Raw genomic sequence first — 142,867 nt, 5'->3', positions numbered from 1 at the left:
GGTAGAGAAAACAGTCTTTGGCCCTTCAGAAACTTAGAGTCTAATGAGGGAGGCAGACAAGAGAAATTTCAGCTAGGGTAAAGAAGAGAATGGAAAGATGGTAATGTGACTAAGTGTTTAAATAGAATATGTAAATCATTCTGTTCAAGTGTGCCGTCAGTGGCTGTGAGTCCCAAGGTAGTGAGAAATAGCTGAGGTGGTAGTTGTGACCTGAGGAGTGGAAAAATTAATCAGGTAAAACCCCCGGGAGGAGGCGAGCTTTCAGGAGGGATTTGAAGGGGGAGAGATCCAGGTAAAACGGTGTGGATGAAGGATTACATGTCGAGAACAAGGCACAGTAAATTGACTTCCTAGGAACAAAGAGGGTGAGCTGGGTTTTAGTGGGAGAGTGAGTAGATAAGTAGAGAGGGAGTTGATGGGGTGCCTTAAACCCAAAGGTCATGAGTCCCTGCTTGATGCAGAGAGGAATGGGTAACCCCTGGAGGTTCTGGAGGAATGGGGAAATGTGCTCAGAATGATGTTTTAGAAAACTTTTTTTCTAAATGGTATTTAAGTACATACTCTGCGCCAAACTGAGAAAACTGACTTGCCTCAACTCTCCCTAATCACGTCAGAAACGAGCATAATGTTTTGGAAGGGACCAGTGAGGCTGCAGGGAACACTGGTAAGCGCCTCATTTGAATGAAAGGATGTGGAAGAAGCGTTTTCTAAGCCCACCTACCTCCCCCTAGCTGTAATAATATTCCCCAAGTGGAAGGGCCTGGTGACACTGCATTTCTCCACCTCCAGTTTCCTCTAGGCAAATATTTTTTTAAAGTTTTTGAGCATGGTTAAAACTCACCTCCCTAGCCAGGGAACTCATTTTAAAAATCAGCCAACAGCCAGGATCTTCATTACGAGGGCCAAGGCTTGGCTCGACTGCCTGGTCCACAAGTTCAGAGCACTTGCCAAGATCGAGTTCCTTTGGGAACTCTTAAGGAATTCAGCCTGGTGGCTTGCATCGCTGTCTGAAAATCAAGTGCTCTGCTGCTTGCCTGCTGTGTAACTTTGTGTAAATCACTTCTCTGTGCTGTGGTTTCCTCATCAGTAAAATGGGGATTCAATACTTGTTCTCCCTCCCCCATAGATTATGAGTCCCAGGTGGGGCTGAAATGGTCTCTGATCTGCTTATATTGTATCATCCCCACCACTTAGGGCAGTGCATGGCACATAGTAATAGCTGAACAAATACCCTGATTACTATCATTATTATTAATCCACTTTCCTCCAGACGCATCCTGAGTTTGTCTTCCTCCTCTCTCCTGGCCTGGATTCCAAGCCCATTGCTCCCTGGCCAATTATGTCTTTTCCCACTCCTTGCCCATGAAAGTTCTATCCTCATACCACAAACAGGTTGGACGGCTGTTGGAGGTAAGGGTAGGGTAGGAGAGGGAGGGGTTGTTGCTTTTGCAGCCAATGGCAGCTTTTGCTCAGTTTTTCTGGACTTTTTTGATGGTATTTGTTAAATGCTTTCTATGTACCAGGTCCCATAGTGAGCGTTGGGGTAGATATGAGCTAATCAGGTTCAACAGAGTCAATGTCCCACATCGGGCTAACAGTCGTAATCCCCATTTTCCAGATGAGGTAGCTGAGGCACAGAGAAGCTGTGACTTGCCAAAATTCACGCAACAGACAAGTGGCAGTGTGGGGATTAGAACCCAGGTCCTCTGACTCCCAGGCCCGGGCTGTATCCACTAGGCCTTGTGATACATTGTTCCTGAGGAGTATCTCCCTAAAAAGAGACTTGAGAAAAACATAGCCTACCAGATACAGCATGGACCTGGGTTCTAGTCCCTGTTTCACCACTAGCCTTCTCTGTGACCTTGGGCAAGTCACTTAACTTCTCTGTGCCTGAGTTACCTCAGCTGTTAAATAGGGATTAAGACCGGAGCCCCATGTGGGACAACCTGATAAACTTGCCGAATTGTACATTCCAAGTGCTTAGTACAGTGCTCTGCACATAGTAAGTGTTCAATAAATACTATTGAATGAATGAATGCATAAGCTTGTGTCTACCCCAACACTTAGTAAGATGCCTGGCACATAGTAAATGCTTAACATACCATTAAAATAAGAGAGATATGCTAAAACCTGCTCTTTCCTTCTGGTTCTGGCTAAGTAGGGGCTGTACCACCCACTTCGCAACCCATCCAGGGCATGTGTGTTCTCTCTCTCTCCCTCCCTCCTTCCCTCCCTTCCTTCCTTCCTTCCACTGCCCCTCTCCCCCTCCTTCCATGCCTTCATCTACCCCCTCCCTCCTAGTGGGAGGAGGATTTGGCAGCTCATCCAGGCTGCTAGGCCTGTGTGGGACTGCTGGGTGTGTCTGGGCTCCGAGCTCTCCCCTCCCAAGGCCGGAATGTACAGCCCTGGCAGGAATGCACTTTTGCAACTTGAAAATTACCTTCCAGATCTCCCTCTTCTTCCCCTTCCTACCCCCGGCAAAGACACCCTACTGCCCCACCCCAACCCTCTTCATGAGCAAAATGCAAGCCTCCTCCCCTAGTTGTTTTTCCTCAGCAAACCCTCCATTATGGCACTTGTTCCTTCCACCCTAGGGTGGTGACCTTGCCCGGGACGCTGGGGAAATCTCATCAGCAACTCCGAACAGACCCTTTCTTCATCCCTCTTCCAGCTTGTTTTCTCTCCCAGACTCGGTGAGTCAGGCCACACACACAAGGCCCTCATTCATCAGTTCTCTTTCTGCTTTGAATTCAGGTCGCAGCCTCTCCCTCCATGGGTTGGAAGGGTGTGAGGGGGTGTGGTGTGTGTGTGTGTGTGTGCATTTGTGCACTCATATTTCGGCCTGAATGTCTATATGTCAATCAGCCCAAATCCTTCCCGCAGTCCTGCATGCCAGGCTAGGGTTATTGGGGCCCGTGGCCCTGGCTGGGAACCCTGAGGGACCAAATTCTTTCCATTTGCCCCTCCCTGATAGAGAGCAAGGACCAGCCCCTCGGATCCGGCCGCCTTCTTCCAAGTGCGCATGCCTGCCGGCGCCTCCGTTAAAAGCTAGAGGGCAGTGCCCCCTGGTGTCGAGATTGGAAATAACGTGCGAGCACCATTAGTATTAGTATATTATATATTATTATTATATGATTATTCAATAGTATTAATTGAGCGCTTCCTATGTGCACAGCACTGTACTGAGCACTTGGAATGAACAATTCGGCAGCAGATAGAGACAATCCCTGCCCAATAAAGGGCTCACAGTCTAAAACGGGGGAGGCAGTCAGCAAAACAGAACAAAATAAAACCAAACATCATCAAGATAAATAGAATCATGGAGATATGCACCTCTAACAAAATAAATAGGGTAATAATATATACAATTATTATTATTATTATGGCATTTGTTAAGCACTTACTGTGTGCCAAAGCACTGTTCTAAGCACTGGGGTAAATACAAGGTAATCAGATCGTCCCAGATTGTTAAGGGCTTATTGTGTGCCAGGCACCGTACTAAGCGTTGGGGTATATATGAGCTAATCATGTTTCAATACCCATTTTGCAGATGAAGCCCAGAGAAGTGACTTGCCCAAGGTCACACAGCAGACAAGTGGTGAAACCGGGTTTAGAACCCAAGACCTCTGACTCCTAAGCCCGTGTTCTTACCACTAGGCCATGCTGCTCCTATAGCAGCATCTAACTGACACCAGAGAAAGGGGAAATGTCCTTTCTCAAACCAAATCCCAGATTCCATTCCTCATCATTATCATCAGGAGCCCCACCTAAGACCCTCTCCGTGTGCGGGGTAATGCTGGGTTGTGGTCGTAGAGGTCGTGGGTTCTAATGCTGGCTCTGCCACTTGTTTGCTGTGTGACCTTGGGCAAGTCATTTAACTTCTCTGGGCCTCAGTTCCCTCATCTGTAAAATGGGGATTAATAATAATGGCATTTGTTAAGTGCTTACTATGTGTCAAGCACTCTTCTAAGCACTGGGGTAGATACAAAGTAATCAGATTGCCCCATGTGGGGTTCACTGCCTTAATCCCCATTTTATAGCTGAGGTAACTGAGGCACATAGAAGTGAAGTGACTTGCCCCAGGTCACACAGCAGACAAGTGGCAGATCCGGGATTAGAATCCATGACCTTCTGACGCCCAGGCTTCCTCCACTACACCACGCTGCTTCTTGAGTCAACCTGATTACCTTGAATCTACCCCAGGCCTTAGAACAGTGATTGGCACATAGTAAATGCTTAACACATACCATTATTGTTATTATTATTATTAATAAAGTGAAATATTTTTCATCCATACCCTGTGGAAGTTAATCTAAGGCAGGCAACACACAAATACAGACAGTCCTCGGCTTAAGATGTTTTGAGTTAAAATAAATGGCACAATATTTCTAAATCCACATTCTGCTGCAGATTTACAACACATCTGTTTCACCTATTCAGTAATAAGAGTAAGGGTATTTGTTGAGTGCTTACTATGTGCCTATCACTATGCGAAGCACAGGGATAGATTCAGGATAATCAGACTGGATACAGGCCCTGGTTCACACAAGACTTGCAGTTAAAGGAGGGAGGTCAAGTGTTTCATCCCCATTTTCCAGATAATTAAACGGAGGCACAGAAAAAGTGATGTGTCCAAGATCACCCAGCAGACAAATGGCAGAGCTGGGATTAGAATGCAGGTCTCCTGACTCCCGGGTGCATGCTCTTTCCACTAAGACACTGCCTCTCAATACAAGTCTCTTATGGCATTAGTTCCTAAGGTATAGATGGTGGTGGGAAACAATGGGAAATTAGTAAGCGCTTAACAAACATCACATTTATTAAAAAAAGCCCTGTCTCAGTGCTGGTGAGCTGACCCTCACCTGAGTAGTCCCTGTAGACTGTAAGATCCTTGTACTTTTCCAAGTGCTTTGTACAGTGCTCTGCACACAGTATGCACTCAACATCTACCACTGATTGATTGGGCTCCCGGATAGCAGCCCTGCTGAAGCTGCCTTGCTGAATGATGTTGAGAGTGTCTCATGGGAGAGGCTGATGAAACTACTTGAGAAGCCAGAAAGGACTTCAGATGTACCATATAGAAGGATGGATCTACTACAACTTTGTAAATCTTCAAGTCGGAGTGAAGCTTGAGGCCCTATTATCACCCACTCTGCAATCTTCCCAACGATATGTTGGCCTTCTCGATTTGGTTTTCTTCTATGTTGGATCATGTACCCCCTAGGCGGCAAAATCCAACGGCAGCCTTTAGTTTTGTTTTTTGGTTTTTTTATGGTATCTAAGCTCTTATTATGTGCCAGGCACTCTACAAAGCACTGGGGTGGATGCAAGATAATCAGGTCAGACACAGCCCCTGTCCCGCATAGAGCTCACTGTCTTAATCCCCATTTTACAAATGAGGTAATAATAAATGTGGTATTTGCTAAATGCTTACTATGTGCCAGCCACTGTTCTAAGCACTGGGGTGGATACAAATAAATTGGGTGGAGCACAGACCCTGTCCCACTTGGGGCCCACGTCTCAATTCCCATTTTTCAGATGAGGTAACTGAGCCACAGAGAAGTTAAGTTACTTGTCCAAGGTTACACAGCAGAGAGGTGGCAGAGCCAGGTTTAGAACCCAGGTCCTCTACTCCCAGCCCTGTGCTCTTTCAACTAGGCCATACTCCTTCTCTAGAAGTTAAGTTCTTTGTTGCCAATGAACAACTTTGGTTGTGGGTAACATACCCGATGAAGGTTAATAATTAACTTTGAGTTTTTTCAGGCTTATTGTCAACTCATAGCACTAGTGATGTCACTGATTCAATGCTTACTCTAAGCACTGGGCTAAGGACAAGATAATCAGATTGAACACAGTGCCTGCCCCACATGGAGCTCCTGGTCTAAGGGTGAGGGAGAACAAGTCTCTTATCCCCATTTTGCAGATGCAGAAATGGAGATAGAGAATTTGAATGACTTACCCAAAGCCACAGAGCAGGCAAATGGCAGAGTCAGGACTAAAACCCAGGTCCCCTGATTCCAGGGCTCTGCACACAGTAAGCGCTCAATAAGTACGATTAAATGAATGAATTCCCAGTCCTATGGTCTTCCCACTAGACCATTCTACCACCCTAATTTAGTTAGCACTTAGCTCATTCTGCAAACTGACTCATCATGGCCTGCATGTCTTCTTTTGTAGGAGTTCTAGGGACCCCGGTCATCAGCATTCTTTAATCACCTTCTTTTGAAACTTCAGTGATGCTCTATCCCGAGGGATTGGAAATTTCCTAGTGGATCAGAAGTGTATTCCAACACCGGTTTCCCAGTTGTCTATCATTTTCTCAAGAATGGCAGCCTAGAATAAGGTGGGTTTTTTTGGTATTTTTTAAGCCCTTACTTTGTGCCAGGCACTGTTCTAAGCACTGAGATAGATAATCAGGTTGGACACAGTCTGTCCTACATGGGACTCACAATTTTAATTCCTATTTTACAGATGAGAACTCAAGCATAGAGAAGTTAAATGATTTGCTCAAGGTCACACAGCAGAAAAGTGACAGAGCCAGGATTAGAATAAATTGAACTGGACTGGGTCTACCATCCATCCAGAAGTAGACTGGCCCACTGGGCTACTGGGAAAATCCAGACAGGCTAGTGCTCATACAGGCTAATCCAAGTCAGAGTCCCAGCTGCATGGGACAAGCCACAGATAGAGCTATTGTTGTTATTGTTTTGTTTTTGGTATTTGATAAGCGCTTACTATGTGCAAGGCATTGTAGTAAATGCTGGGATAGATACAAGCTAAACAAGTTGGTCACCGTCGCTGTCCTAAGGAGAGCTCACAGGCTTCATCCCCATTTTAATAATAATAATAATAATGTTGGTATTTGTTAAGCGCTTACTATGTGCAGAGCACTGTTCTAAGTGCTGGGGTAGACACAGGGGAATCAGGTTGTCCCACGTGGGGCTCACAGTCTTAATCCCCATTTTACAGATGAGGGAACTGAGGCACAGAGAAGTTAAGTGACTTGCCCACAGTCACACAGCTGACAAATGGCAGAGCTGGGATTCGAACTCATGAGCCCTTACTCCAAAGCCCGTGCTCTTTCCACTGCGCCATGCTGCTTCTGCTACCTCATTTTACAGATGAGGTAATTGAGGCACAGAGAAGTCAAGTGACTTGGCTAAGGTCACCCAGCAGACAAGTGGCAGAGTAAGAAGTAGAACCCAGATCCGTCTGACTTCCAGGCCCTTGCTCTATCCACTAGGCCATGCTGCCTCTCACTGCTGTCACTAGCAGTGCCTCGGAGGCGCTTGGCTTCTGTGAGGAGGCAGCTTAAAGTAGTAAAACTTGTGCTCCTCACACTCTCATCACCTCTCCTTCTTCCCTCTCTCCTACCCCCACATCTTCTCCCATCACACACACCCACTCAAGCCTCACACTAGGAAACTCAAGTGTTTTGCCAACCCCTCACCCACATCCTGCCTCTATCCTAGAACAGCCTCCCTCTTCAAAGCCCTTTTGAAGGCACATCTTCTCCAAGAGGCCTTCCCTGACTAGGCCCTCATTTCCTCTTCTTCTACTCCCTTCTGTGAAAGCCTTCCTTCACTCAATCATATTTATTGAGAGCTTTTTGTGTGCAAAGCACTGTTCTAAGCTCTTGGGATAGTACAATATAACAATTAACAGACACATTCCCTGCCCACAAAGAGCCTTGCACTTGGATTTGCATCCTTTATTCACCCTCCCTCAGCCCCACAGCACTTATGTACATATCTGTAATTTATTTATTCATATTAATGTCTGTATCCCCCCTAGACTATTAAGTTCATTGTGGGTCTTTTGATGCTCACCTCACCTCTGCCCCCACAGCACTTAAATCAGTCATATTTACTGAACACTTACTCTGTGAAAAATGCTGTACTAAATCCTTCAGAGAGTATAATACTACAGAGTTGGTAGACACATTCCCTGCCCATAACAAGCTTACAGTTTAGAAGAGGAGACAGACATTATATAAATAATTTACAGATATGTACATAAGTGCTGAGGGGCTCCGGGAGGGGTGAATAAAGGGAGCAAATCCAAGTTTGAAGGCAATGCAGAAGGGAGTGCAAGAAAAGGAAATGAGGGTCTACTCAGGGAAGGCTTCTTGAAAGTATTGTTCCTTCAATAAGACTTTGAAGGTGGTGAGAGTGATTGTTGTATACGAAGAAAGAGGGCATTCCAGGCCAGAGGCAGGATGTGGACGAGAGGTCGGCGTTAAGATAGACGAGGTCAAGGTACTTATAGCTTACAGTCTAGTTGCAGCCTTTTATTCTGCAGCTTCTCCGATCTGCAAATTATTTTAATGTCTGTCCCCCAACGAGACTGTAAGCTCCTTAAGTATAAGGATCATGTCTACCGACACGATTGTATTCTCCCAAGCCCCTAGTTCTATGTTCTGCACACAGAAAGTTTTCAATAAATACCACTGATTGAGTGAACACTAGCCTCCTTTATGGCACTAAGCCTCAGGGACAAGGGTAGTGGTGGTGGGAAACAAGGGACCTTCAGGGAAACAGAGAAACAATTTTAAAAGTGGAAACTGGGGGTGAGCAAGAGGGGAGTAGATTAAAAGAGAGTGGGGGTGGCGTGAGAAAGATTTACCCATAGCCAGGTGAAATCAGTGCTAAGTGGAGAGGCAGGGGATGGATCAATCGACCAGTGGTATTTCTTGAGCGCTTATTGTGTGAGAGCACTGTCCTAAGCACTTGAAAGAATACTATAAAATGGAGTTGGTAGTCATGTTCCCTGCCCACAATGAGCTTCCAATCTAGATGGATACTATAGACCATAAGATCCTGGTGAGCTGGGATCCTGTCGACCAACTCTATAGTACTGTGGTCTCTTCACACAGTAAGTGCCCTGATCGATTGATTGAGTGATTGATTGGATTGCCCCGTCTTTCTCATTCATTCATTCATATTTATTGAGCGCTTACTTACTCACATGGAGTTGTAATATAATTATTTAATAACCCATTAGAAGGATTGTGTCTAAGGTCTCACATGAAAGAGACCATCAATCAATCAATCAATCACTGCCACAAGATGAGTGTGGGAGTGTGTGTGTGTGTGTTGTGTGTGTGTGTGTGTGTATATGGGTGTGTGTGTTGTGTGTGTGTGTGTATGGGTGTGTGTGTTGTGTGTGTGTGTGTATGGGTGTGTGTGTGTGTGTGCTTTTCCACAAGTGAGTGAATAGAAATATTATGACCGGGTAAATGACAGTGTGTGTGTATAACTTTGCATCTTTCGTATCTGCAGCCTTATGTGTTTCCCCAAGTGTATGAATATAAATCATATTGCTTGTGTGAATGCTTGATTAGAGAAGCAGCGTGGCTCAGTGGAAAGAGCCCGGGCTTGGGAGTCAGAGGTTATGGGTTTGAATCCTAGCCCTGCCACTTGTCAGCTGTGTGACTGTGGGCAAGTCACTTCACTTCTCTGTGCCTCAGTTACCTCATCTGTAAAATGGGGATTAACTGTGAGCCTCACGAGGGACAACCTGATTAGCCTGTATCTACCCCAGCACTTAGAGCAGTGCTCTGCACATGGTAAGTGCTTAACAAATACCAACATTATTATTACAGAAGCAGCGTGGCTCAGTGGAAAGAGCCCGGGCTTGGGAGTCAGAGGTCATGGGTTCCAATCCCGGCTCTGCCACTTGTCAGCTGTGTGACTGTGGGCAAGTCACTTAACTTCTCTGTGCCTCAGTTGCCTCATTTGTAAAGTGGGGATTAAGACTGTGAGTCTCATGTGGGACAACCTGATTACCCTGTATCTATCCCAGCGATTAGAACAATGCTCTGCACATAGTAAGCGCTTAACAAATACCAACATTATTATTATTATTAATGAAATGTGTCAAACCTGATTATCTTGTATCTACCCCCAGCCCTTAGTACCTAGTGTCTGTATTCACCCCAGTGCTTAGTACAGTGCCTGACACGTAGTAAGAGCTTAACAAATACCATAGCTATTAGTCTTATTACTTAGTACTATGTTGGCATTTGTTAAGCGCTATGTGCAGAGCACTGTTCTAAGCGCTGGGGTAGATACAGGGCAATCAGGTTATCCCACGTGAAGCTCACAGTCTTGATCCCCATTTTCCAGATGAGGTAACTGAGGCACAGAGAAGTGAAGTGACTTGCTCACCGTCACGCAGTTGACAAGTGGCGGAGCCGGAATTCCAAACCATGACTTCTGACTCCTAAGCCCGGGCTTTTCCACCGAGCCACGCAGTACAGCGCTTGGTGCATAGGAAATACCTAACACGTACCACAGTTTTATATTCTTATTAGAATGTGTGGGTCTGTAGAGGGGTGTGTGTATGTATATGTGTATAAATATATATTTCTATAGCTGTATGTGAAAGGATCATTGGCTGGACCCGCCCCCCGCCCTTGGCCCCAGTGAACGGTTTCCCCCAAGCCGGTCGGGAGCGCCTGTGTCCCGGCTGGGCCAGCAGAGGGCAGTGTCTGCCTGCCGTTCCCTCCTGCCCTCCCAGCCCTCCCCCTGCGGGCAGCCCACCAGGGTTGCCCAGCCTGGCCTAGTCCAGCCCGGGCTAAGCTGCTCCAGGAAGACCTGTGACCTCTGACTAGGGAGCCCCACTGGCCATCCCGGCCCTACCACCCCAACAGCCTGCTCTTCTGCCCGGAAGACGTCACTCCCCCAGGGGCTGAGCCGGGACGAGAACCCAGGTGTCCTGGCACTGGGATAAGCCACGGTCCTAAAAGAGCCGGGGCTGAGGACAAGAGGTTGGGTGGGGGGGTGGGGAGGGGAAGGAATGAGGATAACGAATAGGGGTAGTAATAATAATAAATTGTATTTAAGTACTTACTAGGTGCCAGGGGCTGTTCTAAGCCCTGGAATAGATACAGGGTGATCAGGTTGGACACAGTCCCTGCCTCGCATGGGGCTCACAGTCTCAATCCCCATTTTACAGATGAGGTCACTGAGACACAGAGAAGTTAAGGGACCTGCCCGAGGTCACCCAGTAGACAAGTGGCAGAGCCAGCATGAGAACCCACGACCTATTACTCCCAAGCACGTGCTCTTGCCACTAGACCATGGGGTGAAGATAAGGGAAGGGGGCAGGGGGTGAGGGGAAGGGATGAGGATAAGAGGTGAGACAGGGGTGAGAATAAGGGGTGGGGGCAGGAGAATAAGGGGTGGGGTGAAGATGGGAAGCAGCATGGCATGTGAGGATATAGCACAGCACAGGGAGTCAAAAGGTCATGGGTTTTAATCCCAGCTATGCAACTTGTCTGCTGTGTGACCTTGGGCAAGTCATTTTACTTCTCTGGGCCTCAGTTACCTCATCTGTAAAATGGGGATTGAGACTGTGAGCTTCACATGGGACAGGGACTGTGTCCAACCCGATTTGCTTTTATCTACCCCAGCACTTAGTACACTGCCTGGCACATAGTAAGTGTGAAGCAATGTCGCTCAGTGGGAAAAGCACGGGTTTCGGAGTCAGAGGTCATAGGTTCTAATCCCGGCTCCTCTGCTTGTCAGCTGTGTGACTTTGGGCAAGTCACTTCACTTCTCTGGGCCTCAGTTACCTCATCTGTAAAATGGGGATGAAGACTGTGAGCCTGATCACCTTGTAACCCCCCAGGGCTTAGAACAGTGCTTTGCACATAGTAAGCGCTTAACAAATACCAACATTATTATTATTAAGTGCTTAACAAATACCTTAAAAGGTGTGGGGGTGAAGATAAGGGAAGAGGGGGAGGGAGTGAAGGGAAGGGGGCAGGGGTGAGGGTAAGGCATGCAGTGAAAGTGAGGCTAATGAATGGGGGGGGTGGAGTTGGGAGTGGGGCTGAGGATAAAATATGGTAGCAGGGATAGGCTAAGGGATGGAGGTGAGTGAGGGTAAGGGAGGGGGTGAGGGTGAAGATAGGGGTGGGGTGGGGGGTGAGGATAAAGTCAAATCCCTACTTAAAGCTCACCTCCTCCAAGAGGCCTTCCCAGACTGAGCTCCCCCCTTTTTCCCTCTGCTCCCTCTACCCCCCTTCACCTCTCCGCAGCTAAACCCTCTTCTGCCCCCTTTCCCTCTCTTCCTCCCCCTCTCCCATCCCACCCCGTCAGCACTGTACTCGTCCGCTCAACTGCATATATCTTCATCACCCTATTTATTTTGTTTAATGAGATGTACATCACCCTGATTCTATTTAGTTGCCATTGTTTTTATGAGACGTTCTTCCCCTTGACTCTATTTATTGCCATTGTTCTTGTCTGCCTGTCTCCCCCAGTTAGACCGTAAGCCCGTCAAACGGCAGGAACTGTCTCTATCTGTTGCCGATTTCTACATTCCAAGCGCTTAGTACAGTGCTCTGTACATAGTAAACGCTCAATAAGTACTATTGAATGAATGAATGAATAAGGGATGGGGAGGGGCTGAGTATAAAATGTGGGAGCAGCTTGAGGATTAGGGATGGGGTGGGGAGTGAGAATAAGAGATAGGGGAGAGGGAAAGACAAAGGATGGGGGTGGGGATAAGGACAAGGGATGAAGGGGGTGGGCATGAGGAAAGGGGATGGGGAGGGAGAATGATAAAGGATGAGGGAGAAGGGAAAACAAGGGGTGGGGTGGAGGTGAGAATAAGGGATGGGGCAAGCTAAGGATAAGGGATGAAGGGGGGTGGTGAGGACAAGGGATGAGGTGGGAAGGGCTGGGCTGGGGGGAGGGCTGCTGGCCTGTGGTCCTGCTGACTAGCTTACTGGCCACATCTGGTGGGCAGGTGTTGGCCTCCACGCTGGGTGGAAAGCTGGGCCCACCAGGGGACGGGAGGGAGAGAAGGGAGGAAGGTGGGGGTGGGGTGCATTTCACTGCCTGGACCCACGGGGGGGGGTGCGGTGGAGGGGGAGGGGCACTTTACATCTGATCCCCCCCACACAGAGACACGCAGAGACTCGGGAAAACTTGACGGAGGCAGAAAAAGAGAAACAGATAGTTCCAGGAACAGAGAGACGCAGAAAAGATAGGCAAAAGGGACTACCCCCTCCCCATCTAATTTATTGCATTTCCCTCCTGGAAAGTCAATCCCCCTACCCTGCCGGCCGCCTGTGTGGCCGGCTCCTCCTTCGACTTCAACTCCAGCCGCAGGCCAGCTGAGTGCTTAGCTCGCCCCGCACCCCCCTGCTCCTCAGTCCCATCGCCCCTGACCCCGGCCCGGGCCCAGGCCCAGGCCTAGGCTCCGGGCTGCCCCTGGGCCGGGTGAAGGGAGGGCGTCGTCGAGGACGAGACCCATCGCTCCCGGGCTGTCCCTCCCCTTGGCACAGCCTGGCCAGCGGTGACAGGCAGAGATAAATGGCTACAGCTGGAGTCTGTCTTCATTGATGCAATAAGTTCAGTAATTGCCTCCAAAATAAGGTAATGATTTGGCTAGAAAGAGACTTTGATCTTATCGGCCGGTGGAGGCTGCCCTGATGTCTTTAATAAGACACTGGTGAAGGATGGGAGGAGGAGGGGGAGACGGGCCACCCCGTACCACTCCCCCACCCCCGACACACCCGCCCCTCAGGCTGGCTTCCCTCGTCAGGGCTGGTGTGGGAGGGCGGGGTGGATGGGCTGAAGGGGGGGCATGGAGATGAAGAGAAGGGCCTCGGGAGAGTGGGGGCAGAGGGTGGGTTCCCGGCCACCTGAGCTGACCGGATTCTGGCCTCCCTAGGGGCCTAAGGATGGGAGTGGCGCACAAACCCTCCTCTGAGAGAGAGGGTTGGGGCCGCATCCACCGCCAGCTCTGCCTCTTGGGGGTCTCCGCTGGACCTGGCCTGGCCCAGCCCGGAGGGGGTTTGGATGACTAGCTAGTCTCTAGTCTGCTGGGAGGCCTGAGCCAGGCTCCAGGGCTGGAGGGAAGGAGATCCCACCAGTCAGGGGCTCTCCCGGACTGGGGCTGCTGCTGCTGTTGGCTCCAGATTCCCCCTACAGCACCAAGGCCACCTCCCCACAGGCGCTCTTAAGCAGCCACAACACACGTGCGTGCGCGCACACACACACACACACACACACACACACACGAAGCCCTCCCTCCCCCGCCCCCAACACACACACACACACAAGGCCTTCTAAACTGTAAGCTTGTTGTGGGCGGGGAATGTGTCAGTTTATTGTATGGTACTCTCCCAAGCACTTAGTACAGTGCTCAGCACACAGTAAGCGCTAAATAAATACGATTGAAGGCCCACACCTAGGCCCATTACCACCCTGCTCTTCCTACTCCAACAGTATCCTCTGCTTCCCCATCCCTGCCCCCTCACTTCCCTCGCCCCCACACCTCAGACATTCCAGAATCTCTCCAGGTTCCCCTTGGGGACACCTAGCCCCAGACAGGAGAGGTCAACACCCCCAGCATCACCTGACCCAGGGACCCCCAAAGGGAATGAATCCATGAGAGTTGGAGAGAAGCAGTGTGGCCTAGTGGAAAGAGCACAGATCTGGGAGTCAGAGACCCTGCGTTCTAATCCTGGCTCTGCCACTTGTCTGCTGTGTGACCTCGGGGAAGTCACTCAACTTCTCGTGCCTCAGTTACTCCATCTGTAAAATGGGGATTAAGACCGTGGGCAGTCGCCCTGTTGCACCAGCATGCTCGCTGCTGAATCAGCACTCTCTCCCTGCTTTGTCAGCAACCTCCCCTGCCCTGCCATCACCGCAGCCTCTTCCCAACCAATCTGGTGCTGGGGCAGCAGTGGCTCGATGAGGGCATTATCCCCTTATCCTTTCTATCCTTCTCTCTCCGCCCCCAGTCAGAATGGATCCCTTTAAGAGCTAGAGCCCTGGGGCTGCAGGTGCCAAATTTCCATTTTGAGTTGGAAGGGAAAGGGGTTTGGGGCTTTCAGAGAAGGAACCAAGGGACAGGGCTTGTGGAGATAGGCAGGCATCAAAGAGCTAATGACCAAAAGATCCTTCTTGGGGTCCTCTTAGTCCCCCTGAGACACACTCAGGTGTAGCTGGAGAACTGGAATAGACTAGTTTTGGAGTCCAGCCCCCAAACTTGGGTGGACAGAGCAATGGCTTTGCCCCCAACAGCTGAAAACTCTTTAGGGCCAAGCCCTGTCCTCCACAGCCTCAGAAGGAGCTGTCATCCCCCTGCCCCCACCCCACAGTGCCCCAGAGAAGACACACGCCCCCATTATCAGACTGTAAACTCTGTTGTACTGTACCCTCACAAGCCTTAGTGCAGTGCTCTGCACTCAATAAGCCCTCAATAAATACCATTGATTAGTTGATTGACACTGAGTTGCTAATGAAACAGACTAAGAGCTTGATGTGGGCTCCTCTAAATGGAGAGACTAAAAGGATCCCTGGGATGCCTTTAGTGGATTCATTCATTCATCCACGTAGTAGCATGGTCTAGTGGAAAGAGCAGGGGCCTGGGTGTAAGAAAGACGTGGGTTCTAATTCTGACTCCACCACTTGTCTGCTGTTTGACCTTGGGCAAATCACTTCTCTGTGCCTCAGTTACCTCATTTGTAAAATGGGCATTAAGATTGTGAGCTCCATGTGGGACAGGGATGGTGTCCAACCTGATTTGCTTGTATCCACCCTAGCACTTAATACAGTGCCTGACACATAATAAATGCTTAATAAATATCATAATTATTATTATTATCTACTCCAGAGCTTAGAACAGTGTTTGGCACATAACAAAAACTACTGTTACTGTTATTATTAAGCACCTACTGAGTGTAAGGGCACTATGTTAAATTTAGGGAAAGAGTAAATTAGATAAATTAAACAGGATCTCTGGTCCTCAGGGTGTTCAAACCCTAAAAGGGAAGCAGTGGTAGTGACTACAGCTTGAAATGATAAAGACAAAAAAGGAACCCAAGGAGAGCAATAAATACCAAAAAAATGCTGTAGAACCCAGCAGAATTTCAGGATCCTCCTCACTCAGGCAGGAAGGAAGGTACAGACAAAACAGCCACAACCACAGCCTATCTGATCTTCCCAGCGCTTAGAACAATGCTTGGCACATAAGTGCTTAACAAATACCATAATTATTATTATTATTCTAAAATTAGAGATGGTGCTGCTGCCCTTTTGGCCTCTTCCTGTCCTTCTGGCTTTTTTGTGGGGTTTTAATGGCATTTGTGGTATTTGTTAAAGGTTTACTATATGCCAAGCATTGTACTAAGTGCTGGGGTAGATACAAGATAATCAGGTCCCCATGAGGCTCACAGCCTGAGTAGGAGGAAGAACAGGTATTGAATCCCCATTTTACAAATGAGGGAATTGGTGAGCAGAGAAGTTAAGTGACATGGCCAAGATCACACAAGTGTCAGACAAGTGGCAGAGCTGGGATTAGAACCAAGGTCCTTTTGACTCCCAGGCTCATTCTCTATCCTCTAGGCTAAGCCCTTCTCCCTCCTGTCATGGGGGTAGGGGTGGATGGTGTGTCCTCCAGACGGTGAGCTTTGTGTTCCAGTGGCACTGGAGAAGCCCAAACTACAGGCTGCTACCCCTTCAATCTCTCCCAGCCCTGCTCTTCAGAATCCTTTCATCTGACTCAGCTCCTCCCCCTTCTCCACAGGATCTTCTCCCTCCTCTAAGGCCGGCGGAGTCTCTCTCCAGCGGCCAACACTTACGCCATTTCTCTGATCTCTACCTGACCTGAGAAATTCCTCCCTGCCAGGGCAAGGCTTGATCTCCCCACCAAGCCTCCAAGTCTCCTAGGTCCCTCCCCAGATTCCTCCTCCTGCGCTCCACCCCTACTTGCCGGGGAGGGAAGGAGGGAGGAAAGGGGAAACTGCATTTGGCACTCTTTCCTTGGAGACCCTCTTGGGTTTGCAGAGAAATCAAAAGAAAGTGAGAACGTGCCTGCGCAGGAGAGCTGTGGAATGCCTTGAATCTCATCCAAAACCCCCCAACCCCAGCAGCCCTGACCAGCCTCCTCTCCCTGCTCTCCCCTCCTCCCCTCCCTTCCCACCCCCATTCCCTCCACTCACTTCCCTGGACTGCCACCCCACCCCTGACCTGACTACAACCCGTGGATCACTCTCGCACCATTGACTGAAGGCTGAGTGAAGGGAAACTGGCTCTCTATTGAAACAGGAGAGGCTGACAGAAGGAAGGATTGAAGTTAGACAGCAAGGGGAAAACCTCCTGATTGTCAGGACTGTGAGGAGTGTATGAGGAAAAAGAGCCAAGGAGGCCAGGGTGTCCCTTTAATTGGGTATTTAAGATCGAGGAGCATTCCCATCTGTCTGGGCTCCGGAGGCAGGGGAAGGATGTGTCTCTTGAGAGCCTTGCCAGCACCTGCACGCAGCTCCAGGATTTTCTATCTAGTAAATGATGAAGGAGTTTCTAGGGGCCCGTTTGGTTGGGGATGACTGAAGGTTCGGATCTGAGCAGACACAGAACTGGCTGGGGTGGTCCCTGTTCTCCCCTGGTGACTGAAACCATCCAGACTCAAGAGGAGCTTGGTCAATTTCTCTCATGGTTTGCATCCTGGGCTGGGGGAGAGAAAGCCTGTGGAGGGGAAAAGAATGAGCCTCATTCCTGGCCAGGGGAGGGAGGCTGGAGCTGATTGGGTTGCAGGGGAAACAGAATCCACACCCCCCACTAGTTCACCAAAGCAAACCCAATAATGAAAGCAATAGTAATAATAATACCACTAAAGTGCTTATTATATGCCAAAGGCTGTAGCAAGCACTGGGGTAGATACCAGATAATCAGATCAGACACAGTCCCTGTCTCACATGGAGCTCACTGTCCCAAAAGGAGGAAGAATGAGTATCAAATCCCCATTTTGCAGACGATGAAAGTGAAGCTGGGCAGCAGAGGCATGGGAGAGAGTCGAGGGCAGAGATTCAAGTTTACTGTGGAGAAGGAGACAATGGTAAATCATTTCCGTATTTTTACTGAGAAAGCTCTATGGGTATACTACCGGAATGACTGCAGGTGGAGATGGGGCATTCTGGGATTGATGCGTCCATGGCATCAATATGGGTTGGAGATGACTCGATGACATAAGGCAAGGAACTGAGGCCCAGAGAAGTTAAGTGACTTGCCCTAGGTCACCCAACAGGTAAGCATCAGAGCTGCGACTAAAATTCAGATCCTCTGATTCCCAAACCATGCTACTTCCCAATCTGTGAAGTGACTGCCTTACAAGTCTCTGACTCCATATAAAGGGCCGAGCCCCATTCCCATCTTGTCCCCATCCCCCGAGCCCACCTCCACTCCACTTCCAGCCCAAGATAGTGATTGGGCTTGGGGTTCGGGAAGGGAGCCTCCCCACACCCTTCCCAGCTTGGAGCAGAAGCTGGAGATATTTACGCATGCAAAAAGATGCTAGGTCTGAGGCTCGGATCCCAGGGGGAGGTTGCAAGAAGGAGCTGTTCAGAACTTTGAGCCCGTTGTTGGGTAGGGATTGTCTCTATCTGTTGCTGAATTGTACTTCTGAAGCACTTAATACAGTGCTCTGCACACAGTAAGCGCTCAATAAATACGATTGAATGAATGAATGAATGAATGAATGAATGAACTTCTCCTTGAGAAGCCAGATTCTCAGGACTACCCTGACTCCTCCTCCTCCCCCCGAGCCCATAAGAAGCCCCCATTTCTGGTGCAGTAGGAGAGCCAGGCCAGCAAGCTGCCTGAATGACTCTGGGCTGGACTCCTTTGAGGAGCCTTGCGTGAGGAGCTGTCTTGAGGCCACGATTTAAAGTTTATTTTCAGAGTTGAAGCTCCAAAGTGGCAGATCCCAGAAAACCTCTTATCTGGCTCTTTATTTGTGTTCTTGCTAAGTGGTTGAGTGCAAACCTCCTCAGCCAGACTGACTCCGCCGGCCACAGGGCCCCTGCCCAAGATGAAGGATGATGGACCAGGGGGCAAGCGCTCACGCCCCACCGCCCCCACTGCCCTCCATCACCTCCAGCCGAGAACCAAGAAGCAAACCACGGGAATGAGGCAGCTCCACATGGCAGCATGCCTGGATGGGGTCTTTCCAGACTTGGGGATCTATAGACCTCTGCCTCCACCCCCATGGAAATCAGTACCTCAAGCCAGCAGGGCCAGGTCAGGGGCCCTGGTCAAGGACCCCAGAAATGGGGCACCTGAGAGTCCCAGAAAGACTGAAAGCAGCACCAGTAGTGTTCCCTGCAGTGCAGACAGGGGCTCTGGAATAAAGTAGACAGTGTAAACAGAAGCACCAGAATTGGGGTGACTTAGCAGGGCTAGAGGGGAAAACTGGAAGACTGAGACAATGAGTGAGTGAGGAAAGGAGCAAATAGGCAATGAAGACAGAGTAGGGGCTTGGCGGAGGGGCTTCTCAGTAATCTGTCCAATTTTCCTCTGCTCCCCCAAGTCCCTCTGACTCCCATGCCAGCTGCAACCCCCAAGTTCCCCTAGGGTCCTGATTAGATGGGTGCAAAGAGTTGGAGTTGGAGGGGCAATTCCCTCTCAAATGTAATTCAGCACACAGCTCCCCTTTCCTCTAAATCAATCAAGCAATTATATTTAATGGTCCCGCTCCCAGCCGGCCTCTCTGATGCTCTTCTCCATCCATCTAGAAGCGGAAGGTGGAAGTGGTTTCCCCAGCCACCTCTGTTCCCAGCGAGACAGCCCCCACCTCCGTCTTCCCCCAGGTAGGCGTGGGCCCCCGGGCCTGGAGTCAGGCCCCCGGGCTGGCAACTCCCGCCTCTGGTGGCCGGCCTCCCTTGGACTCGGCTTCCTCCATCCTTCCCTCTGTTCCTCTCTCCATCTGTCCATCCATCCATCCATTCCCCCGATTAGACTGTAAGCCCATCAAAGGGCAGTGACTTGCCCAAGGTCACACAGCAGACAACCGAAAGAGCCAGGATTAGAACCCATGACACTCTGACTCCCAGGCCCATGCTCAATCCACTACACTATGCTGCTTTTCTAACTCTCATGGTTGCCCTCCTTGACCTCCACAACATTCTCTTTAGAAACTACTTTGGAGTTAGGCTATGACCACATAGCTAACTATCTAAAAAATCTCTTTAGGGTCCACAGTCAACTAGAAAATTTGATGGGAATAAATTGCTTTTAAGACAAGAGAGTAACTGTTAAATCATTTTTAAAAAGAAGGAATGATGAAAGGGGAAATAGATAGAATTCATGGGCAGCCATTCAAGGTTCTTGAGGAGTTGGGGAGACATGGACACTTTAAGGCTCCCCACCAGCTCCCTTCATTTTTTTATTCCAATGGTACTTGTTAGGTCCTTACTATCAAACACTGTTCTAAATGCTGGGGTAGGTATACGTTAATTAGATCGGACACAGTTCCTGTTCTGGAGAGGGTTCACAGTCTAAGTAGGAGGGGGACCAGGTGTTGAATCCCCATTTTGCAGTTAAGACAACTGAAGCACAGAGAAGTTGAGTGACTTGCCTAAGGTCATACTGCAAGCATTTGGCAGAGCTGTGATTAAAACCCAGGTGCTATGACTTCCCAGGCCCGTGCTCTTTCTCCTAGGCCATGCTGCTTATTGACTCTCCTCACCCCTAATTCCCCTACTTACACTCTGTTCCTCCCAAGCCTATCTCCTGACTATATTCCCCTCCCCTCTTGCTTGACTTCCGGGTCTTGCTCACTTGCAATCGGTCGCACTTACTGGGTGCAGAGCACCGTACTAAGCACTTGGGAGAATACAGTGGAATTAGTAGATATGGCCCCTTCCCTAAACGGTCTCACAACTTAGTGGGAAACACATAAAAATCAAATACAGATGAGGAAGTAATAGAGTATATTAGGTATACAGATAACAATAAAAGGGTTGTGGTAAAATAAGTACTTAGGTGGGCACAGAGGGGCTGAAGTGGCCATTGGGAGATACAGGGTGGAGAGATTAGAGATTTTCCAGGGAAGGGCTCTTGGAGGAGATGTAATAAAAAGGACTTTGAAGATGGGAAGAAAAGGAGTCTGTTGGATATAAAGGGGATCGGAGATCCAGTGAGGGGTGAGGGGTGGGGGGGAGGGGGATGTATGGAGCATCAGCATGAGGTATGTGACAGGAGAAGTAATAATGAGGCACCATAAATTAACTTGAGAGGAATGAAGAGTGAGAGCTGGAGTGTAGGAGGAGAAGAGAGTAGATAAGTAGGAGGGAGGAAGCTACTTGATGTGTAGAGGAACAGGCAACTATTTAAGATTTTTAGGAATGGGGAGACAAGTGCAGACTGGTATTTTGGGGAAATTCAGTCGACAGAGTGAAACAGACTGGAGAGGGGAGAGACTGGAGGCAGGAAACTCTGCAGGGAGTATACTGCTGTAGTCGAATCTGGATAAGAGGACGGTGGTGTTGTCTACTGTGAAGGGAAATTTAAGAGGAGTTTGGTTATACGGGGAGGTTGTCCCCAGAACAGGAAGCTGCCTTCTCATCCAAATTCACCAGACCTCACCTCTCCCCACCTTCAAAAGCTCCTTAAAATTCCATCACCTCTAACAAGCCTTCCTTAAGTAATTATCAGTATCCCGATTCTATCAACCCCTCAGCCCTTCTTGCGCTTCGGAATGTATTCACATTCATTCATTTGATCGCATTTATTGAATGTTTACTCTGTGCAGAGAACTGTACGAAGCGCTGAGGAGAGCACAACAATAAACAGACGGCCTTTAAGTCCCTACCTTTTGTGTCCACCGTCAGGCACTCGATCTCCTGCTTCCCCCATGAAAGGTTAAAACCCTTGTGGGTTTTGTGCTTCAGCTGCAACACCCAATAATAATGATGGTATTTGTTAAACACTTACTATGTGCCAAGCACCGTTCTAAGCGCCGAGGGCGGGAGGATACAAGGTAATCAGGTTTTCCCACATTGGGCTCACAACCTTCAACCCCATTTTCAGATGAGGTAACTGAGGCCCAGAGAAGTTAAGTGACTTGCCCAAAGTCACTCAGCTGACAAGCGTCAGAGCTCACAATAGAACCTCACAATAGAGCACGGGCTTTGGAGTCAGGGCTCATGAGTTCGAATCCCAGCTCTGCCACTTGTCGGCTGTGTGACTGTGGGCAAGTCACTTAACTTCTCTGTGCCTCAGTTCCCTCATCTGTAAAATGGGGATTAAGACTGTGAGCCCCACGTGGGACAACCTGATTCCCCTATGTCTACCCCAGCGCTTAGAACAGTGCTCGGCACATAGTAAGCACTTAACAAATACCAACATTATTATTATTATTATTATTATTATTAACCCTGCCCTCTGACTTCCAAACCCGTGCTCTTTCCACTGAGCCACGCTGCTTTTGTCCCACGTGGGGCTCACAGTCATAATCCCCACACATTGGGCTCACAACCTTCAACCCCATTTTCAGATGAGGTAACTGAGGCCCAGAGAAGTTAAGTGACTTGCCCAAAGTCACTCAGCTGACAAGCGTCAGAGCTCACAATAGAACCCTGCCCTCTGACTTCCAAACCCGTGCTCTTTCCACTGAGCCACGCTGCTTTTGTCCCACGTGGGGCTCACAGTCATAATCCCCATTTTCCAGTTGAGGCAACTGAAGCTCAGAGAAGTAAAGTGGCTTACCCAAAGTCACACAGCTGCCAAGTGGCAGAACCGGGATTAGAACCCACGACCTCTTTCCCCTAAACCACGCTGCTTCCCCAGCACTTAGTCCGGGGCACTGCCTTCAGTAGGCCCTCAATAAATACCCTGACCAGTAGGAAGAACCTACCCCAGCCGCCTCTGATCCGGAAAGGACCGTCCAGCTGTTTTTAATTCACTGACATTCAGGCAGCTCCGCCCGAGGGGAGGGAGCAGGAAGAGGCGGAAAGTGGGCGAGGGCTGGGGGGAGTCGAAGCAAGAGACGGTGGGGAGACCCGGGCTTGGTGGAAAGCCCGTTCCCCCGTCCCCTGGGTTGCTGCGGCCCGTGGCCAGGTCGCCCCCCGGGCCTTGCGCCCTCGGAGGACGGAGGCTCAGCCTCGGTAGGGTTTGGGTGGCCGGGGAAATTGAGGGAGGGGCGCCCTGACAAGGAGCCCTGCGCGGCTCCGAGGCTCTCCCCAAGCCCCGGGAGGGACCGGGGTCCAAATGGGCCGAAGAGCCGGGCCCTCTGGGTACCAGGGGAGGAGGGGGGTCCCGGTTCTCGGGGCTGAGCTCCATCCTTTGGGGATCTGGCCAAGGGGCTCCTTGCGCTCAGAGCCCGCAAGGCAGCGAGCTGGCTCACCGAAGCGTGAGAAGCAGCCTGGCTTTAGTGGCAAGAGCCCGGGTTTGGCAGTCGGAGGTCGTGGGTTCTAATCCCGCGTCCGCCACCTGGCAGCTGGGTGACTGGGTAAGTCGCTTCACTTCTCTGGGCCTCAGTTCCCTCATCTGTCAAAGGGGGATGAAGACCGTGAGCCCCCCGTGGGACAACCAGCTTACCTAGTGGAGAAGCAGCGTGACTTAATGGAAAGAGCACGGGCTTGGGAGTCGGAGGTCGTGGGTTCTAATCCCGACTCCGCCACTTACCTGCTGTGTGACCTTGGGCAAGCCCGTTAACTTCTCTTGGCCTCAGTGACCTCGTCTGTAAAAGGGGGATTTAAACCCGTGAGTCCCACGTGGGGCAACCTGATGACCTTGTATCTAGTCTAGCGCTTAGAACAGTGCTTGGCCTATAGTAAGCGTTTTACAGACACCATCGTCATCAAAGGAGAGACGGTGATTGTCCGTTTAATGGAGGAAGAAACTGAGGCGCGGAGCGGGCAGGGCAAAAAGCGAGTCCGGGAGGGAGCCCGAGGCCGCTTGCCTTGGAGGGCTCCCGTGGAGAGGAGGCTCCCGGCCCCGACCCCGGCCCCGACCCCGGCCCCTGCCCCGGCCCCTCCCCACCCCGGGCTCCTGGGTCCACGGGAAGGACGCTAGGACCCAGTGGCGCGGCGGCGGAGGAGCTTTTGCGCTCTGGGCGCGGGCTGGGCGCTGCGCCCTCCAGGACCGTCCCATCCCGTCCCATCCCATCCCGTCCCATCCCATCCCGTCCCATCCCATCCCATCCCGTCCCGTCCCATCCCGGCCCGCTGGAGCAGGTGCGGGGGACGGGAGCCTCCTGCCTCGCCTCAGGTCCCGGGCGTCACGCCCCGAGCCCTGGCGCCCCCGAGCCCCGACGCCTGGCACCCCCTAGCCCCGGCTCGGACCCCGGGCATCACCCCCCGACGCCTGGCACCCCCCTAGCCCCGGCTCGGACCCCGGGCATCACCCCCCGACGCCTGGCACCCCCCTAGCCCCGGCTCCGACCCCGGACATCACCCCCCGACGCCTGGCACCCCCCAGCCCCGGCTCCGACCCCGGGCATCACCCCCCGACGCCTGGCACCTCCCGAACTCCGGGTCCGACCCCGGGCGTCACCCCTGACGCCTGGCACCCCCCGAGCCCCGGCTCCGACCCCGGGCATCAGTCCTCGACGCCCGGCCCCCGGGGGCGCTTCGGACAGCGCGCCCTCCGACAGCGCTCTCCGTGTCCGGGACTCCGCGGACCGGGCCACCGCGCCCTCCGACGGCATCCCCGGCCTGAAGGTCCGCCGGCCCGCCCCAGCGCGCCCCGCCCCGCCCCCGGCCCCCGGGCCCCGGCCCCGACGACCCGATCCTCCCCTCCTGGCCCAGAGGCGCCCATGGACCCCCGCAGGGGTGCGGCTGGGCCCGCCTAGGCGCCCCCGGCCCGTGCGGCTCCTCCCCCGGCCCTGTCCCCAGCCCCGGCCTCCTCGGCGCTTTGCCCCGGGCCGCGCGGCGGGCCCGTCCCCGGACCGTCCCCGGAGCTATGCGGAGTCCGGGCAGCGCGGACCCAGCCGCCCAGCTCCCCGCCGACCCCGCCTGCCTCGGCCCCCGACCCCGCCTCGGCCGCCTGTCCTGCCTCCTCCTGCTGCTGCTGCTGCTGCTCACGGGGCCGCCCCAAGTCGACTCGTCCTGGTGGTGAGTGGACTGACCCCGTCCGGGGAGACAGACAGGGGCACTGCCTTGGCCCCGGGCTCCTGGCCGGCTGGCTCCCGGGCTCCCGGCCGGCTGTCCCCAGTGGACCTGTCCGGCTGTCCCCCGGGCTCCTGGCCGGCTGGCTCCCGGGCTCCCGGCCGGCTGTCCCCAGTGGACCTGTCCGGCTGTCCCCCGGGCTCCTGGCCGGCTGGCTCCCGGGCTCCTGGCCGGCTGGCTCCCGGGCTCCCGGCCGGCTGTCCCCAGTGGACCTGTCCGGCTGTCCCCCGGGCTCCTGGCCGGCTGGCTCCCGGGCTCCCGGCCGGCTGTCCCCAGTGGACCTGTCCGGCTGTCCCCCGGGCTCCTGGCCGGCTGGCTCCCGGGCTCCCGGCCGGCTGTCCCCAGTGGACCTGTCCGGCTGTCCCCCGGGCTCCTGGCCGGCTGGCTCCCGGGCTCCCGGCCGGCTGTCCCCAGTGGACCTGTCCGGCTGTCCCCCGGGCTCCTGGCCGGCTGTCCCCCGGGCTCCTGGCCGGCTGGCTCCCGGGCTCCTGGCCGGCTGGCCCCGGGCGCCTGGCCGGCCGTCTCTCGTGCTCCTGGCCGGCTGTCTTCGGGCGCCCGTCCGGCTGCCCCTCGTGCCCCTGGCCGGCCGTCCCCCCGTGTTCCTGGCCGACTGTCCCCCTGGTCCTGGCTGGTTGTCCCCCGGGCTCCTGACTGGCTGGCCCCCGTGAGCCTGGCCGGCCGTCCCCCGGGCTCCTGGCTGGCTGGCCCTCATGCTTCTGGCCAGCCGTCCCTCGTGCTCCTGGCCGTCCATCCCCCGGGCTCCTGGCCGGCTGACCCCGGGCTCCTGGCCGGTTGTCCCCCGAACCCCTGGCCGGCTTTCCCCCGTGCTCCTGGCCGGCTGTCGCCCGTGCCCCTGGCCGGCTGTCCCCCGTGCTCCTGGCCGGTGTCTCCCGTGCGCCTGGCCGGTGTCCCCCGGGGCCCTGGCCGGCTATTTCCCGTGTGCCTGAACGACTGTCCCCAGGGCCCCTAGCTGTCTGTCTCCCTTGCGCCCGGCCGGTGTCCCCCGTGTGCCTAGCCGGTGTCCCCCGGGCCCCAGCCGATGACCCCCGCGGGTCTAGCTGGTGTCCCCCGTGTGCCTAGCCGGTATCCGCCATGTGCCTGACCGATGTCCCCCGTGCGCTTAGCCGGTGTCCCCCGTACGGCTGAGCGGTGTCCCCCGGGTGCCTGGCCGGCTGTCCCCGGGGCCCTGGCCAGGGTCCCCCCTCCTATGAGAGGGCAGGGATTGGTGAGCGGGAGCTGTGCCCGGGGCGAGGTGGGGGCCGGGACAGCAGCTCCTCCTCGTTCTCCTCTTCTTCCTCGCCGGGGGGGTCCGAGCTAAACCGGGGTCTGGGAGTCCGGGGGGATAACGCCGCCTCCGCAGCCTTTCCCCCGTGCGGCTGGGGGGGCTCTGGGGACACTGACCAACTCAGAACCCACCGCCCCACGTTTTTCCAGGGCTCCGGACCGTCCGAGCCTCCCTCCGCCCTGGGGCGGGGCTGCCCTCGGGCTGGAGAAGAAAGAGGAGGAGGAGGAAGGGCAGCGCAGCTTTTCCCCATCCCCCCGAAACCCGGCCTACGAGGGTCCAAGCGCCCCGGAATAGCCCAGAAGCCTCTATGGCCAGGCCTCCACTTGCACTGAGGAGAATGGGATGATGACCCCAACGCCCACTTGGTTTTCAATGATCCGGATGGTTGCCTCAATTCCCCCTTTCTATTTGGTTTTGGAGACTGGAGTGGGAGGCAGGGAAAGAGAAGCGAGGAAGAGATTTTAGGGTATCTGCCCCCGCAAGACCTTAAACGCCATTCTTCTCAGAAAGAGAAACCTTCTCCCCTTGGACCCCAATTTGGGGGGGGACGGACCCCACTTTAGGCTGCCCCCCGCCGTGCTCAGGGCGAGGACTCCACAGACTTCTCCCTTTAGGGGGACCCTCACACTCCTTTCTCTTTGTGAGCTGGGCAGGGATCGGCCTTTAGACTCCCTAATCTTCCCCTCCCGCAGTTCTCAGCAAAGGTTTATTCCACACCCGCATCCCCAGCATCGCACCTCCTCAAACATCTCTCTGGGACTTGGGTTGGAGAGCTGGAGCCGACCCTGGCGCTCTCCCCCTCTCCCCCTCTCCCCCTCTCCTCTGGTTGTTGACTTTGACTCCTGGCCGGAGAAGCCGGGGATGGGGGTGGGGGGAGCTCCCTCGACAAAGCCCAAGATCATTTTGAGATTGCTCTCTCCCCTCGGCCAAACACCCCCCCCCCCAAAAAAAAGCAACTACTTCCTCTGTTTTCCTCTTTCCAAAATCCTTTCCGTTCCTTTTTATCTGCGTGGGCTCAAAGAGGGAGGAGTTGGGTTGGAGGAGATGTAGGGAGAGGCACAGGTTGGTATCTTTTATCTGGCTGGAAACATTTCTGAAGGAAGGAAAAGGAGAGGGAGAGGAATAATAGTTATAATCAACATTGTGGAATTTAAGCCCTTACTTTGTGCAAAACACTGTACTAACTGCTGGGTCGATACTCTATAGTCAGATTGGACATAGTCCCTGCCCTTTAGTCTAAGGAGAATGGAGAATTAAGATGAGGGATCTGAGGTGCAGAGAAGTGAACTGATTTGGCCAAGGTCACATAGCAGATGAGGGAAAACCTTTTTCAAAAAAAATCAGAGTTAACTGCTCAGCACTGCTGCTGTTTAACCTCTGTGCCTGGGCGGGGGGCTGGATCCACTAAGGGATCTTCCTTTTCCTTAGTTCTTCCCCCAGAGGAGGAGAAAGTACTGAAGCTCAGTACTGGAGAGCCTCCCCCCAGCCCTCCGCCCAAGTTCTGGCCCTGCAAGTCATTAGACCAACACCTCACGTCACAAGGCCTGCCCAGCCCAGCCAGCCACACAGCCAGAGTGAGTGATTAATCATCAAGGGTGATAGAGGTGGTCCAGGAGCACCCCCAACATTAAACCCCCCAGATCGGGGGACATCAGCCTGCCTTGAGAAAAGGGCTGAATTTGCTGCTGGTGCCACTTCTCGCAGATGTCACAAGGGCCTGGGGGTTAACTTAGCCCCCAGTCAGAGGTTTCCACTCTTCCTGGGATGTGGGGAAGCAGGCAAAGGCCTGGAAATCCACTGTGACTCCAGCCGCCCTCACCCTGCTCCCTCCCCACACGTGTTTTGTATTAAGAGACTGGGAGAATCACGTGTGGAGATGTGATTTGGTGGGGGGGAGGGAGGGAAAGACAGGCATGCTCGAGCTCAAAGAGGCACTCTCGTGGAGAAGCAAAGGAAGCGACTGGTGCTCCCGCACAATGGAGAGTGAGGTCTGCTCCTGCAGGGAAGAGCTGGTGCAGAGTGGCCATGTCCCTGGTCTCCCTGGCAACAGCTTCCTGAGTCCTCCCCTCAATTATCCATCCCCTCAGTCTTGCCAGGGATGGCTCTGATGCCCCTGGAAACTAGGCAGTTGGAGGACCCACTGGGTTTTGGGTAGTGTGAGGTGCATGTCTCGGAGAGGTGGCAGTGAAGGGTAAAATGATCTTTGGGGCCTTCTCCCTTCAATCCCGAACTAGGCTCCAGAAAGGTAGGGGCTTGGGGACCTGGACAGAAACGGATGAAGAAGGTAGGATGCTGGGGGAGTCAATGGGGCCTGGGATCAGGCCTACTAACTCTAAGGTACTCTCCCAAGCATTTAGTATGTTGCTCTGCACAAGATAGGCACTCATTAGATACTCCTGATCTGATAGGCAGCTTAGATGAAAATGCTGGATATGGTGGGACTTCAGGGGCTGCTTATGCCCAAATTCTTCCTTTCTGGAGAGTGAAGTGGCAGGGAGTGTGAAAGACCCTGGAAAGTGCCACCAACCCTAGGCAAAGATCTCAAATCCCCAACTGCAGAGACCCTCTCAGAGGCACCCCATGGCAGGACGATGGCACTCGGGCATCCACGCTTCTCCCGCCTACCACACCCCATCCTGGTTGTGCTCGCTAGCTGCTGGATGGGGCTACCTGGGCCCAGTTCTGCCTCCCCTGGCTCAATGCTGATGACTCACAGCCCTCCATCACCCCAGGATCTGACCTGAACTCTTCTCTCCACTCTTACATTGGGATCCTTGTGGACTTAGTGGACCCTTTCTGCTGGGCCTCCCTGACTGTGATTTTTGGGGCAGAGGCTTTCCCAGGTAAAGTTCAGGCCTCATCTCGCCCCCTCCATGGTTTGGGCTGGGGACCATCATGAGACCAGGGAAGTCATTGGAAGTGTGGGAGGGAGCAGAGGGAGAGGCTGGGGACCCTTAGGGACAGTACTGGGGCGGGGCCCAGCCAAGGTATCCAGAGACCAGGGCGGGGAGATGCCTGGGACAAGTAATTAAGTAGGGAGAGGGAACTGGGGATTACCCAAGCAAGGGAGGGCTGCGAGGGACCATTCCAGGCCAGAGGTCGGCTGGAATGAGCAAAGACATGCTCAGCATGGGACACATAAGGCTAGCAGCAGGGGAGGATTGAATCACTGTCTCTACATCTAGGATGGGATTTTACCAAGAGCCCCTTGGCCAGCTGTTCTCCCTCTCCACTGAGGACAAAGCGAGAAAAATGGATAAAAAACACAGCAGGAGGGATTTCAGTTAGGCACCAGAAAGAACTTCCTGAAATACCTTCTTTCCCATGCATCCGTCCTGGTAGAGGTCCATGGCAGGACAATGTCTCGTTAATTGCCCTCACTAATTTCCTGAGGGCCCCAGCCTGGGAGCTTCTGGGGAATCCCTTTTCTGAATCGGTATTCCTGGCCGGAGCCAGACAGTCAAGGGGGCAGGGGGCCTGCCGACTCGCAGTCCGAGGGGAACATTCTCGGAGTTGTGAACTCCAAGTTTTATTCTCTAAACAAATCGTGGCAATTATTTAATCCAGGGTCGGGCTGTGCGTCAAAGGCCGCTCCCGATTGCTTCACTGGCTGAGGCGGGAGCGGGTTCGGGTCTGTGAGTGTTTGTCTGGTTTGTTCCTGGAAGCAGTTTTCCTGACGGACAGACGGAGCCTGTGGCTTTGACTCGGTGGTATTTTTGTTCATGCTACAGCCCAGTCCCCAGAGTCTGCCACCCTACCACCCAGCCCCCACTCTGCCTCCAGGAAAGAAGCGTGGAATTTTGTTCTGGTTTCTTCTTTGAATGGGCCAGTTCCAGCCTGATCTCAGCTCAGGGGAGAGCTGAGTGGTAATAATTATAATCATGGTACTCGTGAAGCACTTTGTATGTGCCAGGCAATGTTCGAAGAGCTGGGGTAGATACAAGATAATTGGGTTGGACACAGTCCCTGTCCCACATGGGACTTGCAGTCTTAATTCCCATTTTACAGATGAGGGAACTGAGGTACAGAGAAGATAAGTGACCTGCCCTAGGTCGAACAACAGAAAAGTGGCAGAGCCGGACTTAGAATGCAGGTCCTTCTGACTCCGAGACCCGTGCTCTATCCACTAGGCCATGGCATCGAGGGGGACACACCAAGCGCGGCACCTGACATCATGGGTGCTCCTCACCTCTGTGGTCCAGGGCCCCTTCAGGGAGTGTCTCTGCCATCCAGGGCCCACTCTGCTGCCCGAGAGCCCCCAGGATGGGTTCCTCTAGCCTCTTCTTGGGGGCAGGTGGGTCTCCCTTCCCTTGTCCCCCTTCTGCACCCACCCTACTCCCCCACCTCCGGCCCTGCACAGTCCTCTTAAGGGCCGCAGGACCCCAGGCCACAGCTTCCCTCCTGGCCAAACCGCAGGCTGGTTTCTGGAACTTGATCCATCTCCATCCCAGGAACTTGTACCTCCACAGGCTCCCAGCTGAGTGGCACTAATCATGTTCTGCACAGATGGGCCAGCCCTGGAGCCTGCCCCAGGCCACAGTGCTCACTGCAGGAAAAGGCCCTGCCCAGGTCAGAGTCCTGATAGGGGAACCTGCTTCGGCCCACCTCAATCAGTCAATCAATCAATGGAATTTATTGAGCACTTACTGTGTGTAAAGCCCTGGACAAGTAGCAGTATGACATAATGGATAGAGCATGGCCCTGGAAGTCAGAAGGTCATGGGTTCTAAATCTGGCTCTGCCACCTGTCTTTTGGGTGACCTTGGGCAAGTCACTTCATTTCTCTGGGCCTCAGTTACCTCATCTGTAAAATGGAGAGTGAGACCGGGAGCCCCACGTGGGACAGGGACTGTGCCCAGCCCACTTTGCTTGTATTCACCCCAGCACTTACTACAACTTCTGGCATACAGTAAGCACTTAACGATTATAGCACTTATAACAATTATAGCACTTAAGTACTATAATTACTATTAAAAGTACAATACAACAGAGTAGGTAGGCAGAATCCCAACCCTCCAAGAGTTTACAATCTAGTTGGGGAGATACCATATGGAAGAGAGGCATCAGATTTTCTTTTGGTGGGGCAGTGGCATTGGGGGTCACTGGTGTCCATGGCCTTGGGCAGGCGGGACTCTACCTGGTTGCTGCTGCAAGGAAGAGACAAGAAGCGTGGCCTAGTGGAAAGAGCTTGGGCCTGGGAGTCAGAGGATCTGGGTTTTAATTTCGGCTCCACCACATGTCTGCTGTGTGACTTTGGGGAAGTCATTTCACTTTTCTGTGCTTTAGTTTCCTTATGTACAAAACAGGGATTCAATACTTTCCTCATCTGCAAAATAAGGATTCAATACCTGTTCTCCATTCTACTTAGACTGTAAGGCCCAAGTGGGACCTGATTACCTTGTATCTACCCCAGGGCTTAGTACAGTGTTTGGTACTTAGCTCTTAACAAAAAAAAAAAATAAAAGAAAGAAAGGAGGGTGTCAGGAAAGGGGCTTAAAGTGGTCGGTTTGTTCCCTTCCACCCGCACCGCCTGCTGTCTGGTAAAGCTTCCGGACCAAGACGAGAGCCGAGGGGATAGAAGGAGAGAGGGGCGTGTTGGGGTAGGCATTGTGACTGGTTTTGAGGGCTGGGGGAGGTTCCCTACCATCTCCGAGGACAGGCCTGGTCTTCATTTCCGTTCCTGGCCTTTCTCCAGAAAGTGCCCACAGAGACAGGGGCTGCCTGAAAGCGTGCAAGGCTGGGAGTGTTTGGGTGGAGAGAGAAGAGGGCCTGGGAGAGCCTGGGCGCGCCCACCCATCCTGGCTTGGGATAATACTTGATGTAAGGCTGTGGTGCAGCAGCCAAACGGATGAGGACAGACGTAGCGCCGGGTGGGGGCTGGGAGGAGGCCGGACGGGTTGAGGGGGAGGGCAGAGGGGCGCAGCAGGCAGATACCCTGCAACAATAATAACAATAATTGTGGTATTTAACTGCTTACTATGTGCCAGAAACTGTGCTAAGCACAGGGGTAGATACAAGGTAATGGGGTTGGATATAGTCCTTACCCCGCATGGGACTCCCAGTCTTCATTCCCATTTTACAGATAAGGTAACTGAGGCACAGAAAAGTGAAGCGACTAGTCCAAGGTCACACAGCAGACAAATGGTGGAGCTGGAATTAGAACCAGGTCCTTCTGACTCCCAGGCCTGTTCTCTATCCACTAGACCAAGTTGCTTCCCAGTAGGCTCCCTTGTTTCCCCTTGAACCCAGCCCCCTGACCTGAGCTGAGCCCCATCTACCTCTCCAACTCCTGGGTCCCCCAAATATTTGGGTAGTTCACTCATTCAGTTGTATTAATTGAGCACTTACTGTGTGCAGAGCGCTGTACTAAGCGCTTGGGAGAATGCAATGCAACAATAAACAAATATGTTCCCTGCCCACAATGAGTTTACAGTCTAGAGGACTGTAGGGGGGAGGACAGGCAGGAAAAGGGGCGTGGTTCTCTGGCCTAGCTCGTTTTAGCACCTAGTGATTTTTACTTAATTAAAAAAATCTGATAGCCTGCGAGTATGTGAGTTGTGTCATTAGGATGGGGAGGGAACATGTGCACAGCCTTTGTGTGTATAGTGTGTATATACATCCTGTGTGAGTCCTCTCCTTGAGGGATGAAGAAAGACCCCTCGGTCCAGTTCCCTGTAGGATGGAGCCCAGCTTTCTATCATGGGGTATTCCCTGGATCCAGCCCAGCACACGGCCTAGGGTTTCCCCAACCGGCTGGTGCGGAACAGAGGGAAGCCCCAAGAACAAGTTATTTATTTCCTGTGAACATGCTGAACCCTGGGTTGTCACCAGTTCCCAGCTCTGGGTGGCCAGAGTTGTTGGGTAGGGATTGTCCCTATTTGTTGCCTAATTGTACTTTCCAAGCGCCTAGTACAGGGCTGTACACACAGTAAGCGCTCAATAAATACGATTGAATGAACGTATGAATAAAAGACAGGCCCAGGGAAGCAACCCGAATGCGGCTCTCTCTGCTGCCCGTCTCCCACGCCATCTCCTCCACTGTTGGGGACCGGAGGCATTTCGAGGTGAGGGGCCAGGAGCCCTAGAGCCTGGCCGAGGCCTCGAATAGCCCATGGGTTCCCCCCGCTGTAGCTCTGTGGGGGAGGGAGCCTCTCACCCAGTCCCCTCTGCCTTCCCCACAACCAGGATGCCCCTGGGAGCCGCTGGGCCTAGCCCTGGGATCCCCTTTCCTCTCCCCTCACCCACAGGTACATCGGGGCGCTGGGTGCCCGGGTGATCTGCGACAACATCCCCGGGCTGGTGAGCAAGCAACGGCAGCTGTGCCAGCGCCACCCTGACATCATGCGTTCCGTGGGCGAGGGTGCCCGCGAGTGGATCCGCGAGTGCCAGCACCAGTTCCGCCACCACCGATGGAACTGCACCACACTGGACCGGGACCACACCGTCTTCGGGAGAGTCATGCTTCGAAGTAGGGATGCCTTTTGCCGCCAGCCCCCGCTGCCCTCTGCCCCATGGGCCTCCCGAGTCCCTTCCCCTGACCCTCTCTTCTTTCCCGCACACCCGCCAGGATGTAGCCGTCTCTCTCCTCCTCTCCCCCATCCCTCCCCTGGTCCCTGCCTTTCTTTCCTCCCCCCTCCCCCCACCCTCTCTCCCATATCCCCCGACCTCCCCCGACCCACTCTCCTGCCCCTCCCCTTCCCTCCCCGGCACTCCCAACTGGATTCTGGGATGAGAGGTGGTAACCGGGGTGACCCTCCCATTTCAAAGCTGCAAAAACTGAGCCCTCCTCTCCCCCAACAACTACAAACCTCTGAGCCCGACGCTAGCTCAGAGCAGAGCTGAGAATGGATCCTCCCTCACGCTCCCCGGGCTCACTCTGTCTCCCACTGGCTGCAACCCTCCGTCACAGCCCTTGGGGTGGAGAGGGAAGAAGAAGAAGAGGAAGTTCCCCTCCCCTCCAACCCCTCTGCAACCCTCTCACCTCTTTCCCTCGCCCCCTTCCCCCGCCCGCGTAACCTCAGCTGGGTTTGGAAGCCCCTGAAGGGCGGGAGGAGGGGCTTGGCGTGATGGTAATGGGCAAGCAGGGAAAACAGAAAGGGGATATATAAATATTTGGAGAGCCCGTTGGCCCGGATTCAGCAGCTCCCTCCCGGGAACACGCACCCTGGCCGGCTTCGGAATCGCTAGCCCCGGGACGATGGGGTCTGGGGGCAGCTGGGGCCTGCTCCCCTCCTGGGGCTAGGACAGACTCGTCCCAGGCAAGGGGTCTCTTCCTTGGGTGGAGGCCCCCCCCCCCCCCCCCAGCCGGGGCTTCCACCCCAGTCTAGCCGGGTCTGCTCGGGTCGGGAGCGGCATCCTGCGGGAACTGTCCAGCAGGAGCCAGGTCTGAAGAGGCTCTCCCGGCTGGCAGCGGGAGAGGGGGGAAAAAAAGGCCAGGCCGGAGGTGGTTCGGGCCCTGCCTCCGGGCACGAGGCGGAGGGGATGGAACCGGTCCGGTCCCGTCCACCCCAGCCGCCCCCGGGTCCTGCAGAGAGGACGGGCCAGACCTTTGCGTCGGAGGGGAGGGGGCCGGGGCTTCCAGGTGTGTGGGGCCCCGGCCCCTGACACGCCCTCCCTCCCCACCCCCACCCCCTGGTCTCCAGGCAGCCGGGAGGCGGCTTTCGTGTACGCCATCTCCTCGGCAGGCGTGGTCCACGCCATCACGCGCGCCTGCAGTCAGGGGGAGCTGAGCGTGTGCGGTTGTGACCCCTACAAGCGGGGGCGGCACCGGGACCAGCGTGGGGACTTCGACTGGGGCGGCTGCAGCGACAACATCAACTATGGGGTCCGCTTCGCCAAGGCCTTCGTGGACGCCAAGGAAAAGCGAGTGAAGGATGCCCGGGCGCTCATGAACCTGCATAACAACCGCTGCGGCCGCACGGTCAGCCACTCGCGGGGGGGGAAACGGGCGGACAGAGGGAGGGAAGGTGTACGAGCTGGCGAGGGAGGGTGGAGGACGTGTCATAGCGGGGCGCCGGACAGGCCGTGAGATGCACACACGCGTCTGTGCAAGGATGCCAGGGGCGGCGCGCGCGCACGCCTACACATGTGTGCCCGGGGGGGAGGGTGCCTATGTATGTCTGTGTGTGTATGAGTGGGGGAAAGGTACCTATGCATGTGTACACCCAGGGGGACAATGCACAGGCACGTCTATAAGCGTTTACCACAGAAGAAGGCATATATATGTGTGCGCGCATTTGCCTGGGGGAAAGACATACGTACCTGCCTGTGTGTTAGGGTTGGGGGGGAAGGCACACATGCATGTCTGCATGTATGCCTCAGGAGAAGGCACGTACGTGTACGACTGCATGTCTGCCCTGGGGAAAGGCACACATGCACGTCTGTGGTGGGGGGAACACACGTGCTTATGTCTGTGTATGTGTGTTGGGGGCAAAGGCGTACACCTTCGTACCTGGTACATGTATGCCTCCAGGGAAGGCACATGCATTTACCTAAGCATGCCTGCCCAGGAGAAGGGTGCACTCATATGTCTATCTGTGTAGGCCCAGGGAGGTGCGAATGCATGTTTGCGTCTGTATGCCCGGTGGGAGGGAGGGCCCATATGTACGTCTGTGTGTGTATACCTGGAGGGTGGGCTCAAGTGACAGGAGATTGTAGCTGCGGGAGCACCGAGGACCCTGTCTGGCCCCAAGAATCACTGAATCCAAGGGAGGGGAAAGGGGGAAAAGGAGGAAACAGCCCCAGAAGGAGAATAACGGTGACCCGGGTGAGAGAGTCGGTCCCCGTGACCATGGCTGTCTGATGGTCCGGTGACCGTGACTGTCTGCTGGCCAGATTCCCCAGGTGGGCCATTCCGACTCCGGCTTGCCTTTACCGACCCAGCCACGCTGCTCTCTCTCCTATCCCGTGGGTGCCCCTTGCCTCCTCCTCCCCCTCCACATTCTCCCGACCCCAGGCCGTGCGGAGGTTCCTGAAGCTGGAATGTAAGTGCCACGGGGTCAGCGGCTCCTGCACCCTTCGCACCTGCTGGCTGGCGCTGTCCGACTTCCGCAAGACCGGAGACTACCTGCGGCGCCGCTACAACGGGGCCGTGCAGGTGACGGCCACGCAGGACGGTGCCAACTTCACCGCCGCCCACAAGGACTACCGCGGCGCCACCCGCGCTGACCTTGTCTACTTCGACAACTCCCCCGACTACTGCGTCATGGACAAGGCGGCAGGTGACCAGGCTGGAGGGGCTGCCCAGAGGGGGACTCGCCCCATCCCTTCCCTGGCTCCCCGCACCCCTCTTCCTCATCACTTCCCTAAGGACCCTCTGCTCCCCGGGGTCACCCGGGTTCACACGGCACTGCCTTTGCCTGGCACAGTCCAAGGATAGTGTCAGTGGGAGCGAGTTCAAACTGCAGTTGGAGGGATTGAGGTTAAGCCTAAGGATGATCAGCAGTGGGAGACCCTGGAGCCCTTGACGTAGCAGATTGAAAAAAGTCAGTCGATTGTATTTATTGAGCACTTGGCGTGGGCGGAGCACTTTACTAAGCGCTTGGGAGAGTACAATGTTAACGGACACATTCTCAGCCCACAACGAATTTACAGTCTAGAGGGGAGACAGACGTTAATATAAATAAATGGAATTATGGATACGTACATAAACGCGGTGGGGGTGGGAGGGGGAATGAATAGAGGGAGTAAGTCACGGGTACACCCAAGGGAATGGAAGAAAAGGAAAAGAGGGTTTAGTCAGGAAAGGCCTCTTGGAGGAAACAGCTAACTAACTGGAATAATTGGGAGTGGGGTTTAAGGCAAAACGGGGGGATGGGCAAAATGACCCTCCGCCTTGGGCAAAAATTTAGGACCTGACGTGGTCCAGTCCAGGCCCGAGAGTGAGAAATCTGAATTGGGAACAGTCCTAGAGTCCTAGCGGTCCTCACTTCCAGGGGGACCCCAGACCCGCCACGCTGGGCTCTACCTCAACCCGAGGAGACTCCAGGCTCCAGGCTCCCTGCTGTGGCCCATTTTCGGCAGGGTGCCTTCCAAGACTTGCATCTTTGCCAACCCACATCCACTTCTTCTCCGTGTCCAGGGGACAAAGCTTGGGGGTGGAGGTAGGAAATACAACCTCGCACTCTGTGTTTATCGGCCTCTTGGTACCGTTCTTCCTAAAGCCAGGGTAGGGCTTGGGAGTGGAATGGGGCCTTCCCAGCGGGCCAGGCCCCTCTCCTCCCTGTAAATCAGAGAGGGTGGTGGTGAAGCTGCCAGGAAGCCTGAGCGGGTCACAGCAGAGGGGCAGGGTCTGGGGAAAGGCTCTGCTTCTCTTGGCGGCCTTTGCTCTTAACTTTTTCTGGGAAGGGAGAAAGAAGGTGGGGCGTGTCTGGACACCGCACTAGAGGCCCAGAGAAGGGAGGCAGTAATTTCACACCTTGAACTCCCACACCGTACCAGGGGAGAGAAAGGGAGGCCCTGCTAGTCCATATCAGGGATGTGTAAGGCTCATTCTTTAATGAATGGAAGCAACATTTCCCCCCTCAGCAGTTCTGGCCAGGGGCCAGATAGGAGTCACTGTGGACAGAAATGCAATCTCTTCCACCCTTCGAATCGTCCCCTCGTCCCTCCTCCCCTCCTGACTGTTGGCCCCCAGAAGGCCAACCAAATGAGGTAAGTGGGTTGTGGGCTAAAGTAATTCGCCACCCTTTTACGAGTGGGAGTGGAAGTCTGATTGGACAGAGACAAGGGTTGAATTTCTTCGCTGAAGCGAAACGCGGTGAGGCTCTGGGTGGAGTGGGTGTTGACGGAAAGGCTCGATTTTTGAGGCTGGTGAAGTGGAGGGTGTTAGCCATAAAATAAATATATTCATTTATATTAATGTCTGTCTCCCCCATACCCTGTACTCTCCTTGTGGTCAGGCAATGTGTCTAACAATTCTGTTGTACTGTACTCTCCTAAGTGTTCAGTCCAGTGTTCTGCATGGAGGAAGCACTCAATAAATAACATTGATGGTGATGAGGCGGGGGCTGCTAGCTCCAAACTCAGCCAGGCGGGGACTACTTTGACTCGGGGGAGACTGCAGAGAGCATGAGCACTATTGGCAAAGTGGGGAAGAATGAGAGGAGCAAGGGGTGGGAGGCTCTGAATCCAAGATTCGATCCATCAAGCCATGGTATCCATTGAGCACTTACTCTTTGCAGATCACTGTACTAAGCACCTGGGGGTAAGAAGACACGATACCTGTTCTCGAGGAGCCTTACAGTCTAGTGAGACTCCAGAGGTCATTCTGTGCATGTTGCTGCCTCTGAACACGACAGATCCTGACCCATCTCTGGCAGCTGAAAAGGCTTAAAAACTGTGGTATTTGTTTGCGGAACACTACGATATTCCTCCATAGTAAGCCCTAACTGTGGGCCAAGCACTGGGGTAGATACGTGATAGGCATGTCTGACTCAGTTCCTGTCCCACACGGAGCTCACAGTCTAAGTAAGAGTGAAAACAGGTATTGAATTCCCATTTTATAGATGAGGAAACTGAGGTACAGAAAAGTTAAGGACTTGTCCATGAGAAAAAGCTACCCCACCCTTCTTTCAAAGCGTGCACAGAGGGATACTTGCTGGGAGGGCTGAGAGTATGGCCTTGACGTACCTGACTTTTGGTGCCTTCTCTTCCCTTCCCTCCCCCCGCCCCCCAGGTTCCCTAGGCACGGCAGGACGCTTATGCAGTAAGTCATCGCGGGGCACCGACGGCTGTGAGGTGATGTGCTGTGGGCGCGGCTATGACACCACCCGGGTCACCCGGGTCACCCAGTGTGAGTGCAAGTTCCACTGGTGCTGTGCTGTGCGCTGCAAGGAATGCCGGGATACCGTAGATGTGCACACCTGCAAGGCCCCTAAGAGGGCAGAGTGGCTGGACCAGACCTGAGCTCTGATGGGTGGGGAGAGGGATGAAAGGGGAGAAGACATGACCCCAGCCCCTCCACCCCAAACTCGATGACGCGAGGCACTCACCTGCATCATATACACTCACTCAAACCCCCTGCCCCGACCACCCTCTCCGAAGACCACCACTCACCTCTCAGCCCTGGCCTGAGACAGCAGAGCTTCTATTTAAGGACTTGGACTCGGCTCCATCGTCCCAGGCAGATCTGATGCCTTGTCTCCCCACCCAGGAGGAGTTGAAGAATCGTACAAATCCAAGAAACCTCCCTGCCTTCACCCAGAGGGTGACGGGGGAGGCGTGAAGGGGGCCTGGTTGGCTTCAGAGAGAGAAGAAAATGCACTAAGTGGATCTCCCCAGCCCGGAGTCCTGATGTCACTTTTCCTCTTCGCTTCCTTGTTTCCTTGGCCATGTTCAGGGACATGGAAGAAAGGGCTTTTGGGGGCACGGCGAAGGGGAAGGCAGCTCCCAGCCGAGGGAGCAGTTGGGCGGGGGGATGGGTTTGCTGCACAAGAGGACGTTGGGTCACCTTCCCCTCCCCAATGCCGCCCAATGGGGTTGTGAGTTTACGACCCCGCGGCCGGGCCAGAGCGGCCATTTGAGGCCAGCTGGACCCGTGCAATAGCCTGGAGTCTGGACTCAGGTGGGTGTGTGGGGAGGGGTCAGACCTGACAGAAGAGGCTCTGCCCACGTGCTTCTTTGTTGTGTATACTGCTGCATTTTGTGGATATAGATGTGTGTGTATATATCTATCTTTATAAACCAGCATCAGACAGCCTGTTCACTGCTCTAATTGTGTTTGGTAGGGGTTATTCACAAAGGCTGGAGGGGATGGGGCGAGGGACAGGAGGATGATTCTAAAATCTGCTCTGGCGCTGGGCCTTCCCGTCCCCAGGAGGGCCCCTAAGCCTGAGCTACGGGAGAGTGGTGTAAGCCGTGTATAGTGCAGGGTGCCTTGGACGGGGCAGGGGTTCAGGGGAGGGGACAGAGAGAAGACAGCCCCCTTCTAAGGAGGAGAAGGTAGGAAGGAGAGGGTGGGTAGGGAAGGGCAGAAGAAGGGAAAAGTAAGTAACAGCTCCTTCCCTGAGAGCTGGAACATAGCCAGACCAGAGAGAGACTTCTATGTCCCAGCTGACTGGAGGCAGTCAGGGTTGAGACGGCTAATGAGTCGGTGGTTAGCGAGTCCCTCGGTAGTGAGCCCTGGCTGCCTCCTCACTGAGGAAGAGTCCAGGGTGGGAAGTCTTCAGCCCTGCCCTAGACCACTTGCCCTAAGCAAGGTCAGGATCCATCCCATTGGCCGAGGTCCCCAGGGGAATACAGCTTCACCAACCCTCCCCGCCAGCCTCTACCCATCTTCCTCCTTAATCTCCATACCAGGTTCCTCCTCCGTCTTAATCTTCCCCTTGGCCGAGCTTCCTGGCCCTTCCAGGGACAAGTGGAAGCGGGAAGGCAGGGGAGGGAGGGGAAGCAGAGGAAAGAAGGGACTCATTGGATTGGCGAGTAGAGGAGGGAAGGACAGAGCCCAGCGCCGCCTGCCCTTTCCCGGGGACATTGGCCGGGAGCTCTGGGGAGCAAGGCAGGGGATAGGTAGAGTTGTGGTTGCTGTTGTTGGGGGGGGGTGTGGGGATGGGTGGGGGCGTGGGGGTGTCCATGCGGGCAGGGAGGATGAGGGGTCGTGGACGGTGGGGGTGGGGAGGAGACCGGAGGCAGGGAGAGGAGACAGTCGGGGCCTTGGGCTCGCCTGCTCAGCATCTCATCCGCCAGGAAGCCGGGCCCCATCTATCTTCATTACGGTCTCACCTGCCATCAATTTCAGACTCTGCACGGGAAATCTCGGAAGCCAACAGGGCTCCCTCCCTCCTCCCCCCTCCTCCCCCCACCGTCCAGTCTCCCGGCCGCGCCCCGAACGGGGAGAGATGGTGGGGGCCGGGAGGGGGAACCAAGACCCCGCAAAAGAGAAGGGACGACCCCGCCCCCCCCCCCCAACCCCGTCCCCTCCTCCTACCCTTCGGCAGCAGGTCCCGGGCCTCTCCCCCGGGGCCGGGGCCGGAGCCAGGCGCTAAAGCGCAGTCAGAGCAGGTCCGGGCCTCGGGGATAGATTTATTGGGATGGTCGGACTAATATTTGTGTAACCTGTCGAGACCTGTGTGGGCGGGTTTGGGGTTCTTTAAGCTCCAGCCTTCAAGTGCATTAATACAAACCATGAGCGAGGGGCGCGGGGCCGGGCGGGCTGCGGCGCGGGGATTAGTGCGGGGAGGGGGGGAGGCGGGATGAGTCAGCCCCCGAGAATGTGTGTGAGTGACGGGCGCCCGCGGCGGGATTAGTGGGGCCGGGGGGCCGGGGGCCGCTCCCGCTCACCGCCTGCTCACCCCCAACCCCGGAAAATGCGGGGAGGAATCATAAGAATAATAACGATGGTATTTGCGAAGCGCTTACTATGTGTTGAGCACTGTTCTACGCGCTGGACATAATTGGGTTGGACACAGTCCCTGTCCCACCTAGTCTTCGCCCCCATTTTGCAGATGAGGGAACTGAGGCCCAGAGAAGTGAACTGACTTGCCCAAGGTCACACAGCAGACAAGTGGGGGAGTCGGGACTGGAACCCTCGATCTTCTGACTGCCAGGTTTGTGCTCTATCCACTAGGCCATGCTGCTTCTCAACACCACCGGCGTCCAGGCTGTCCCGGTGACCTTGGAGTGCCCGGCTCATTTCCTGCAGCTCTTTGGGAAGGGGGTGGGTCCGCCCTGACCGGACCCGTCCTCGCCGGCCGGACAGCGCCGCTGGCCCCAGCTCGCTGGTCCGTTGGCCTCGGCCGCGCCCCTGCCCCAGTCACACTCCCCCTCCCCAAATGCGTGGCTTAGTGGCAAGAGCCCGGGCTCGGGAGTAGGAGGACGTGGGTTCTTAAATCCCGCCTCCGACACTTGTCTGCTGTGTCACCTTGGGCAAGCTACTTCACTTCTCTGGGCCTCGGTTACCTCCTCTGTAAAATGGGAATTAAGACTGTGAGCCCCACGTGGGACAACCTGATTACCTTGTATCTACTTTGGCAGCGTGGCTCAGTGGAAAGAGCCCGGGCTTGGGAGTCAGAGGTCATGGGTTCCAATCCCGGCTCTGCCTCTTGTCAGCTGTGTGACTGTGGGCAAGTCACTTCACTTCTCTGTGCCTCAGTCACCTCATCTGTAAAATGGGGATCAAGACTCTGAGCCTCCGGTGGGACAACCTGATTACGCTGTACCTACCCCAATGCTTAGAACAGTGCTCTGCACATAGTAAGCACTTAAATACCGACATTATTATTATTATTAGAACAGTGCTTGGCACATAGTAAGCACTTAAATACCGTAATTATTATCATTATTATTATTAAAGAGTCACCACTCTGGTGCTTCCACCCTCCCTTCTGCAGGCCTCTTCCTTCTGCTCGTGGGAGCTTTTCAAAAATGCAATTTCAAATGTTTATTCTCCCACGCACATCCAGTTCTTGGTCCCCCTCACTCCCCGACAGCCCCCCCCCCCCGGCCCCCGACCAACTTTTCAATCCCCCCTACCTTCTGGGGTTGGGACTCCCCCCTTTCATTCAATCATTCAATCATATTTATTGAGCACTTACTGTGTGCAGACCACTGTTCTAAGTGCTTGGAAACTATAATACAGCAATAGAGAGAGTTAATCCCTGCCCACAACGGGCTCACAGTCAAGAGGAAGAGCCCTTCTCTGAACTGTCCTAGTTTAGTGGGGGAAGCTGTTCCATCATCATCAGCATCATCATCAGCATCATCCGAATAATGGAGTAGGCGTTCGGGACTATGCCCTAAATGTATTCATTTACTCATTCATTGATTCAGTCAATCGTATCTATTGAGTGCTTACTGTTTGCAGAGCACTCCACCAAAGCGCTTGGGGAAGTACCATTCAGCAATAAAGAGACAATCCCTGTCTATAATGAGCTCACAGTCTAGAGGCAGAGAGACAGACATCAGTACAAATAAACAGACAGTACAAACAGACATCGATGTAAATAAATAAAATGACATATACATATGTGCTGTGGAGCGGGGAGGGAGAAGGGGGAAGAGCAAAGGGAGCAAGTCAGGGCGAAGCAGAAGGGAGTGGGAGAGGAGGAAAAGTGGGGCTTAGTCTGAGAAGGCTGCGATGCCCCTGACTTCGAGGAGTTTACGCTGTGACGGGAGGACAGGCACGTGCAGACTGAATACGAGTAAGAGGATGAAGACAAAGAGCCTGGATGCAACTGGGAAGCAGGAAAGTCATCCCGAAGGAGATGTGAGAAGCAGCGTGGACTGGGGAAAGAGCTTGGAGCTGGGAGTCAGAAGCCCTGGATTCTAATCCCGACTTTGCCACTTGTCTGCTCTGTGACCTTGGGTAAGTCATTTCACTTCCCTGTGACTGTTGCCTCATCTATAAAATGGGGATTAAGATTGAGAGTCCCATGTGGGACTTGGACTGTGTCCAACCAGATTAACTTGTATCTTCTAACTGGGACATGGACTGTGTCCCACCTGATTAGCCGGTACCTTAATACAGTGCCTAGCACGAAGTAAGCGCTTACTATATATCATTAAAAAAAAAAAAACAACTTGTAGAAAGCTCAAGTACATAAACACTAAACAGAAATGAGTGAGCGGATATTGATCCGGAGGCCGTCCGGCCAGGCCGGTCTGACAGTGCAAGGGGAGGTGGGTGGGGAGAAGGTGTTAAGGAGGGCGGAGAAATGGGCCTTGGGGCAGGAGATGGGGGACGCTGTAAAGGCGGGGCAGAGGAGGGGACGCCAGCCTCAGCGCTGCTCCGCATTCCCATTGGCTTTAGCTAACTGGCCGGTCCCTCTTCGCTGTACAAACAGAGACCGGCTTATTTATAACAAGAACAGAGACCCAAACTTTACTTGGCAGGGAGCAGCCTGCCTGCGTTCTTCCCTTTCCCGTTTTTACGCCTCCTGGCGCGCCCCTCGCCACACAAATGCAGTCATTTTTGCAGTGGCAGGGCCAGGATCAGGGGCAGAGCTAGGGCCAAGAGCAGCGGCAGAGGCAGGGGCAGGGGCAGGGCCACAGCCAGGGCCTAGAGCGGAGATGAGGGCAGGGGAATCTCGGGCACTTCGACACGAAATGAAGTCGCGCATCAGGAAATAATAATAATAAGCATGCTATTTGTTAAGCTCTTACTTTGCGCCAGACACTGTACTAAATGCTGGGGTGGACACAAGCAAATGAGCTGGACACAGTCCCTGTCCCACATAGAGCTCACAGTCTTAATCCCCATTTTACAAAAGAGGTCACTGAGGCCTGGAGAAGTGACTTCCCCAAAGTCACACAGCCAGACAAGTGGCAGAGCCGGGATTAGAATCCAAATCTTTCTGACTCCCAGGCCCATGGTCTAGCCACTACACCGTGCTGCTTCTCAGTGGCTTTTGTCTGGCGTTTGTTACCTGCCAGTCCTTGCTCCAGGCTATTGGGCAAGTGACTATTTGAAAAGTGACTTACAGGGCTAGAAGTCTTTAGGGGGAGTATTTCCACTGTCACGAGCTCCCCCTTTTCCCCCCACCCACCTCTCTTTGCCCCCCTCCTCAGCCACTGACAGACGGATTCGTTCATTCATTCGTATTAACTGAGCACTTAATAATAATAATAATAATAATAATAATAATAATAATGGTATTTGTTAAGCGCTTACTATGCGACAAGCACCGTTCTAAGAGCTGGGATAGATACAAGGTAATTAGGTTGTTCAACATGTGGCTCACAGTCTTCATTCCATTTTACAGATGAGGTAACTGAGGCACAGAGAAGTTAAGAAGTTGTGTGACTTGTACGAGAGCTGACAAGTGTCAGAGCTGGCATTAGAAACCAAGACCTCTGACTTCCAAGCCTGGGCTCTTTCCACTGAGCCACGCTACTTACTGTACTAAGCGCTTGGAAAGTACAGTATGGCAATAAAGAGACACAAGCTTTGCCCACAAGGGGCTCACAGTCTAATGCGGGGGGGGGGGGGAGACTGACATTAATATAATAGAATTATAGATCTATACATATATACGTAAGTGCTGTGGGAGAGGGAGAGGGAGGGAAGAGCCAAGGGAGCGAGTAGGGGCGATGGGGAGGGGGAGCTGAGGAAAAGCGGGGCTCAGTCTGGGAAGGCCTCCTGGAGGAGGTGAGCTCTCAGGAGGGTTTTGGGGGGCGGGGAAGAGTGATTGTCTGGCAGATGTGAGGTGGGAGGGCGTTCCAGGCCAGAGGTAGGCCGTGGGCCAGGGGTCGGCAGCGGGCAGGCGAGGTGGAGGCCCAGTGAGAAGCTTAGCTGCACCAGAGGAGCGGACTGTGCGGGTTGTAAGCCCGGCGAGGGCAGCGACTGTCTCTCTTTATTGCTGAATTGTACTTCCCAAGCACTTAGTACGTGCTCTGCACACAGTAAGCGCTCGATAAATACGATTGAATGGATGAGTGAATGCGGGCTGGGCTGTAGAAGGAGAGAAGGGAGATGAGGTAGGAGGGGGCAAGGGGATGGAGAGCTTTGAAGCCAACGTGCCTGCCCACCACGGGGGAGAAGGGGATGCGGCCATGAGGGACAAGCCCCCGCACCCCTTCCCTCCAGCGGCCTGCCAAAAACACTCTTTAAGCGCCCCCTTTCTCCCTCCCTGCGGCCCGGCGGTCGGGCCAAGAAGGGTGGGGGGGCGAGGCCTCCTGGGTCCCCCGGCCCCATTACCGCAGGGCAGAACAATGCGCGGTGCATTCCTGGGCGGATGGTGGGGGGGCCGCCCCCGAGGAGCCGGTGCCAGGCACGGGGTGCTCCCCGAGCACCGGGGAGGGAGTGTGCAGAATCTGCGGGAGCTTGCCGTTACACACACACATACCCACACACACACATGCCTCCCCCCATCTCCACCCCCATCCCCACCCCCAAACACCTGCCACCCCCCACCTCCAGAGGTACCGGACGCTTCCTCCCATTATTAATGGCCCCGCCGGCGGGCCCCAGACCCCGGCCTCCAGACCCATGGTCACTCCTGGGCGAAGAGGAAAACATGCTCTCGTGCACATTTATGCGTGCATATTCATCATCATCATCATCATAATAATACTAATGTTGGTATTTGTTAAGCACTTACTGTGTGCCAAGCAATGTTCTAAGCACTGGGGTAGATATAGGGTAATCAGGTTGTCCCACGTGAGGCTCACAGTCATAATCCCCATTTTACAGATGAGGTAAATGAAGCACCAAGTGAAGTGACTTGCCCAAAGTCACACAGTTGACAGGTGGTGGAGCCGGGATTAGAACCCACGACCTCTGACTCCCAAGCCCAGGTTCTTGCCACTAAGCCACACTGCTTCTGTAGAGAAGGGAAGAGCTCAGTGAAAAGAGCACAGGCTTAGGAGTCAGAGGTCATGGGTTCTAGAGAAGCAGCGTGGCTCAGTGGAAGATCATGGGTTCAAATCCCAACTCCGCTGCTTGTCAGCTGTGTGACTTTGGGTGAGTCACTTCACTTCTCTGGGCCTCAGTGACCTCATCTGTAAAATGGGGATGAAGACTGTGAACCCCACATGGGACAACCTGATTACCTCGGATCTACCCCCAGTGCTTAGAACAGTGCTTGACACATAGTAAGCGCTTAACAAATGCCAACATTATTATTATTCATTCAAGCGTATTTATTGAGCACTTACTGCATGCAGAGCACTGTACTAAGTGCTTAGAAAGTACAATAAGGCAATAAAGGGAGACCATCCCTGCTCACAACGGGCTCACGGTCTCAGGGGGAGGGGAAACAGACATCAATGCAAGTAAACAGACATCAATATAAATAGAATTATAGATTTATACTTAGATTCCTAAAAGCTCCAGGGGGGAGGGGAGAGAAGAGCAAAGGGAGCAAGTTGTGGTAATGCAGGAGGGATGGGGAGCTGAGGAAAAGCGGGGCTTAGTCTGAGAAGGCCTCTTGGAGGAGGTGAGCCTTCCTTAGGGTTTTGAAGGCGGGAAGATTGTCTGGCGGATTTGAGGAGGCACACATGCAAATCCCCCCTCTCATCCCGCAAGTCACTTAGCTTCTCTGGGCCTCAGTGACCTCATCTGTAAAATGGGGATCGAGACTGAGAGCCCCACGTGGGACAGGGGCTGTGTTCAATCCAATTTACTCATATTCACCCCAGTGCTTAGTAAAGTGCCTGACACATAGTAAGCGCTTAACAAATACCATAATTATTATTATAAGGCACAGGCAGACACCCCGCATGGCAAGCCTGCACACACACACGCCCTGGCGTGGCTTGGTGGAAGGAGCACAGGCCTGGAATCATAGGACAGGGATTCTATTCCCAGCTCTGACACCTGTCTGCTGTGTGACTTCGGGCAAGCCACTTAACTTCTCTGTACTTCAGTTACCTCATCTGTAAAATGGGGATTGAGACTGTGAGCTTGATTACCTTGCATCTACCCAGTGCTTGGAACAGTGCTTGGCAGAGAGTAAGAGCTTAACAAATACCATTTCATCATCATTATCAAACCTGCTCCCCTTCCTCTCCAGGCCTCCCAGGCTGGAGCTATGACACCGGGGCAGCCGCAGCCCTTAGCATCACATTAGCAAGTGATTTCTTTCGCATCTGCGGACCTGCAGGCGAACTGGAGGCACATGGGGGGGGGGGGGGAGGAGAGCTTAGGCCGCGAGTGACAGATGGACAGTGACAATGGCAGAAGTGGAGCGGTGACAGAGAGGTGATTGATGGCCTGGGTTACTAATAATAATAATAATAATAATTATAATGATGATGGCATTTGTTAAACTTTTACTATGTGCCAAGCACTGGGGAAGATACAAGGTAATCAAGCTGGAGACAGTCCCCGTTCCACATGGGGCTCACGGTCTCAATCCCCATTTTACAGAGGAGGTAACTGAGGCCCAGAGAAGTGAAGTGACTTGCCCAAGGTCACACAGCAGACAAATGGCAGAGCCGGGATTAGAACCCACGACCTCTGCCTCCCAAACTCCTTGCTCGTGCCATTAGGCCTCGTTGCTTCTCTCAATAGTCCCGGCCCGGTGTAAATAAACGGCCAGCAGGACATGGAGGAGGGCACGGGTTCAGGTGTTTCTCGGGGCCACCCTTCTTTCCTGCCTGCCCTCCCCAGCGTCTGGAGAGTGCGGTGGACCCTCCTTCCCAAGACTCACCTCCCGGGACTGCGGGCCCAGCCTCGGAGCAAGAGGCAGGCAGCACCAGAACTCACCAGCGGCTGTGGGGCTGAGCCAGGGAAACTGGTAGAGCTGTTGCTCCTGGAAACAGCTCTTTCCAGCCTAGGCAGCCGGGTCAGGAGCGGGCCTGGATCGGGCCACGGGGCAGCATCCAGGAGAGCCCACCTGCTCCAATAAGGGTCAGGCAAAACCCGACTTCTCCCAGAGCTCTCCCCAGCTCCTTGCCCCCAGCCCACCCCCCTCCCTGTAAAACACCTTTTCTGGCTCCACCTCGTCCTGGCAGAGAACCCCTCCTGTCCTTACACAACGCAAAGACCCCGCAAAGACCCCCACAGCAGACCTCACCCGCATCCTCTCCGCACACCCTGAGGCTAACTGGGGTGTTGTTGGGGGTGAAGGGAGTACAGTCTCCCCTCCAAGGCCAGACTTGGGCCCCCTGCCTCCACAGCATGTGGGCCCAGTGGCTGTGGGGCAAGAGGGACTGGGCCTACAGAATTGAGGGGGTCAAGAGAGTGTCAGAATATAATCCGGGGTGGGGGGGGGTGTCTCTGGAGTGGTCAGGAGTTGCAGGAGTGGTCAGAATGGGAGAAAGGGGGCAGAAGGGGAGGGCAAAGGATGGAGCAACCAGGGCCAGGTTTGATCGTGTCCAAGGCCGGGGGTGGAAAGAGAGACAGAGAGAAAAAGGAAATGGTAAGGTAGAGCATTCTGACTGAGATTAAGCACTGTAATACGTCATTAAGGGAAGTTGTGTAGTGTCCATTCAAAAAACAGTATACACATCAGTGAATGGTTCACTTGCTTAGAGGCTGGGGGCTGGACCACAAGAACTCTCTTCCTCTTCCCTACTGTTGATCCTTCTGAGTGGAGGGCAGTGGTGGCAGAGGGCAGAGGCCAGCCCCAGGGAGACTGACCAGTCCTCCTCCCTCCACCCTGATCCCCATTCAATTTCCCCACTGGATTCTCAGCAAAACTGCAGATGCTGGCAGACTGTCACTGACAGGGAGAGCCAAGGCAGCACTGCCCTCGCTCCTTCCAACTCTTGGTGTCCCCTGGGCCCAGCATCCAGGGAGACGGGGAGAGAAACAGCTCTCGGGGAGGACATAGAAGAGGGGATGAGCTTTAGCTTGAACCCTAGAGAAAGCAGGAAGCTGCAGCTCCAGTTTTCCGGGCTCAAAGTCTTCTACTCTAGCACTGTTCCAGGCTGGGGGAGGACTGCAGTGCAGCACACAGGAGCTCAACCAGGGACCGGGGTCATCCAGAAAGTAGCTGACTTCTTTCCGTACCTTTCCACACTTCAGTATCCCCAGCCTCGGCCTCCACATGTTGGCCTGGAAGCATCAGCTACTTGATTTCCAACTTGCTCCCTAACAGAGATTGGGTTGGGCTGTAGCGTCCACCAGAAGGAGGAATAACAGGGCAAGTTCATGTTACGTCAAGAGCGTTTTCTCAAACTAAACCTAAGCTTCGGGGGAGTGTCAGGGGAAACTCAGCTTTCTGGGCCTGCCACCTCCACATTCCTCTGCAGGCAGAGATCAAGCACGGCAAGACTGGTTGGTTCACACAGGTTTCAATGCGGGTCTGCCATGCCTGCTGGAACCGTCCGATTCCCGGATTGCCTCCCTCTTCTTTAAGAAAGCCACAGGGCCGGTGGACGAGCCCACCCACAGAAAAGTCCTTGCAGAGAACATGAGAGATGACCTCAACCACTCTGAATAGAGAGACCTTCTGCCCCTGGGCATTCGAGTGGACACGGTAATAGTCCAAGAGACACTGTTTCAGCTGGGCAGACAGACAGGTTCATAGGCCAAGGGCATGCTCTATAGATAATCCAGGCGGCAGGGAAGAAATAATTTCAAAGTGATTCATTTGTCCCTTTTCCTTTAGCTCTAGTTCTGAGTTTCTTGGGGATTCTTCAGGGTGCTAAGAGTAAGGAAGCAGTAGGCTGACAAACTGACTTTAGGAAGTAGTAATCAGAAGGTGTTTTCTTGGGGGGATGACAACCAGAGGCTTATGTGAGTCTACATTTGGGGGTGCCTAGAAATGATTATTGGCAGCAGCCGTAGTTGAAATAGCATTTATTAAGCACTTACTGTGTGCGGAGCATTGTACTAAGTGCTAGGAGAGAACACCCAGGTGGGAATTAGACACAATCCCTATCCTTCATGGGGCTAGCAGTCTGACTCCTGGTAAACCTCCCCACCCAAAACAACTAGGAAATGAACACCTTTCTTTCCCACAAAATAAGCTGCTTCATCTTCCTATTCTCCGAGAGACTTCTGAAGTCACCAAGACCCAGTATGGTGGACAGCCAATCTCGAGGTCCTCATTTGCTTCAAAGACCGGTCTGAGGTGTAGGATATGGCCACTTAGCAGACAATCTACCACGAATCAGCCATTTTCTGGGATCATCTTAGTTTTCTCTTTCTGGCAGTTTTATAAAAGGTGATGTTTGAAACCCTTCATTGGAACCTTTGCATTCATCCCCGACAGCTCTATGAATATTGGATTCAGTAAGAAGTCTGTTTCAGGTTGCACTATAATTTCCCTAGGTAACATAACCCCATGGAATCTGACATAAGTAGATTGCTCATGCTGTTTATTTTATTTGCATTTCTGAATGGAAGGGATTTCAATACTCATAAAATATCTACCTGATACTATCCTCCATCATTCCTTGCAGAGCAGCTGTTCTATAAAGACACACATACAGGAGTCTCAACTTGTACAACTGGTTCTGTAACCCCCGTCTCCCCTCCCCCCCAAGAAAAAACCATATCATTCCTCAACAAAACCATTTTTTTAAAAACTCTATACAGTGCCTGAAGCCAAACAGAAAGCTATGATTGCTCTCCAAGCCATTAGAAGGATAAAAGCTCATGAAAAGAGACCAAAAGTAAGTGGTGCTTCTCGACATCTTTCAACCCCTTGTCCAACGTGGGGTCCCTAAGAACACAGGGATGCCGAAGAATACCCAGGAAGCTAGTCTGTTGGGTCTGCTCGTGCCAAGGGCCAATTGACATGGTATACACTATCTTTTCTGCTACAGAACTTTTTAAGGAGTAAAAGAAAAGACTAACTAGAAAATATGTACATATATACATACACACCCACACACAAATATTACTTTTCAAAGATGGCACAATGTGAATGGGATTGAAAAGACCGATGAGCTAACAACACTGGGCTAACATGAAAAATCGTCTTTTGCGGCCTTGTTGCAAAGATTGCTTGTAGTGTTTTTCACTATTTTTGATTCTGCTTCTTGCTATCCCAATCTTCCTGAAGTCTCTAAGCTTCTCCTCTAGTTGGTAAGCTCCTTGTGGGCAGGGATCTTCTACACCTACTCTTTTGTACTGTACTCCCCCAAGTACTTACTATAGTATTTTGAACACACTAGGCATCAATAAATTCCAGCTGACTGATGGACAAAAAGCCTCTCATTCTTGACAGCTTTATGCCAGACTAGTCTGGCTGCCACCCCATCTCAGAGTTGCCCACTGCCATGAGACACTGACTTTCAGACACTCCTTTGACCCTCCCTACCTGCAGTTGGCTCACTTTACTGACGTACTTATTCTGGATCATACCTGGTGTTTTGTTGCAGATGTGATAAAAACATTGAAAAAAACAACAGCAGTTTTTTTAAGCAAAGAACTCGAAAGCATCATTACCATCAGAGGGGGTAACATTAAGTCTGACAATCTCCCTTTGCCATCCTGGGCTGAACTGATATTCTTCCAATTTTAGAATTGGGCAAACAACATCATATATCGGAAGGCAGTGTAGTGATGAGCGCACGAGACTGCTGCTGCTCAGGCATCCAGGGTTCTGGTTCCAATTCTGCTACTAGTCTGTATGATCTTGGGCCTTTCTGGGCCTCCGTTTCCTCATCTATAAAATGGGGGCAAGACTACCTGCCTCTCCCTACCTCACAGGTATGCTGTGAAGACAAAATGAGGTAACTGATATTAAAAGTGCTTTGGAAAATAAAAGCATTTCACAAACACAAGACATTATCATCAAGGTATACAGAAGTAGCATGACGTAGCGGATAGGGCACAGGCCTGGGAGTCAGGAGGACAGGGTTTCTAACCTACTTGTCTGCTGTGTGACCTTGGGCAAGTCACTTAGCTTTTCTGTGCCTCAGTTACCTCATCTGTAAAATGGGGATTGCAACTGTGAGTCCCATGTGGGACAGGGTCTGTGTCCAACCCAATTTGCTTGTAACCACCCCAGCGCTTAGTGCAATGACTGGCACACAGTAAGCACTTAAATATCACAATTATTCAATTATTATTACTACCATAGAGGAACAAAGGCATCACTTAGCCAAACAAAAGGTATTCTTTTGACTACTTTTTATAAAATTTTTTCTTTACGGACAGCTATGAATCCTCTGAAAGAAAAGTGTCATGCATCCTGGCAGAATTACAGTGCTGAAATCTAGATCATTTTCTCTTTTAATGGCATTTGTTAAGCGTTAACTATGTGCCTGGCACTGTTCTAAGCACTGGGGTAGACAAAAGATAATTAGGTTGGACACATTCTTACAGATCCTGCAACGTGGCCCCAGAAAGTTATGGAGTTATCCCTGTAACCTAAGTTCCAACTCATTTAGGGAAGACAAAAAACAAGATCAAATTCACTGTGTATGAAAGACTTTTTCCCTTAAAAGACACGGTTCTGGCCCCTCCTTCTTGCAAAAATGAGTCATTACCGCTGACTTCTCAGTGATGTTCTCAGAAGGGCCTCTGGAACTGCCTTTGCTTTCCTCTTTGAAGAACTGGGGCAGTGGCTGGTCAGAATAAAATTTTTTAAAATGTTGGCATTCCTTCTGCAAGGGTGTGCCCAATCAAAGAAAACAGAAACTTATTTTAAATCTAGCTGGGGGGCTGGAGAAGTGGGATGGGCCATAAAGGTAAGCAACTGTCTTCAGATGAAAGCTAACCATTCTTCATGTTCTCAGAAGAAGGAAAAAGAGGAAGTGGGCTCAAACTGCAGAAATAGTTAACTGGGGAAGAAAGAATTCCAGGGCCTTTCATCCAGTCCTTAAAAATGAATTTCCGGCAACTACGATTTCACCTCAGACTCTTCCCCTCCTTTCCTTCCCTCTCTCCCTGAGAAGAAAGCTATCTTCTCTTTTGAGAGAAATTAAAGCCATACTTCTTGACACAATGGAAAGAGGAAAGAGGACAGAAGTGCCCAACCCAAGTCATTCATGCTTGGAGCTAGTCAGGGTCTGAGGCTTCAGTTCTTCCCCCCAACTATGCCACGCTCCAACTACATAATACAGGGCACGGGGAAAGTGGTGGAAGCTGGTGGCTGTTACAGTCCAAAAAGAAAGAAGAGAAGCTGCTGGGAGAGGATTACCCCTCACCTTCCTACTAACAGGGTCTTAAAAAAAAAAAAAAGAGCTATTGTGTCTTGCTCCTGTGATTTTCATATTTTGTCCTGCACTGAGTTGCACTGCACTATTAGGAAGAATATCTTGACCGTGGGATTATCAGTGGAGCAAGTTTCGAACAGAATAGCTCCCTGGAGATCTTTAAACAGAGAATAAATAATCAACTGTCCCAGATGATGGAGGCATCCATTGCCTGGAGGCAGGAGGCTGGTCCAGGTGAACGTGAGGTTCTCTGCAGCTTTGGGATTCCATGACTCAATGGCAGCGTGCCACTTCCTGAAGTAATTTCTGCACTGTACCCGCCCCTAGGTCAGGGAGCTCAGGATGCAGCTGTAACATTAACTAGCTCTCCAGGAAGTTCCTAGTGGCGTTTTCTCTCAAGCGCCATGTGCCCCATCTCCATGTCAGCAAGCAAATTAAGAAAGAAAAATTTTACCCCTAATTCTGGAATTTTGTTATATGTCACAACCTCATTATTTCCAATTCTAGGGTGCCTGCCTTTTCACTTTCCTAAAAGGGAAAAAACTAAACCATATCTTATTTCCCCGCGGTCACTATTAATGGAGCACTACAAAGCAGGAAGATGTCTATTTCGGGATGTGAGAAGTTTTTGACCCAAGGAAGGAATGTGTAAATCTGAAGCAAGTTATTTCTGGGGCAGGGATAAACTCAAACAAACTTATGAACTAATCAGAATTCTGCAGCCAATTAAAAATGAAACTCCCCATATTCACTGAACAGACATGAAAGGAGTGGTCTGACTCAGAAAAAACAGTCCAATTATTTGAGAACAAACCCCCGACACCTCAATTTTGACTGAAATGCAAGAAGTGTCTTCAAACATGTTTTATTTACTTGTTGGGTTACTCTGCTTTATTGCACGCTATTTCAAAGGAGACGGCCTATCAGTTCACCTAAAAATTACTCACCGGTGAGGAAAATTACCCACTCAGATGAGGATGAACAATCAATCCAATACTGTTGTGTCATTCATCTGCAGCTTGTCCGGGATACAACTCTGGGAATTTCCCAGCCCAAGGCATCATGAAAAAGGCATACGGAGCTGGCCAGCCCTAAGCAAATAAGGCATGTTACAGAGTACTGACCTAGGAGCCAAGGTCCTGCTCTTAAAAATGATAGTTGGAAAACAATTTTAAGTCAGCCTGTATCTGTATTGTATCTAAGCAGCATGACTTAGTGGAAAGAGCACCGGGCTGGGAGTCAGGAGTTGTAGGTTCTAATCCCAGTTCCAACCGCTTGTCTGCTGTGTGACCTTGGGCAAATCACTTCATTTCACTTCTCTGTGCCTCAGTTACCTCATCTGTAAAATGGGGATCAAGATCTTGAGCCCCATGAGGGAAATGGACTGGGTCCAACCTGATTACCTCGTTTCTACCCCAGTGCTTAGAACAGTGCTTGGAAAATAGTAAGAGCTTAAATTCCACAATTATTATTATTACCCCAATGCTTGACACATGGTAAACACTAACTAAATATCAATTATTTTCATTATCATAATAATGATAATAATGCTCTGAGAATTTATATATTTCTCCTTGATATTGTTCACTGGAGAGCTTTCTCCATGAGCACCACCTGTAGCATTTCAAACAGAGGAAACTGAAGAGTCTTTTTCAGCTCCTTCAGTAGGGCTCTCTGAACTGCTTATACCAGGAGAATTTTTTAAAAGAGGATGTAACAATAGCTAAAATACACCAGAGCCAAATTAATGAGAATCGCCTGCACAGGCAAGGTTTAGCTGAATGAGAATCCCTGGGTTTCCCCACAAGGGATGAAAATCCAAAGGGATCAGAGTCAAGTGAATCAAAATCCAGCTAAACTATATCTAAGGGCAGTTCTAACTTTGAGCCCCCAGCACCGAGGCCAAATTCAATGTAAGATTAGCAAAAGCCCTTCATCCACAACCCAGTGGGAGGACATTTATCCATCTCATTGTGTGTGGGGGGAAAAAATAGCCATACATTTGCCTGCCAAGAACAACCATGGCTCTAGTCTAGATAGATCAGAACAATATGCACTGATTAAAACTTAATTGTGAAGCTGCTACTGCCTGGGAACAAACGTTAGAGTCCTGGCTTTAGAAGAGGAAAAGGGATCCAGTGCATTAGAGGGAGGATGGGCCTGGTGGGCTCATAATGAGGCCTATCTGATCTACCAGGAGCTCATGGCCACATTATCTTTCCCCAAAGGCTGTCTCTTTCACCGCGTGTCACATTGATGTTACACAGGGGTAGCTCAGTGGGAAGGCACCTGTCCCTGTGCTTTGATCTTCATCAAAAGTTTTAAATCCCATTCTATCCTCCTTAATGCAATCCTCTGGTTATTGGTAGAGATCAGAGGGTGAACCATGCAAGCAATGTGGTCTGAACTCCTTGCACAGAGTCAGCTTTCTCCATTTCTGGCACCACCTGAGGCCCCGGATCATCTCGGTTCCTGAATCTCTTGTGAGGACGCAAAGGACTGGCTGCCTGGGATGGGGCTGCCCTAAGGGGCTCTTAATGTAAGGCAGACCAACAGGCAGTTTAGCTATCTGCTTCAGATGGGGCAGCTCTGACCGAGGTCAGAGGGAACACCATTAAAATCTAACCCTTTCCCGACTGCCTTCTTGGCTTTAGGGTCACACGCTGGAGAGCCAAGTTTTTCCTGCTGTCCATCTGGCATCTTCCATCTGCCATCTCCATGGCTCTTAAGAAAAAACAAAACTGAGGGCACAAATAAAGTCTATGCATTTCCCCAAATTGGTGCTCCTCCATGAGAGAACACACCTCCACAGCATTTCAATGAAAAGTTAATGTCATTTTAAAAAAAAAAATTAAAAGTATGCCACTTAGGGGCCTTTCCAAGCCTTGAAATTCATAAGCTGGTCACTTAAAAGTAACCACATCTCTTAAAAGGAGATTCTCATGCATTTCATTATAGATCAGTTTAGATCAGAGCTCTTCAACTTAGATGTCTTTAATGGAGTAACCATAGCTGTAGGTTTACTTTAGTTAAATGTCCCCCTTGTCTTTTTCATAAGCTTTCTCTCAGCTTATTGAAATTGAGGTTGAAATAGAAGATGTGCGTTTTATTCTTTCTTAAAGGAATTTCAACCACTTGAGAAGGTCAATTAGGGTCACTATGAAACCCTCATTTAAACCATTAGGAAACCAGTAGGTACATGTTTCTTCATTCTAGCTATTAATTTTAAGCAATTGAGTTTCAAAGGATTAGGATCTCTAAGAGTGTGCGTGTGTGCGTATGTGCGTATGTATGTTGAGACAGAGAAAGAACGAGAGAGAGGGACCCGGAGAGAAAGACAGTGAGCTGGAGAGGGGAGAGGAAGGGGTGGGCGTATGTGAATGCCTGGATGACAGGAAAGAAAAACAACTCTCCTCTGCAGATGGGGGCAGTTCTTTGGAGCAGGTAAATGCTTAAATGGTGTGAAGAGCCTCCTTAAGCTAAGGCCCTTAGAAACCCAAGAACCGCAGCAGTCAACCCCTACCTCATGATTGGTACAACCAATAGTCACCTGCCCCTCCTGATACCCACAGGACACAGTCCACATTTCAGCCCACTCTCCTATTTCAAAATAGGGTGTCAAACTATTGTGAATATGGAATGTGTCTGTTTATTGTTATAGTGTACTCTCCCAAGTGCTTAGTACAATGTTTTGTGCACAGTAAGCACTCGATAAATGTGATTGAATGAATATATCTGATCATCAGCAGCCAGGTACCTCAGCCTATGCCCATGCCCCAACACAAATCGGCCTTCAAGTGAACATTTTAATCAAAATGACAAGTCTCCTCCCTTCTCTTCCCATATGGAGCTCTAATTCTTGGTGACTTTAGGCTACTTATATTCATAGCAGCAGATGTAACATCACTAGTACTTGGTAAATGTTGCCAGTGAAAATATTCAAGGCCGCTTTAAAATACACTGGGCTTCTGGAGAGGGGGATTCCTTATGATTAGCTCATGACTTGTGACAAATGATTTCAGCAGCTAATTAAGGTAGGACAAGGATTGCAGAGGTGGGATATTTTGGGGTCAAATTTGAAGATGACAATGGGCACCTGCTAAGGTTGGGACCACCAGCACATCAGCATCTTCACCCAAGCTCTGCTCCAGTTAAGAACACACAAAACACATACTTGGATTTAACATCATGTTAGAGCACTAAATCAATCAGTGGTACTTACTGAGCACTTATGTGTGCAGGGCACTCTACCAAGAGCTGGGCGAGTATAACAGAGCTGGTGTTAACCAGGGTAAAAAAAAATATATTTTCTATTTTCCAGTTCATGTTTGAAATGGCTTCAAAATACTAGTTTATATTGAATTAAAGTTGCCAAAATAGAAACACACATGTAGGCCACCCTACCTAGACAGTAAGCTCATTATGGGCTGGGAATGTGTCTATTTATACTCAAGAGCTTAGTATACTGCTCTGCACACAGTAAGCGCTTAATAAATACGGCTAAATGATTAGGCGAATGCCCTACCTTAAACTAGGAATCCTAAATTCTGGTGTTTAGTCTTGGTTCTACTAATTCCCCACAGTTTGGACTGAAGTAAAGTTCTCCCTCTTGGCACCTCAGTATCTCTATCTATAAAATGGGAAGAATAACACTGACCCAACCTTAGTTTCCTGGAATTCTGTGAGGATAAATGAGATTAACCAAGTCTGCTCAGGCCAAACCTGTTGAAAACATATTTCTGGAATCTCTGTGCATCCTAATAGCGCTAAAAATTAGGTGATTTGATGCTAGTTCTTTTAGTCACAATTCAGCATGGGAAAACTAAAATGTGTGTAAGTTACACCACGTGGACACAATCAATTCTTTTGGAGCAACAAAACCATCAGTGCTGCTTGCTGAACTGCAAGCATATCTGCCTGATTAACAAAGACTGTTTTTGGCTTTTCTCCAATTAGCCTTGTCTGTCCATCTTACTCTACTTTGAAGAGCCTAAGGGCAGCCTCCAGAGTAATGGAAAATCTGCAATGGAATGAGGCAGACAGTGCAAAACTGCTAGCAGCTTTCAATCACGGAAGAGAAGCAGCGTGGCCAACTGGACAGAGCACAGGCCTAGGAGTCAGAAGGACCTGGGTTCTAATCCTGACTCCACCACTTGTCTGCTGTATGACATTGGGCCCATCACTTAAATTCTCTGGGCTTCAGTTTCCTCATTTGTAAAATGGGGATTAAGACTGTGAGCCCCATGTGGGACATGGCCTGTATCCAACCTGATTAGCTTGTATCTACCGTAGTCCTTAGAACAGGGCTTGGCACATAGTAAGCGCTTCACAAATACCATAAAAAAGGGCAATGACTGGGCTTCTCTCCTTAACAGGTGAAGCAAAGGGCTGAGAGTCAGAGGAGCTGGGTTCTAATCCCAGCTCTGCTGCCTGTCTGCTGTGTGACCTTGGGCAAGTGATCTGATTACTCTGGGGCACAGTTTCTTTATCTATTAAGTGGGGATTAACAATGACTGTAATAATTATAATTGTGGTACTTAGTGCTTACTATGTACTAAGCACTGAGGTAGACACAAGCAAATCAGGTTGGACACAGTCCCATTCCCGCATGGGGCTCACAATCTTAATCCCCATTTTACAGATAAGGTAACAGGAACAGCATAGTTAAGTGGCTTGTCCAAGGTCAGGTAGCAGACAATAATAATAATAATAATGTTGGTATTTGTTAAGCGCTTACTATGTGCAGAGCACTGTTCTAAGCGCTGGGGGAGACATGGGGGAATCAGGTTGTCCCACATGGGGCTCACAGTCTTAATCCCCATTTTACACATGAGGTAACTGAGGCCCAGAGAAGTGAAGTGACTTGCCCACAGTCACACAGCTGACAAGTGGCAGAGAGACAAGTAGAACCCGGGCCCTTCTGACTCCCAGGCCCATGGTCTACCCATACATACATGTGAGAGTGCAGTCTTTCAAAAGATACTCCTCATCTGCACAACCTCTGATTTGCACTTGCTTCCTGGGAATGCTGGTAGTCTTCCTCCATTGCCAGATTCCTCAATTGCTCTGAAGCCCTTTGGGGTGGCAGAAAGTAAGAAGGGAGGCTGGAGGTGGAAGAGTCACAGAGTGACTCAGTCAATCAGGCAAATGCCCTAGGGCAGGTTTAATGGTGGCATTAACAGGACATCGCTCTAAACTATTGGTCCCACCTAGATGGTGCAAGTCCCTCTAACATGAGATTTTTCTCCACTCAGATGCAGCCCAATAATGGAATTTTTCTGGGAAAACTCCTTTCCAAAACTCCACTTAGCCTGAGAAGACCCAGCCGATATCTGTGGAAATGCTCTGCACTTGTAGATGCTTTCCAAATCCACTTTAGTAGTACTTTTTAAGTCCAGAGGACTGTTTGAATTAAACATTAAGAAATTCTGCTTAAGGACAAAGTTCTGTATTAACTAAGGACTTAAAATCTCTATTGGATATTCTATTTCATCCGAGTAATTACATATACTTGTCTTTTGTGCTTGAAGAAGTTGCCGCCAATAATGACATTTACCTATGGGCACATGAATGGCTGAAAAAGTCTAGGTGGGACCAACAGCTACTCTGCACGCACACAAAGACTGGCCTCTGCTGTGTTGCCATGTGTATTGTCTGCAGAGTCTGGTGCTGTTTAGGCTTTTGTTAATTAGTCTCTCTAATTGCCATGCTTTTTCTCTACATTATTCCCACCTACTCCAATACCTTTTCCATTTATGATCTAGGGCTCTTCTAATTTTCTGAATTAGAAGAGGCTTCCTAAAATAAAAAGCATCAGGAGGTCACTTAATATGAATTCTACTGTTGGCAGTGTAAAGGGTTTGGAATGAACATTTTTTTTTTAAATGGTACTTGTTAAGCACTATTTGCTAGGCCCTGAACTAAGCACTGGGGCAGATACAAGATAATCACATTGAACACAGCCCTTGTCTCACATGAGGCTTCCACTCTAAATCGATATAACAACACTTTCAAAAATCCCATCTTTCCAAAAAAAAAAACAACTTTGCAGTCTGTCTGCCACTAGACCATACAAAAGCAGTTAGTATAATGAAGACTTGAAATTTTGACACCAAGGTGCTTATTCTGAGGATTGACAATTTAACCTATTAAGAACTAAATGAAGTGCATTGATTTAAGCTGCTACACACACACACACAGTTATTAATACTCAGCTGCAGAAGATGAAGCTACATATACCAGAGGAAAAAGGATGTCCACAGTGAACTTCTAAAGTGAGCTGACTTATGGGAGAGAAGTCTCTCAATCTTGTTGCAGGGCTAATTTGAGGAATCCAGAGAGCTGACTTAACAATAGTTTCTTTGAGGACAGAAGATACCAAGCCATATTCTTTCTGTGGGAATACATCTCCAAGATAGTAATAATAAGGGGGAAATCAGCAAAGAGTAAAGGGGAAGAGGAAGGCAGAGGAAATCCAGAGTTGTCTCTTTTACAGTTACCACCCTGCTTTAATTTTTCAAGTGTTCAGAGAGGAAAAAAGTGAAGATGGCATCAACAGAATCAACAGTCAGATTAAGATAGGACACCCCAGATGTCACCAGAGACCTCAAAACACTGAAAACTCACACGGCTGAAAATGTTGGTCTGCCCCCTCAAAGGCTTATTTTATTCTTTGGATATTTCCACAAACACATCTCTGATGCAGCACAGAACAAACACCATAGTTACAGAACAAGGTCTCTTGGGTGCGGCGGTTGAATCAGGTTATTTTTGTAATGATGTACATTGTTCAAACTGCAAGAGTCCTTTAGAGATACAGAGGATGTGCCTAATTTCCTAAACACAGACAAATACCAGACAAAGTTAAGTGCTGCCGCTCTGATTACTAGTTTAAAGAAAGAATGTGGTGCTTGATATTTGCCAAGGAGACAGTCACAGCCAGTCAGTTTTGGAGTTAGACGAAGGAAAACAAAGTGACGCTTCTCTGATCAGTAAGTAGTCAGAGAAGGGCCAAATACTGCATTCAAAAACAGACTAGTAAGCACTCTCACATAATGGTGACATCTGCTGCTTCTTTTGCTGATGATCTTCAGGATTCTGTTGGAGAGGTAGAGTTGCAGCTTCCACAAAACTTGCTTGTTTTGTCAACTACTCTGGGACAAAAGGCCCAGCTCTGTGATACTATACTCTCCCAGGCACTTAGTAGAGTGTTCTGCACACACACAGTTAAGTGCTCAATAAATATGACTGATTGACTGAAAAGCTTATCTCTGCCAGGGAAAATAAGGAGGTAATAGACAGACCTTTTAAAATGTTTCCTACATATTCAGGCAGGCTATCCTTGGCATTTAGATCTGCTCATTATTCAATAGCCCATGTGATTTTGGGGAAAAAGTATTATTTTGGGGGTCAGAGGTGGGTGGGGGTTGAAGGAGCCCAAAAGAGAAATTTTACAGAGAGTTCCTTTGTTATAGAGCCTTTGGCCTATCTCTTTGGAAATCATACAACTTTGCTAATGCTGTCTTTAAAGAATTAATCAAGCAAATAGTTAGGCCCTGGTTACGCTGCAGCCAGCCAATTATGAGTTGCTTGGAAATTCATCACTGGCATGTTCAACTACATTTTCCCATATAAAGATTAACAGAACTATGTAGAAACCCGGCTCATTCCCAGATCAACACAGCTTTAATCCCGGTCAAACAAACATTAGGAGAGTTTATTTGGGGCCAAACAAGTTGCAGCATTTTGGTGGGGCCAGGGGGTTCTTCTAGCTCCCAGGGTCTTACTTGACATGAAGATGTGCCCACACTTCCTGGGTTGCAAAGACATTACAGAGGAGTTGGTCAATTCAGAAATGGCTCTGGGAATATTATATACCAGGTGAACAGGCAAGGAGCCGGGTTCTCTCACGCCACCAGGTAGGAGAGGAAAGCAGCATGGGATACGGCAGTGTCTTCTCCTCAGAGTGCTGGGGCTGTGGAGATACGGGGCTTGCTCCTTCTGGTATATTTTGGGGAAAAAAAGCTTTGGTCAAAAAATTAATTTTTGACTCAAGTCTGCAGGAAGCTACCCCAACACTCTGTGCTAATCGACTGTAAACAGGATTGTGCAGAGCAGACAAGGTGACCGCTTTGGGGCCATGTGCCTCCAAACACCTCCAGAAACAGGGATCTCAGAACATTTGTCTGACTGGTAGAGAACATTTCTGTCTTTTCTGCTCACTTCTGCTCTCCAGCACCTCAGGTCAGTCTCCAGGGACAGACATGCTGAAGATGGGAGGAGGCAGAAGCCTCCAACTGGGTGATATCCCTGGTCAATGAGGGTTCAGCTCCTCAACCAAAGCACCCAGTCTGCATGACTCCGCCTTGCTGTTTTTCAGCCAGAGTGTGCTGGATTATAATAACAAAGTACCAGCAGTAAATCCCCCTTTGAAAGTGGCTATGAAGACAAGAACTCTAAGTTCTATTTAGACCTAAGAGAATTACATGAACTATTTTCAACCTATAAGATTTGCTTTGTGCAGAAAGTTTTGTTTTTTTTTTTTAAAAAAAGAGAGTCCCCTCAAATCCTTTTAAAGGAAACATGCTTCAAATTATGACAACTTGCATGAGCTAAAGGGAAAGGGCGATAGAAAAAGGAGAAAAGGGCATCATGTCAATGGGACGTATTCATTAGCTGTCACTGGCCAGCAAACTGGAAATCTTCCTGGGCCGCCACTTACTGCCACGATAAGTCATTTGAATACTTCCCTCCCCCCTACATACTTAGCCCTCTACCTACTCTCCATATGATATTATCCCACACATCCTTTAAACTTGGGTTCCTATTTCTGGAGCTTTTGACATCTCCCTTACCGCCTCTCCATTTCACTGGACTCCTGCCCTGGTACCCCAATCGTATGTGTCTTTATTGTAAACTTCTCCCCTGTTTCTGTTCCTGCCGATCTAATTCCAGTTCTTTTTCGCCCAAGCTCTTTAAACCTCAGGACTTCAAGAATGGGGTGCGGGCAATAGTTACCCCTTTTCTTTTCATCTGTTTCTCAGCCCTTTCCACTCCTCAACTTGGTCTCCTTCCTGTTGTTCCACAGCTCGGGGGAAGCTGGAGCCAAGAACAGAATTAAACCAGCAAGGCAGAGATAGGGATAGGTACAGGGATGAGGAGAGCATGACACTTTTCTGATGATGATTATGATGATGGTGATTATAATAATAATAATAATAATAAGGGCTGGGTGGGTTTAAGGTTCCAAGGTGGGATTCAGCCCAGCAAGAGGTGTTGAGAGGAAGATCGGGGAAGAGAGAGGACAGGGATGGGAATAGACTTTTTAAACAGGGTGGGTGGGGGATGAATAAAACAATTTCAATGGCTTACATGGGAAATAGGTGGCAGGGAGAGGGAGATTTCCAATGAGCTAGCCTGCAAGTGCAAATTCGTGCCTCTGATAAATGAGGAGGGTTATTTTTTTGAGCAGCATGCAGAGAGTCTTCAAAAGCGAGAAAATCCCTTTCAGATACCTGGAATCCCACTAAAGTCCAACTGGTCTACCAGCTTCTTCGGGTTTGAAAACTAAGTTTAGATACAAGAGGCTTGGCGGGGATGAGTAAATCACCCATGGGTTTAACCCGCTTTTCCAGAAACTCTGCTAGCTGTAACATCAGCATATCATCATTATGGGGTTTATACTACCATTTCTGTTTTCTTCTAAGTCCTGAGTTTGCGACTTTGCAGCGGGGGAACTTGCAACTTTGTGAAAAGCCTATCACAATTCACAAAGCATTATAAGAATCCAGTGCTTAATACAGTGCCTGGTACACAGTAAGCACTTAAATACCATTAAGTAATTACTAATTTGAAGGTTTTCATCCTCCTTTAAGTTCACATTCTTGTTCCTAAATTTCACAAATTCCAATTTTCTAAGGATAACCAAAAGATCAGTAATCTCCAAAACTCTATTTCCTAGAGGGGGAAAACAATTATGTAGTAACAAATAACTTGAAAAAGGTTCAGTCTGAACGTGCATGTATGGTACCAACATATAAACATCAACAATTCGCCAAGCGTGACTTCTTAAAATGCTTTTCACCAGAGGGCTGCCTTTATGTGAGTTCATTTCCGAGATTTCTATCTAGTTTCTGTTGTGACAACTTCAGGCAAATATCTGAATTTACTGGAAATCCAACTATCTCAGCGTTTTGCCAACAGCTTGTAGATAGCTCCCTCTGAACTGAGGCAAACAAGGGTCAGTGTACAGGTATTTCCAGCTATTGGAAATGTTAAACTGTTGACAGCTCTTTGTAATAAAATATAGGACGTAAGAGCCCAGCTAGGCAGGATATAATTTCTAAAAAAAGCCTACATGCAAAAAAAAAAAATCTGTGAAAGGCTAATCAATTGCTGTTCAAATATTAAGAAATCAGAAGTCAGTGGTTTAAAAAGGTCTCTGTATTTTCCAATAACATGAATTAAAAGTGCCACTTGGTTTGAGTGCTTTCAGAACCTACAAAAGGTTTCATTTCATATAAGGTTATTACTGGCATAGATAGGGACAAGAATTGGGGTAACAGTTACCCCCTCCCCAGAAAGGTTCTGAGGAGTTGTCTAGGTTTATGCCTTTTTACAGGCTCTTCTGTAGTCCCCCTCCATCCTCAAAACCCTATGAACCCTCACTCTCTGTTGTTCCCACTCCTTGTCTCAGCTGCAATTTTCCTTCCTGCTCTGGCGTAACTAGAATTCCCATCGGATCCCTTATTCACACTGGGCAGCAGGGGTTATTTCAGAATGTTGCAGGGCACCCCTCCCCCGCACCTCCAGCTACTTGGCCTTGTCTCAGGGAGGAGGGTTACAGCGTGAGCCGTGTATTCCCTGGTTACACTAAGCTCAGAAATCTCATTTCCAACCCAAATAGCTATTATCCCCCAAGAAGAGCATAAAACTCTTCGCACAGCCTGCCTCGGGATCAATTGCAAACTCAGGTTCTTCGGCTTGGAGCCAGTGGCAACTTAACACATTCTGCAGGTGACCGCTAGGGAGAAGGGGAGACCAGTGAGTGCTATTACCACCAGTGCCAACCTGAGGAGAGCTAGCTCATCTTTAAAGTCCTGGATAAGGTGTCAAATAAATGGGTCCAAAGGCATGAGAAGGAGGGAAAATCAGTTAGACAGAAAGAAGCCAAAAAAACCCGCAAACCAAAACCAAAAAAAAACAAACCAAAACCCAGTTTTAATAACAGACTCTAGTTTCTATTATCTCTCTCGATGGAATCAATAAGGTTAGAGTTCACTTGGGCTATTTAGAGTTATGTGTCAGCTTTTTCTAGGTGTGTCCCCACCCCATTACATCACCGCTAGTTGCCTACCTCCCTTACAGCCTCTCCTATGTGAAAATGGAAAAATGTAGCAATAAAAGTGCATTAATCAGAAGGCCCAGTGATCGATAGGATGCTGGTCTAGGGGGCATCTTTTCCAAACCAACCAGTCAGCTTACAATCAGCAGGATTATATAACCAATAATTCGGTTTAAACAGAAAACCAGAAGCCTTGTTCATAAAATATGGAACTTTAAAAAAATGCCAAACAAAACATACAATAATGGTAAGCAAGCCAAGAAAAGTTGGAGTGCTCTTAGTAATGAGCCCTGTGTTACTACCAAGAGTGATCTTCAGGGAACAACTTTATAATGTTACACCATTGCATACTTTAACTTTTTTTTTTTTAAGTGACAGAACTAGAGTTCAAACCACCTAAGACTTAAGTTTGACAGCTCTGTGGCAGCAGCTTTACAATACATTACACATCATTTACTCTAAATGCACATCTCAATCTGTTTGCATAGACAGGTCAGAGACAGTTTCCTGCACGCCTCACAAATACTCCAAGCAAGTCCTTGAAACCATACTTACAGCTTTTGCCAAAATGCCCATGAGTTCAGGAAACTGGTGTGTTAGGAGGGCAAGCATCGCTGTAAAGGAGCACAGTCCTGCTGTGAAGTGGATGAAAAAAGGAAGCTCCTTCTTTGGATACACAGAAACATGATGGAATGCTGTAGGTAAGAAGAGAGAGAAACAAATGACTTGGATACTTTATTGCAGGGAGTTGGTGTGATCAGGGTCGAAACACATTTCTTTAAAATGTTATGATGACTTTTTTTTCCAAGTGGGAAAGTGAAAGAGGAAAAAACACCACAAACGCCCAGGCCAAGGGCTAGCCTCACTTCATTGATAAGTGGTTTTATAATCAAAATATGCTCAGGAATGTGTGAAGAACAGCACGGAAGCAAGTGCATGTGCTGGGATTTCATTATACTCAGAGTTAGTCACTATCCCAGGGATTCCTGGTGCAATATCCTGCATAAGTGAAGGATGAGTAATTCAGTGCTGTCGCGGGGTCAGCTGTAAATTACTGTCACTAAAATCAATTGTTCGATAAACAAAACACAGAGGAAAAGTTGTCATTTTCAGGAGCTGCAAAGTGACACTTTCTACATCTCCTCCATGATTTTCAGCATATCCACTCCATCACCTCAAAAGCCAGTTCTTCAGGCCAGTTTTCAGCAGAAGGAAATTAACATCAGATTAGCCGGGAAGAGAGGCCTGTTAACACTGCTGGATTTTCCGAAAGATCCATTCTAAAATGCGAGATTCTCAGAGCATCTGAGGCCCTAAATCATTTATTTTCAGGATTCCTGAGAAGGATCACTTGACAGGGAGTTGATGCCTGACTAATGTTTCAGGATAATGTATGGCTAGAGAAACAATATTCCCTAGGTAGCAAATTTCAGATTTCATCATTGACTTGCCGGGAAAATTTTATCAGAAGGCATTATGGAAGACTCGACTAAGTATCTGAGTAAGCAAGGAAATGGCTCCAGTCTGACCTTCACTGAGGTTCACAAGCAAATCCCAGAATCGAATAAGTCAAAGTGAAGGCTGAGCAAGGACTTAAAACAAAAAGTAAAAAACAAACAAGCAGCATTCCTGGGCATTAGGGCTTTGCATTATTTAAAGACTGTGTCTTCCATGGAATAATAATAATAATAAGGTAATAAGAATAATAATAATCATTAAGCACTGATTATGTGTCAGGCACTGTTCTAAAGGCTGGGATAGATATGTTAATCAAGTGGGACACAGTCTCTGTTCTTCATCGGGCTCACAATCTAAGTAGGAAGGAGGACAGGTAAGAAACCCCCATTTTAAAGAGGAAACTGAGGCACAGTGAAGTTAAAAGAGATTTGCCCAAGGTCACGCAGCAGGCAAGCAAGAGAGCCAGGATTAGAACCCAGGTCCTCTGACTCCCAGGCCTGGCTCTTTCCCCACTAGGCCACACTGCTTCCACTCTGTTTCCTCAGAGGCAGGGATATTGGGGGTTGTGTGTCCAGGAAGAAAGGATGAATTCTTACAATCCAAATACCCTCATCGTTTCAAAATCAGATATGATCATGCTCTTCTACTTCCCTTCCTTTACGGTTGTTCAGTGCTGCCATGAAGAAGTGACACTGGATTGCTGGAAGTCCGCAAGATCGGCTTCTGCATGTACAAGAGAGCTCTGGGATTCAACTAAGGATCCTAGGTCAAAGGAAGGTCATATTTGTGGAAAATAATCTCATTGTTACTTTTAAGTTTGGAAAAAAATGAAACATTCACTTACTTGGTAAGAGCTCCCTGTCAGCTGTCTCTGTGCAGCTGGGATAGGGGTAGAATAGATGACCCTTCTCTAATGGGTATGGGATCATTCTAAAAGCTGAGAAAAAGGCAAAATAAATGTTCATTCTTAAATCTAAACATAACTCACCACCCTGCACTTCAGCAAAAGGAGCATGTCATTTTCCACACAAACAATAAATAATCAGTAAACAAGATTTGCAAATTTCACAATAAACATTGCTGTTCCTTGTTTAGAGAGGATTTAATGTTACAGAGTTATGCCAGACTGAGAGCTGAAAGCTTAAGTACCTTAGAGTTAATAGATGGCCATCTGAACTCTTCTAAACTGTAAGCTTGTTGTGGGCAGGGCAAGTGTCTACCAACCCTCTTATAGTGTACTCTCCCAAGCATTTAGTACAGTGCTCTGTACACAATTAGCACTCAATAAGTACAATTGATTGATACTCTAAGTAGGAGTAGAACATACTTCATAACCTCTCTGAACACACTGGACTTTGAAGGGAACAGCTCTACTTTATTACAATCTTTCGCACTTGGTATTTTGTATGTTCAGTCTCACACAACCATTCCCCATGAAAAGACAGAAGCTTTCTGAAGTTTCAGATGAGGAAACTGAGGCAGAGGATGTGGTCATAAAGAGAGTAAAGCTGGCAACCTAGTCCTCAGCACCATGCAATCATCAGTCTTTCAATAGCTCCAGATTATGTGTTCATTGTGGGTGGGGAACGCATCTACCAACTCTGTTGTAGTCTCCCAAGCACTTTTTACAGTGCTTTGCACACAGAAGGCACTCAATAAATACCACTGATGATGAATATCTGTATCTGTTATTTCTAAGCAACACAGGGACAGATTTTTAAGGTATACTGTAGGCGTATGAGAGGGGATGTTGAAGTTGTAGTAATTGTAAAAGCATTTACTGAGTGACCTCTGGATGCAAGGCACTCTACTAAGCACTTGAGAGGTATAAAAAAGCAAGTGACACCATTCTTTTTCTCCAGGCAAGTCCAATTCTGTTCATTAAAAAAGGGGACTGCAGCTTCCAAAATGAGAATGCCTAAATGCAGAATCCATCATTCAATTAATCAACTAAGCATTAGGAAGAGTACAATACAAAATAATTGGTAGACATGTTCCTTGACCATAAGGAGTTCACAGTCTAGAGGAAGAGACAGACATTAATATAATTTATGGATATGTACCTATGTGCTGGGAGGTGGGGGATGAGGGGACGAGGGGTGAATAGCAAGTGCTTAAAAGGTTTAGATCTAAGTGCATAGGCGACACAGAAGGGAAAGAGAGTAGGAGAAAAGAGGGCTTTAATAGGGGAAGGCTTCCTGGAGATGTGATATATGCCATAAATGAAGGGGGAGGGAGTTCCAGGTCAGAGGTGAGATCAAGGCAGTGAACGAGCTAGTGCTAGAGGAGGGAAGTGTGTGGGTTAGGCTGTAGTAGGAAATCAGCAAGGTGAGGTAGGAGGGAAACGAGCTGATTGAGTGCTTTAAAGTAAAGGAGTGCCTATTTGTTGCAGAGGTGGATGAACTACCACTGAAAGTCCTTGAGGAATGGGGAGAAATAGGCTCAATTTTTTTTAGAAGAATGATCTAGGGAGCAGAGTGAAGTATGGGCTGGAGTGGGGAGAGACAGGAGGCAAGAAAGAGGCTGATGCAGTAGTCAATGTGGGATATAAGTGCTTGAATATGCATAGTAGCAGTCTGGATGGAGAGGAAAGGATAAATTTTAGCAGTGTTGTGAAGAGAGAATGCACAGGATTTGGTGACAGATGGAATATCTGAGTTGAATGAGAGCTGAGGATGATGCTCAGGTTACAGGTTTGTGAGACACAGAAGATATTGGTGATACAGTGAAGGGAGAGACAGGGTTTGGGTGGGAAGATAAGGAGTTCTGTTTTGGACATATTTAGCTTGAAGTGCTGGCAGGTCATCCAGATAGAAATGTCCTTAAGGCAGGACATGCAGAAGAAGAGAAGCAGTATGGCCTCATGGAAAGAGTACCAGCCTGGGAGGCAGAGGACCTTTCTCCCCACCCCCACGGGTATTTGTTAAGGGTTCACTATGTGCCAGACACTATACTAAGCACTGGAGTAGACACCAGCTAATCAGATTGGTCACAGTCCCTGTCCCACATGGGGCTCACAATCTTTATTCTCATTTTACATATCAGGTAACTGAGGCTCAGAGAAGTTAAGTGACTTGCTCAACATCACACAGCAGACAAGTGGCGGAGCCAGAAACAGAACTCAGGTCCTCTGACTTCCAGGCCCTGGGGGCGCCAGGGGACAGGGCAGAATGGCCAGGTGGATAGTGTGTGGGCCTGGGAGACATAAGGAACTGGGTTCTAATCCCAGCTCTGCCAGTTGCCTGCTGTGTGAACTTAGGCAAGTCGCTTTACTTCTCTGGGCCTCAGTTACCTCTTCTGTCAAAAACTGGAGATTAAGAGTGTGAGCCCAATGTGGGACAGGGTCTGTGCCCAACCTGATTAACTTGGATCTACTCCAGTGCTTAGAACAGTGCTTGGCACATAGTAAGCGCATAACAAGTACTATAATTACTATGCTGTTTCCACCTGGGGATCAGACTTGGGTCTAATCCTGGCATCTCCACTTGCCTGCTGTATGAATTTGGGCAAGTCATTTAACTTCTCTGTGCCTCTGTTTCCTCATCTGTACAAAGGGGAATCAATACCTCTTCTCCCTCCTACTTAGACGGTGAATCCCACATGGAACAGGGACTGCGTCCGACCTGACTACCTTGTGTCTACTCCAGAGCTTAGCACACAGTGTTTACCAAATACCATAAATATTATTATTATGAGGTAGATCAATCGATCATATTGTTTGAGTGTTTACTGTGTGCCAAATACTGTACTAAGCGCTTGGGAGAGTAGACTTGGTTGATAAGCACTTTTTTTTTTGCCAAGAAACATCTTGGTTAAAAATGGGAAAATTGGTATTAGGAGTTGAAACATTCTAGTTTTACTCCTTAAAGCAGAGAAACATTGTGAACTTAGTGAAAAGCCAAAGCCTATGTTCTCTTATTCTTTCTCTACCACATGCTTTATATCAACATATTTTAAATACATTATTGCGGTTCGCTGATGCACTCGGCTGGATACCGTAAAGATCGCATCCCTCTGGCCTGCAGAATGCAGCGTCAAAATAAGTGAATTAAGTATTTCCAGCAAAAAACCAAATATAATAGGACTGAGTTCACTTTGAAACTAATCTGAACAACAAAGCCTTAAGGCGGCTCAGACAAACTCATTAAAGGAGAGTTCTTGTGAATGCTGTGAATAAAGTTAGAGAGATTAACTAACAGAGTTGGAAAAGAAAACTTACTGCCTTCCCACGTACACTGCAACAGATTAAGGGCACCTTCTATTCGTTTCCAGTGCTGGAGATGAAAGAAAGCATATGCGACTGCCTCACTGTCCCCTCTCTTAAGGATGTGCTCCGGAGGTAAAATTAAACTCTTCATTTCTAGTAAGTACTGAAAGAGTAAAACACAAAGAGAGGAGAGAAGAAAAAGGAGAGAGAAGAGAGAGAGAGAGAGAGAGAGAGAGAGAAAAGAAAGGGAAATATTTTACAAATGCCATACCCAAATCACCATAAAAAGTCTGACCCTAAAATGTTACAAAGCTAGACTCCACTAGAAGCACATAAAGCTTCTTGTATTGGTTGAAAGGTGCAAGGCTTGAGGCAGAACGAAGTATGTAACAGCATACATTTAGGAACTTGAGATGCTGCATATCATCATTATATTTTCAAGACTCTTCTCACAAGAATAAATGCTTTACCCCATGTTACAGTGTTAACCATTAACTAATCACCAGGAATACTAATCAATCATCCTGTATACACTGAGAGAGACTCTGATAAGCCCAAGGCAGACATGTACACCTCTTTCCTTTATCAGCAAAAATCATTTTCACACTATTACAACCTATGCTCACTTAGTAGTTAAGTAGAGCCACAAGTGCTTGGCCAGATTTGAAGATGCTCTCCAACGAACAATTTGGACACTCATACCTACTCACGGGGTGCACACTTTAAAGTACATTGACTTCTACTACAAAACGCGAGGGAAAAAACTCATTATTCCAGATGTTGCAGAAGAAACATAGGCTCTCATTTTGGAACGTGAGTTCTGCTCCCAAGCTTGAATACACAAACCAATGAGGCAAAGATAACAAATATAAGGGTTTCAAATTGTGATACATAAAGTCAAATTATGGTGAAGAATCACTGCCTTGCTGATGAGAATCCAGAAAGTTTTATAGCTCTCATTTATCAAAAACCTCAAGTTACAATACTTTCAGCATAATTCGTACAGATTTTTCATTTTTTATTTCGTAGCGTGATCCCAATACCCCCATCTAGATGATGTTCACTATCAATGATGTGAATACAGCTAAAATGAATTTTTCTCCACTCCTGCCTTCGCCTTTGTTTATGAAACACCTCCCACAAGTCATGACTGACTGCTTAATCCTTACCTTTAATCACTCTTCCTCTTGATGTCTCTGACTCTCTGCCTAAAGTGTAAGAATGCAGCCCACTCACCGATTTATTTCGGCAGATGCCACAAACTATGAGATTATTTACTAATCCAGTTTGGGGATTTAATGTTTCCCATTCAGTTTCTTAAAGGAATGTAACAAAGGTTGTGCCCTGGTCAAGCAAAGCCCATTTGCTGCCTAGTGGGTTTCTCTCCCTTACTGCCTTGGGCCTACACTCCGGAGGGTAATATTCTTTCTAATCCCCTTTAATCCTCTTCCATTTTTTTTTTTTAACATAGTAAAAGATCACTCGCACCGAGCTGCTGTGGGAAAACAGGCTCAAATATCTGACCTCTGACATGACTCCCTATGTTCTGTGCACTGACAATACTGCAAGTGCACTAAGTGCCTCAGTAGTAAGCGAAGAAAAATGTTGCAATCACAATGAAGTCTGCCTGAAAGTTATAAATACTTCATTTTCAAAAGTAAGGGTGCTGGGCTAAGACCACTGCTGAATACTGGTGCCACAGCCTCAAAATGATCACCCAGCTAAATTCCACAAGCGGCAATTATTTACTTTTAAAAAAATATTTACAATACAGAAGGGCTTTGCTTCATTACCACTGATTTAGCCTCAGCCTGTGCGTGTGATTCGGTGATTAGCACAGTGCTAGAATTCAATACAATGCAGAACTGCCTGCACCACTCCCGTTGCCTATGATAACTTGAAGATTTAGGACAAACCCTGAAACCTCAGATTTTTGGAGAGCATCTATTGAATTCTTTGCTGTTCCAGATAAGTACAAAGGGAGCTCCGTCACACAGCAAATGCTCCCACTAAATGGTGTGAGAAAACAGGTCCACGGATATTTCCCAGAGTGTACCATTTTAGGGTTTTTGTTTATTACTGACTTTCCAATTCCCCCTTATGATAACCAGTTTAGGTTATTATGGCTTACTTAATATCTCAAAGATACAGGCTAATAGTATTCACATCGTTCAGTAATCTCTACAGTGTATGCTCACTGTGGGCAGGGAACGTTTCTACCAACTCTGTTGCACTGAACTCTCACAAGTGCTTAATACAGTGCTCTGCACACAGTAAGCGCTCGACTGATTCAGTTTCTATTTAGAAGAGGAAGCAAACATGGTTCCTAAGTGCAAGTGAACAGCTTCATATTGTTATGAATAAATGGATAAACTATTATTTGCTTCTACTTTCTCAACTCCATTCCTCAATCTGTTCTTTCATTCCTGATCTCCCACTTAACACAAAAGGGAAATATGAAACCAGACAAGTATCCCTTATATATTAACTGTTTTTTGTTAAAGTACAAATGTTTTTCAAAATTATTTGGGCAGAATACACAAATTTCTGCATTGGACTTCATTTGCCTGTGAAGATGGAGGTGACATAGTGAAGAAATGGAGTTGACATAAGCAATCATTAGAATGTAAACTCCTTGTGGGTGGGGAATGTGTCCTTTGCTTCTGTACCTTCCCATGTACTTGATATACCGCAATACAATCTGCAGGTGCTTGATAAATATCACTACTATTATTATTAGTGCTACAATTTAAGCACTGAGTATACGTGTTCTATGGTAACCTTGGTGCCTACAATCTTAAAAAGTCTTAAATGGACAGAACAAAAAGTTCATAAAAACTGCAAAGCAAAAGAAAGCTATCCAAAAGGCAACCTTTCATCTAATGTTAATTCTTTAAAATATTTCCCTTAGAGGCAGACGTTAAAGAAAAGTCTGACAAGTCCATCTTGAAATTAAGTTGCTTTGCTTTTGATCAGTCATGCAAACAAGCAGCAATTAACATTCCCAGTGCACATTCTATGAGACTAGACAGGCAGACAGAATTCAGAAGACAAATAAATTCAGACCTTCAAGGCTACCATCATTCAGACGTTCTGCTTCTTCGAGAACTCTTTCCACCCTCCAGTATCAGTTAACTTCAGATGTGTCCGAGGGCTGCAGCAGGGGAATTTGTGCTGTTCTGCTGGGGGAAGTGGGCTGAAAGGCCCGACCTCAGCAGAGGACCCAAAATAAATTCTTCCCCACTTTCCAGCCCATAAAAATTCTTCTGTCTACATTCCAAGGCAGATACCTGTACCTTGGGAGCTGCACTCTGCTGACCCAGGCACATGGTTCCACATGAGGAGGAGAGGAAGAATGATAAAGGAGGAGATTCTAGGAATCAAACACTCATTCAATCAATCAATAGTACTTGTTGAGCACCTACTGTGTGTAGACTCTGTGATGTATTCCAAGTAGTTGTCGAGACACTGCACACTGCCAAGAGAAGTCACCATGCCTAGTGCATGAAAATAATCTGGAGATGAAAGGCCTACTTATTGCAAAACACTGACTGTGCGAGCAGCAACTTATGGCATCCAAGAACTATGGCAGACAAAAGGGAGGCTTTCAGAATCTTGCCTCTTGACCTGCAAATCAAACAAAGGAATACACGCACCAGGAGGTGGGATGACAGTGCAGAAAGGACTTAAGGCTCTGCAAACCTCCACAAAACCTAAAACTTTGACCCATCGCTAAATCAATCAATCGGTAGCATTTATTAAGCACTTCTTACGTGCAGAGCACTGTACTAAGCGTTTGGGAGAGCACAATACAACAGAACTAGCAGACAAGTTCTGGGTAGAACATGTGAAGAGGATGAACAGCAGCAGGATACACAAAAAAATGCTTTGTGGAGAGCTGAAATTGAGAAATTAAAAGTAAGAAGGGTAGAGGAAGTATTGTAAGGACACAGAAAAACAGAAGCTCAAACAACGCTGCATCCCCGCTGAAAACTGGGAATCAACAGCCAAAGACAGATTGGTATGGCAAGTTATTAACATGGAAGGAAAGGTCCTTTTTTGAGCAAAAGCCTTGTAAGGAACTAGAGACAAGAGGGCAGGAAAAAAAATTGTGCCAAGATTGGCAAATATCAGTCAATCATATTTATTGAATGCTTACTGTGTGAAGAGCACTGAACCAACCACTTGAGAGAGTACAAGAAAATAAAGTTAGTTTGACACGTTTCCTGCCCCACAATGAGCTTACAATCTAGATGATGAAGTGCCTTAAAGCCATCGGAGAGGAGTTTCTACTTGATGTGGAAAGGAATGGGAAACCACTGGAAGTACTTGAGAAGAGTGGTGACACGTGCAGAATGAACTTTTAGAGAAACCATCTACGCAGCAGAGTGAAGTATGGATTGGAGAGGGGATAGACTGAAGACAGGAAGACTAATGAGGAAGCTGATGCAGTAGTCAAGCCAGGATCTGACAAGAAGAAGCCATTTTCAGGGCTATTACCCATGGTGTAAATTGAAGGATTCAGTAGCATAATATCATCTACCATGCCAGAGACACAAGCCCCTATATAACAAAGAGAGAACGGGAAGCTCAGGAGGGTGTCTGCAACAAGAATCCTCCTTTCTTTCTCTACCAAAGCAGGAACTAAAGGCTGAGCCACGGTGTGTGCCCCAACATTTCCCACTCTGGTGGAGAGGAAGCAGTAGCGGGAGTCACCACCTGTACCATATATGGGCCAAAGACTCTAACCATGGGCCTCGGGGGGATCTGGGTTCTACTCTCAGCTCTGCCACTGATCTGTTGTGATCTTGGGTAAGTCACTTATCTTCTCTGTGCCTCAGTTACCTCATCTGTAAAACGGGAATTAAGACTGTGAGCCCCATGTGGGACATGGACTGTGTTCAACTTGATTTGCTTGTATCAACCCCAGTATTTAGTACAGTGCCTGGCACAAGGTAAGTGCTTAACAAATACCACTAAAAATACTTTTTGCTCCTTCTAAATTATTGTATTTTAGCCATGACTGTGCCCTAACCCCTGCCAACCACTTTGCCAGAATCCAAAGAACTGCAGAGACCAATCTGCTCCATCCAGGTCACAACCGTCCTGTTGTCTATCCCCTATATCCTCCAACTACCCTGTGATAAGCAATAGCACAAATTCTCAAAAAGTTTTAAACTGCCCCAACCAGGTTTCATAGGCTATATATTATATTTCATTTTAAAAGTCCCTTTGCACTTATAAAAGTCTCCAGGCATGATCGGCTTTCTTGCTAAGACTAAACTAAAAACACCCTTATAGAGAAACTAGAAATTAAAAAAAAAAAGCACACCTAAAACACCCTACACAAACACTCACGTACAAAAGAGGCTTCATTAATCATGAATATACACGGTTTGGGGAACTGTCAAAATGTGGTGCTTTATCTGCTTTACTCTTCTCAATGCCAGAGCTCTAAATACGTTGTCCCTAGCTTCCCAGAAATAATTTAATCTAGCTGGTTTCCATCTCTCTGACGCATTACTTCTAGCCAAAGAAGTCCCCAAATTATATGCCTCCATGGGAAGATACATTGTTTTTAAGGGAAAGAAGATCCAAACAAGATGATGAGGAAGTCTCTACTCAGGAAGCGGGCAATACCCAGCAAAGGTGAGTGCAGATTCTTGTAACAATGCTTATGTCTGCATGAAGCAAACCAAAGACCAGATCAAAAATTTTCCATGGAATCCAGCTACCCCTCAATTCATTCATTAAATCGGATTTACTGAGTGCTTACTGTATGCAGGGCTCTCTACTAAGTGCTCACAAGGACATTCCCTGCTCACAAGGAGTTTAATGGCACTAATGATAATAATAACTGTGTTATTTGTTAAACACTTACTATGTGCCAAGAACTGTACTAAGCACTAGGGTGGATACAAGCAAATCAGGTTGGACACAGTACCTGTCCTGCATGGGGCTCACAGTCTTAATCCCCATTTTACAGACGAGGGAACAGAGAAGGAAGTGACTTGCCCAAGGCCACACAACAGACAAGTGGTGGAGCCGGGATTGGAACCCATGACCTTCTGACTCCCATGCCTATGCTTTATCCACTATGCCATGATGCTTGATATGTAACATATTAATAAGGTAAAGATTGGAAGGGAACTTTGCTTAAGCTCTATGGTCTGGCATGGGACCAGTAAGTGACAGGATTCCTCAAAATGGAGGGAGCTTGTCTAAGGCAGAACAAAGTTGCTATTTCTGGCCAAATGGTAGTGCCATTTGGAATGACAGTTCCATCTGGGCTGATGGGAGAGAATGAGCCCAGGCAGAACCAGGAGTTGCCTCACCTTCACTACGGGAGCCTGTCTCACGCACACTTCATGGTATTGCACCATCATCAATGGTATTTATTGAGTGCTTACTGGTTGCAGATCACTGTTCGAAGTGTTTGGGAGAGTATACTACAACAGAGTTGGCAGACATGTTCCCTGCTCACAACAAGCAGGATACGTGGAATTATCCCTTGGACTACTAGGATTATGACTCCCAGCAGTCTTTAGGAGCAACCCCCATGTCCGGCCATAATAAGTGCAGTAGGAATGATTTCTATTGAGTACCCAGTGGCCACAATGCTCTATATAATGCATTGTACCCTAATTAGTACTGTGTTCCCCGACCACAAAGAATTTACACTGTAGTGAGGAAGACAGACATAAGAATATTTACAATTAGATTAATCAAAATAAATAATTAGAATGCAGACCTGAATATACAAACCCAAGAAGCAGCATAACCTAGTGGAAAGGGCACTGGCCTGAGAGTCAAGAGGGCTTGGGTTTTAATCCCGGCTCCATTATTTGCCTGCTGTTGACCTTGGGCAAGCAACTCAATTTATCTGTGCCTCAATTTCCTCATCTGCAAAATGGGGATTAAATACATTCTCCCTCCTACTTGGAGAGTGAGCCTCTCGTGGGACAAGGCCTGTGTCCATCTGATTATCCTGACTCAACTCCAGCGATCAGTATACTGTTTGGCATATAGTAAATTTTTAACAAATGCCACTACTGATACTATTAATACTGCTAATAACAGTAATAAAAATTAATGCTGAATGTGCATTTAAGTAAATACAAGTTCTAGAAATACCTGATAGGTTTGATAGCTACCTGTTGGGGATTAAGTGGGAAGCGGAGTGGCCTACTTGAAAGAGCATAGGCCTGGGAGTCAGAAGGACCTGTGTGACCTTGGGCAAGTCACTTTCTTCTTTGGGCCTTAGTTACCTTATCTGTAAAACAGGGATTAAGATTGTGAGCCCCATGTAGGACACAGATGGTGTCCAACCTGATTAGCTTGCATCTAACTCAGTGCTTAGTACAGTGCCTGGCACATAGTAAGGGATTAATAAATACAATTTAAAAAAAGAAAGTCATCATCATGTTGGTATTTGTTAAGCGCTTACTAGGTGCCGAGCACTGTTCTAAGCGCTGGAGGAGATACAGGGTCATCAGGTTGTCCCACATGGGGCTCACCCACTTTTAATCCCCATTTTACAGATGAGGGAACTGAGGCACAGAGAAGTTAAGTGACTTGCCCAAAATCACACAGCTGACAAGTGGCAGAGCCGCGAGTCGAACTCATGACCTCTGACTCCGAAGCCCAGGCTCTTTCCACTGAGCCACGCTGCTTCTCCAAGAAAGTGGAGAAGGCTTGTTGGAAGAGGTGAGATTTTAGGAGAGCTCTGAATATGGAGTGCGCTTTTGTCTGACAGATTTGGCGAGGGAGAGAGTTCCCAGTTGAGGGGGCAGAATGAGCCAAGGGACAGTAATGGGAGAGTTGAGATTGAAGTAGACTAAGCTCATTGTGGGCAGGGAACATGTCTATCAACTCTGTTTTACTGTACTCTCCCAAGTGCTTAGTACAGTGCTTTGCACACAGTAAGTACTCAATAAATTTGATAGACTGATTGATTGAAGTACACTAAAAACATTAGCGTGGGAGGAATGAACTGTATAAAATGGTGTTGTCAGCTGGTGAAATGGGGAATGTGTTTACCAACTCTGTTGTATTGTACACTCACAAGAGTTTAGTATAGTGCTGTGCACACAGTAAGTGCTCAATAAATACCACTGATGATGACGATGATAGTGAAGACAGCATATTACAGAAAAAGGGGAGAGTTGGTAGAGGTCTTGAAATCAGTCTTGGAGAGTTTCTGTTTGATATGTAAGGAAATGGGAAGCCAGGATGGATTCTGAATTGCGGTTAGATATGTGCCAAGTAACACTTAAAGAAGTTGATCTAGGCAGCAGTGTGTAACCTATCAATCAGTGACATTTATTTGGTGTTTACTGTGTGGACCGAGCACTATACTAAGTGCTTGGGAGAACACAGTAGAGTTGGTAGACCTGATCCCCGCCCTCGAGGAGCTTACAGCCTAGTGGGAAAGACACTGGATGGTAGAGAGACTAGAAACAAGGGAGGCCTGCAAGGAGGCTGAAATGATGAGAATTTGGACCAGAACGGCAGCAGTTTGGGCGAGGAGCAAGGGACAGATCTGACAAATATTGTGTAGGAAGTACCACCGGTACATGGGGGCATATTGAAGGTGACAGTAGAAGGACAACGAGGAGTTATGGGTGACACTGAGTATGCAGGCTTTTGAGAAGAGAGAATGGTAGTATTATCAACAAGAGATGGGAAAGTTAGAGGAGTGGCTTAGAAAAAAATGTAACTAGTTCCATTTTAGACATGTTGAGTTGCCAGCAGGACAACTAAACAGAGATGTTCAAGAATCAAGAGGTGATGTGGGATTATAGGTTAGCTCAGAGGTCAGGGCTGGAGGGGGAAATTTAGGAGTCAGCCACATGGTGGTGGAGGGCACTGGCCTGGGCCACTTCCAATTTAACCTAGACTCCCGTCCAATTTCAACTGAATCTGGACTCAAGTACCAGGATCTGTGTCTGCTTGGGCAAGAGATTTACACAACTGGAAACATGCAAGGTTCAATTGAATTATTCCACTCACTCTACTGCCAGCCTGTCAGGATTCCAGAGATACCCTGAGAGCCCCAGGGCAGCAGGAGGAAGGGGCGAGAGAAAGCCTGAAATGCTTTCTATCAATCAGACAGACTATCACCAGGGTTCAGAGGGGCCACCTGAAGACAGGATCATCCTGTTTGCCCAGAGCATTTTCCATTAATGAAAGTAAAGTTGGAGTTATTTAATGTTAGACTTGTCTGTACAAATCTGGACCAAAAAATTATTGTACCACCCCCTCCCCACTCCTCCTCAAAAAAATCCAAAAAAACCCAAAACCTACCACCACACACACACACACAAAAAACAAAAAAAACCAACAACAAACCAACCAAAACCTTCGGCACCCAAGCACATACAAATACTGGGAAGTCTCAGAAATATGAAACTTTTTTCGGAGGTGGTATAGCATTTTTCATCTTACTAGATTCAATTAAAACAAACTGAAAAGAAGTTTCTCTGAAGTTCTCACAATTTGGTGAAGAGTTCTAATTAATCAGGTAAGGAATAAATCATATATATCATTAATCCTTCTAATGTGTTAGGGAGATCCTTACAACAAAATAACCCTCATCCTTTTGGGCTTTTCCCACTTGAGGTCTAGAAATACATCAGAGGATTAGAAACAGAAAAGGGTTAGAGACACTGGAATGTGAGATCTAGGGGTGTTGTAGAATCCCCTTCACTGATGACATCTGAAAATGGAAGAACACCCATTTATTTGTCTGGAATGGGTTAGTAAAAGCCTACCCGAAGGTAGGGGGATAAACCAAATGACCTCTGCAGAAACTAGAGTGGGCCAACACCCCCCACACCTCTCTCCAAGTACAAGAGTCTACAGCAGCCTAAGCTTTGAACACTGGCTAGCCTAACCAGGATCTTTAGGATTTTGTAGGGGGCTAAAAGCATCTGAAACCAAAAAGGATGAGAATCTACTGTTTTACTGGATTACCACTGGGCAAAGAAATGGAGGTTTGAGTTGTTATTCATTCAACAGAATCAAAGCTCTGTACAAGCAATCAATATTAATGAAATACCTAAAAGCAAATTCATAGCCTGGAGAGATTTATGTGATCTTTCTCCACTGCACTTCTAATAGTTTCCAGCTTTAACAAATTGCGAGACTCTAGACCTACAACTATTCCCGTTGCAGCTAAATGGAAAGTTGCCAGCAAGTATTCCCTGTTAAAACAACTCTATCCTTTGTCATTTTACTGTTATGTTTCTTAGAATAATTAATGCCAAATTTGCCTAAGAAATTCCTAAGAAGAAAAAGATTTTTTTGTTTGTTTTAAAAGTCACTGTTCATTAGGTTAAAGAAGTTATCACGCCTCCCCAATAGAGGTTTGGGGGAAGAAAACTTCCAAAGCCCTGCTTGCCTGCTTGGCCCCAGCTGAGAGTTAGGAAGATGGACCATGACAGGGGGAAAAAAAAGAGTAAAGCCTGTTCATACTTCAACAATGTAAGACTGCAGCAAAAACAGACAGCCTCAAATTCCAGGGCTGTGTCAGTTCATATAACAGTAATGTTATTTAAGTGGGACACTGTCCAGGTTGTTGGGCCTCAAGAGTTCTTCAGAAGAACTTTTAACAATTGTCCTACTCGATAGTGTTCGGATGAACGATTCCACCACTTCAATTTATATGTCTTTGCAGTACTGTTCAACTTTTAATAATATATCAAGCTGAAGTAGGTTTGTAGCCTCAGACTGGTCCAAGAGTACGCTCCTCCTCCAATCATGCCATTTGTTGGAAGTAAAGAAAATGATTTTTTTTGCCTCTAATAGAGGGTTGCTTTAATTAAAAAAATAAAACACCTTTTAAAGACAGGAACATCAAGAGAGAATCCTAGAAAGCAGTCCAGCTTGTTTGTATGGTGGAATTTCAAGTCTTTAATTTAATCTCACATTTTCATTTAACTGAAGTAGGAATTAAACCCTAGACATTAGATGAGTTACATAATTGATATTCTTTTTTTGTTTTCTCCTACTCTGATTTTTCCCTTTCCAGGAGAGCAGGAGTTACATTATTTCATTTTTCATTTATTTTTTAATCCTCTCATTTTATGGAAGGAAGGGCAAAACAAAGTACAAGGAGGTGAAATGACTCTAGATTACAGACATCTAATCTTTCCTTAGAACAATGTTGTTTTTGCTTGCTTTGCGTGTTTATAATTTCCCCTTTGGAGATTATTTCCTAGAGACTAATCCCTTTAAAAATCATCACCTTCCAAATTCCATCACCTTACCCTGTTCTGTATAAATAACTCATCGCTTTTCTCAATACAAGGGACAGGGAACCAAATTTTGAACATTTAACCATTTCTCATCTGCATTCCTTAAACAGAATCTATCTTGGAAGAGAATTCACAAAGCCCTTTCAATAAACTGAGAATGTCTACAAGTTGGGAGAAATATTGAAAAATGAGACTGGTACACAGTTTCATCTGGGACTAAACAAACATCGACTCAGCAGTTCTTCTGGGAACTTCCACATCTGTTTCCTATCATTGATTATTTTAATCTATTTGTCTTCAGCCTTTGTCTAACTTATGTCCAACATTCAGGTTTCTGAAGAGAAATGCTGGAAAATACTGGGACTTCTACTGATTGATTATCAAACATGAATAATCAACAAACCCTTGTCGTTTGGCTATTTCTTCACTAAATTTAAAGCAAAAGTTATCTGAATAGACATATAATAAATTCTATTCTGATGGCTTCTTCAGCCCTGAAAATGAAATTCTGCTTTTATTAGTCTTTTAGATGCCTTCAGCAACCCCATTATTAGAGAAACAGAATGTCAGAGTAAATATAAAAATGGATTGGGAGTAAAGTGCCCTGTAAACTGCAAAATGTGGATGTCATTTTAAACCTCCAGGATTAAAAAGGAATGTATAAAAATATAGAAGTGGTAAGACTCAAGAAATTCATGCAGGGAAATATATGACAGCAGATGACTTACTAAGTAAGCACTTCTGAGGAAAAAATCAACCTAAAAAGGATTGAGTCTTCTTCAGCATGGCTGTCAGTTTAAGGGCTGATTGGCTAGAATTGCTTTTAACTCAGTTTTTTTCTTCAATGTTCCAGTTTCAATTTGAAAGAATACTGGATTTCTAATTGAAATATGCTCTGCTGTTGCTGCAGGAAGATAAAACTTTTATATAATGTCAATATTTTTTATCTGTATTTGTATGATGTCCCAGGAAAATTTTTCCCTAAAAAACTTTTTTGTAAGGATAAATTAAATAATAGATGTGAAAGTACACTGAGCTCTTCAGATGAAAAGATACATATAAACCCAAAGAATTACGATCATTTTTTTAGTTTTAAAAACAATCTTTTCAGCAAAAGGTGTTCCCGCTGGAAAGATAATGGCCCCAGAGGCAGTACAGTAAAGGAGAACTTCCTGGAATATTATTGTGAACTCAAGTCTGAGGCAAGATCCCACACCTCTCATTACTGAAAATACTATCTATCTATGAATATGAACAACCATCTGAATCAGATTTCGGACATATCAGCTAACTCGTGTTTTCCCATTAGATGGTAAATGCTATTTAACAACTTGGAAAGTCCAGCACAAAACTCAAGAGCCTGGAAGAATACAGATGCCAATGACTAGGGAAGATACAATAAAAATCACAGAAACACCATCAGCCCACAAATTACCACAAGATCATAAAAATGATAGGGTTCCCAGGTACATATTTAGGGCTTACTACCTATGACTTTACAGGAAATTTGATTAGTTGCTACAAATACCACTATTAGTGCATTGGATTAAAAAAGCCTCAAATATTTCCTTCCATTTAAATAATCCCTAGTTCAACTGGTGGACCATCTATAGAGGGAAAGATAATTAATTTACAGGGCTATCCAATTTCATGCCAAGCTTCTATCCCCTGTACTGCCTTTGTATATGAGTTTAATAATATTGTCACTGAATTATACTACCTTCAAATATTTTGAGAAGCAGCATGGCCTAATGGAGAGAGTACGGGCCTGGGAATCAGAAGGACCTGAATCCTAATCCCAGCTCTGCCCATTGTTCTCTGTGTGCACTTGGACAAGTCACTAGAGAAGCAGCGTGGTTTAGGGAAGACTCCACGGACTCGGGAATCAGAGGACGTGGGTCCTAATCCCAGCTATGCCATTTGTCTACTGTGTATCCTTGGGCAAGCTACTTCACTTCTCTGTGCCTCATTTCCCTCATCTGTAAAATGGGGATTAAGACTGTGAACCCCACATGGGATGACCCTGATTAGCTTGTATCTACCTCAGCAATTAGAAGAGTTCTGGAACAGAGTAAGTGCTTAACAAATATCATCATTATTATACTGTTATTCTCTGTGCCTCAATTTCCTCATCTGTAAAATATGGATTCAATATCTATTCTCCCTCCTACTTAGACTGTGAGTCCCATGCGGAACGGGGATTGTGTCCAATAATAAACTTACACCTACCCCAGAGTTTACCACAGTGTTTGACGCATAATAAGTGCTTAACAAATACCACTGGGAAAAAAAAATACCCCAGCAAGGAATGTTACTCTGTAAGAAGCATTGCAACTGTCCTACAATACAACCATTATGCCTATCTGAACTCCAGCATAGCACCAGCAAAATTAACAATAACAAAAAATGACAATTATTGTATTTAGCAATAATCTTAAATAAAATACCACATCTTACACTGAGATAGGGACTGCCTGGTTTTATTAGCTTGAATCTACCTAGGGCTTAGTAAAGTGCTTGGTAAGCACTTAATATTAGAATAAATAAATCAGAAAACCCAGAGAGACAAAAGAATGGATTTAAGAAGTTTAGTTTCCCTTTTAGGATGATGAGAATAATCTTAAAAAAATAAGACGACACTTGGAAACCATCTCCAAATTTTCAAGGCAATAAAAAGACTTCTTGCAAAGTAAAGATTTCTCTTGAATGTCTTGTCAAAAAAAAAGTCACTCATTTTAGTTTAGAGTTCAATAGTTCCTACGAGGTTGTCTAATCCTCAACCTTCCACTCCAATTAGTATCTCTCCTTTCAGGCCTGTAAGACAACTGATATTTAGTCTTAAAATTGAGCTGATCCACAGAGGAAAGCAACTCACTCACTTTTGGAACATGAGGGTTGAATTCTACTGCTCTGTGAATTGCTTCCACGGCGTTAATTTCTGCTGTACTCAACCCTCTTCTAGAGGCTGTTTCTGGAGAAAACCTGAAAGTAAAGATTACAAACAGAATAAACCTCTAAACCAAAAAGAAACATGAATTATGAATTTAGGCCATAGTCCAGAACCCTAAAATGGAGAGGTTTCTGGAGAGAGCTAAAAGCAGAGCCAGGTGGCTGCTAAAAATGAGAGTAAAGTTGCCTAGTTCAACATATAAAGCTCAAGAGCCTAGGAAATAGATAGTCTCAAATATTCTGCACATGAAGCGTGCCTGATAGAGGACTTTTGAAATGGAGCGCCACATTCCTTAATGGGGATAATAAAATCAGATGTGTTTCAAGGACATATGGAGATAACTCCAAAGAGAAGCAATGCATTCCCAATCAAGGTTCCATCCCATGCCCTGGGAGCAAATGGACTGAATGCCCTGTTACAATTACCATCATGTCATGGTAATGTGGGTAGGCTGTTGAGCTTCTCTTTGTTCATCAAGGAATGATGTTCCAACCAATATACAGAGCAATCACATTGACAGGGAAATCCAGTTTCCCATAATGACCACCTTGGGTACACAGCATGCAACATCTTCTTTCCTCATGCCCTCTAAGCAGTCCCAAATCTCCAAAAGTTAGAGCATAAAATGAAAATGCTTCAGGACACAGTTAAAGAGTTCCTTCACTTTGCAATGCTGGGACAAAAGTCAGCCTAAAATAGGCATTACCGAACTCCACAGACTAAAGGAAAAAAAAAGAAATGGAAACTTGAACTCCCTATTGTTTACCTCCTCATCCAGATAGTGACATTCAAATTTCTGTAGTTTCCACAACTACTTACCTATCTGAAACAGTCCTGGTCTTTAAAAGCGCGGCTGTATAACAAATTGCTGCTGACTTTGGGAGGCTGATATCTGCAAAATAAGGAAGTGAAAGCAATCAAGCAATGGCATTTATTGTGTGTTTACTATATGCAGAGCACCGACCTAAGCACTTGTGAAATCAAGTGAAGATTCCTTACCATCGACAACTCATATCTTCTATTGAAGCTAATGATCGTCTACTCCATACTTACCCAACTGGGTCAATTTATTTAGATTTTACAAGTTGCCAAAATCCTTTCTAAATATGTCTCGAAGTTAGTCAACTCAACTCTAGGGGTGAAGAATTATTGTTCCCAGATATTTCTTAGTAATTCTAGCAGATGCCAACTGAAATGATATATTTACTGGAGATTCTGCAGGGCATGAACTTATCAGACTGCAGAATATTGAATACAGAAGCACATCTCCATTTTCTCCTTTGCGGCTCTGGCCCTGGGCTTTCTCTGCAATCAGCCTCCTCTGATTTCTTAAATCCTGACCCCAGGTTTGTCTATCAAAAGTATCTCAAGCAGGCTATGCATCTGGCAAGTAACATATGGAAAGGATTTCTCACGAATTTCTTCATAAGCTTGCAGCATTCTGAAGCACTTCCTAAGCGTTCCAGATGTTTAAAAGAAATAAACTCCCCTCCCAAATATAACACACTTCAAATTTTCCAAGTTAACATGCAAAAAAGAATTAGTTACCCACATTTCCAAGCTAGTGAAGAAGAATCCAGAGGCTCTCCAGTGGGATAAGTGGTCTGGGTACTTATATTGGGGAGCATTTATAGTGACAAGGGGAGGCAGTGATATGAGAACAATGCCACAGGGTCAAAACAGACATTTTCTAGGTGATATGTTTGGGGTGCCAGGAGGGGAGCAGGTTGAGGTTCTTTAGTACCTCCCTGCATTATTTCTCCCTATAGCCACAATGAGGCCACTTTGGAAGTAAACTAATGCCCTACAGGCCTCATTTCTGATGCAGATAAAGTCCCTGATAAAAAAGAGATAGCTCAAAAAGCTGCCATGCTCACAGAGGGAAGAAGAGGATGTAAGAGGTTTTGGAGTTACCTCTTTAGCCAGTCCATAAACAGACAATTCTCCTTTAGAAATATATTTAGGTGCTTTAAATACCTAATTCATGTACAACAACAAGGAAAATGAATTTAATAATCCTATTATTCATGTCGAATATGGTACCACTTACCATCGTATTTTGCTAAAACTGCTTGCACATCAGCATAGGCTTGTAATTCCAGGAGCGATTCTAGAAGATTTTCATGGATATTCAACATACTAAGAGGAGGAAATTCTTTCATCAACTGCAAAATTTTTAAAAATAGGCAACAGAATCTGATCACTAAAATAGTATGATTAAAATAGAGGAGTTCTTTAAACACTAACAGAAAATTAAATACATACCAAAAATGAACAAAAATATCAATCGTATTTATTGAGCACTTACTATGTGTAGAACACTGTACTAAGTGCTTGGAAGAGGACAAGATAACAATATAACAGACATACTCCCTAGCAACAATGAGCTTACAGTCTAGAGGGGGAGACAGACATTAATATAAATAAAAAAATTATGGACATGTACATAAGGGCTTTGGGGCTGGAAGGGGGGATGAATAAAGGGAGCAGTCAGGGCGACGCAGAAAGGAGTGTAAGGAAAAGAGGGCTTAGTCAGGGAAGGTCTCTTGGAGGAGATGTGCCTTCAGTAAGGCTTTGAAGGGGTTGGGAGGAGGAGTCTGTTGGATATGATGATGAATGGCGATCCAGGCCAGAAGTAGGACATGGGAGAGAGGCTGACAGCAAGACAGACGAGAATGAAGTACAGTGAGCAGATTGCCATTAGAGTAGAGGAGTGTGTGAGCTGGGTTTTAGTAAGAGTAGTGAGGTGAGGTAGGAGGGGGCAAGGTGCTTTAAAGCCAATGATAAGGAGTTTCTGTTTGATGCAGAGGTGGATGAGCAACCCCTGGAGATCCTTGAGGACTGGGGAAACATGGCCTGAATGTTTTTGTAGAAAAATGATCCAGACAGCAGAGTGAAGTATGGATCGGAGTGGGGAGAGACAGGAGGCAGGGAGGTCAGCAAGATGGCTGATAGAACAATCAAGGCGAGATAGGATAAATGCTTGGATTAATGTGGTACCAATTTGGGTGGAGAGGAAAAGATGGATTTTAGCGATGTTGTGCAGGTTGTCCCAACAGGATATAGTAATAGATTGTATATGTGTTGAATGAGAGGAAGAAGTCAAGGATAAAGCCAAGGTTATGGGCTTGGGAGACAGGACGGATGGTGGTGCTGTCTACAGTGATGGGAAAGTCAGGGGAAGGACAGGGTTTGGGTGGGAAGATAAGGAGTTCTGTTTTTTGACTTTGAGGTGATGGCAGGATATCCAGAAATATATTTTGTTATGAAAATCATCAGTTGGTTAAGATTGATTCAATATCAAAACAGTTTGCAATTATTTAAAAACATTTAGTTTCTGGAAGATAAAAAGTAGTAACATCTTTAAAATGACTTACATCTCTCATTATTTTGACGGCTTCTTTTATTCTTCCTAATTTTCTTGCACACATTGCCAGCCTCCTTTTAATGTAAACTAATACATTGGTGTCTCTCCCTAAATGCAGAAAAAAGGAAAAAAGCCCAACTCAATTTACACTGAAATCTGAAAATTAATTTCTAAGTTACTCATTACATTTACCTGCTTAAGCTGGAAGGCATGACTAAAATTTATATCTGTTTTTAGTCATTCCAGATTCACTATAAACTAATAGCTAGTTACTCTGCACATGACAAGTTCATATTTTAAGATTTATAGAAAAAGTACATATATTAAATTAAAGGGGAAAAACAACATTAGCTTTTAAATGTTTCTTCAATGGTCTGTATTATTTAATAATCGCTGTTGTTTTAACTGGCTGGCAAACCAATTCCAGAAAAAATTTCCATGGCTAATTAAACTTTATTTTTTAAGCTAACAAAACTCTGAAGCTTTTTCTCCAAACACTGAATGATTATTTTTGTAACTATCTCCTAGCCACATCTGGGATTTGAAAAGGATAAATACCACAGTTTTTTTTGTGGTTATATTTGTTCCAGGTCATAAAATTACTTTCTCCCATAGCTGTGTATTATAACGGGCATTAGTAGCCTAAATCAGGGGTGGTCAACCTGTGGCTCTTGAACTATTTACACCTCTTGGGAAGAAGGATGGAGCCTAGTTCTTTGATGATGATTAGGCAATCCCTAATGGAGCAAATGATCCAGTGTGGGTTCCAAGAGAAGCTGCAAGAAAGGTTCTGCCTTTCTGCAAGGGTTCACAAAGATCTATTGCTATCACTGGGAAGCCTGCACACTCAGCCAACTGGGAAAGTACCAGCCCCTACAGCATGGCAGCAGCTCTCCAAGAATGGCAGGGACCACCTAAAATGAGGAGTAGGAGGTGGTTAGTCCATCTCTCCATTCCACCCAGAAACACTCCTGGCCCTCCTGGTCCTACCTGATGAAGGAAACTCTGAACAGCTGCTGCTGCTTAGCACAGGGGAGGGATGGAGGAGCAAGGAGGTAGTAGAGTTCAGATGCTTTTTTTTCTTCACACCTTCTCTCATATGGGTGGCAGTGCTTGGCAAGAGGGGTGGATCTGGAACTAGTGACTTGAGACCCAACTTCCCATAAATGCGCCTCTATCCCTTCTTCCCAGCTTCATCACCTTAGTTCTTAGGCAGGATGAGCAGGTGACATGTGGATGAGAAGTGTCATAAAGATAAAGGGAATCTATGCCCTGCCTCGCCCTGCCATTCACACTTCCTGTAACTCACCCATAACAGTGGGGGATAGATCTCTTGCACAAGAAAAAGGCAAATGGTATTTTCCACACTTGTACATATCTCTAGACTGTGGCTCCTGGTGCTCAGGGAATATGTCTACCAACACTGTTGCTCTGTACTCTTCCAAGTGCTCAGTGCAATGTTCTGCACACACTAGGTGCTCAAATATCACTGACTTATTGGCTGAATGATCAATGTCCAAATCATCTGTGTCCAATATTAACTGGTATTTAAGTCAACGCTTACTACAGTATGCTTTTGCTTCAATGGTATTTGTTAAGCACTTACTATGTTCCAGGAACCGTACTGAGCCCTGGGGTAGATACATAATCCATATTGGGGAAGCAGCGTGGCTCAGTGGAAAGAGCCTGGGCCTCGGAGTCAGAGGTCATGGGTTCGATTCCCGGCTCTGCCACTTGTCAGCTGTGTGACTGTGGGCAAGTCACTTAACTTCTCTGTGCCTCAGTTACCTCATCTGTAAAATAGGGATTAACTGTGAGCCTCACGTGGGACAACCTGATTACCCTGTAATCTACCCCAGCACTTAGAAGAGTGCTCTGCACATAGTAAGCGCTTAACAAATATCAACATTATTATCCCACATGGGGCTCACAGTCTGAATCTCCGTTTTACCGATGAGGTAACTGAGGCACAGAGAAGTTAAGTGACTTGCCCAAGATCACATAGCAGACAAGTGGAGGAGCAGGATTAGAATTCAGGGTCTCCAACTCCCGGGCCTGTGTAACTTTCTACTACGCCACAATTCTTCCCACACTTTGCTTGGCACAAAGGATCTAACAAGTATTATTACGGTTGTTGTCATTATTTATGTCGATGCCCCTAGCAATGGGCCTCATGTGCCAACTACCAAGTCTTAGATCCCAAAGAATACATTTTATCCTGTACTAACATTGGGACCTAAGAACAAAGGTACCATCTCATCATTAGTAAAATATAAATCTTAAAATCAGGACCTCGCAAGCCAGCTGAGGTGCATTTCCTCAATGTTGTCACAAATCCAGGTGAGCTATGTTGGTCAGAGAGCAACTACTATAAAGAAGGACCATATATTTTCCCTTAATAAAATCAAAATTTAATGATTCTTCTTGGTTAGTTGGTAGACAGCGGAGGCAGAAGAATAAACTACTCATAAAAGCTAACAAACTGATACGGTTGAGGAATGACTGCTTTCTTGTAGAGGACCCTACCGATTTCCTGTAAATACATTTATTTTCTTAGAAAAAAACAGAGGAGCTTAATATAGACTCAAAGTTTGAATGCAATGGTCCTTACTAAGCTGGGCTTCATGTTGAGGACTCTGGTGCTGGTACTGTTGTGACCTTCTGTAAATTATTTCTCCTGCTTTGAGTGCCTGTTTAAATAACTTCTCAGCATCTACAATAGTTGTTGCCTCCTCCTCAGCCAGTAGAACATATGCAGTGGCACAACTGAAAATAAATGCAGAAATAAAAAAACAAATCACAATCGCAAGGGAAAGTTATCTAGAAAATAGCTATTTATACAGACTCTGAAGGGGGGGAAGAAAGCACTCAAAATTAGTAGCATTTTGATATTTGGAATGTAAAATCAAGACTAAAAGCAACATAGAGCAATCTGAACTAACCAGGAAAAAACACTCAGTAAGGGAACTAGCCTCTCACTAGACGTATAAAAACGATTAACTGCCACCCTTCTTTATAATCGTAACTTTAAAATGCCTTTCATACTTTTCTTCCCAGGTTCTTAGGACAGTGCTCTGCACATACCAAGTGCTCAATAAATATCATTTATTGATTCATTCCTTTTAATGAAAAGTAGGTGTTCCCTTAAATGAAAAGTGAAGGCCTAAACATCTTATCATCCCTTTCATATCCCTTTTCACATTTCTCTTCCCCAAATGCTTATTGACTTTAACATTTGGGCCCTCAAAAATAAGTGCATGATTAATATTTTACTTAAGCAGATATGACACACAAAACTGAATGTTAGGAATGTATTTTAGGAAGATACAGAGGAGCACATATTTAATCAGCTCTAGATCTAAGTCTAGAAAAGAGATGAAACACTGCCTATTCCTATGGCTTAAGCATTCACCCAAAAGGTGGATAGCATGTATCAACTTGAGCCAAACAAATTAGTAGGTTCAATTACAATACAACCTCTCCTACTCTAATCTCTATTAGTACAGTAGGGAAAATCTTACATGGAGGTAGAAGTGCAATTGTAACTTAGAATGACAGAACTTTTTTTTTTTTTAAAAAAAGGACCCTCTCAATCTTCAAATTCCTTATCAATCCTGAGTAATAGCACTGTGCTAAAACAAAGTGGCGATGAAAGTCATTTCACTTTTCATCCATTTCAAACTTACTCATTGTTTAATTCTAGTGCTTGATAGGCTGCTTTGATTCGGGCTGGAGGATTTCTCTCTCGCCATGCCTTCTGCATAACTATAAGAAAACATTTTCAAAGAGTGTGTGATAAAGGTACGCTCCTTTACAAAACATATGGTGAGCTGTCAAAGAAAATTCTGAAGCTTTCAAAGTATACATTCTTGGAAATCTACCCCTCACATCAATCTAATTAGCAGGACCAATTTCCTATTGAATTCATAAACATTTAGCATACCGGAAATATGCTCTTTCCCCAAAACCTATGAATAAGGGCTTTGCGAAATATTAATAATGGTATTTTTAAGCGCTTACTATGTGCCAGGCACTGTACTAGTGCCAGGGTGGAGACAAGCAAATCAAGTTGGACATAGTCCCTGTCCCTTGTAGGGCTGACAGTCTCAATATCCATTTTACAGATGAGGTAACTGAGGTACAAAGAAGTAAAGTGTCTTGCCCAGGGTCATACAGCACTTTATCAAACATAGTAAAACCCACTTGATAAGGGTATTATTTATAAACATGTATATGTCAAGTTCCTTCTAGGCTTCTATTCAAAGTATTTTACTTCAAGTGACATAAATTATCACTAATTAGAATCCAAAACTGAAATAACCTTCTCTCCCAAATCCTCTTCTCCACTTAATTTTCTCAACACAGTTGACAATACCCCATCCTCCATATTTCTCAAATCCATAACCTTGGCATTATTATTGACTCCTCCCTCTCTTTTAATGCCCATATTTAGTTTGTTGCTAAATCCTGTCATCTTCAGGATCCACCCTTTCCTCCCTATAAAAGCAACAAGTGGTCCAGGTATTTCAATCAATCAATCGTATTTATTGAGTGTTTATTGTGTGCAGAGCTGTGTACTAAGCCCTTACGAGAGTTCAATATAACAGAATTGGTAGAAATGTTCCCTGCCCACAATATGCTTACAGTCTAGAAGGGGATACATGCACTTGACATTTCCCAGCTTGACACCTCTGGCAGCCTCCTTGTTGATCTTCCTTCCTCTACTAACTCCCCTCTCTAATTCATACTTTCAATTGCCAAGATCATTGCTCTAAAATATCCTTTTACACAATTCCCACACTACTCAAAAACATCTGATGGTTGCCCATAACCCTCCACATCAAACAGAAACTCCTGACAGATCATCAGCTTTAAGACAGTACATAAATTCCCTCTTCCCCTTATGCCCCAGTTTCCACTCTTGTTCCTTTCAAAGTATCCTACTTAAAGGCTTCATTCTTGTCTCTCCCATCTCTAACCTCTTGTTCACACCTTCCCATCTGAGTGGATTTCCCTATCCTATCCTATCCTATCCACAGTTCTCCCCATCCTCAAAGCCTTTCTGAAATCAAATCTCTTCTAGGGGGCCTCCCCTCTTCCACCTCCCATTTCAGTATTTCCATTCCACCTAAGCATTTAATTGGTCCCATCCTGCTGTAGCACACGTGTGTATCTTATATATTCTATTTATTACTCCAGACTTATTAATTTAAGTCCCTCCCCACTAGACTGTAAACTTCCCGAGGGCATGTATACTAATTTAAGTTCTTCCAAGTGCTTAGTACAGTGCTTTGCATAACGAAGGCATTCAATAAGTATTATTGATTGAGCATTGACTGAACCTGAAACATAGAGCTACTATTTTCAAAACCATGCTAAGTCTATATGACACCGCTAAACTATGGCTTTTAACTAAACTCTTTTTCATTTTACGAGGTGTGCCTATATTTGCCTTTTCAGGGAAAGGAGGAAAAAAGGAGAATCAAGTGCATCTCTGGAAAATGTCAGTCTCTATTAAGTTTTAACAAAGCCCTGACTTGGAAGTTCACTTCAACAAATAAAAGAGTAATGTCATTGTTGCTGCCATTTAAAAAAAAATACAAATTTCACCTCCAGCAAATTCCCTTGAAAACAATCTAAAACTATGTGGTATTAATCTGGCCTACTTCAAATTTGATAAGAAAATGAAAGAGTTTATGTTTTTTTGGAACAAAACCTGCAATTACACAGAAATAGTAATGTGGAAAATGTTTGCGTTTTCCCTAGGAAGAAAAAATATTAGTCTTGACTTAGAAGAGGAGACAGTTACTCCACTTGGGCAACAAAAATACATCATTCCTCTTATCAAGTGTCACCAGTTAGCTGACAACTAATGCTTCCTGAACTCAAGCCAGTCTCCACCTCTCTAACAACAGCCAGGTAAAAGACAAGAATTTTGCTGAAACATGGCAAAAAAGAAAGCCTAGTACTGCACTTAGATGCACAGTAACAATCAGTTTAGCCTCCTAAATCAGGCTTCTCTTAGAACTGTTACAATGTAATGGACCACTCCTCCAGATACACCGAATTTTAAAATAGATTTATGAAAACTAATAAACTTCTAGATTAAAATACCGAATAATGTAATATATTGATAATGTACTATATTAATAATGTAATATAAATTTCATCATTTATACGTAATGCCCTGATACGCTTAAATACACAGAACAACTTCTGATCATACCTATATAAGGTCTAAACAAAAGGGAAAACATCACTTTGAGAAAACATTATGAGGCACAATTTTGGAGAGTTGTAAAGAATAAACATGGCCCCAAGGTGCTAGGTTCATGTTTTTCAGAAATGTTAAGAATTGGCAAATTACCACTTTTTCTACCTGTTTGTGGCCTTAATCACATCAGCACATAAACTACCCCCATTCCACACTACTCCCCATTCTTCCCACCCATCTCCTGCCCTGCTTATCACCATCATCATTATTACCAACAACAACAGCATTTACTGAGTTCCTACTATACAAAGAACTCATACTAGATAACCTGGGAAGGTGTAACAGAAATAAAAGACATGAACCCTATATTATTGCAGCTGCCGTACAATTTACTTTTTATTCAACCAGAGTGTTTCATCAGAGAAATGGCTCTCCAGATTGTATGAAAAAAGAATTTGTACACCAAGCTTATGAAGCAAAGTAATATCTTCTGAGGAAAAAGGAAGGTTATAAAGATCACAATTATAGACTGTCAATACGACATAGGCTTTCTGAATGAAGAAATATTTCATTTTCCCCGGGAATGTCAACTTAGTGTGCATAATAAATGACAGGATCCAAAAAAAAGCCTAGGATACCATGAAACCTTTCAAGAGCTTTCATAAGCATCATTATTTATCCAAGAGAGGTGAAACAATGAGTACCTGTGTCTGAAGGGCGGAGAGAGTCAGTATCACATGTGAAAAAAGTCTGATGGTCCTGCGCTGATAAGTTCATGTCATAGTACGTAAGGGGCTCCTTACCAGTCACCCACGTGTATCTTTAATGAAACACAAAAAAAGTTCAAACTGAGAACTCTGGATATAAGCCAATTTAATTAGGCACCACCTAAAATACCTCAAAAATGCTGCAAAATCTAGATGACGTTGCTATACTTGAAAACATATAATATACCCTTTATGTACACTCACTCAAAATAATTTTAAATTGCTGAGCAGCACAAGTCAACTTGTCATTTATTTCTCTTAATTATTAGCTATTCCACACAAATACATTTCAAAAAAGAATCACATCAGAAATGAGAAGTCGGTTCTCTAATCCTATTCAAGGCTTTGTGGAGCTAGCTTCTGAGTTTATGGCAGGTTCACTGAATTCTGGCTCTTTCTGTGCTAAGAAAGAGCATATCCTAATCTCCCGGAGAGGTAAAATTACACGGCTTCTCAATCTCAATATGGATACATGAAAGAATGTGACCAAGCTAGTGAAAATAGAAGGGTCCATCTGCAAGACACAACGATGCAATTATTTTATTTCTCAGAGCATATTCTTCCATCTGAGAAGAAAAATGTATAAACTTCACAGCAGCTTAAGTGTGTAAATGACAAAACGATGGACCTATTTTTACTTCACTGCACAAGTAGAGCCTTACTCCACTTCAAATACACAGTCTGAATTTTACAGTAAACCTTTTCCTTTATTTCCTACCCTGACTACACAAAGGAAGTTAAAGCTGAGCGCATGCCTAGGGGGTAACACTCTTTTTTCAGGCCTGAGTAGAACTCTGCTATTCATTTGGGGACCTATTTTTAAAACCAATGTTAGTAAAAATAAACAAATAAATAACTTCAGGTTTCTTCTGCATTTTTCATATGGAAAAAACAACCCAACATTTTTCCTGCATCAGTTTCCCAGTAAAAGTATAAAGGAATACCTCCTATATTCAGCTCCTCTGAAAAGATTTAGAGGGTTTCTCCATACTTTGCATTCTGGAAAAGTAAAATGAACAAGGGTTTAAGCACATGCAATTTTGATTTCTGGATCTTGGAGAAATAAATGATAACTCAGTGGGGAATACGAGAGGCCAAATCCACATGGCCAAGACTCATAACTTGTCAGCTATGCCTTGGCATACAAAAGGATTTCCAAATAAGTTACCATTTGAGTGACAATAAATTCTGCTTATTATCCCAGCCAGACAAGACATAAAGAAACATCTCCTGCCCATTCACTTCAACATGCACAGAGGGCAGCCCCTAAATTTGCAATTCTGGTCATACTCAGACTCCATAGGTATTTTAGTCCTGGTAGAGAGTACTAGTCAAGGCAGGGAAGGATAAATGCTTGGATCAGAAAGGTAGCAGTTTGGATCAATCAATCAGTGATGTCTGTTGAGCATTTCATGTGGGCTGAACAACGCACTAAGCACTTGGGAGAATAATAGTAACAATAATTATTATGGCACATGTTAAGCACTTACAATGTGCCAACCACTGTTCTAAGCACTGGGGTAGATATAAGTTAATCAGGTTGGACACAGTCCCTGTTCCCCAAGGGGCTCACACTCTTAATCCCCATTTTACAGATAAAGAAACTGAGGCCCAAAGAAGTTAAGTGACTTGCTCAAGGTCACAGAGCAAACACGAGGCGTAGCTGAGATTAGAACCCAGGTCCTTCTGACTCTCATGGCCCGTGCTCTTTCCATTATGCCAGGCTGCAGAATACAATATAACAGAGTTGGTAGACACCTCCCTATCCCGCAGTAGAGGATGGAGAGGAAACAATGGATTCTGGAGGTGCTGTAATTCCCATGGGTACTCTCAGCTCAGTTAAACAGTTGGCACTGCAGGTCTGTGTAACAAAGCGGGCAGAATGGCCTCCTGTGTATCTCCAATCGGTCCCGCCACTTGGCACAAAGGAGACCCCCTTCCATCCTCCCAACAGGGCAAAATGGTGCAGGCCAGATGGAGACATGAGGGGGAGGGCAAAGAAGAGGAGGGGAAAAATGGGAAGGAGAATACTCGATGGCCTCGGGTTAGAACTGCAAAGTCTTAGCAATCCTAAGCATTTTAGCAGCAGCACTAGCTACCGATTCCTTGGCGAAGTACTATGGAGCTTACGTCTACCTGACTCACGCCTTCAAAGAAAGTCTACTTTCCCAGCCCCATCCTCAATTTTGCTGCCAGGACTGATGGAACTGGTCAGGCTATAAAGCAGATAGGAAAGAACAATGTATGCTTGAAAACAATCTACACTTTCCTCACCAGACAAACTCTGCCTTGTGGTTTCGGCCTCTCCGCTGCTCAGGGGAGTACCCGGGGATGGGTTTCCATTCTCTGTCCCTCCCATTAGTGGCCGCAAATGGCTCACGGACACTTGTTCGATGAATGATGTGCCGTATTTTCGGAAGTACCACCATTCAAATATCTGAAATCAAGTGAGACAACACAGTCTTTTGACAGTTTACTTTTTGCCACAGAGTAAATGAGAGCTCAGACTGACAAAATGTCCTTCCCCAAGCTGTTCCTGATTCAAGTCAACACTTTATCTACTTCTGCTTCCACAGACCAAGCCAAACACAATGTTCCCCACTAACACTTGCTAAGCAACAGAAGAAACATCTATTTTGCCATAGAATTATCACCAGGTTTTGACCAAACTTAAGTGAATCCAGATAGAGTTTCATTTAGCAGACTTTGAATAACAACCAAAGTTCATTAAGTTGGTTTCTTCCTTTTTTTAAAATTTAGCTTTGTTATTTTAAACTACCTTGGCAGTATATTTTATAATTCATTTTTCTAAATCCAAGCAAGAAAGTATTATACACCAGCTAAGGACATTTACTATAAGTTGTCAGAACAGTTAAATTTATATATTCCCACCCAAACACTATCCTCCCCATGATTTTCCCATCACTGTAGACAACACTGCCATGCCACCTGTCTCACAAGCCTGTAACCTTGGCATTATCCTCAACTCGATCTCATTCAATCTGCATTTTTAGTCTGTCACCAAATCCTGTCGATTCTACCTTCACAACAGCTCTAGAATCCCCCCCTTCCTCTCCATCTAAACTACTGGAAAGAGCCCGGGTTTAGGAGTCACAGGTCATGCGTTCTAATCCCAGCTCTGACATTTCTCAGCTGTGTGACTTTGGGTAAGTCATTTAACTTCTCTGTGCCTCAGTTGTTTCACCTGTAAAATGGGGATTAAGAATGTGAGCACTGTGTGGGACAACCTAATAACCTTGTATCTACTGCGCTTAGACCAGTGCTTTGACGCATAGTAAGCACGTAACAAATACCTTCATTATTAATCCAAGCACTTGTCGTTTCCTGCCTTGACTACTGACTACATCAATCTCCTCATTGACCTCCCTGCCTCCAGCCTCTCCCCATTCCAGTCCATACTTCATTCCACTTCATACTTCACTTCAGATCATTTTCTTAAAAAAACATTCTGTGCACATCTCCCCACTCCTCAAAAGCCTCCAACTGCTGCCCATCCATCTCCACATCAAACAGAAACTCTTCTCCAGTGGCTTTATGGCACTAAATCAGCTCTCCCAGCTCCTACCTACCATCACTCTTCTCCCACTACAACACAGCCCACATTCTTCACTCCTCTTACACCAACCTACTCATTGTACCTTGATCTTGTCTCTCATGCTGTTGACGCTTGCCTGCCCGCTGCTTGGAACGCCCTCTACATTCAGATCTGACAGACCACCACTCTCCCCATCTTCAAAACCTTATTAAAATCATATCTCCTCCAAGAAGCCTATCCTAACCTCACATTTCCCTGCCTTTTTCTCCCTCCCTTCTAGGTCACCTATATACTTGGGTCTTTGCCCCTTTAAGGACCTTGATGCTTATCCTACCCCTATCCACAGAGCACTTACGTCTATATACTTATACTCTGCTGATTCCCCTCTCTGTAATTTAACATCTGTCAACCAATCAATATTTACTGAACACTTACTGGGTGCAGATCACTGTATTAAGTGCTTGAGAGAGTACAATATAACAATATAACAGACACATTCCCCGCCCACAATGAGCTTACAGTCTAGAGGGAGAGACAGACGTTAATATAAATAAATGTATTACAGATATGTATATAAGTGCTATGGGGCGGGTGGGGGGGGGGGGGATGAATAAAGGGAGCAAGTCAGAGCAACTCAGAAGGAACTGGAAAAAAAAGAAAAGGGGGCTTGGCCAGGGAAGGCCTCTTGGAGGAGTTGTGCCTTCAAAAAGGCTTTGAAGTGGGGGAGAGTAATTGTCTGTCAGATATGAAGAGGGAAGGCATTCCAAACTAGAGGTAGGAGGTGGGGGAGAGGTCGGAGGCAAGGTACAGTGAGTAGGACTGCATTAGAGAAGCGAAGCATGCAGCCTGGGTTGTAGGAAGAGAGTTGGAGAGTAGCAAGGTGAGAGCAGGGAATTTTTTTTAAAAAAATTAATAACAATAATAAAAAATTATGGTATTTGTTAAGCGCTTACTATGTGCCAAGCACTGTTATAAGCACTAGGTTAGATTCAGGGTAATCAGGTTGTCCCACATAGGGCTCAGAGTCTTAACCCCCATTTTACAGATGAGGCAACTGAGGCACAGAGACGTTAAGTGACTTGCCTAAGATCACACAGTAGACAAGTGACAGTCAGGGGATTAGAACCCACATCCTCTGACTCCCAAGCCCATGGTCTTAACACTAAGCCACACTGTCTACTAACTCTACTGTCTACCAACCATACTGTATTTTACTCTTCAAAGAGCTTTTGTACAGTGTTCTACACACTATATGTGCTCAGTAAATACCACTGATTGATAAACTGACAGACACCGGGCCATTAGAAATGAAGGCTATTCACAACTACATCTCCAACCAGTGTAATAACAGACATCACTCTGGAAAGGTTCAATGACGCTTCCCACCACGACACCCAAAACTTTTTCTACTTTGAAATGGCAACCAACTTATTCATCAATTAATTTAAAGTTATCTTTTTTCCAGGAACCATAGCTGGAAAAGTCACATTAAAAACAGCCTCTAAGCTCTCCATCTATTATTTGTTCATTCTTTCCCTCAAAAATTGCCTTGAAAGAACATTACCCTGGCTAATGAGCCAAAATTTTTTTTTTTAATTATAAACTCTATCCACGCCATCTAAGAGATCAAAGGACCTACTTCAAAACTGTTTTGACTGAACTACTAACATATCAAACAGCAGAGCATGTCTAGAAACAAAACAAAGCATAGCTTCCAGACATTTTGATAATGATGCTTGTAGAAAGGCAAATAGGCTACAGCAACAGACACCAAGCACGCTGTCATTTTTAATCAATTTACAGACCACCTCGGACCACATAACTTGTATATTTATAATACCATAAATGAAAAATAACACTTGAAAAAGTACAAAGCAGGTAGGTATTACAACTAAAACCTTATGCTTCCATCAAAACAGGTGCAATCTAAACAGCCAACAGTAAGTAGATTTCTTCCTCACTAAATGCCAAGGTGTTTCATGCCTGACCTGAAATGGCCTGATTCTCTGCTTGCTCTACTAACACAACTAACGTAGCTTATTATCACCAAATGTGGTCCCAGTTTGGTGCTGCGGGCCACATGTCTTGCTAGGAACTGGGCTGAAATTTCTTTAAAAACAATTCAAGGAAATATCACAAGCAAAAATGTTCATGGGATGCGAAAACAGAGGTTGTAATTGCCCTAGTCTGAAAATTCAGAAATATCGGAGTGCCTTTTTCCACATGAAATGCAGACAGGCTTTTGTGACAAACATGTAACATTAGCGAACAATTCTCCTAACTTCCGGAAAATTTTTTTATACATTTTGTTTCCTCAAACAGCGCCTCGCTATGGATGTGATTTCATTTTGAGGCTTTTACTCCTGCTTAAACTATCATTTTGAATCTTCATCAACTCAAAAAAAAGAGTTTTAAATTATTTTCTTTCTAGGACCTGTTTCTTCCTTTTATCCTGTGCTGACTGAATTCGAGTCAAAGTAAAACATCTGCTAATCTAAACATTAACCATCACAGTGACTTCTATCACAGCTGAAGTGCACCACCTAGGGACGGGCAAAGAGAACAGATGGAATAAAATGTACGACATATTTTACTTACAATTTCTATTTACAGGAAAGCATGACACTTTTAAAAAATTCTGTTCTTCGCCATAATTAATTTTTCGAAGGACACTACTTTAATGAAAACTAAAATACTACTGAAGCACTGGGTCATACTTACAAATATGAGTCCAGATATAAGGGATGAAGTTCCCGTCAGGGCAACGTAGAATTTTGGAGTCAAAGAGTTTAAAAACACCGAAACTGTTAATAGAAAAGATCAAAGTAAAAAAAAAAAAATGAACTCCAAATGAGAGATTTGATGAAAATGAAGATTTCATGTACATATTTGTGCATGCTAAAAGATATAGGGTGGTTAATATTTTTTTGAGGAAAATTTCAAACTCCAAAAAGGATGGTGTAACCGGTGATGTCCAGCTGATATGACTAATTCAAAAGGACTCCCAAAATTAAACCCCTGTTGAGGGTTCAGAACCTAGTGCTATTTCCCTCCTACTTACTCTGTGAGCTCTTAGTGGGACAGGGACTGTGTTGAACCTGTTACCTTGTATCTACTCCACGGCTTAGCACATAGTAAATACTTAACAAGTACTATATTGTTATTCATGCCACTGCCCTGTCCAAAGATACACATTTTGATAAAATCTGATAAGTCCTCCTGATTGGCTTTAGGGCACTCAGTATGCGCCCTCCTGCCTTACCTCTCTGATTTGCTACTACAACCCAGCCCACACAATCTGCTCCTCTAATGCCAGCCTCATCTATCTCAATGCCAATCCCTTGTCCACTTTGTCTCTGGCCTGAACCCCCCCTGCCCAACCCCTTTCATATCTTATAAACAATCACTCTTCACACCTTCAAAGCCTTATTAAAAGCACATCTCCTCCAAGAGTCCCTCCCTAAATTCTAATTTCCTCTTCTCCCACTCCCTCCTGGCACCCTTGTACCCTTTATTCACTCCACCTTCACCCCCACAGTACTTGCCTAGGTACCCGATTTATTAATTTAGATTAATGTCTGCCTTCCCCTCTAGACTTGTGCGCAGGGAATGTGTCTTCCAACATTGTACTCTCCCAAGCACTTTGGTACAGTGCTCTGCACACAGTAAGCACTCAATTCATATGACTGATTGACTGATTCTCTAAGGAGCTCCAAGAATGCAAGAGTGAGATAATATTTACTGACCAACAGGATGAGCTTTTTCAAAATAATTTACATTAAAATTGTTCATCATTTTATAATCTGATATGATTGACAAAGCAATAGCTAAACTGTTGCTTTGCTAAGCGGAAGGATTAAAAGGGAGAGGACAGCAGGGAGAGGCTGTGTAAATACGAGAATTAACAGAAGACAAACGGGGCTCTGATCGTGGGCCTTCAAAAGATGATCCAAAACCTGCCTGTCTGGTGATCTCTCTCTGCAGCACATAAAAATTCTTGATCGCTTTAGGGTACTCAATCAGTTCTTTTCCTCCTACTCTTCTCCCACTACACCCCAGCTCGCACACTTCATTCTTAGGCCGACTCACTGTGAATCATTCTTGTCTCTCTGGCTACCTTACTCTTGTTCATACCCAATATTCTGCCTGGCACTTCTTCCCCTTTCGCATCTGACAGAGCACTGCTCTCCCCAGCTTCCGGGTTCTTTTAATTATTATTATTTTTAATGACATTTGTTAAGCAGTTACTTTGTGCCAGGCACTGTACTAAGCGCTGGGGTAGGTACTAGCTGATCAAATTGGAAACAATCTATGTCCCACAAGGGGATCACAGTTTTAATTCCCATTTTACAGATAACTTCCCTGTGCCTCAGTTACCTTAAGTGACTTGGAAAAGTGGCAGAATCAGGATTAGAACCAGGTCCTTTGACTCCCAGGCCCATGCTCCATTGACTGAGCCACACTGCTTCTCACCTTTCCTTCAGGATGATTTCCCCAGTAAATTTCTAGCTTTCCCACCCTATATTCCCCACAACTGCTATTTCAGCACTTCACCTATGCACTTGGGTACTCACTTGTCCCCATAATCCCAAAGTGTTTTCATACATATATTTACAATCCATTGCTTCTTCCTCCCTGTAATTAATAATGGTACCACTGGTTACTATGTGCCAAGCACTATTCTAAGCACTGGGGTAGATACAAGTTAAGCAGGTTGGACACAGTCCCTGTCTCACGTGGGGCTCATACTCTTAATCCCCTTTTTACGGATGAGGTAACTGAGGCCCAGAGAAGTTGTGACTTACCCAAGCTCACAGAGCAGACATGTGTAATTGAGGGTAGAGATCAGGACTTCTAAATCTACTGTACTTTCCTAAGTACTTCATACAGTATTCTGCACATAGTAAACACTCGATGAATAGTGATTAATCATTCTGATAAATAGGGTGAGTAACTTTTTTAACCAAAGTTATTTTCAGACTGAAATGCCACTTGGGAAAATGTTCAATAATTTCCAAATTATTGCTTTGAGAGCGTTTGATTTGTTTCCAGGGACCTATCTATTGAATGTCATGCTTTTTCTCTAGCATCTCTATACCAGAAAAAGAAGCATGGCTCAGTGGAAAGAGCCTGGGCTTGGGAGTCAGAGGTCATGGGTTCGAATCCCAGATCTGCCACTTGTCAGCTGTGTGACTGTGGGCAAGTCACTTCACTTCTCTGTGCCTCAGTTACCTCATCTATAAAATGGGGATTATGACTGTGAGCCCCACATGGGACAATCTGATTACCCTGTATCTCCCCCCAACGCTTAGAACAGTGCTCTGCACATAGTAAGCGCTTAACAAATACCAACATTATTATTATCACCTCTACCCTCAGTTTTTAAATTAAAGCAACATTTTTTTATTTTTCAAATTTACATAAAACCACAAAAATCAAGATGGAGCCAGCCAGTATGGTTAATTCCCTGATGTGTTTGGACTAGAAAAAAAAAATGCACTCATTTTTAACAGTATGATGGACTTCTACCAGATCAGGGGTTGTCACTCTGGGAGTTCAGGAACCTCCAGCATTCTTCAAAACACTGTAAAGGGGGAGGCAGCCAATATGGAAGGAAGTGGGTACAGAATGGCAATTCCTCCTTTGAGACATATGATGGTTCTTTGCTTTTGTCACCTGTTTTAGGTTGTGTGGGTGTTCGGAGGGGAGAGGGAGGAGGGCTGATCTATGACAAAGGAGGACCACTTGAGGGAGGTTGAAAAACCTTGTACAAGATACCCAGACAACTTTATGAATTATTCTTTCCTGGACAAACTAATTTCTTTGGTGGTTCATGAGCAATGGAGATGTATTTTTTAATGTGACTATTTCAGTTGGGATCCATATCACATGTTTAGAGACTACTAATGGTGAAAGGTGGAAAATATACGTCATTCCAGTAATTTGGACAATAGGTATCTGTGAAAACTGAAAAACAGACATCAGTTGAGAATGGGAAAGCACGAATATAACTAAAAGTGAAAATGATAGAGTAAAATTAACTCTTCACAGGGCAATAAAGGCTCTTTCCAGGGGGCTTTAAATCTCGGTGCCCAAGTCACATGTGTTTCCTGCACATCACTGAGATTTGAGTGAAGAACTAAACTTAAAAAGCTGCTCATAATCCAAAAGGTCAAAGATTCTAGGGTTAGCTACTTTAAGAAAAAAAGAATGGCCTGTTCTTGGAGAAACAAATATGACAATCAGTTGAATTTTCAGAAGCAAACAGGATGACACTACAGTGGTTTACAACCAAATCTACTTCACTGATTGAATCAAGTGTCTTCAAGGTACAAATCACACAGGAGAATGTCTGGAGTAAGGAATAGAGGGTGGAAAGAAGACACCGGCAACCCTGAGCACATCTACTTTGGAATACTGGTTCCAAAGATAGAATGGTTCAGGAAAACAAAACACTGAGAACTTTAAGAGATTTTTTATTCCAGTTCGATTGCTGTCTTGGGCGAATACTGGAAGAGAACTTCACCTTAAACATTTTCGGCCATTAAGGGGGAACAGCACACTATCAAAGCTAAATAGTTAATCTATGAAATTGAGTAGCCAGTGTGAATATATAATAAACAAATGATGAGCCTTGTCTTTCAATACCTTGATTAATGACCGTTTCAAGGCATTATAATTACTGTAAAATAATGTTTATATCAAAGTCACTTATCTCAGTTTCACTTTCATGATTATTTATGATCAAATATTAATTTATTATAAATGCATTCCACTCTAACACTGGTTCATTGCACAATGGAAACTCAATAGGCTCCAGTACAACAGACACCCAGGATATGCGGCATGAACCAATGGACATCTACAACTGCATTGTGTTGTGATCTCAGGGTACAAAATAGTCATTTAAGAGTGTCAGCAGCTATTGTCTTTTTGAAGTATGCTTAACGAGTCTTGGGTTATGTTATCCAGAAGCAGCGTAACCTAGAGGAAAGAGCATGGACCTGGGAGTGGGAGGGCCTGTGCCATGTGACTGCTGTTGTTCTTAGGCAAATTACTTTTACTTCCCAGTGCCTCAATTTCCTCATCTGTAGAATGGGAATTCAGTACCTGTTCACCATCCTCAAACTGTGAAACCCATAAGGGGCATGAACTTTGTCCAACCTAACCCAAGGTTTAGTTTAGGTCTTGGTGCTTAACAAATACATTATTAATTTGCATTTTTCTTAGGCAACTGCCTTAAGCCCATCTATGACAGGAACGGTACTTATTTTATCTTTCTTATTCAATGTGTTACTACATAATATTGATAACACAACTATTCATTTGGGTTTATTTTCCAAAAACGCCCCAAATGGGTTCTATGATTTCCAAATTGGAACTCATTCCCCCAAATACATTCTTTTTATATGGGATGAAGTGTCTCAGAGGCTACATAAGTTCTAACAAACGGAAATGCACAACTGGCAATGAGTAAGAACTACCTGAACAGTATTCAGAACCTTATACCTTGACAGCAGACTAGGCAACACCAAATCAAGCCCTTCAAATACAAAATGTCTCTGTTCAGAAATAATGATACCTTTAGCAACTGTGTGCCCTACAGAAGTAACAACATTTCAGAAAAATTTCCTCACACATCAGGAATTGAGCAAATAGGCTAAAGGAGGAATTAACTGACAGCAAATATTCTCCTATGCAAAGGAGGAATTAACTGCGCACTCTGAGGGAAAGTGGCTTGTTTATGGTCCCATATTCATTAGAGTTCCTTGTGGGCAACCAATATGTCACTTCTTTGTTTCGATCTTCCCTATGATTTGCAGTCAGTGGGCACCGAATAAATGCTATTACTACACTAATTCATTTGCTGGAGTCAGAAATATGTTCCTCAAAGTGCTGTTCAGATGAGTTTGGCTTATACTGAAGGGCAGCTCACAATCCTTCCATTCTAAGCAGCAGTTGAGTTTATTCTCTAGTCATTTACAGAAGCCACTACTTTTGGAACTTGATTTCTGTCTCTCAGTTTCCCGGACTGCACTGCATCAATAGTATTTATTGAGCATTTATTGTGTACAAAGCAGATTCAAAATCTCTCTAATGGCTACCCATTTCCCTCTGCATCCAATCCTCTTAACATGGGTTTCAAGGTCCCCATCAGTTTTCTTCAGCTCATGTTTCGGCTCTGTTTACCTACTGCTCTCTGACTCACACTCTTCACTCCTTCCAAGCCCACTTAACAGTACCTTGTCCTCAAATCGCCGGATTCCAACCCCTGATTTACGTTATACAGGGATCTATATTCTTCCTCCAGCTTGTACCATTTGTAAATAGTTTTGACTATTATAAGTATTAAAACTCTCCAGTTCTTCTATAATGCATGTTAGGGAAATGGGGAACATTCTTCCTATAAAGTATGTCTGTCAGTTTAGAACAAGACTGCAACACCAGAATAAATATCTGCTCTATATAAGTGGCGCCAGTAAAGGAGCACAAGTTTTCCTTAGCACAGGGTTCATAAGGAACTTTACCTCCGCACTGGAAGAGAACTGAATATGATTTGTGTCTGTCTCTGTCCCCTATCAGATGGTAAGCTCCTTGAGAACAAGGAATAAGTGCTTTGCTTCTGTAGCACTGATCCAAATGCTTAAAATGACATGCACGCAACAAGCACTCTACAAACGTTAATGATTTTTCACTGTATTAGGTACTTGGGAGGCCCATTCATGATATTTATCATCAATCGATGGTATTTAGATTTAGGTATTTGGAACACTGTACTATGTGCTTGGTAGAGTACAATACCACAGAGTTGGTAGACACATTCCCCGCCCACAATGGATGTGATAGGATCCCTGCCCTGGAGAAACACAAGAGTCTAATGGGGAAAACAGGCTGACACAAACGATAAAAACCAAAGTCAGAAGATGGCAATGGTACCCAGAAATAATATACACACATGGAAAAATGAAACAATTAATACAGAAAGGGCTGAATCCTAAAGTGGCCGAGAAGCTGGCATGAGGGGTAGGGGGTTTCATCAGGTAACGTCTACTGGTCAAGGCTGAGGTGGACCTCCTGAAGAGCTTCCAGAAGAGAAGCAGCGTGGTTTAGTGGAAAGAGCACGGGCTTGGGAGTCAGAGGTGGTGAGTTCCAATCCCAGCTCCGTCACTTATCAGTTGTGTGACATTGGGCAATCACTTAACTTCTCTATGCCTCATCTTTAAAATGGGGATTATGACTGTGAGCCCCACGTGGGACACCCTGATTACCTTGTATCTACCCCAGAGCTTAGAACAGTGCTTGGCACATAGTAAGCGTTTAATAAACACCATCATTATTATTATAATAGGAATCAAGTGCTAAAAGGAACTCATTCACCTACTTCCCTGGGGGGTGGGGGTGGGGCGGCTTTAAAAAGGGGGAAGACATCACTGCCTGGCTGGCTGGGTTGGGGGCAGAGGATGGGACGCGATGCCTGCGGGTCCCATGGCACGATGCGCCCACCCACCATGCGCGGGTGGTCAGTGGACTTAGAACAATGCTTGGCACATAGTAAGCACTTACACAAATGCCATCATTTTCCACCCCCCTCCCCCCCGCCCACCCCGTTTAGACTGTGAACCCATTGCTGGGCAGGGACTGTCTCTGTTACTGAACTGTACATTCCAAGCGCTTAGTCCAGTGCTCTGCACATAGTAGGTGCTCAATAAATACGTCTGAATGAATGAACCTGATTAACTTGTGCTATCCTGAATACTTGTTTTGGTTTCTGTCTCCCCCATTTGGACTGTGAGCCCGTTGTTGGGCAGTGACTTCTCTCTCTGTTGTCCCAAGTGTCATTCCAAGCGCTTAGTCCAATGCTCTGCAGAGTAAGCGCTCAATAAATGAACCTTATTAACTTAAATACGACTGAATGAATGAACCTGATTAACTTGTGCTACCCTACTTGTTTCATTTTCCGTCTCCCCCGTTTAGACTGTGAGCCCGTCATTGGGCAGGGATTGTCTCTCTCTGTTGCCGAATTGTCCATTTCAAGCGCTTAGTCCAGTGCTCTGCACATAGTAAATGCTCAATAAATACGAATGAATGAACCTGATTAACCTTTGCTACCCTGCTTGTTTTGTTGCCTCTCTCCCCCATTTAGACTGTGCGTCTGTTGTTGGGCAGGGATTCTATCCCTTGCCGAATTGTCCATTCCAAGCGCTTAGTCCAGTGCCCTGCACAGAGTAAGCATTCAATAAGTACGACTGAGTGAATGAACCTGATTAATTTAAATACGTATGAATGAATCTGATTAACCTATGCTACCCTGACTCCTTGTTTTGTTTTGTTGCCCGTTTCCCCCGTTTAGACTGTGAGCCCGTTGCTGGGCAGGGATTGTCTATGTTACCGAAGTGTCCATTCCAAGCGCTTAGTCCAGTGCCCTGCACAGAGGAAGCACTCAATAAATACGATTGAATGAATGAACCTGATTAACTTAAATACGATTGAATGAATGAACCTGATTAACCTGCGCTACTCTGACTCCTTGTTTTGTTGTCTGTCTCCCCCGTTTACGCTGGGAGCCCGTTGCTGGGCAGGGATTGTCTATGTTACCGAAGTGTCCATTCCAAGCGCTTAGTCCAGTGCCCTGCACAGAGGAAGCACTCAATAAATACGACTGAATGAATGAACCTGATTAACTTAAATACGATTGAATGAATGAACCTGATTAACCTGCGCTACTCTGACTCCTTGTTTTGTTGTCTGTCTCCCCCGTTTACGCTGGGAGCCCGTTGCTGGGCAGGGATTGTCTCTGTTGCCGAATTGTCCATTCCAAGCGCTTAGTCCAGTGCTCCGCACAGAGTAAGCGCTCCATCAAATCGATTAAATGAGTGGGCAGCGGTGGGGAGCCCAGGCCGAGGAGCAGAGGGCGGGTCCCGGGAGGGAGGGAGGAGCCGACCCCCCGCCAGTCGGGTTTGACAGTCAGCTGCGGCCGCGGGGACGCCCCCCGACCACCACCACCATCACCACCATCATCATCATCACCACCACCACCACCACCACCAGCAGCAGCAGCAGCAGGACCGGCCGGGCCGAGCCTCACCAGCCGTCAGGTTGTCCCCCAGCTTCAGCGGGGCCCGCAGCGCGTACAGGAGCCCCAGGCCGGCCACCAGCCACAGAGAGGCTCCGGCCCCCGACAGCCCGGCCCGCAGCCGCTCTGCCCAGCGAGGACAGGGGCCCGGCGAAGGCGGGGGAGCCGCCGCCGTCGCCGCCGCCGCTTCTCCCCCACTCCCGCCGCCGCCGTCCGCCATCTTGCGCCTGCCGCGGCCCCCGGGGCAGGGAGGAGGAGGAGGCGAGGAGGCGGGGGAGGGAGCGGCGCCCCGGGAATCCTGGGATAGCGGCGGACCGAGCCCCATGGAGGGCCGCTCCCAGCGTGGCTCAATGGCAAGAGCCCGGGCTTGGGAGTCAGGAGTCACGGGTTCGAATCCCGCCTCTGCCACTCGTCAGCTGTGTGACTGTGGGCAATTCAGCGTGGCTCAGTGGAAAGAGCATGGGCTTTGGAGTCAGAGGACATCACCTCGAATCCCAGCTCTGCCTTAGTCAGCTGGGTGAGTGGGCAAGTCACTTCACTGGGCCTCAGTTACCTCATCTGGAAAAGGGGGATTAAGAGTGTGAGCCCCACGTGGGACAACCTGATTCCCCTGTGTCTACCCCAGCGCTTAGAACAGGGCTCTGCACATAGTAAGCACTTAACAAATACCAACATTATTACTTCACTGGGCCTTATCTGGAAAATGGGGATTACGATGGTGAGTCCACATAGGACCACCTGATTACCTTATATCAACCTCAGTGGAAAGAGCCCCGGCTTGGGAGTCAGAGGTCACGGGTTCGAATCCGCCACTAGTTGGGGTCCTAATCCTGGCTCTGCCGCTAGTCAGCTGTGTGACCGTGGGCAAGTCACTTAACTTCTCTGTGCTTCAGTTACCTCATCTGTCAAATGGGGATTAAAACTGTGGTCAAATGGGGATTAAAACTGTGAGCCCCACGTGGGACAAACCGATCACCTTGTATCCCCCAGTGCTTAGAATAGTGCTTTGCACATAGTAAGTGCTTAACAAATACCACAATTTATTTTATTTATTTTATCCCACCTCTGCCACTCGTCAGCTGTGTGACTGTGGGCAAGTCACTTCACTGGGCCTCAGTTCCCTCATCTGGAAAATGGGGATTAACTGTGAGCCCATGTAGGACCACTTGATTACCTTGTATCAACCTCAGCACTAGCATGGCTCAGTGGAAAGAGCCCGGGCTTGGGAGTCAGAGGTCATGGGTTCAAATCCCGCCTCTGCCACTCATCAGCAGTGTGGCTGTGGGCAAGTCACTTCACTGGGCCTCAGTTCCTTCAGCTGGAAAATGGGGATTACGATGGTGAGTCCCCAGGGACTGGGTCCAACCTGATTACCTTGTTTCTACCCGAGCACTAGCGTGGCTCAGTGGAAAGAGCCCGGGCTTCGAATCCCACCTCTGCCACTTGTCAGCTGTGTGACTGTGGGCAAGTCACTTCACTGGGCCTCAGTTCCCTCATCTGGAAAATGGGGATTAATGTGCCTCTTCTGAGGCAACTGAGGCACAGAGAAGTGAAGTGGCTTGCCCAAACTCACACAGCTGGCAAGCGGCAGAGCTGGGATTAGAACCCATGACCTCTGGGCTCTTCCCACTGTGCCAGCTGCTTCTCTAGGCCTTACACTTCTCCCTTCTAATGCTAACCTTCTCACTGTACCTCCATCTTGCTGCTGACCTCTCGTCCATGACCTGCCTCCAGCCCTGGAACGCCCTCCCTCCTCATATCTGACAGACATTGGAACGGTGCTTGGCACATAGTAAGCACTTAACAAATAACATCTTTACTGTTATCATTGACTCTTCCCCTTCCTTCAAACCTTTTCTGAAGGCACATCTCCTCCAAAAGGCCTTGCCTGACTACACCCTCCTATCCTCTTCTCTCACTCCCTTCTGCGTCGCCCTGACTTGCTCCCTTTATACATCCCCTCTCCCACTCCACAGCACTTATGAACAGCTCTGTCATTTATTTATTTATATTAATGTCTGTCTCACCGGCTAGACTGTAATCTTGTTGTGAGCAGGGAATGTGTCTGTTTATTGTTGTATTGTACTCTCCCAAGCCCTTAGCACAGTGCTCTGCACATACTATGCGCTCAATAAATAAAATTGACTGACTGCCTGATACTGCCACTACAGTCATGGCGTAGTGAAAGACCACTGACCCTAGAAGTCAAGGGACCTGGGTTCTAATTCTGAACTTTTTTGCAAGAAACTCAATTTCTCAGTTTCACCTTCCTCATCTGTACAGTGGGGATGAAATACCCAATCTCCCTCTCCCTTCGTCTATGAGCCCCATGGGAGACAGTGATAATGTCTGATCATATTGTATCTACCCCAGTACAATTTTCAGCACCTAGTAAGTGCTTAAATACCACAATGATTATCCTCTCTCCTTTGTTGGCTACTTCAAACTTCAAAGGAACTAGAGGAGCAGCGTGGTGCAGTGGAAAGAGCACGGGCTTTGGAGTCAGGGCTCATGAGTTCAAATCCCAGCTCTGCCACTTGTCAGCTGTGTGACTGTGGGCAAGTCACTTAACTTCTCTGTGCCTCAGTTCCCTCATCTGTAAAATGGGGATTAAGACTGTGAGCCCCACGTGGGACAACCTGATTCCCCTGTGTTTACCCCAGCGCTTAGAACAGTGCTCGGCACATAGTAAGCGCTTAACAAATACCAACATTATTATTATTATTCAAAATCCAGTTCCTGGGAATAGGTCAAGAATCATAAGGCTTCCCAAGGAATCTCCATTCAATCAATAATATTTATTGAGCACTTATTGTGTACAAAGCACTGTACTAAGCGCTTGGGAGAGTACAATGCAATAGGGTTGGTGGATACGTTTCCTGCCCACAGGGAGATTCTTAGGATAATCATATAACGCTTGTGCTTCAATTTTGAAATGGGGGTGACCAAGCCATCTTATACTCACCGAATGATTGGGATCAATGTAGAGAGTTACTTGCTGTCGGGCTGAAGAGCCAAAGATAGAGGTGACAACAATATAAGTGAGAAATCCACAGCACTCCAAGAGCATGAATTTTATGAAAACTGGGGCAATTAGTGATCTTTGGATCGGGTTATCTAGTCAGTCGTGCTAACGAAATCACTTGTAGCATCAGGGGACCGTCATTGATCCTAGATTTTGAGTTTATACCAAAGGGGGGGTCTACCCAAAGGAGGGTATGGAAAGGAGAAAATTATCCTTCGTCGAACACGGCTTGGTTCCACATCGGGCCCAGGCCCGCCCGTAACAAATATGGCGCCCCCCCGGTTCTTACGAGGGAGGCGGAGGCCATTTTTGGGTGATTTTTTCGCCTCGCCCTTACCCAACATGGCGGCCCCGCCCGCACTTCCGGTCGAGCCCTTCCGGCGGCTCCAAGCTCGGGCTCGTTTGGGCCGTTTCTTTCCCAGACTCCTTTGCGGGAGAGCGGGGTTGGGCCAGAGCAGCCCAAGATGGCCGATTTCGAGGATCGGGTGTCGGATGAGGAGAAGGTAGAGGGACCTGGTTCTCCCCTTTCCAACGGGGTGGGGGGGGCCCTGCCAGCGTGGGGACCCTAACGAGTACTTGGAAGCGAAGGAGCTCGCCAGGGCCGGAGCGACTGGGCCTGCCATGGGGCAGGGGGTGGGGGTCCCCCCATCCAGTCCCTTCAGCTTCAGGGTGGCCCCCGCCTCGAAGCTCGACCCTTCTTTTCACCCCATTCCTCTGGTCTCAGGGGGGAGTGTCCGCCCCGTCGCATCACATCCGTGGGTTCCTCCCTTCCTAGTCGCAGGGGTATCGCGACATGTCGGGGGCCGAGCATCCCCCGCCCTCCCTCCCCGCGACAGGCCTGACGCCTCACGACCCTCACTTCCCGATCGCGATGGCCTCCCCTGGCCCCTCCTTTTCTCGCACCCTTTCTTTAGGAAGCCGCCCTGAAGGTCTGTGAACCTTCTAGACGCTGTGGGGCAGGACTGGTCTCCCTCTGTGGCCGAAGCCAAGCGCTTGGCACAGTGTTCTGCACCCAGCAGGCGCTCAGGAAATAGGACTGAGTGAATGTCAAGGGCCAGCGGTGTCTTCAGCACGTTCCCTGCCCCGCACGGGTCTCACATCCATTTCTCGTGTAGGACAGATCGGCTTTTTTTTTCCAGGGCTTGGGAACGTGTAGGTTTCCAGCAAATGCCTCAGTATCCTCCTTAGGGAGGAAAAAAAAAAATGGGAACCTGCAAGACTAATAAAACGCATATTTCCCATGCACATTCCCTCCCCTCCTTGAACGCTGAGTCTTCCCAGAATTGATTTGAGGTCCATGTTGTTTTTGATAACATTTCGAAGAAAACCAAAAAAAGATTGACCAGGGCCACGCGCAGTTACTTTTATCTCCATTCCCAGTTTGCTTCTTTATCTCTTTGGTGTTTATCCTTCAGTGGTCTCTGTCTCATTTTAGTAGCAGTAGGAATTGACTTGGAACCCTTAGAAACTGCAGTGAAAAAACACGTCCCGAAGTGGGGTGGCTGTTTTTTGTCCCCCCCCAGACTAATCTTGAGCAACTTCTTGGTTGTTTTGGCCTCCTGGCTCTTAAGTTGTTCCATGGAGTCTTCAGTGATTATGAATTTGGAGGAAGGGCATTTCTTGGTAGGGGAATGGGAGATCCAGGTTCGTTCTTAGACTTGGAGAAGCAGCGTGGCTCAGTGGAAAGAGCATGGGCTTTGGAGTCAGGGCTCATGAGTTCGAATCCCAGCTCTGCCACTTGTCGGCTGTGTGACTGTGGGCAAGTCACTTAACTTCTCTGTGCCTCAGTTCCCTCATCTGTAAAATGGGGATTAAGACTGTGAGCCCCACGTGGGACAACCTGATTCCCCTATGTCTACCCCAGCGCTTAGAACAGTGCTCGGCACATAGTAAGCGCTTAACAAATACCAACATTATTATTATTATTAAGCGTATCAGTGGGAAAAAAATCTGGTATAAATTGACCCGTATAAGTGGAAGCCATTTGGTGGTTGCATTTGTCCTACACAGAATACATCAGTTATTAATAATAATAATGTAGGTATTTGTTAAGCGCTTAACAGCACTGTTCAAAGCGCTGGGGGAGACACAGGGTAATCAGGTTGTCCCACGTGAGGCTCACAGTTAATCTCCATTTTACAGATGAGGTAACTGAGGCCCAGAGAAGTGAAGTGACTTGCCCACGGTCACACAGTTGCCAAGTGGCAGAGGCAGGATTATTAGTGGCACTAGATTTTCTACTCCCTTGAAAGTTCATCTTCCTGGATGTTAATCGTTCCATGGTTTAAAAGTAAGCATTGAGTAATGTAGCTGTGAATTTGAGGTTCCCTTAAGAATAACTGTGCTGAAATGTTTATTAATTTTTAAATCATTATATGAATTTTGTAGTTCAAGAGTTTGCTTATTTAGCCTTGTTTTTGTCATATTAGTGAAAGCAGTCCATGTTTAAAATGGTTTCAGAAAATTTGAGTATCTTAGAATATTGGGGAGGCTTTAATAAAAATCTGTGTTGAGTAGGAGTACTAGTGGCATTTAAATACAAATGTTTGGAAGCTTTATTTATTATTTAAATCTTACGATATGGTTGGGAAATTTTTTTAAGCTCATGATCAGAATTTGGGGGATGAAAGTTACCAAATAAAACTTTGTAACGCTATTTGAACTATTACTGAGTTTTCTTTTAACAACATTATAGGTCTTAGTGATTAGAGAGTTTAAAAAATGTTGTTCGAACATAGCATTATATTGCATTAGAAATGTGTGTAAGCTCATTGTGGGCAGGGAACATTTCTAACAATTCTGTTGTACTCTCCCAAGCAACTAGTACCGTGCTCTGCCCGGAGTAAGCGTGCAATAAATACAGTTGATTGATTATAGTTATCCTTGGAGAAATGTCTCAAATCAGACACTTTGTCAAATTTAAAATGTGCTTCAATCAGGTACAGATTTTGATTTCAAGTTGTCAATTATATTCCCCAAACTTGCTCATTTTTCTCTTAAAGGGGAAAAAAAAACTACCTTGTCTGTCTTTGGCTATATTTTTGGGTTTTGTACCTTTTTAAATATGGACATTCTCCATTGCTATAAAATACTCTTTTTAAAACATTTTTTGTCTTAGTATACACTTCCTTGAAACTCTTTAGTAGTTTTTGTTTCTGATTTCCATGCAAACATTTTGTACCTAGCAGTATAAAACCAGTGATCCCCATAGTTGCATATTTAGACATTATATGGTTCTAGAAAGAGGAAGTAGCTTTTTTTTTTCTTTTGCGGTTGTGGGGAGGGGTAAACTTCTGCACTGTTACCTGAAATGGTCATGATGATCTGTTCAAATGAACCAGGAAGTAGCAAGTGGTGAAATTTGCAGAAACAAATAATTCTAGCCTTAGCCCAATTTGATAATTCTGAGACTAAGAATTGCACTCAAAAGTGCCAAGCCCCAAATATGTAAAAGAGCCAGTTGCTGAGGCATAGATGAATTCTTTAAATATGTGTGCTATAAAATCTGCTCCCTACCTTTCATGATTTGGCATTTATTGATCTACTCTGACAGTGTTGAGATGGAGATAGTCTTTGGGGTTGATTAAGGAAGCAGCCACTCATACGCCAATTTAAATAAAGCTAATCTTACTGCATTCTTGGTTAGCTGTAACTGTCAAAATAGGAAGTCAAATAAGCATGCTGTGTTGGTAACTTTTATTTCAGATGTTTTTTAAGACTTGAACTACTAAATATTTCCTAAGGGCAATGGAAAATCATCAACACAGTGCAGAAACTTACCTTTGAGTTTTAAAACCAACACCTAAACATTTAGTCTCATCAAAATAAATGCTATGACTTTTCTGAACATTCCAACTTCATCTTTAGTTTTTGAGCCGTGTATACGTATCACACCTTCTTGAGTCACATAGACCAGGTGAGCCAAGCAGTACGTCTTTGAAGCTTCTTTTGTGATTATTCACAGCCATTCTCTGAGTTGTCAATATTATTGATCATTTTATAAAGACGGGAAAGCTAAGATGTAAAAAACTTGAATAATTGAACTAAAATTATTCCAAGTACAGTATTCAACCCCCTTTTTTTCCTCCAGATGGAAATAAAGTGTATTTATCAGTGTGGTCTAGTGGATAGGGCAGGGGCCTGGGAGTCAGAAGGATCTGGGTTCTAATCACAGCTCCACCACTTATCTGCTCTGTGGCTGTGGGCAAATCATTTACCTTCTCTGTGCTTCAGTTGCCTCATCTGTAAAATAGGGGATTAAGACTGTGAGTCCCATATGGGACATGGACTGTGTCCAACCCGATGAGCTTGCATTTACCCCAGCATTTAGTACAGTGCCTGGTACATAGTAAGTGCTTAACAAATAACATTCTTCTTTTGAAAAAGATTCCTGTGTAGATTCAAACAGTGGCCACGATAGTAGCAATTATCATAGTGATAGATACAACCTAACATCGACTCTATTTTTGTAACCACATTCATACATTTCATGTTTGAGGCAGTTTTTGTTATTTAGTGTTTTATGCTCCTAACAGTTCTGTGGTCTCAGCAGAATTAGTTTGTTTGTTCTTTAAAAGATACTGTTTCAAAATGTCTCTTCATATAAACAAAAATGGAAGATCTTGAGATCATTTAGTCCAGAGAGAATTTCCCATTCCTTAACATGCAACTGGAAAGCAATTTTTAAAGCATAATTAGAATTACTGATATTTCGAAATCCTTAAAATAACCTTTTAATTTGTTTTGTAAAGTTATACATTAAATTATTAACCTTTTTCAAGAACCACAGGCCCAACCTTCCCACAGGTGAATTGGAACTTCTTGAATTGTGTTGCTAGGCAAATGTATAATAAAATGGGATGGAGGATGGGGATTGGGGTTGAACAAGAAGCAGCCAGGACAGGGGATGGGGACAGCACATCCCTCCCCGGTTTCAAATCCTGTGGGAGCCTCACTGCCACCCAAACCAAACCCACCCTGCAACCCACTGCCTTGGCAAGATAATAAATAGTAGCGTGTATGTTGCTTGAGCCACACAGTTAGGGAAGAAGAGCCATGTGTGGTTTGTGAGCTGCAGTTTGGCCACTTGTCAGGGGTTGTTTTCAGTGTTCCGTGGAGCTCTTAAATTAAGAATAATAATAGTAATAATGATGGTATTTGTTAAGTGCTTGCTGTGTGCCAAGCACTGTTCTAAGCACTGGGGGAGAAAGAAAATTATAAGGTTGTCCCAGGTTAATCCCCATTTTACAGATGAAGTAACTGAGGCACAGAGAAGTTAAGTGGTTTGCCCAAAGTCACAGCACTGATAAGTGGCAGAGCCGGGTTTAGAACCCAAAACCTCTGACTCCAAGCCTATTCTCTTTTCACTAAGCCACGCTGCTTCTCTAACTAACAGGGTCTTCTCCCTGATCTGATCCATAGAACCAGGCAATTGCTTGATTGATCCTCTTCTCTCAATCTTAGCCCCTACGAAGAGGCATCTAGACTGTTTCAAATTAAGGACACTACCACAAAATTGGAAACTCCAGTTTTTCCTGCCCATAAGAGGAATGTTATTTATAGTGTGACACTAGTAACAAAAGGATTTTAGACAAATTCATGGACGAGGGACCTATAATGGGTTAATAGAGGAGATTTTTAGGGATGCTAGAAAATATATTCCTAGCCATTAGGATTGGGAGCCAAAATAGGCGGCCATTGCAAGCATCACTCAAGTCATCCCGTTGCATCTCTTGGAAGCAACATGTTGAGCTGGAAGGATCCGTTGGTCTCACACAGCAATGGTTTCTCTCATGTTCTATTAAAGTTGATTTCTTCACTTAAATACCCCTTTGTAATTCATCCAGAATGTTTCAAATTTACTCTACTTTCATAATTTAGGAATTTGAGCATATCTACAAGGTTCACCATCTACTTTTGGCCCAAAACTGTGAAAAGTGGTCGGGCATGTACAGTGTAGAAACTCGTCTCTGGGAAACTGGGGACGGGGAACAAGGTGTGATTTCAGAAGCTCCCTCTAGCTGACCCTGGGAAGCTAAGAGCTGCAGGCAGGGAAATGGAATAAAATGGTGAGAATAATAATAATAATGGTATTTAAGTGCATACTATGTGCAAAGCACTGTTCTAAGCGATCCGGGGCCAGGCTTCTAAGGGGATCAGGGAACTGTCACTTCCCGTCTTTAGCTTCAGTCAGTTTTCTCCTGTTAAGTACACTATGCTGCTGCAGAACCTAGTTTAGAACTATTTACCGGTGGGTGGGTAAAGGATTGTATTTGATGACTCACTGGAGGGATTAGATGAAAAATGGAGTAAAGCAGTCACCTTTTTTACTTGTATTTCACTTGTTATGGGTGTGTGTAGGTGTGCCGGGACCTGGCCAGTGGGTGTCAACTGTTTGATGTGATACAACGAAAAGACCAGGCATAGCGAATGGTCCTCATAGAAGCAGTTCATTCCCTAATGTTAGCGATTCATATTCAACTCCAATCAATTTCAATTTTGAAAAATCATCAATCTCTTGTTTATGAATACATCCAAGAGATATATAAATCAATGAAACTCTAGGGCAGTCTCCTATACCCTTAATTATATGGGTGAGGATATCTGTGCCCTTCGCATTGCAGGGGAGGGAGCTGGTGTGCCCAAGCTGAGAAGTTTCCAGTTTAGTGGTGGTGAGAGTCACGCCTTATATAGGGGAGCTTGGGCTGTCCAGCCTGCCCAACACCGCAGTCCTTGCCTCAAAGGCTGCTTAGTTATTTGGGTTGTTGTTTGTTTGTTTTTTGTCTCAGGTGTGCTCTTGTGGCACTTCTTCACTCACCTAACATGATTGCCAAACAACATTTGGGGGTGTCTCAGATAACCAAAGAGACTAATAAAGCTACTGAAAATTCACCTTGAGAAAAGACTGAGTCCATTAATCAATAACCAAGAGAAGCAGCATGGCCTAGTGGAAGGAGCATGGGCCTGGGAGTCAGGACATGGATTCTAATCCTAGCTCTGCCAAATGCTTGCTGTGTGACCTTGGGCACATCACCTAACTTCTTGGTGCCTTGGTTCTGTTCTCCCTCCTACTTAGGCCGTGAGCCCCATGTGGGACAGGAACTGTGTGCAGCCTAAATTACTTGTATCTATCTCAGCGCTTAGAACAGCGTTTGACACACAGCATTTAAAAAATATTATAATTAAAATAAGCTCTTACACCCCTAAATTTTTGGAGAGGAAAGCTTTCACTAAGATTGCTTTCACCACCCTACTTTTAGATAGGTACTGATCACGAATGAGCTTTGTGAGAAATGGAAAAGTTCGGAGGCTTTCTTTTTATGTCAGTCAAGGAGCTAGTCTGTGAAATCCACTTTTTGGTTTAGTATACGAGAGCCCACCAGTTAGAAAAAAATGATACAACTAATCAGACCAGAATTCTCTGGGCTACTGCAGATTCAGACATGAATTTTATAATAAATGGTTAGCACCAGCAAGGTGTAACATGACATATCTCAGGGCTATATTGAGTACCCTTGCTAAGAAAAGTACACCTGAACAGTGAATTAAGTGTTCATCCATGTACGGTGTGGCTTTCACGAGTTGCTTAACTTTTGGTTCTTGCAGATTTCCCAAATAGGAATTCCCCTTCTTGTCAGTTTGTACTGCCCTTACAGTCTAACGGAAAAACTTCATTTAAGAATGCAGTAGAGTCTATAGCACGCTTCTGATTAATTTTCACTGTTCTCGCAGGGAACAGAGAGATCCTTAGTGACAAGATTTGTCGCAAGTAGAGTATTTCTGTATAAACCATGGGATTGTAAATTGTAAATATTTTCATGTATCTCTCCTTGGAGTGGACATTCCATATAGGCAGGATTAAGTCAAGAGTTCATAACTTCTTTATTCTGTACTTCCCAAGTGCCTAGTGTAGCATGCTGCTGTTACAAACTCTAATGGTACTGGTTAAACACTGCCAACCACTGGTCTGAGCGCTGGGGTAGATTCAAGAAAATCAGGTTGGACAAAGGCTCACAGTCTAAGTAGGAGGGAGTAGGATTGAATTCCCATTATACAGATGAGGTAACTGAGGCACAGAGAAGTTGTCACTTGCCTAAGGTCACACACCAAACATATGGCAGAGACAGGATTAGAGCCCAAGTCCTCTGACTCCCAGGCCTGTGCTCTTTCCATTAGGCCTCACCCACATCAAGTTGGAAAGCCTTTGCTTTCATTTTAGAGAAAGGCTAAGTGCCTATGAAGAACACCACGTCTTCAGGATGGTTGTAGAAGCTGAAAGATGTCCAGAGGTTGATTCCACATTCATTTCTCTAGGGTACACTTTGGAGAAGGTCGCTGCCGTGGATAATTGATATATTCTTCCTTATTCTTTGTTTTCTAGTTGGAACTCCAGAACTGCAAATATTATAGGAAGGTTATTGTGATGTGCGGTATTATTAAATTACTCCCATATATTTAAGGATGAGGCTTGCTAAACCTGAGACTAACCAGGTCAAGAGTTTAGAAATAATTCTGTAGAACTAGTACAGTGTTTTCATTTTGCTGTTTAAAGTGACCTATGAAGTCATTTTGAGGTAGAGCCCTGCCCTGATAAAATGTGATAAAATAATGTAAAGTAATGATAAAATAAATGTGTTAACATTGGTCCTTACAGATATCATGTGCTTATTTGCAAAAATCAGTAAAGGCTGTGGTGCTGCCCACACAAGAGTAGTAGTATGTTTTTTTTAAGGGGGCGGGAATGATCTAATGTCAAATTTTTTGCCAAATATATCAGCTCTGATGGGTAAAAAGCATCAAATTATCCAGATTTAGAATCCATTTAGACAACAGTGATTCTGCATGTTTCCTGGCAACAAGATAAATATATGATTAAATTAAATCAGGGTCTGAAAGCTATTGACTTGGAAAGACACCAGTCTTTGGGCAATGCCCAGGTAGAGGTGGCTGTCACTAATATCCTTAAGAAATTTGTTGAAGAAACACGACAAAAGATAAATTGCTGAGTCTTAGAGTGGGTTCTGCTTCTGAGGGGGAATCTTCTTTTCTTGATAAGGCAAGTACTCCCCATTCTCCTATGACATGAGAGTAACTTTCTTGTTAAATCTTATATTAAGGAAAAGTCATGCTGTAATACCCATCCGGACGCCAAGCACAGAAGCAGTTCTTTTGATAATGTGACAATACTGAGCCCAAATGAACTCACATTGTAGAAAAATGTTCCCTAAATCCTTAATTGGGCTCTGTCAAAACAAGTATACAGAACTAAATATTCGTAGAGATCAAGGACAACATGGTATGCTCAACACCCAGGAGTTCTTGCTTGCAGTGTTCAAAATTGAAATCTCTTTTCCTCTCCATTTTTTTCTAGGTGCGTATAGCTGCCAAGTTCATCACTCATGCACCCCCGGGAGAATTTAATGAAGTGTTTAATGGTGAGTAATTAAAAATCAGTAAATGGTTCAAATGTTACAAAAGTTGATGATTCCAATAGGGGAGAAAATTAAGTGATTTTACTTTGTCTTTGCGTTTGTCATTATAAGCATCACTGTATGCTGTATGATGGGGTATCTTGTGCATATTGTGCACAAGGTAATGTATATGCATATTGCGTATATTGCAGTATGCATATTGTGTGTTTGCTCAAGTGGAGTGTTGTCATTTAAAAAACACACTTTCAATTGTAGACTTGCAAGAAGTTTTTTCAAATGATGCATTGAGCTGTGAGAGAAAGATCTGATTGAGAGTGAAAGCCAGGGACTAAGCTTATTAAGAAGAACACAAGAACCAAGCAAAACAAGACTAGCTGGAAGCAAGGAGGTCAAAGCAGGCTAGGGGTTGAGGGATGTGAGCATTTTGTTTATTGTGAACACTTGAATTTAAAGGTGACAAAGATGAAAATCTGTACACCAAATTAGGATGGATTTACCTTTAATTCACAATCTGGTCCAGGTTGTACTTACCTCAAAGAAATGTCATGTTGAATGAAATCAGTGGAGTACATCACCTGTGGGTGGTACTTGCTGCTGGTCCCGGCTCATCTATTTTTTGTCTAATGTTTTGAAAGATCTTTGCTTGGGCCAGAAAGTCTGGTATCCACTCAGCCCAGTTCCTGCCCATCCCTCGTACTGACTAGATGGAGCTGGACCAAACCGAAAATGGCCCGTAGCTGATTTCTAGAATTGCTGCTGTCTGGGAAGAGGTATGGGCCACTGTTGATTGGCCTGACGCATCGCCAGTTTGATGGCACCATGAATCACCACCCCGAAGTGGGGGGCTGCAGTAGGTCATACAAAGCAGGCCTGAGTCTGGCTTGGTTAAACTGTATATCCGCCCTACCCTGTGAGCCTGTGTTCTGTGAAATCTAAGAACTAGGGATAAACTGGGCCTAGATTCTATCTTTCGTCTCCATCTAAGTTCATCAATCAGGATCTGCCAAGATATTAGAGTGACATGTTTTCATTGATTTTGAAATTCTTCTAGAATTTACCAGATACTTAAGCCTTTTTATCTAAGCACTGTACACATTAACATTCTTGTATGAGTTCATTTTTGTTCACCCTCAAAGTGTCATCCAAATGCTTACTTTGAAAAAATAAATGAAACCAAAAGTAAAAAATAATAAAATCAGTTATTAACACTTAAATTTTTTTTTCCAGATGTCCGGTTACTGCTTAACAATGACAATCTCCTCAGGGAAGGGGCAGCACAGTAAGTACCTTATTAAACTCATCTAAATCTTTGCTTCTCACAGTACTCAGAGATGTCTGAACTTATCTGAGTTCCTCTGTGACAGAGAATCAGAAAACACAGTAAAATTGCAAAAATAAAGCAAATTTTGAGTGTTTTTTTCAGGCCTGATAGTGAACAAGCTATAAAACCCAGTGGTTTAGACCTAAGATTTTAACAGAGGCTCATCTACTACTTTTTCAGTAAGTGATCTGGGTTGTTTTTCCAACTCAGTAAATATCCACTTATTCTATCACTGTAGCATATCAACTTTTGGGCCAATCATTGGGGATTCATTCCCTGTTCTCTTTCCACCTTAGACTGAGCCCCATTTGGGGTAGGGACTGATTAACTTATATCTACCCCAGTGCTTATAGCAGTGCTTGATGCACAGTGAGCACTTAAATACAATAATAATGCCATGTCATATTACTATAGTGAGGAGAGTATGCTGTGCATATTAATCTTTCAGAGCTATGAATGCAAAACTATGACCACGGGAATTTAAAGCAAATAGAACTTTCACTCCAGTTAGACTATTTGGAATAACTGCCTTGCTGTACCGATTTAATACCATAAGCCAACTCTCCGAAGCCTAATGCTAACAATTTAGTTTTCTGAACGTTCTTTACGTTTGCTCATTGCTGCAGAATTGAAATTGATACATAACAAAGTAGTTTAAAAGCCAGGCCTTTAGGAATTCCCAGCTGTTTGTAAATTCCATTTATTAGAGGTTCTTTTTTGACCATTTACTAGAGGTTCTATTCCACTCTACTCTAGGGTTCTTCAGACAGTAGCAATTTTGTTCATTCCCTCTCAGCCCTGGCAGGCACCTAAGTTAAACAGGTTTGAGAATTAGACTTTTCTATTTGCTATATAATGATCCTAGTTCATAAAGCTCAGTGGATCAGCCCACAAGTAGGAAAGCAGCACAAGAATCTCAGAACCCTGATCGTGAGAGTTTGGGGAGCAAGAAATTTTCCTCATTTTTTTTTTGTTTATGTTTTTAACAGTGCATTTGCCCAGTATAACATGGATCAGTTCACTCCTGTGAAAATAGAAGGATATGATGATCAGGTAACCCTTTTTTCTGCTAAACAAGAAAGGCCTCAATACAAATGTAAAAAAAAAATCTAAATATGCAATGATGAACCCATATTCTTGAAGTGGCTACATATACACGTTGGAAAATTTGTTGATTATTATTTATATACACATTGAGTCATTTTTCAGTGACTCTTACCCTACTGCACCCTCCAGTTATCACCCATTATCCTTCCACCATTCCTTTCCAAATTCCTCAAGAGAGTTGTTTACACCTGCTGCCTCTACTTAGTCACCTCCAGTTTTCTTCATCCCTTGCAATCCGGCTTCTGCCCCCTTCATTCCACTAACATAGCCGTCTGTAAGGTCACCAATGACTCCTTGCCAAATCCGGTGGCCTCTTCCCCAGCCTAATCCTCCTTAACCTCTCAACTACCTTCAGCACTGTGAACAAAACCCTTCAGACAACAGTGTCTAATCAGAGCTTCACTGTCACTGTCCTCTCTGGATTCTCCTTCTCTTTCTCTGGCCAGTCTCTTTCACCAGCTCCTCTGCCTCCCACCCTCTAGGTCAGTTCTGGATCCCCTTCTATTCTCCATCGACTCCCACTCCCTTGGCGAAGTCATTCACTCCTGTGGCTTCAGCTACCATGTCTATACGGATGATTCCCAAATCTACCTCTCCAGCCCCATCCCCTCTCCTCCTCCACATTTCACATTTCCTCCTGCCTTCAGGTTATCGCTGTTTGGATGTCATACTAACACCTCAAACTTAACATGTCCAAAACAGAACTCCTCATCCTACCACCCAACCCTGCCCTTCCCCGTGTTTCCCATCACTCCCATCCTCCATCTCATAGACTGGTTTCCTTGATATTTTCCTGGACTCATCTCTCACGGTCTAATGGATAGAGCATGGACCTGGGAGTCAGAAGGACCTGGGTTCTAAGCCCAGCTCTGCCACTTGTCTGTGGTGTGACCTTGGGCAAGTCATTTAACTTCTCTGTGCCTGTTACCTCATTTGTAAAATGGGGATTAAAACTGTGAGCCCCATGTAAGACCTAGTCCATATCCCACCTGTCCAGCTTGTATCTACTCCAGGGCTTAGTACAGTGCCTGGCACACAGTGCTTAACAAATGCCATAAAAAAACAATAAAACCCACATATTCAGTCTGTCACCAAATCCTGTCAGTTCTACTGTCACATCTCTAGAATCTGCCGTTTCCTCTCCATCCAAACAGCTCCCTTGCTGATCCAAGCATTTACAACCCATCATGACTATTGTGTCAGCCCCCTTGCTGACTTCCCTGTCTCCAGTCTCTCTCCACTCTAGTCCTTAGTTCACTTTGCTGCCCGGATCATTTTTCTTAAAAAAAGAAAAAAAGAAAAAAAAAAGTTCAGTCCCTGTCTCTCCACTCCTCAAGAACTTCAAGTAGTTGCCCATTCACCTCCACATCAAACAGAAACTCCTTACCATCATCTTTAAACCTCAAGCAGTTCTCCCCCTCCTACCTTACCTTGCTGTTTTTCTGCTATAACCCAGCCTGCACACTTTGCTCTTTTAATGACAACATATTACCATATTATCAAGGTATAACTATACCTTGATGTCATCTACCTCGCCACTGACACTTTGCCCATGTTAACTTTCTGGCCCGAAACTTCCTTCCCCTTCGCATTCACCGACCATCACTCTTCCTACCTTCAGAGCATGACCTAAGTCACATCTGCTCCAAGAGGCCTTCCTTGATTAAGTCCTCATTTTCCCTATTCACTCACCCTTCCAAGTCCCTAAACCCTTTAAACACATTATCTCTACCCTTTAACACTTGATATTCACCCAAGCGGCAGTCCCACAGCACTTACCTAGTCATCTGTAATTTATTTTAATTCCTGTCTCCCCCTTTAGACTGTAAACTTGTGGGAAGGGAACTGTTATATACCACCTGTATTGCATTCTACTCATCCAAGCACTTAGTATGGTGCTCTGCACACAATAAGTGCTCAATAAATACCATTGATTGGTGGATCGATAATCTGACGACTGCCAGTTTCCTTTCTGCACATCTCCTCAATGGGATGAATAACATGGGACTCATAAATGTAGCATGAGACAGTCTGCATGAAGTTGTGAATTAGCCCTCGTGAAATTTCCCTTTTGTAGCATGTAAAGAAGAGCAGAATCACACCTTCTTACTTAAAGAGTGGCTCATATGTACTCTCTTATTTTTAAGGTATTAATTACTGAACATGGAGACCTGGGTAGTGGCAGATTTCTAGACCCACGGAACAAAATTTCGTTTAAGTTTGATCACTTACGGAAAGAAGCAAGCGACCCTCAGCCAGATGACGTAGATGGAAGTCTGAAATCCTGGCGAGAATCCTGTGATAGTGCACTAAAGGCCTATGTGAAAGATCATTATTCCAACGGCTTCAGTACTGTTAAGTGTCTGCTCATTTCATTGCTCTGAATAAAATCCCTCCTTACTCCCACAGTCCCCCTTCTCCAACAGGGGCTTTAGCCATCAAAAGGTCTCTTTGGAGTCTTCTCTGAGTTCACCGCAGTTTTCGGTTGCAGCCTGTAAATTGGGGTGTTTGTGAGAGAAATAGCTTGATTAGAGGACAGCATTCCCCCTTTACTGGAACTTTTGATAAAAATTAATGGCAATTAAAAAGCCATTCTCCATTATTGATATCTCAATGGCTGTAAATGACACATTTCCCCCCACCCATTGTCCCTCACTCGCCCACACAAAAAGTGGTTTAACTTTAACATGGAACAGATGGTAAAGTCAACATTTGTTGGAGAACAGAGATCCTTGATTTTTGTTTGTGCTTCTCCAAGGGAATTGATTGATGGCTGCTTCCTATAATTGAGAAGTTGTCAGCTATCCAGCTGATAATGTAGAATGGCAGTTAGTGTCTGGAATATTTTTAGTATTCATAATATGCATTGTTTTTTCCTGTAAATTGCTCATTCAGTCTGGCCAGATTTTCCAAGAATGTTGTTTCTCCCGAAGGGATATAGGGTAGGAAGAAGAAAAACTAAAGTTAAACTTCTCTCCAAAAATCTCATGGAATCTGTACCCATAGCATTTTCCCTTCTAAAGATGTAAGTATTCTATAAAGAGGAGAAATCTTGCGTTAATATACAAGTATACGTTTGTCAAGGGAAACTGTTTGGCTGGGACATTTGAGGATAGTGTTGGGGCAGAAATCTGACAGCTTCCGTCTGCAGAGCCTGTGGATATGGCATACTTCCCTGTAGCAGCTCTCCACAAAATGTCTCGGGCTCTCCCTGCAAGGCCTGGGCCTGAAACCTGACCTCCAGCCCAAATTAGATACCAGTTAAAGGCGATGGAGAAAACCAATATAAGATTGCATGTAAGAGCAATATAAATTGCATATCTGTATTGCCAGGTGAATCTTGGTCCTGTCTCCTTTCAGAGCATGAATCTTTTTGATATTCCTGAGGAATAAAGCCTTCCTCAGAGCATAAATCTAGGAGTTTAACTGGTTCCAGCCTGTGGCCCTAACTCAGTTTGGCTTGGCATGGTCTGAATAAAGAGAATGAGAGTGAATTAACATAATTCTTGCCATGGACTTCTAGAATGTGTGTGTCTTGCACATCTGCCAAAGCAGCATGGGTACCCTAATGTAAAGATACCCAAGAAAAGGGGATTCTGGTTCCAGGATATTTGTCATCTAAACTTTGTGTTTTCAAATTGGAGCACATGTGTTAGGGCCGGCAATCCAATGGTATTCCACATTTTGCCTTGCCTCACATTCTAACTTTTTTTTTCTTCATAAGTAGGTTTATGCTAAAACTATAGATGGGCAGCAGACTATTATCGCCTGTATTGAGAGCCATCAGTTTCAGCCTAAAAATTTCTGGTAAGGAAGTTGTGTGCTTCTTTCTTCAATTACCTCCTCCTTTGTCATCGGAGCCTATGTTGTATTGCTCTGGGCTCTTTTGGGACTGGAATAGTGATTCAGAGAAAATGTGCTTCCTTCCGTACTCTCTTAGCTGGACATGAGTAAAAATGAGTATTAGCCAAGTGGCTTGCCTCCTTGGAGGGAGTTGTCACTCTGAGGATTCGTTAAGGAGAAGAATAGAACAGATAATCATTTAAAGCTTCCAGATTCCAGACCCCATTTTCATTTCCCTAACTGATACAGGGAGTACAGAGTGAGGGAAATATGTAGTGGAAAGGGGCATTAAATCTGGGATCGAAGCAGTAGTTAAGTGACAGAAGAGGCATGTCCCTATCCTTTTAGTTAACAAAGCATGTAACACCAAGACAGTATTTCTTGGGCACACTTAGATTAAGTCATGAAGAGATGGGCCTTTTGGAGGAGAACCCCAGAGGGACCCTGTGGCCGGAGAGCTCAAGGACACCCAGATGACTCAAAAGTCCAGAACAAATCTCTTATTCCTAGATCTTAAGACAGGTCCTAAGACCACTTTCAACTCTTCCTTTCACTTCAGTGTTCCTTACTTCCACTTATGCATTCCGCAGGAATTCCCAACCTGAGGTCTGTCTGCCTGAATTACTCCCCTCAGTCTACCACTACCTTTTTTGATGGTGGTGTCATTGTTTTTGATTCAGATTTTACTTGTTTTTGCTTTTAATGGTACTTGTTAAGCACTTACTATGCACCAGGAACTGTACTAAGTAAGCTTTGAGGTAGATACCAGGTAATCTGATTGGACCCAGTCCCTGTCACTTATGGAGCTCACAGTCTAAATTGGAGGGAGGGAGGGAAGGCAGATTTAATCCCCATTTTACAGAAGAGATAACTGAGGTACAGAGAAATCAAATGACTGAAGTCTCCCAGCAGACAAGTGGTGGAGCCAGGTTTAGAACCCAGGTACTGTGACTCCCAGGCCATGTTCTTTTCACTTCTCCATACTGCTTGATTTGGCTGTGTGGTGGGTCCTTTCCTTAGGAACCCAGAATGACCTTTGGATCTCTAGGCCCAGAATCTCCCCTGAAAATCTGAGGTGTCTTCTCCCCTAAAAAGATAGTGGTCCCTTTCCTACCCAGCTCCACCATTTACCTGCTTTGTGACTTCAGGGCAAGTCACTTAACTTCTCTGTGCCTCAGTTACCTCATCTGTAAAATGAGCATTAAGACTGTGAGCCCCATGTAGACAGGGACAGTTTCCAACCTGATTTGCTTGTATCTACCCCAACACTTAGAATAGTGCTTGACACAGTAAGTGCTTAACAAATACTGTAATTATTATCATTATTATTTTTTAATGCCCCTTCTTCCTGAATCTCCTCTCTGATTGACTTCTTTTCTTATTCAGGTGGGTTTTGGGTTAATAATTAACATCCGGCTTATCCAACTCTCTGGGAGGTTGGAACCATTTGGGTCACAAGAATGGACAATATCTCTCCTTCTGGGAAGCCAAATGTAAAGAGCATCCATTGTATTGAAATCAAAACTCAGATTAAAGTGTATTTATTTACTACCTAACTGGGTTCCTACATTGTATTCTTCTGTTAGTCTTCCTAATCAGTAACTGATTTCCTGTTTCAGGAAATCCCTATCCCTCTCTGGACTTTGGGGTTAGGGCTTCTATGTTCTTCACGGAGAACTTTTCCTTTTGTGGGGAATACTGCCTGTTTCCCATCAAACAGTGCTGGGCCTTTCCTTCAAGAGACATGAAGAGAGGGAGAAGTCAGGTTTCAGGGACAGGAGCCATGCCTGGGTTGACACATCAGATCTTGAGGTGGGCAGGCAAATTTTATGCAAGCCACACCTCTTTTCCCCCACAACAGCAGAGTGTTTATTTTTGCTATTTGTTTACCATTTTGTAATTGTATAGGAATGGCCGTTGGAGGTCAGAGTGGAAGTTTACCATCACACAGCCTACAGCTCAGGTGGTTGGAGTGCTCAAGATTCAGGTATGGCTTTGCCTGGCAACTCAACCTGTGCCAGCTCTTAGAATTGAGGCCCAGAGCCTAGCCCCTCCAGTCTGATTCTGAACACAAACTGTATCTGATCCCTTAAAGAGGATTTGGTTCTATTTCCCTAATCTTAAGGGTGAAAGTCATTTAGATACCGTCTTTAAACCTTGACACTAAGCTTGCTCATAGCCAAGAGAAGATTGCTTCTTCCTCAGATAGTGGCTGAGCATTTCTGCTAGTCCCTTTGATGTGAAATTGGAATTATGACCCTAACCTATGGATGGGTGGATGTGTGATCTACTACCATCTTTCTTAGCATTCAACTCTAATTATCTTTGAAGTTTATCACAGATCTCCTACTCAGAGTTGGTAATGTTCAGGAGACCATTAGGCCATGGGCTTGTCCTAGGCAATAGATTCCTATTTGGACTGCTTCACATTTGCCCACTTTGTCACACAGGTGCATTACTATGAAGATGGCAACGTTCAGTTGGTTAGTCACAAAGACATACAAGATACAATAACGGTTTCGGTAAGTGTTCAGCAGGCTAAGAGCCGTTCACCTGTAAAGAATTTGTAAATCTGAGTGCTGATCCCTTTGGCAGAACTCCACACACAGCTTCCTCTTTGAGGGCTTTACCTTTGGCCTTTAAGCTCCAACAAGCCAATTAGAACAGTGAAAGGTATGTTCCCAAGATAGCCGGGCAATCAGCTGCATTGGTTATTTGATTGGACTCATTTGCAGCTGAGCGAGTGACTTTGGGAAGGAGCTGGCTTCTTTCCTCTCCTCCTCTGGGCTGATGGTGACACGTAATAGTCTTGGGAAGCTCAGTGATCTCTCGCCCTTACTGACCTTATCTCTGACCTTACACTGAGGGATTGAGGCCTTGCACACTACACAAAAGGAGGGAGTACAGATCCACCTTCACTACAATTAGTTCCTTGAGAAGACTAAGGATTTTGCCTGGAGCAGTTAGGTGATAATAGTAATGATGGTATTTGTTGAGGTCTTACTATGTGCCAAGCACTTTTCTAAGCAGTGGGGTAGGGACAAGATAATCAGGTTGGACACAGTGTCCCATTTGGGGCTCACAGTCTTAATCCCCATTTTATAGATGAGATAACTGAGGCACAGAGAAGTGAAGTGAGTTGCCCAAGGTCACTCAGACAAGTGGTGGAGCCAGGATTAGAACCCATGACCTTCGGATACCCAGACCCGTGCTCTATCCACTACGACTCTCCCCTTCAAGAAGGTTCAACGTGGGTTTTGAATTAGCACTGATTTTCATTGTTGAGGAGCTTGAACTGTTATAGTTGTAAGTTCCTCACTTAAATTGTGATCCTCTTGTGGGCCAAAACCTTTGTCTCATGAAATTACCTCAGTGCCTATTGACAGAGCTGTGCACATTGTAAGCACTTAATAAATGGTAATAAGAGTAATAATAATAATTGTATTAAGCACTTATTGTGTGCCAAGCACTGTACTAAGTCCTGGGATAGATACAAGATAATCAGGTCTCACGTGGGGCTCACACTTTAAGTATGAGGGGGAACAGATATTGACTCCCCATTTTGAAAATAAGGGAACTGAAACACAGAGAAGTAAAATGACTTCCTCAAGGTCATAGAGCAAGTAAATGGCAGAGCCGGGATTAGAACCTAGGTCCTCTGATTCTCAGTCCTGTTTTCTTTCCACTAGGCCATGCTGCTTCACATAGTAGTTGGAGTAGCCACCATAATCGTGAGTTAGCGTATTTCATCCAGTTCCATTCAGTGATCCTCTTGTTAGTCCATTTTCATAGCATCTGGCACCAGGGGTACTTACCAAATGAATTCTTAAAATGAGAAGGTTATTTTTGTATTCGTTACTTGCATAGGAACTAAATCTACTCCTGGTTTTTTTTCCCTTTTAGAGTGATGTCCAAACTGCCAAGGAATTCATTAAAATCATAGAACAGGCAGAAAATGAGTACCAGGTAAGAGTAACTAATTAATCTCAGTAACTAATCTGAACCCATCTGATCCGTGTGGGATATTTTTCAACAGCTTTTAAAGGGAAAAAATATATTTAGCAGTAATGTAAACTAAAAGTCATTTTGCTAAAATTTGATGTTAGAAAATCAAAAGTTATGGCTCTCACAATACTTGAGGAGGCCTTACAGCAGAGAAGGACAAAACCTAGCCGAGGGGACTGAATCTGTCTTGCCAGTTGACTTACCCCGATGTGTTGGCGGGATCTAAGATGCCTGTCTGCTAGTTCATGTGTCGGAAGCTTCTCAGTGACTCGGAGCCTCCCCAGAGCCATGTGTCAGGATTGTGAGTATGTCTGTGTAGCTATGTAGTTGCTGTTACAAGCCGATTATCCGCTTTTAAACCCCTTTCCCCTCCACACTCCATGATGGCCAGAATGAGTTTCCTCCACGGGCTTGCTAAATGGGTAAGGAGCCTTACAGCTAAGTTAAGCAGCTACCCCTGCTGTAAAAGTAAGATTCTAGGTCATTTGCCATTGTTAATCGGTTTTTAAAAAAAGTTAGAGAAAAAGAATGAAGCTCCTAGAAGTGAGAAGACAAAACAAATTTTTAGCTTGAAGCTTTGCCTATTCAAATCTCAGTCTTATCCTGGTTTTCCTCACCCTGACACTTGGTTACTTGTCTTCATCTTTTGGGGAACACGTCTCTCGTCTCTGCATCTTTCCTGGTTGTCTGCTGGTTTACTGACTTCCAAAGACGGTTTCTCCAGACTCTAGCTCTTCTCACCCCCTCCAACAGTGAAAGTTCTTAGATGTGTAACTCTTTTCCACTTTACCAGATCCCTGCTGATTGGTACCCTTAGTTCATATTTTGTGGGCCCTCTTACACAGATATAAGCAACTAAACCAGGTGTACATCTCACTCCTGTTCCTTTTGAATATCTGCTGAGTGATATGCATTATCTATTATTTGTGAACCTTTTTAACATTAATATGCCACAGACACCATTTTTAATATGTACTTGAATTTTGAGACCCCTCTGCCATAGGAGTCCGCTGGCCCCGCTTCAGTGATTAGGGTTCAAGATGGATGGCGCGCACTAGAAGTCACAAGGCTCATCATTTAAAAGGGAGCTGAGCATCTGCTCTGTAATGACCAAGTCGCTTCCTGACATCAATTTGATCCTCCTTTACTTTCAGTTCAAGCAACTCATCTACCAATCAATTCTCTCTTACAGACCGCAATTAGTGAAAACTATCAGACAATGTCAGACACCACATTCAAGGCCTTGCGCCGGCAGCTTCCAGTCACCCGCACCAAGATCGACTGGAACAAGATACTCAGCTACAAGATTGGCAAAGAAATGCAAAATGCTTAAGGGTGATTGTGAGATTGATCAATTGTTAGTGTGCAAAAAAAAAAAAAAAACAAAAACAAAAACCCCAACTAAAAAAATTTTAAAGTGTGGTCCTATAATGAGTACGTGGTTTATAATAAGCACGATATTTTGCTAGGGCTTTCAAAGTTAAAAGGTTTTGTAGCCTCATGGAATACTGTTGAACCATAGCATTCATAGTCTTGGTGTTTTGTGTTCACTGTCTAAAACTCCCTGCTGTGACTGTATTTACTGTAGGTTTTTTTTTTTTTTAATTCATTGACAATTAACAATGAAAGGAGAGACCTGTCCTGGAGTCATTGTAACTGTACTGGCCATTAAGGACCCGCTAGCCATTGAAAGCCCTCATAAATATAGGCAGGTAATGTTTGATTACTCTCCTGGCCCTTCCGTAATAGCACTTCTGGCACTCCAGTGATTTTTACCTATCATCCAAGAGCTAAAGGCGCTATGCTGCAAAATATATCTAAGTGCAAGAGTTGATGCATTTGTCCCCTTCTGCTAATCTCCACCTAATGGCATTCTATAGATGTAGATTTTAAAATATTTGGAATGGGGTTTACAAAGGGACTTTGGCAGAGAAAAGTTTTTTCCAGAAATTCCACAATGTCCATCTTATCTGGGGAATTTCATTTTTTTAAATCCAAAGACTTAAACCACATTCCCTCTAAGTGAATTTCTTTGCTTCCCCACCCCACCCCACCTTTCCCAATCCCCAGTAATATGGTTGTTGTAGGCATCTGCATTTTTACAAGATAGTTATCCATTTATGTATTTTTTTATATTCAAGCGCTGCTGAGGTTGGTTGGATGGAGAGTAAATATAAAAACTTTAAAAATGCAAATGTCTAAAGAATAATAGATATGTTGTGCTTTAACGCTTTATGGCAGGTTACTAGAGTTTGTACCGCAAGTGTATGAACCAGAAAAATGTATAAATCTTAAATAAAAGAAAAAATTTTGCACCAAAGTGAGAAAAGTTAACTTCCAAGTTGTGTCTTTCTATTATGACCTGTTTCTTAATATATTTACTTAAAGGGAATGCTGGTGACCCATCTGATTCACTCTAAGTGATTAATAAAACTTTCTCCAAATAAAATCGATCCACCGGCTGAGAACGCAAGTTAAACTGTGATGCAGCGCCCCTTTCTCAGTGTGTGTGTGTGTGTTTATGTGTGTGTGTTCTTTGAACACACAGGCACCATGCTCCAGCTTCATGAACTGTGTATGACCGATGCATTCTACATTGTTTACACTTCTGGGACCAGGCCTTAACCCAAGGTCGTTTTGAAAAACTAAGTGCTGTCTTCCTATCACAAAGTAAACTTTGAGGAGAGGTTTTTTTGCTTCAAAACAACATTGTCTTTGCTAAGTAACATGATCAAGCAAGTGTTTCCAAGTGTCCTGATACCTGTGTAAAAATTTTCAGAATAAAATATATTTGTATTATTTGCCATTCAGAATATCCATCCATACCCCACAGTCCTCTGTAACAACTAGTCCAGTAGAAATACACCAGTTTTATTCTAAAGTTGCCTGTGTCTCTCCTTTCAGATCTTGCCGGTCTTTCCCTGGTAGTAGATGAAACTGCCTACCCTTGGGGTTCACTCCAGACAGGTGCTCTATTTCACTAGTTGGTTCCCTCTACTTTCGCTTTACTTAGTGCTCGCCAATCCTAAACTTAATTATTGATTCTACTGATACATCAGAGTGTAGCATTCTTAAGCAAGACCACCTCTGAAAAACTTCCCACAGATGAAAGTGACAGGACAGTGAAAGTGAGGTCCCTCTAATCTTCTAGCTAAGTTGCTGAGTGTAAAGATAGACTACCCATTCTCACCAGGAGAACTGGTGAGGATTTCCCCTCTAAATTCCTTCAAGTGACTGCCTCTAGTCCTGATGCTTTTTTTATGACCAGTTTATTTGGTCTAAAACATCCTTTATGGGTTTTCCCATACCTGATCCATTACTCATGCCCTTCCCTCTACCTGCAGCTCCCCCTCCAAATCTGCCAAACAACTCCTGAATAACCACTTCCTCCAGGAGTCATTCCTCAACCAGTTTCCACCGTCCTTGGGCTTGTCATTTCAGTAGCCACCCAGAGCGTGTATGGGTTTATATAATCTATATATTTTTCCCCACATTTGCTCTTACCAGTTGTATCTATTTTTCCTACTGCTTTCACTGCATGTGTGCTTTTTGCAGCGCGGTCTAGTGGAATACACATAGGCTTGAGATTCAGAGAGCCTGGGTTCTAATCCTGACTACGCCTCTTGTCAAGCGACCTAGCCTTTCTGTGCCTGTTTCTTCTTCTGCAGAATGACATTGAAATACCTGTTTGTCCTTCCACTTAAGATTGTGAGTCTTATATTGACTGTGTCCAACCTAATGATCTTGTAGCTATCCCAGGTCTTAGTAGTACTTGGCACATAGTAAGTGCTCAATAAATACCACAATTATTATTATTAATAATAATGTAAACCTGAGGACATGGAAGCAGTGTGGCCTAGTAGGAAGTGCATCGGCCTGGAAGTCAGAGGACCTGAGTTCTAATAATGGCTCTGCCACTTGTCTGCCTGACTTCTCTTTTCTTCAGTTACCTCATCTTTAAAATGGGGATTAAGACTGTGAATGGGACATGGACTGTGTCTGACCCAATTACCTAGTACCTACCTCAGCGCTCATTACAGTGCCTGGCACATAGTGCTTAATAAATGCTGTTAAGGGTAGAGGGAAAACCATATCATTCACATTTAAGGTACTTTCCCAAACATCTGGTCCAATGGTCTGCCCTGAAAATCAATGGAATTCTCTCTATCGAGTGCAAAGCATTGTTCCAAGCACTTGGAATAATACAATAGAAGCAAGAACCACTTTCTTGCCCACAAGGTGCTTACAGTTCTTAGAGATGGAAATCTTATAAAGGGGGAGCTGGAGCAGGAACATGGTTATAGCAGTAGAATGTGTATCAAGATGAAAAAAATAAATATGCAAAGAAATACAGGTATATATTTAATTGTTCAGCTTTTAAAAATGGCTGTTGGGTTGATGCAATTAGAGTGTGGTTTAATTGGGAAAGGCTACAGGAAAGATGGGATTTTAGGAGAGCTTTGGAGATGAGATAGCTCTGCTCTAGAGGATTTTGTGTAGGGAGGAAATTTCAGGACAGGGGAACATTATGAATGAAGGGCTGGAGGCAGGAAGTTCAAAAGCAAGGTATGGTAAGTTATGGATGGGAAGAGTGAAGAGTGTGAGGTAGGGCAGAGTGGGAGGATTGAATGTATGTGTAGATGGGGAGAGTTGGAGAGCCTTGAAGCCAATCATGAGTTTTTGCTTGATTCATGGAAGATGGGTAGCCATTGGAGGTTTTTGAGGAATGATGTATGCTAACTGGCATTTCAAGAAGACCATATGTTTGGAAGCTGTAGTATATAGACAGAAGAGAATTGAGGTTGAAAGTAGGAAGACCAGTGAGGAACCTGATTAGTCTAACTCTGATATGACTAAGCTGGTAGCTGTTTGGTTGAGGAAAGTGCACAACGAGGAAATGTGGAGGAGGAACTGGCAGAATTTTGCAGTATGAGAATGTCAGAGTTGAAAGACCATGAGGATTTGGGGAGGACAGAGGTGTTACTTATGTGGATATAGGGGGGAAGACGGGAATTTCACTTATAGGTATGTTGAGTTACAGTTGCCAGTAGGTTATCCAACACATTGTTTACACCAGCTGCCTCCGATTCTGTCCTTGACCCCCTGCAATCTGATTTCTGCCCTCTCCACTATGTGGACACTGCCTTCTGCAGTGACATCCTTGCCAAATCCAATGGGCTCCATCCTAATCCTATCAGGCCAGTCTTTGAGCCTGGATCACCTGCTTCTGGAAAAACTAACCTTGACGTCACTGGCGTCCTCCCCTAGTTCTATCTCTCTGGCCACTCCTCATTAGTCTCTTTTGCTGGCTCCTGAGTGCTTTTGCTGAGTGCTTTTACTCAGTGCTTACTGTATGCAGCGCACTGCACAAGTGCTTCGGAGAGTACAGTGTAACAGTTGGTAGACATGCTTCCTGCCCACGAGGAGCTTGCAGTCCTTTGCTTCCCATTCCCAAACTGTAGGGGAGACCCTCAAGGCTTAGATCTCAGTTTCCTTCTACTCACCATTTACACCCACCCCCTTGGAGAACTCATTCACTCTTTTGGCTTCAACACCACCACTATGGATGATTCCCAAATTTAACTCCCAGCTCCGACCTTTCCCCTCCTCTGCAGTCTATTTCCTCCTCCCTTCAGTAGGTCTCTATTTAGATATCTCACCAACACCTCAAACTTAACGTGTCCAAAAGAGAACTCATCTTCACACTTAAATCTCCTCCTTCCCCCCAATTTCCCATCGCTGTAGTCAATCATTCATATTTATGATAGACAACTTCAACAGTCTCTCTGCCTTACAAGTCCATAACCTTGACATTATCCTTGACTCATCTTTCTCATTCAACCCACATATTCACTGTCATCAAATTCTGTTCTTTTCACAGAATCTCTAGAATCTCCTCTTTTCCATCCAAATGGCTATCACTCAGATAGTAGTGTTTGTAAACGTGTTAAGTACTTATTCCAAATGGCTATCACTTAGATAGTAGTGTTTGTAAAAGTGTTAAGTGCTTATTGTGTGCAAAGCACAGCGTGTAGTTCAGTGGCAAGAAGATGGGCTTGGCAGTCAGAGAACTTGGGTTCTAATCCCGAGTCCACCACTTGCTTGCTGTGTGGCCTTGGGCAAGCCACTTAACTTCTCTGTGCCTCAGTTACCTCATCTGTAAAATGGGGATTAAGACTGTGAGCCCCAGGTGGGACAACCTGATTACCTTGTATCTGCCCCAGTGCTCAGCACATAGCAATTAACAAATACTATTATTATTACTAAGTGCTGAGAGAATCAGTCAGTGGGATTTACCGAGTATTTATTGTATACCGAGCATTGTGTTAAACTTGGTAAAGTATGATAGAATAGGTAGACCTCAATCTCTGCCCACAAGGAGCTAAGAGCCACGGGGGAAACAGACATTCAAGTACAGATAGAGGAAATGGAGTACAAGGCATATACATAAGTGTTGTAAAGCTGGGGTAAGTATCAAAGTACTTAAAGGGTACATAGCCAAGTGCTTAGTTGATGGTGAGGAGAAGGTGGCTAGGGGAATTTAGGGCTTTGTCAGGTAATGACCTCTTGGGGATGTGATTTTAGGAGGGTTTTGAAGGTGGGGGAAGTGTGATGATCCATCAGATATGAAGCTGGAGGGAGTCCCTGGCCAAAGGGAGAAACAGAATAAGGGGTCGGTGACAGGATAGACAAGATCAAGATACTGTGAGTACGTTGACACTAGAGAGAGAAGTTTGCAAGTTGGGTTGCAGTAGATCAGAGAAGTGAAATCAGAGAGGGCGAGTTGACTGAGTGCCTTAAAGCCAATGGTAAGGAGTTTCTGTCTGACGCAGAGGTGGATGGCAACCATTTGAGGTTTTAAAGCAGCGGGGAGATATGGACTGAGTGGTTTTTCAAACAGATGATCTGGACAGCAGAATGATGAACACTAGAGGGGGAGAAACTAAAACAGGAAAGTCAGTGAGGAAGCTGATGCAGTATTTGAGATGGGTTGTGCCAAGGTTTTGGATCTTAGATTGTGAGCCCTCTGAGGGACAGAGAGCATGTCTAATTAGGACATGTGAATTCTCCCCTTATCTTTGCACCTGAACTCTGTCCCCCCCCGACTTTCCTATCCCCATAGACAATACCATCATCCTCCATATTTCACAAGCTCATAGCCTTGGCATTATCCTTGATTTATCTCTCTCATTCAACCCACATATTCAGTCTCTCATGAAATCCTGTCAGTTCTACCTACACAGCGTCTCTAGAACCCGTCCTTTCCTCTCCATCCAGTTCTACATCTAAGACTCACAGGAAGGGGACAATAGCTATTGGGACAGTAGCAGAGAGCAGTAGGGTGTAGCCCCAAAAGTCCTTTTCTTGTTTGTAAACTGTTGAGGGCACTAAGATCATAATTCTAGAGATTGGGCACCTCAATAATGACTGGAAATGTCCCAGTAGTGAAGAGGGTATTAGGGTATAGGGGGAAAGCAACTTTCCAAGTCCTTGATGTTGAAAGCGAGAAAAGCTGAAACACCAGACCACCTGCAAAGCCAGCTGCCTGGGTTTACACCCCAAAACTTTGACTCCTTGGATTCTTGTGTTGTCATTGCCGGTCCAGATGTTAACTACAGGGACTTTCTGAGATCGAGGCTACATGCCCTGTTTTCATTGCACAGAGCCTTGTACCAGGGCATGGGTAGCCAAGACTACCATGTGGGGCTCACAGTCTTGATCCCCATTTTACAGATGAGGTAACTGAGGTACAGAGAAGTTAAGTGACTTGCCCAAGGCCACAAAACAGAGAAGTGGTGGACCCGGGATTAGAACCCATGTTCTCTGACTCCCAAGCCCATGTTCTTGCCACTAGGCCATGCTGCTTCCCGCAAGTGTAGAGTAGAGTAGGCGTTCCCATGGGCTGGTGGGGGTTTGTGGCAAGTGACAGTGGAAAACATGAGGCAGCTGGGGCAGAGGATGGGGGTGGGGCCAGGTGCTGCATACTGAAGCCTGTCACCAACCTACTGCAAATAATAGAGTATATAGGTGTAAGGAGCACAGCAGAAAAGGAATCACATGAAGCTCATGAGCCATAGTTTGGCCACCCCTGGTCCAAAGCATGCATCTCCATCCCCAGTAAAGTGAGCACACATGTATACGTGTGCACGTGCACACACACACACAGACACATCACCCTTTGCCATGCCTTGTAGAGATGGGGGAGGGGAAGAAGAGAGGAAGCTGTTGTAAAGAATAATGTAAAGTCTCAAATGCTACGAGCAGGAAAGCCAGCAGCCCAATTCATCTTTCCCAGACAACTGATGACACCAAGGACATAGAAACCTAGATTCTTAGAGCTGGAAGAAACATTAAGATCTTGTCTAATTCAGCCTCCAGGGAGGTGAATATCTAAATAATAATAATTATGGTATTTGTTAAGCGCTTACTATGTGCTGAGCACTGTTCCAAGTGCTGGAGCACTGTTCTAAGCGCTGGAAATCATCCAGAACGGATATCTAACCTTTCCTTAAAAAGCTCCAGGGATGGAGTCTTTCCTTTTTTTTGATGGTATTTGTTAAGACCTGTGGTAGAGCTGGATTAGAACCCAGGTTGTCTAGATCCCAGGCCTGTGCTGGTTCCACCAGGCCATGATGTTTCATTATCATCACTGATATTTACTGAGCGCTTACAATGTGCAAAACACCATACTAAGCACTTGGGAAAGTAAAACACAACAGAGTCGACAGACAGGTTCCCTACCCACAGTGAGCTTACACTCTAAATGGGGAGACCCAGTGCAGCAGACCTAGAAGGATCTAGGGAGGAGGGGGTCTCACTGATGGCCTTATCCCCTCATTCCCTGAACTTGATCCCATTGGGTGGGGCCGGAGATCCCCTCTCCACCACATGGCCCAACCTTCCTGACTCGATTTCTTTCCCAAAGCCCCTGTCTCCCTTAGTGTGCCTGCAGGCCTTAATGGGGAGAGGCAAGGTCTGTGGGCAGGGAATGTGTTTGTTTATTGTTGTATTGTACTCTCCAAATCGCTTAGTCCACTGCTCAGGGCACAGTAAGTGCTCAAGAAATACGACTGAATGAGGTTGGATTTGGTCAATTTCAGCTACTCTGGCTGTTGCCCATCCTTGTTTGTTTTGGTCAGGTCCAGCTACTCCAGCTGTTGGCCATCCAACCATCCTCCCTGCCCACTGCTCTAGGTACAAGGACGCAAGCCTCTCTGGGAGGACCCCAAGGCTTGGGTGAAGGGTGGGTGA

At 46.2% G+C, this 142,867-nt stretch overlaps 3 protein-coding genes across 5 annotated transcripts; 2 read left to right on the top strand and 1 right to left on the bottom strand.

Annotated features, from left to right (window-relative positions):
- The first annotated feature begins 24,543 nt into the window (after positions 1-24,543).
- On the top strand, positions 24,544-39,893 carry WNT2B (Wnt family member 2B). Its single transcript, XM_029068310.2, has 5 exons — positions 24,544-24,856; positions 33,442-33,662; positions 34,837-35,114; positions 36,150-36,414; positions 38,871-39,893. Exons 1-5 carry the CDS (start codon positions 24,705-24,707, stop codon positions 39,098-39,100), a joined length of 1,146 nt encoding a protein of 381 aa, XP_028924143.1. The 5' UTR covers positions 24,544-24,704; the 3' UTR covers positions 39,101-39,893.
- Positions 39,894-61,326: 21,433 nt separating this feature from the next.
- Positions 61,327-114,140, bottom strand: ST7L (suppression of tumorigenicity 7 like). Of its 3 annotated transcripts, none has more exons than XM_029069531.2 (14): positions 113,849-114,140; positions 102,531-102,613; positions 98,528-98,690; positions 97,198-97,252; positions 96,191-96,306; positions 92,959-93,037; positions 91,884-92,038; positions 89,283-89,380; positions 87,956-88,070; positions 86,725-86,797; positions 85,835-85,937; positions 71,710-71,860; positions 68,335-68,427; positions 61,327-66,727 (listed from the first exon to the last, which is right to left on the bottom strand). In XM_029069531.2, the coding sequence occupies exons 3-14, from the start codon at positions 98,610-98,612 to the stop codon at positions 66,549-66,551; spliced, it is 1,302 nt and encodes a 433-aa protein (XP_028925364.1). In that variant the 5' UTR covers positions 98,613-98,690; positions 102,531-102,613; positions 113,849-114,140; the 3' UTR covers positions 61,327-66,548. The 3 variants fall into 3 exon arrangements, with proteins under 3 accessions (XP_028925364.1, XP_028925363.1, XP_039768567.1); XM_029069530.2 differs by lacking the exon at positions 113,849-114,140 and adding an exon at positions 110,896-111,130; XM_039912633.1 differs by lacking the exons at positions 98,528-98,690; positions 102,531-102,613; positions 113,849-114,140 and adding an exon at positions 110,896-111,130.
- Positions 114,141-114,324: 184 nt separating this feature from the next.
- Positions 114,325-136,496, top strand: CAPZA1 (capping actin protein of muscle Z-line subunit alpha 1). The gene is made up of 10 exons (XM_029069532.1): positions 114,325-114,411; positions 123,279-123,342; positions 124,567-124,618; positions 125,650-125,713; positions 127,915-128,121; positions 129,495-129,574; positions 131,519-131,597; positions 132,061-132,132; positions 133,514-133,576; positions 134,808-136,496. The coding sequence occupies exons 1-10, from the start codon at positions 114,373-114,375 to the stop codon at positions 134,946-134,948; spliced, it is 861 nt and encodes a 286-aa protein (XP_028925365.1). The 5' UTR covers positions 114,325-114,372; the 3' UTR covers positions 134,949-136,496.
- The last annotated feature ends 6,371 nt before the right edge of the window (positions 136,497-142,867 follow it).

Source organism: Ornithorhynchus anatinus, chromosome 7 (assembly GCF_004115215.2).
Source record: "Ornithorhynchus anatinus isolate Pmale09 chromosome 7, mOrnAna1.pri.v4, whole genome shotgun sequence".
NCBI classification, from domain to species: Eukaryota; Metazoa; Chordata; class Mammalia; order Monotremata; family Ornithorhynchidae; genus Ornithorhynchus; species Ornithorhynchus anatinus.
The sequence above is the reverse complement of the archived record's forward strand: the minus strand, read 5'-3'. Positions and strand labels throughout refer to the sequence as shown.

Coding starts and splice junctions, on each gene's coding strand:
- WNT2B (XM_029068310.2), top strand. CDS start 24,705: ATGCGGAGTCCGGGCAGCGCGGACCCAGCCGCCCAGCTCCCCGCCGAC. Junction 35,115..36,149: donor ACAACCGCTGCGGCCGCACG/GTCAGCCACTCG, acceptor TCCCGACCCCAG/GCCGTGCGGAGGTTCCTGAA. Junction 36,415..38,870: donor CGTCATGGACAAGGCGGCAG/GTGACCAGGCTG, acceptor CCCGCCCCCCAG/GTTCCCTAGGCACGGCAGGA.
- ST7L (XM_029069530.2), bottom strand. CDS start 111,103: ATGGCGGACGGCGGCGGCGGGAGTGGGGGAGAAGCGGCGGCGGCGACG. Junction 96,307..97,197: donor AGAGGAGCTGAATATAGGAG/GTATTCCTTTAT, acceptor GTTTCATTAAAG/ATACACGTGGGTGACTGGTA. Junction 71,861..85,834: donor TCAACCCTCATGTTCCAAAA/GTGAGTGAGTTG, acceptor TTACTCTTTCAG/TACTTACTAGAAATGAAGAG.
- CAPZA1 (XM_029069532.1), top strand. CDS start 114,373: ATGGCCGATTTCGAGGATCGGGTGTCGGATGAGGAGAAG. Junction 125,714..127,914: donor TAGAAGGATATGATGATCAG/GTAACCCTTTTT, acceptor CTTATTTTTAAG/GTATTAATTACTGAACATGG. Junction 133,577..134,807: donor AGGCAGAAAATGAGTACCAG/GTAAGAGTAACT, acceptor TCTCTCTTACAG/ACCGCAATTAGTGAAAACTA.